Raw genomic sequence first — 144179 nt, forward strand, 5'->3', positions numbered from 1 at the left:
AGATATTTGTCTAAAATTAGCAGTGCGACACAGAGATCAACGACGCAGCTCGAGATGAGACAGCGTGTTTTGATCTGCAGACGTGAATTAAAATAGAAATGCAACTATTCTGCACGATTTTCAATGCTGTTTAAACTGATTATACTGGCCTGAGAATGATGCAATTTCATATTTATTATTTATTTGATTGAAAAATTGGAAGTGGAATCCCAAAAATGTACATATTCAGAAGTCTAAAAGTTGGTACGAGGGTCTATTTGTTTCTTTGGCTGAACGTGAGCTCCCCAAAATCAACTTTGAACCTTCACAAACACTGACAATCAAAGAAACTTTTTCAAATTTCACATTGGTGGTACCTGTCAAAATGTTTTGTTTTTAAATCAGACATATCTCTAAAATACTAGGACAAAAAGGTTGTTCTTAGACAGACTCGAGAGCAACATAAGAGGCTGTGTAAATCATAGCCAGCAGTATTTTCTCTTATTGTCTTTGGATCAAGACAGAATAACAAAAGCACTGATTGCTGTCTTAAATTTGCTATAAGAACAGAAGGTTAAGACTAGGTTAGGGTTAAGGGTCGCATTTAGTTATGCTGTTAAGGTTGGGATAAAGGGCTAGGGAATGCATTATCTCAATGGGGGTTGTGTGTGTGTGTGTGTGTGTGTGTGTGTGTGTGTGTGTGTGTGTGGGTGGACAGTACCATAGCAAGCACACATATATTCGACATGTGTTCTGATAAGCCACTGCTTGATTTTTCCTTTAACAAACATAGTGACTGTACAGTAAATTGCACACAAAAGCGCGCGCACACACACACACACACACACACACACACACACACACACACACACACACACACACACACACACACACACACACACACACAGCCATGCTCATGTCAATATGCTCCGAGGCACAGAGCGTGTAGATTGACTATAACCAGTGCAACTAGTTTGCAAAGATAGATCAAACAGCCCTTCTGAGCCTTCAGCAAGACTATAAAAGGATTTTCAGGATACATAGATGTGGAAATTTAATTTTGTGTGGCTGCAAAATTAAAAGTAGCAAACAAAGAAAATCAGCTGCACAGAGCAGTGGACACACTTTGTCATTAATCAGAGACTCTTTCACGGTGCAAATTTAAGAATTAAGTTTCACTTTGATACTCAGTTTGGACGATGTGTGGGGCAGACAGAGACCTGAAACTCATTTAGGGTCCTGGGTTACACTTTAACAGATGCTAACAAAGAAACTTTACCTGCTGCTAAAGCCAGGTATATGACCAGGCAGATCTGACCTCTGTGCTCTGCCAAACAGTCCTGGAATGCCTCCATTTTCTTCTCAAGCAAACTGCGCACACATAGAGGAGAAACATACGATGGTCGATGAGGTGAGAGGACATAAAAGGACATCAAAAGGACAAGAGGAAGGCTGGTGATGGCGAAGGTTTGATGATACTAAGAAACAGTGTGTGTCTGGCAAAAACAAAAGAGCAACCTCTTTTCCTGTTGGTCTGTCTTTTTGTGTGCGTGGTCGACAACATCGGAGCAAGTACTGTCTGCATCAATGTGTATCCGAACCTGCTCCTGTCACACACACACATGACATGAAGGTAAATAATATTCAGCAGGGTTTGCTTGCACAATAACACACTATTTACTTACTTGCAGGCAGGTGAACTGAAGGAAAGCCTCCCTGACAGCAGGGTTCTGAGAAGTCTCCATTGCTTTTAAACAGCAGGTCTATTGTTCAAGAATGACTTGAGAAACAAGTCCAAAGCATATTCAAATATTTATCTTACCTCTGGCTCAAACCCGCTGTTGTCTTTACCCCGTTTTTGACTCTTCTTCTCTATTCCATTCAGCTCCATTGTCTTGCTGTTCACGTATCTTCAGACACTGGCTGGACTTGCTAGGAGTCTTTTTTTTTTAAGGACACCTGTCCTGTCCCCTCCCACCCTCCCTCCTCCTGTGACTCTCTGTATGCCTTTCACTCAGTTCTTTCTTCTTTTTAGGATATTCTGCATATTGTCTTTGTCAGATGTGTTGTAACAAGGTTTTTCATTGGTCACATTTCTTTCTTTCTTTGTTTCTTTCTGCACACACACACACACACACACACACACACACACACACACACACACACGCACACACACACACAAATGATTATGGTCTCTTGCCGACTGATGTCTTGTCTAGCCGTCATCAGGTTAAAATGGTCAAAGGTCATTAAGGGCTTAGCTCAACACACACACACACACACACACACACACACACACACACACACACACACACACACACACACAAACATTCATGCAAGTTCATGTACATCGTTGAATCAGTTTCAAACAGGGAGCAGATTTGCACAAACTTTCCAAAACTGGACCAAATAGCAGTCAAACTGACATGACTGCTCTCTTCTCTTTTATTCGAACACTCTGTAATGTCCTGGTGATTGCAGTATAAGACATAGTTACTCTGTCACTTTCCTGAGTTAAATTATTCTCACAACAACACTCCCTTCTCCCTGGAAACACTGTCTTGTCTCTACATGGATGTAGCTTGAGCACATGACACACCGTCGTCTCATATTTCTTAAGTATCCCAGCAGCCACTAGAGAGCACTAGTGTATAATTTCTCAGGTCCAGGGTCCACATGACTTGAATGCAGAGGTTAGAACAGGTTCATGTGAGTCCACATGACAACATGTACCAAGATTTGGTGACACACAGAGCTATCAGTACAGGAAATTCGACAATATATTACCTTCAATTACAGTAAAATCTAACCTCAGTCATGAGAAACATGCAACAAAGATTATCGTCCTTTGACTTGCTTGTGCATAAAAGTTTAAAATCCTGAGAAAGATGATAATTATTTAGGACATTACTCTCTTTGAATGCAAAAGGACTGTCATCTGTCTCGCATTTGTTCTGTGGGATTTCCAAAACCTTTTTCTCATGGGAACAGGGTATCAGTTCAGTCCAGAGAGGAGTGTCATTCAGTTTTTTCAAGTGCTGCTTCCTTTCACCGTGGACACAGGGGCCCCACTGAAGACTAATATCGCTTTGATGTAGCCAATCCACATGTTAAAATCATTAATCAAACCAAAGCCAAGAACTTCAAAAAGCAAGTACAGAGCTGGGAAAATGATATTTTGTCTGACAGAGGTTTGTGTATTGATGCATCGAGAGCCAAAACCCCTCACAGTTAATAAAGGAAGAAAAACACAGCACAGTGGATTAGCTTGTGTGATATTTTCTGCATATATTCAGTCTGTCTAGTGTCCCAATCGTGACCCTAGCTCTCTGTTACTTGAGGTGGAAGGAGGATAGAAGCCCCTTTGTGTGTTTTAGGGGCGCACATGAAAGGATTCAAAAAGACTTGATGGTCTCTATCTTGTGTGAACCTGATGTGATTACCTTTAATAAACACATAAAATGCTCATTTAAAGGTGATCCTGATCCTGACCCCAGTGGGTGTCTGTGACATAACAACAGGTGATTGTGATGCAGCTGATTGTGGTGTCACTACAGGGGATTGTGATCCAACAACCGGTGAGTCTGATGTCACAACAGGTGATCTTGATGCATACAGGTGATTATGATGTCACAACATCTGATTTTAAGATTTAGGATAACATTTAAATCTGTTAATCATTCTACTCATTTAGAAAGAGAAAATGACAGAAATTCTAAAGATCTTTGGCTTTGGACTGTTGGTCAGCTGTCATCTTGGGCTCTGGGAACATGTGATGGGCATGTTCCACCATAATCTAACACAATATGTAAACTCACCCATAAAGACACTAAATGAGTAGCATGTGCATCCATAGTTGATGACACAATAGATTATTGTAAACACCCATTAGTTTTTTGTGACCATAAAAATACCTGGTGGTGATCAAACATGAAGAACAGTGATCACACAGGCAGAGGCAAAGACCTTTACGGTGAGATGTCATGTTGCTCAGGGAGCTGAGTCACATCACGAGAAAGAAATATGCACAAGTCTCCTGACCAACAGAGTCAATACCGTTTTCAATATAAAGGAGAAAGTCCACTTTTTAATTAAATCAAACTCATTTGGATCAATTTGTACTGACACTATTGCACCTGATCTTTTTTTTTTATATCATCCTGAAACAAATTTTGGAGCTGTTCATAGAGACAAATGACTCTAATTAGACACATAACATCAATGGTTAAGTAACATATGACTTAATTTTCAAAGAGCCGGAGCTCATTCAAAAATAAAACAGAAGACATTTGAAATGTAGTTTCTCAAACAATTTCAGTATCAACTTCAGGAAAGCGTCTGATTTTTGAGGAACTATCATTCATGTTTGCAGGTGCCGACTTTGTTGTGCAAACTCCTCCAGATATGATACTCATTAAAACCTTTTCTTTCTTTTTTTAACTCCAAATGTGCAACACAATTAACAAAGGACAATCAAAAGGCTTGGTTCACTGTGTCAGCAGGGAAGCCTTTAACATTTCTCTATCTGATCAGTGGCAGCATCCATTATATGCATGTATAGAAATTTGTGCATTGGTGATTTGTGTTTAGCATTTAACACATCAAACGCTGCATAATTTGCACGAGCAGCTAAATATGCGTGGCATACTCTAATGTTCTCACAGTATTGGAGAAGACACGTCGTGACTCAGGCTCTGTCTGTGGATGACAGATGGTCCAGTGAGGCTGATGACATGTTTAAAATGTCACAGACCTTTAACACAGGTTACAACCTCTGCCAATTTTCAAAAGGAACACAGAGTAATTATAGTATTATGTTGGTGAGACAGTGTTTTAATTGGTATGCCCACTCTGTTCTGTGCTGAATGCATGCACGCCGGTTTTTGAGGCAGGCATCCACCAGATTGGTTCAGACACAGACAGGGCTCCATAATTACACTCCTCTATTCAGCAGCACTGCCTGTGCGTCAGCACAAACGTCATATTAGAGCTGCACATGGGTACCGGACATTGGAGAGAGGGAGAAGGAGCAGAGAGGAGAGGACTCCTCACAGCTGTGCTGTATTGTTGCCGCTCACGGGCAGATGTGCTGTCATTCTGTCTCTCACATACAAGGTGAAAGACTGAGGAGCTCTGCTCTTCAGTGGCGTAAAAGACAGACCAACGCTTGTGTTAGAAATGCATCCAGCGGTAGGAGATCTACAGCAGCAGAGTGACTGGCAAGCAGCCCTATAGCCTCCACTCTAAGATGACAGATTATTGATTCAGGTCTGGTTTGGCTGGGAGCCCCATATGATTATGAAATATAGCCTAATGATTTAACAAGGTGACGCTTGGTCTAGTACACACCAGCTAAAGACTTGATGATTAGCGATTGCTCCCTGTTTCTCTCTTGTTCCCTCTCTCATTCATGTGATGCTTTACATCCACCTCCTGTCTTATATTTCCAGTGCAAGCACCCATCAGCTCGCTTGACATTAAACAGCCTATAAGATAATTAAATGTTGTGTTACATGTTGCTTAATGTTTAACAGGAGACCGTTGTTTACATGTGTTACTTCCCACATATTAATTCTTTCCTCTTCTGAAGTATAAGACTGGAAATGTGGCACTTGAGTGACTACCTAAACGCAAAATAAGGGCTCCTTCAGACAGCTTTGTTTTGCAGTGATTAACTATACACAGGTCTCCTTATGAAACAGCCAGCATCACAACCAGATGATAATGATGATTATAATGACGACAACGGCGATGATGAGGACGATTACGCCAATTAGAGCCTGTAAATTGATAGCCCCTTATATCTCATTTATGCACATAATCTGAAGGCGGCTAGCAGATAAATTAAATAACGTCTTCATCGCAGCAGACTTCACCTCTCCACTCCCTGTTTCTCTCGCTATCACACAAGGACGCTCACACCTCGTACACAACTCAAGGCAAGGCCATTAAAGCCTGTCACAGAAGATTCACCCCTGACCGCCCAAAAATCAAGCAGGGGGGGTTGGTGATTGATCAGAAACACAAATTCACGCATTCATGCCGGCAGCAGAGGGCTTGCTGATGTGCCCTTGAGCAAGAAACCCTTCTGCTCCGTACCTGATCCTACCCCCCCAGACCTCTTCTGCAAGCAGAGCAAAGAGCATTTCCCTAAAGGGGGATCAATGAGGCATCACGTTATACATGATCTGCTTTGATGCTGCTGCTCTTCCTCCTCTGCTCTTCCTCCTCTCTCCTCCTCAGCCTCCATCCGTGCGAGCTACGCGGGAACAGCGGTGCGCACCGCACGGCTCTCCCGCCCTGACCGCCGTGCATTCTGTATCCACCCAACCAAGCATCACCACCACCACCACCACCACCACCCGTCCCCTGTCGAGAATCATCCACACACTGAGAGCATTGTGTCGAGGAGGCTCCGGTCGGTGTGTGTCAGCTGAGAGAGAGAGAGAGAGAGAGAGAGAGAGAGAGAGAGAGAGAGAGAGAGAGAGAGAGAGAGAGAGAGAGAGAGATCCTCCTTGGCACACACCCGTCAGTGTGGCAGTGTGATTTTGACTGACGGGGGGATTCTGGAGGAAACACAGAGGAAAGGGACCTTCTCCTGCTTTCTTTTTTCCGTCTCGCTGTCTGTCACTGCTGTCACGGCTGATGGTTTTGTAGCCGCGGCGCCTTCATCCACCTGAGCATCGGATTTTACTTTATTTCTCCTCTCCTTGATTGGCTGAACCGGGGCTGATCCCAGCCAACCTGGGCCGGGCCGTGGGGCTGTTCAGCGAGCCTTATAGCTGAAGTAGGCACCCGAGATGAGCGCCTTGAGACCCGGGACCGGGGCTCTCTCCTCACCGGGGAGACGGTCTTGGTCGTGGCGGTGCTGCTGCTGGTGGTGGTGGGTTGTGGTGGTCGGGGCGGTAGTGGCTTCGGGTGATCCGTGGCTGTCCGCGGAGGCATGCCCGTCGTCTTGCTCCTGCAGCAGCACCAGGATCTCCTGCGTGGACCCGGAGCGGGATATCAACGCTTTCCCCGTCCTGCAGAGCGAGGCGGAGATGGAGAACATCACCGACATGTGAGTGTCTCTCATAAGCATCAGATTTAGAGAAGGAGGATGTCCATAAGTGGTCCTTAAATCTTCACATTTAAGCCATTTTTTTGTCAACGTTGAACACTTTTCAAATAAATCCTTCACCCCTCAGCTGTGTCTGGAGCTCACAGTCCGCCACGAAAGAGCCAGAACCGGTCGAGATTTTATCAGTTTTTTGCAGTGATTCCTAATCTCACGCCTGAATTTGAGGCTCATTTATTGGGCACGGGCTCGGCTCAGACACGCATCATGTGTAACCTACATTGCATAACAGACTTATTGCCATCATGGGGCGCATCAGCAGCGTGGAAGCGGCTCATTTAGAAACGATAGCAGCTGAGGCTGGTAGACTTTATTCTGACAGACAAAGCCCAGTCTGTGCGGGCGCGTGCGTGCTCCTCAGCATGTGTGTGTGTGCGTGCGTGTGTGCGTGTGTGGACGGAGACACGCACACCAGACACCACTGTCCAAATATTAGCACAGACACTTCCCAAGATGGCTCATATGAGTGTATTTAAATGAACCACAGAAGCGGAGAAAAGGGGACATTTTTCTAAGCAGAGTCAACATTTTGCTTGTGTTTGAGGGACTGCTCCCTCGTCTTCGGGTCGCGGTGTGATAATTCAACATGACACAAAATCTCAGTTTGCATTTGAAATGCACTGAAAGCCCCCCCACCGCCTCCTCTTTCACTGCCATTTCACACGGCTCAAACGTCATTTGGCCTTGAAATAAATTTAGACACGTCTAAGGATTCATATGAGGGAGCAAATAAACAAGAGACTCTAACATTTAATTGCTGCGGTATCTTTCTTGGCAAAGATAAACGGCCTTGTTGATAATGACTTGTCAGAGATGAACTTGGAGGAGCCTTGGACGCGGTTTAAATGAGCCAGCAGTCTGGTGAAAAGCATCCACTGAGTGCTTGGCTAATGTAAACAGACAAATTACTGATGAACGGGCGACGTCCCGTTCCCAACGACCTTGCCAGAAACAGGGGAGAGGGGTCGTCGTGTCCCCTTGTCCCTGTTAATTGCTTAACCGTCCTGATTTCTCTTATGACATCTGCACTGAAAACACAGTTTGTCAGCTCATAATGGGCTCTCGGTGTCGGTGTCAGTTCCTAAAAGGGTGGAAAAAGTCAAATAGAGTTCTTTGTGTTGGTTTCTGCTCTGTGTGTGTGGATGTGTTTGGTTTGAAAGCTGAGTCAAATGAATCATATTTAGTTCCCATCTGCTATGAAATATCTTCCAGAAGGTGGGTGTACTAAATGGCTGGATGATTGAGTCAAAATCTTTTTTTTTTTCTTTTTTTTTTTTTGACTCATTACCTCAATATTGACAGTGTTGGTGATTCTCTGTGGGTGTTGGCTCTTTGGGAAATATTAACACAAGACAAACAGTGCCGAAATTCGTTTGATAAGATGAAAAAAAAAATGTAGAAGAAAAAATCTGTTATACTAGAGGCAATCAGAGTAGATTTAGGCTGATGGACACATGTGGGTGTAGTAACTCCAAGCTTAACTCCTCCCTGCAGAGAAGGGTCCATCAAACCTGACGATAAACCAGAGATGTATGTGCATGCTGCTGGTGTTTTCGACGGCATTATCATTCATCTTACTTGAACCGGCTGTCTGCTTTTGACTTTATGGCTGATTTACAGATACTTACCTGCAGCCGCTAAGGGTGTAATTGGTGATTTATGGTAGATTACAAATAAGATTGTCACCCCAAAACATTTTGTCACAATTGAGTTTCAGCGGCGTTTCATTACTGTCAGGCAGTGCCGCCTTCAGTGAGAGTCATTTTGTGAAACGCTGTTGAAGATGCTGCTTTTCAAAGGAAGGCTGGAGCTTACCAGCGTGTAAACCACTGAAAAATGCTGACATTCTGGCTCAGCTTCTTTAATTATTGAAAGGCACATATCAAATTGTATTCCTCTTTTTTTTTTTTTTTCTGCAGTATTGTTTGCAGGCGTTTTGACTTTATTTGTAACAGCAGAGATCTGACAGGAAATGAAGGGTAGAGAGAGGAGAGGTGATATGAAGCAAAAGTCTCCTGCCACACTTGAACCGGGGCGTTGGGGTGACGTGGTGTATGTACGGTGTAGCACAGCATCGTAGACCCCAGGAGCCTTTTGTCTTTTCAGTCCTCACTAATCATTCTTTTGACTTGCACTGACAAATCAAATCAAATCTGACTATCTTGGTGTAAACTCAGAGACGAGAGACGTAAAACACGGCGTATCATGTTGTATTTGAAATGATTAGCAAGAACAAAAAGTCATCTTAGACTGAAGGCCGCTCACGACTTGATCTTGGAAATCAGTGAATCTAATTAGAGATGTTTTACTTCCCGGTTGGACGCTGTACTTCTAGCGCTTGAAAAACATTATTTACTGACGTTGGGATTTAGCCAAACAAAACGCAAGACTGTGGACAAAGAGCTCTGCCGTGACTGTTACAGCATGTTCCCTGCATGGATGTTGAGATTGCACTCGGCTCACTCTGGAGGTTTTTGTGTAGACCTAAATATTCTCGTACATCTGATCCCAAATTTGTACATTTACACATGTTTTTCAGAGCCTGATTTGTTCTAAACGGGTCAAGTGCCTTGCTCAAGAGCAGCTGAAGATATCTGCCTGTTTCTCCACTACCAGCTCCCCCCGTGTCCCATTTATCAGCTGTTGGTCCTTCAGGAGTTCATTCTTTAATTCTGAACCCTAATTATATGGGCTTATTATGTTCCTTTGTCTTGTTGAAATGCTTCCGTTTCGACTTCCCTCCATTAACAAATGAGCCTTCTGACACACACTTGTATCTCCTGACAGCTACATCGCCAACCAGAGCAGCTTCTCCTCCATCAACGACAAAGACCTGCACTACTACAAGAATCTCAGGAACCTGTAAGTCTTTCATGGCTCTTATTGCCAAGACAAACACTGTGGACCAGGGAGCATATTCCAAGCTTTTGTTAATGGAGAAACTTATCTTTATATCATACATTTTTAAAATATTCAGTCTTAGAGCCAAAACATAAGCAGCAAAGGCAGGAAGAAGAACATTTTCATTACATTTTACAATTATACAGACTTCTTTGCCTTGTTATAGCCCACTATATGAGAAATATTGATTTACTTTGCCTTTATTGATGATCCTCCTCCTTTGCTGAAGGCAACGTGCTGTCCACATCTGTTGCTTTAAAATCCTGCTGTGTTTATGGCAGCGTCCCAGGGTGATTTGCAGTTACTGTGTTTTGCCATGCATCTGTGTCTCATTGTATTTCTTAATCTAAAACAGGGTTGTCTTCCAAGCTGCACTTTCTGGCAACTTAATAATCTGTTAAGTAAACACTGCCTAATTTTCCAGCCAATATCCAGTTTGGTAGGTTAGTACAAAGCAAGTTACGCACTGCAACTGGGTGTGCTTTTAATTGTGGTTGGACCCAGTGCACGGCTCTAACTGCAGGCGGGGTGAGCCTCTGAGCCGCAACGGAGGGCGACCGTCCCATGTGTCTGAGAAACACTTTGCACTAAATTACACTCTGTGCAGAGTTAATGTTTTGACAGAAGAGGTCTTGATACTAATATAAAAATACAATTTTGCCATTTTCATATTCTTACAGCCATCATTTTTTAAGTGTCCTTCTTTTTAAATGAAAATCTTTGCTCAGCCTCAGTCCTGTCTGACGAAATCGGTCACAGACCATCTGTTAAACCGACTTTTCATATCAGATCATGATGTTGTCTTCCAGCCTCATGTCAGCTGAGGAAGGGCGCACACTCTCTGCACCTGGTTTTATGAGTGCTGAGTAATGCACAGTATGTAGGAATATTAAAGCCATCTGATTAAACGGTTTTGTTGTACATGATGAGGCTTTTTATTGAGACATCTGTTATAGTTGTATATAAAAAGAGAAATGCGCAGGCGTTGCATCGTGACATATGAATATGCCTGAACAGCAGCTCACTCGAAAGATCTTTAACTGGGACATTTTGCATAGAAACTGCTGGATTTTTGAGGTGTAATCTTTATTTTGTACGAGTGATTTATTTTAAGGAGAGAAGGTCTGTTGATCACTCACCACTGCAACTTTTTGGTGTCTTATAACCTCTTATGTGCAGGACACAGTAAATAAATATATACAATAATAACTTCATGCTGCACATTTCAAAACAAAGTTACAAAGTGCTTTCCAGGCAAAACAAATAGTAAAAGTAAATTAAATCCTGAAATTAAACTACAAAACAAGAGAAAGTAATTGAAAGAATTACAGTAAATACCATGAAAAAAGGCGATAAGACAAAGACAAGTTTTAAGGAGAGATTTAAAAGAGGACACTGAGTTTAGTTTTGACTTTAGACAACAGATATATTCAGAGGATGTACGTGATCTTCAGGTCGATACAGGTTTTGGTGGAATCATTGGTTTAAACATCACTTTCATGACGTTAACGATTGTTTTTTTCTCAATGTGAACAAGAGCCCTCTTTCACACTCTTTCTGGAGCTGATCACAACCCTGAATTCATGCTTCTGCTGCAGTTGCTGGTGATGATTGTTCTGCTGCCGATGACAACGACAATGATGCTGTTGTGTTTGTTTTTGTATCAGAACGGTGACCAACAGCAGGCTAACATATGTATCGAAGCTGGCCTTTCAAAACAACATCAAGCTTCAGTACCTGTGAGTAAAAACACACGTTATCTGTTCCTTCTATTCCCGCGACAGGACAAAGCTGTTAAAAATGTGCTGACATCAAATCAAACGAAAATCTATTTTGAATTAAACTCATTTATTGTATTACTTATTGTTGAACTCATGATGCAAAGCAGATTTATGTGTAACGACATCAAGAGAAAATTAACCAGAAAGAAAAAAAAACAAGCCCCGTGACGGCTGAGAGATTGATGGAAATGAGGTCCAGTTCAGGTTCAGACTGAACAGGCTTTATAATTGATCTTGAGATCTTGTCAACATAAATTAAAGTGCGGTACTTGTTATCCTGATCAAATGTATCACTTAAGGTTAACTGTCAGAATCCTGAGAGGGACAAACTTTTAATGAGATTTAATAATAACGCAGGCTTATTGGTGCATGTAGAAATGTGCCGTCAGTGGCTGTAACATCAGGCTGATATTTTGTTGTGGTATCTCATTCCCTGATGTTCGACTTAATTTGCAGGAATCTGAAAGATAACAACCTGTCATCACTGTCCTGGAGGATATTCAGACACCTCAACATCTCTTATCTGTGAGTTCACTGCAGCTTTCTCTATCAGTCTGTCCATCTCACTGTCTGTGTGTCTGTCTCTTCCTGTCTCTGTCTCTCTGATTTGCCTCCCAGTTGTCATCACAGTCTGTAGATGAACACATACATACAGCGTCTTCAGTGTCACATATAGATTTCTGATGTGATGTGTTGGAGTTAGGTGTACTGCTGCATGCGTCTTTTTTTAAAAAATTCGATTTAGATATCATGGGGGGAGACTGGGATTGACTGAAATGGGGTCGACAAGTGACAGGTACACACCAGGGCTCAGTGTGATTGGCTTTGACAGCTGTCAATAAAGACAACATGCCCCCAAACATATGAAATTAAATCTAACGCGTAATGTAGAAGTGCTGGTAGAGCCAAGCTAGCTGTTCTCCTGTTCCCAGTCTAAGCTAAGCTAATTTGCCGCTGGTGGTAGCTTCATATTTAACACACAGACATGAAAGTAATATCAATCAAAGTGTAATATCAATCAAAAACTTGCCTTGCCCAAAAATGATGTACTATTTCTTTAAGGCACTTTGACGCTGTGCTGTGCCAGTTGCCACATAATTCAGCTATTGATTGGTTTTCTCAAACTCACTCGCTCTGCTACTCACTGTTCTTGACGGTTCTTGACTTTGTGTGTGTATGTGTGTGCGTGTAGGATCCTTTCAGGGAACCCTCTGCACTGCTCCTGTGAGAACATGTGGATCAAGCTGTGGTTAGGAGAGGAAGCAGACAATCAGGAGCTGCGCTGCATTGAGGATGGAGGAGGACGCAAGCTGCTGTCCAAACTTACGCTACCTAACTGTGGTGAGGACACACACAGACACATGCACGCACGCACGCACGCACGCACGCACAAACACACACACACACACACACTCACACGCACAAACACACACACACACACACACACACACACACACACAGAGTAAGGAGCTGGAAAAGACATTCACAAGCTGCAGCGGAGTGCAAAGTGTTGAAGCACCTGGAGGAAAACAGTAATCCGAATGGCTTCCTCTCCAAAGATTTTTCCAAGTGCATGGTTGTGTGTGTGCGCGTGTGTGTGTGTGTGTGTGTGTGTGTTTAAGTGCATTACATATACTGTATCAAATTTGTTATTACAATAGCAAATGTGCTAAGTGTTTTGTCGGTTCTCTGGGGAGGTGTGGGGGATGAGGAACTGAAGAAAGTAAAGCTGGTTGTTAAAACCTAAGAGAAAAACTCTACAAAGCATAAAATCCATGCATTAACCACAACTACTGCAGTAATCAGTAATATATACCCACTGGTATGTGAACTTTCACTGGCTAGGATGCTGCACACGCCGTATTTCACTTACACAGGGTTCTGCTCAGCCTGTACATTGTAATTTCCCCAGACACTGTGCATTGCAAAAAGCTACAATGTCTTACACATGAGCAAGCAAACAAATGACCAAATGAACGCATGCATGCACCCGCTCTTAAACAGGACTGAGGAGGAGGAGTTTGGTTTCTGCTGAGTGCCACTAAAAAGCCATTGACACTAAACAGGCCGACGTTATCTCTTGCGCTGTAGGGATTTTTCTCATATGATGCAAAGATTAGCTGCCATATGGAGGAGAGCGAAATGTGTGGCATGCAGAGAAGTGTTTGTTTGTGCCATGTGAGAGGTTATGTCACCTCGTAGACTGGTTACAGTCATCTGAGACATTCGCTTGCAGGTGTAGAAAAGTCACTCTGTGGGACATTATAGAGGCAGAAAGACATCATACTGAGAGGGACTCAACACAGAGATGACATCAGTGTGAAAGATGCTGAGTGGAGAAAATCCACTGCATGTATCACAGTAAAATGAAGTGTTATAAGGACCATCTGCACTATGTCCTATAGCACCGGTGACCTGCTGTCATGCAGCAGATTTCATTTCCTTTTTTTCTCTGAATCATCATGTGTTTGTTGTCAAGTATGGGATTATATGTGGACATCTTGAAAGATGCACTGAAACACTCAGCTGCAACAGCAATAAAAGATTTGATTATGAAAAACTAATGAGAAAATACTGCATCTTTGTTTAAGTTGCAAAGGAGCTACACTTAATATCCCCATAAGGAATAATTCATCTACAGACTGGAGAATGCTTTGAAACCTGTAAAACAGAGCTTCAGCTAACCAGAGAGCTTGCTGTCGCAGACCGCGCTTGCTAATGGGAGTGTTTATCAGCCTTGAATGTACGCAGTTAATTGACTGAATCCTTCCCTTCTTCTTAGTTTTTCATGAATCTCTCTATTTTAACTCTTCAGGCCTGAGTCTGACCTGCTCTGATTCGCCAAAGAAAAACCGTTCCAAACCCAGCCTGAATTTGTCGGTTTTTATAAGTGCAAATCTGGCTGACAATCAGTAATAATTTTGAGCTTGAGTCTGACCCAAGTAAACAAATGAAATGCAGATTGTTCCAGCCTTTGGGGCAATAAGTCCAGTCAGATCCAGTTTGTTGCTGCAAAGCGAGAATAAAGAGGAATCTTCATGTCCGATGTGAATTTATAAAACTCACAATAATACCATTATAAAAGCTTTATAGGCCTCAATTTAAAAGTAATCATTTTTTTTTCCTTGAATGAGCCACAACAGGAATCTCAAAGTATTTTGCCTCATTTGTTGACAGAGGAAATAATCTGGTCAAAAATATCTCAGCGCAGCCCGGACGCACAGGACGCAGCCATAAGTTAGCTTGCAGGAAGCTAACAATGTCATTGATAACTCCTATTGATCCGTCCCCTCTGCCTCCCTTCCATTAGCAGAGGTTATTTTTGGCATAAGCACAGTTACAGCAGGGCCCCTGGAGAGGTGGGCAGGGGACCCCCTGGCAGAGTGACATATGAGGAGGAGGACATGGGAGCAGGGGTGCCAAATAATGCCCCAGGGCTAACAGTGATACACCAAAAGCCCTCTCAGTCTGGCCGAACTGTTGGCCCGTTGCTCTCTCTGCCGTTTTTTTCCTCTCTGTTTTTTTGCGTCTCTTTCTCCCAGGCTGCCTTTCCTCCTCTTTATTACTTATTTTCCATCTGTCTGTCTGCTTGCATACATGACTGTCTGTCCTTCTGTCTGTCTGAACATTTCTGAGTGACATATGAGGAAGGGACAAAGCAGAGGAAATGCCCAACAATGCCCTCGGGCTGACACTGATCTCTCAGGCCACCCTCATATGTCTCTCTGTCTGTTTCTCTCTGTGCGCTGTTTACTGCTGGAGCTCCACCCGAAAAGGCTGGCAGATTGTTCCCGCTGCTGACTGATACAAAACTTTACCAAAAATCACTGCAGTCCCATGCTCGGGCAAAATGAAAAATAAGTCCGCTCTGTCACCCAGCAAAAATGCTGGGGTCGAAACAGCCGCAGGAAATTAAACTCTCCCACTGAGTTGTTTGTTAATGGGATGATTAAAACACTAAAAAAAACACCCCCATAAAACCTATAAACTCTCAACACTTCTTTAATTCCTTTTTACAAGTCTTCCTTAAGTTGTAAGATTACTTCAGGGTCATGCTTGTTAATGTCAAGATAAAAAAAACTGCAGGTTTGTCCACCATCGCACTCATTACACCAGAAGTTTCTGTGGCTAAAATCTTCTAAATGATCCAAATGTATGAATGTTAATAATTGAAACCAGCTGTCCTGAGAATAGGTGCTTTTCTTCCTCTGTGCTTCGGAAATGACAGCAGATGGATTACCGGACCTCCGCTGGTCACATCACAGCGCTGGTGCACTCTGTCTTCATCTGTCTCCCTCTCTGTCTGTCTGTCTGTCTGGAATGGCGGTCTGTCAGGCTGTAGTTCCCTTCGCCGTCCCCGTTTCTGTCCTCCTGCTTTGATTATTGTTCAAGTATTTTTCCCTCTGCTCTCATCCTCACTTCTCCAACTTCAGCTTTGTTCACTTATATGTGAATTTACTGCACAGTGTACCTATAAATGTCTATATCTGTCTGTGTCTCCGCTCCTTCTGTGCAGCATGCTCTTACATGTATTGCATATGTGAAACACAGATGCAGCATGTAGGCACAGATTCAAGCAGTAAATGGCAGTACAGACAATCCAAAGAGGCCAGATGGCTCCTGTGTCTGTGGGCAGTAGATGCTATTCACATGTGTGAATTTCCTATAGTCAGACAGGGAGGGCACACACCTACTTGTTAGATAACACGGAATTAAACAAGAAATGCTGCAATATACTTAAAATCAAGGTAGAAGTTCGAAAGCATAAAGGAAATCAGATTGACAGAAACAGATTAGGATGGGATTCACGTTTTGCAGCTCTGATGTTTTACAAGCTAGTTAAGTCTTTTAAAAGGTGGTGGAAATAAGCGCTATCCCGCCTTAGTTTGGCTCTTCTGCATTTGTTTTTAGGCCACGCTGCTGTCATTTTAATATTGAGGATTCGCTAACAGAAGGATTCAAGAGGGTCTAAGAGGCACAGCAGCACAGCACGACAGAATAGAATACTTAGATGAATAGATAATAGAAAGAATACTGTGTAGCCTTGATTTTTATTTTCATTTATTTATCAGTGGTCCTTCATCTGACAAGAACGATGCATAGCTGAACCACCTCAGTATCACTAGGAATTACGTCCAAGTTAGATAAGTCTGCACCTCATGATTTATGCCCAGTGCAAATGCAGAGAGGTGGAGAGTAAGGGGGTGGAGGTGGAGGTGGTGGATGCGCATGCTCGCAGTTTTTTAGTTTAAAGTTAAAAAAGTTGTGCCTGAACATAATGTGAGTTTTTGCAAAGTCGTCCTGTATCAACATTCGTGTCTGGTGAGCTGATTAGAGCTAATTAAGCAAAAGAAATTAACTTCAAACCAAGCGCAAAGAGGATAAATGTGTTTAAATGTTCGGTTAAGTAGATATAAACCTAACTATGAAATCAATAATAGCACTTCTTAAGATTAAAAACGAGCAACAGACACAGACGAGGCAGGTATTGACGGATTTGACGACAAACTCTGTGATGTCATAGTCAGAGCAGGCCAGCTGACAACTTGACTGACAGTAATTAAGGCAGAAAAGCAATAATCTATAGCAGATTATGGGTTTCAGAGCTGCTCAGACAGTGCTTCCTCCCATTCTCTGCTCCCATTTCTCTGCATTCTTTGAGCACAAATCATTTTGTGAATCCCTCTCATGATGCACTGACAGTCCTCGCTGTGCTTGAACAACAAGAAAATATAAAGGCAAACTCAGGGACGGGTTTTCGTGTGGTGTCACTTTCCGGCACACTTCCTTCTGCCCCTGCTGTATTTTTTTTCTCTCTCTTTCCTCCTTCTGCCTCTCATCTGAAATGAAGGCTGGACCACTTCTCCAAGCACCAATGTGGAGTTGCCTATCGTGGCCTTTAACAAGAGCTGACAACAGTGACACCTTTTACAATAACGCTGAAGTATGCTGTGGCGCATTGTGCAGAGGTTTCAATCCAGAGAGCAGTGGATGTTTTCCTTTTAAATGGGAGCGGCGAGCGGCTTTTCAGCTCCACATCGGCGGGGCAGATCCCTGATGCCGAGCTCGTAATTCACAGCACTTTCATAGAACGTGCTCCCAGCGAATGACGGCAGTCTGCATTCAAGGAGTCAAAGGGTGTCAAAGAGCGCTAATGTAATGTAATCCTCACACATTCTACCAGTAAAAATCAGCGTTTACAGGAAGTAGTATGGATGTCTCAGAAAGGACACCTGGTAAAACAAAGAAAGAAAAAAAAAATGGGAAGAAATACAAATAAGCCACCGAAACGTAATAGAAACGCAAAAAAGAAAAAAAAAAGCTGAACAAGTTCCTTTAGTTGCCACATTTAAATTCTGATTTTCATATTTGTTCTGATTTCAAAATAAGCACCTATAAATTAATGGATTTATTTTATCCAGTGTTTATCATTTACATGCAGTCTAAGCTCAAAGACCAAGAAGAAAAACGTCACCTCGTATTTTCTTCATACAAGTAAATTATTTCTGATTAATTATCCTGGAAATTAAAGATTTATGTAGCAAACATAGACGTGCAGCTTCAGTGTCACTTAAAGACACTTCCATGCCTCTCAAGCACTACTAGAAGGCAGACGGGCAACTCATTGATCAGATAGGTGTTTCCCATCTCTCCGGTACATTTTCATCTTTCGGAAAATCCACATTTATAATTTCTCTTTTTTCAGAGCACGAGGGGAAGCTACACAGTAGTGGCGGTTTGCTATTAGCAGTGTTATTGTTAACTTCCACTTTGCAAAACAGGAAACCGGCTAAACCTGGCCTAGCATGCTGCGAAATAAATCGATGTAACAGTTTCATACTGCATGCTACAGTGAAAAACTGTAATGATGGCTGAACAGTAAGTGGACTTTAAGTTTACACCATGGTCTGAAATTAAAGGTCCAGTGTGTAGGATTTATCAGGATCTGTTGGCAGAAATGGAATATAATATTCAGAATTCTTAGTGTATAATCACCTGAAAATAAGAATCGTTGAGCTCTTTATATCTACAGAGGGAGCGAGTCCTCTTTCATGGAGTCCGCCATGTTGCTCTACCATGTTTCTACTGTAACCTAGAACGGACAAACCAAACACTGGCTCTATAAAGCACCTAATACGCTTCTAGTGGCCGCTGTAGGGGAGGGTGCTGGCAAGGTTGGTTGCAATCTGAAACTTCACCTCTAGGTGCCACTAAATCCTACATACTGGTCCTTTAAGTTTCTTCCTCAGGCAGGTCACAGATCAGTTACATTTCTGCCTGCTAGTCTTTTTTTTTCTTGTTTGCTATGTCTGAAATCTATGCAGAAGACATCTTCATTGAAGCAGGTGACCTGAACGTTTCACCTGCCACAGTCTACATTTATCCTGTATTTGGCAGGTGGCAGGTGCTAATTTCCTTCCCTGCTTGTGATTGTTTTGTCAAAAAAATGAAATGAAAATACATTCGGCCAAATGCACATTTTTCACAGCGTCTGGCTTCTTTTCATTTGGCGTGCATGTTGTGCATTAGGACGCTGTCGTGTCGTTGGCTTATCCTCACTTGACTGGCAGTATTTTCCAGTTTACAACTGGCTGCAGGTGGGCTGCAGCATGGGCCAAATGCTGAAGCACATAATGGTGAAATCTTTCCACGTAATGACTCATGTGTTGTCACAGACACAGGCCGGTCTACCATGCTAATTACAGTAAACTCCTCCTCATTCCTACTTGTTGATTCTGATCACATGCAAGCAGCTAAAGGATTACAATCGCACAGAATGTCTTTGATGGTTCGGCGACCAAAGCCGAGGTCGTAAATAATTGAACATGGGAATCATTGTCTTTGTACTGACAGGTCATGGCAACTGTACTCGCATCAGAAACCAAAGAGCTTTCCAGAAGTTTCATTCTTAACTTGGCTCTGTGGGGTATAGCTTGTGTGTGTGTGTGTGTGTGTGTGTGTGTGTGTGTGTAATGTGACCTGCAGATGGCTGTCGTGGCAGTAGAAAGCTGATTTACTGAGAGCCTGTTAAGATATGTGGTTCTGATATGGCTGCTGGCCTGCCACCAGTGAAATGACTGGGTTTTTTTGTGCGTCCTGTGGTGATTGAGTGGGTTGCCGTAGTGATAAGTGGGTTGCCCTGGTGATAAGCATTCTGCCGACGGACAGAAGGGGTGGAAGAGGAGGGGAGGAGGGGAGGAGGGGAGGAGAGGAGAGGAGGGGAGAGGGTTCGATAAGAGATCTGTCCAGTTTTATCTGCAGTAGCTGTTGACACCCGTTCCTTCTCCTGTCTTCTTTCGCTTCTTCTTTTCTTCTCTCTGTTCTCGGTTACTTTTCCTTTTTCCTCTCTTTGTTCTCATCTTTCTTCCCTTTGTTCTCGACTTCTGTTTTCGTTCTCCTCTATTCTGTCTTCTCCTTTCTCTTCTCCTTTTCTCTTCTTTTTGTTCACATCTTCTCTTATTTTGTTCTTTTCTTCTCATCTTCGCTCTGTTTTGCTCTAATCTCTTCTAATCTTCTTCTCTTCTTTTTTTGTTCCCATTTCTTCTCGCCTTCTTTTTTCTCTTCTTCTCTTTTGGTTCTCGTCTCCACTTCTTTGTCTTTTTCTTCTCTTTGTTTTCATCTTCACTTCTTTATGTTCTTGTCGTCCTCTCTTATTTCTCTTCTTGTCTTCTTCCCTTATTTGTGTTCTCTTCTTCTCTTCCTTCTTCTTCTTCTTCTTCTTTTTCTTCTTCTTCTTTCTTCACCAGGGCACTAGGGATGTTATTGGATGGGGGACAAGGGTGGCAAGACTCTGATTGAGTCTGATTGGTCATACTCAGGTCACCTCCTGGTCAGCACTGTACACACACACACACACACACACACACACACACACACACACACACAGAGTCACCAGTGTCTTTGCTTTGACAGAGGCTTCAGACTGTGTCCAATCAATTTAGTACTTGGGCTGCTGAAGACATGCACTAGTAATCAGTGTAACCATCACTGTGTTTGAACTCTGTCTCTTTGTCTGACTGTTTGATTGGGGTGAGTGTGCTTAAATGAAAGAGAGGGAGCAAGAGAGAGAGAGAGAGAGAGAGAGAGAGAGAGAGAGAGAGAGAGAGAGAGAGAGAGAGGGAAAGAGAGAGATTGAATTTGAGGTCTTTCTTTGTGTGTCTGTCTTTTCACTCGGTGGTAGTGGGTGTGTGTTTGCCTGCTCTTCCACTCTTATTGTCGAGGTTGTTAGTACGTGCCTTGTGTTTCAACTGAAAAGACAAGAGTTGGCCACGAATCCTAAGTTTGCTTCCTTCCTGTCCCCCCCTCACCCCTCTCCTCTCACCACCTCTGCTTCTCCTCCTCCTTCCCGCTCCCTGGTTGTATGTAGAGGTTCCCATGGCCACGTTAAACCCATCCAAAGTGACATTAATGGAGGGGGAGAGAGTGGACCTGTCCTGTACGACCTCAGGGGTGCCGTCACCTGAGCTGATATGGAAGATGGCACTGGTCTCCAACTATGAGGTTAGGTCACTTACTCACACACACACACACACACACACACACACACACACACACACACACACACACACACACACACACACACACGTTTGGATTATTATGGATATTACTTGGGAAAATTGTTGAAAAAAATGAAGCATGAACACTTTGGTAAACAATTAGTCGATTAATCGGTATTTTCAACCATTTTTCAATCAAAATTGTCAAATATTTGCTGGTTTCGGTTTCTCAAATGTGAGGATTTGGGGCTTTTCTTTGTCATGCATGATAGTAAACTGATCTTTAGGGTTTCGAATATCTTCGTGCTCTGTAAAATTACACAGGGATGCTGCACTATTTTCTGGCATTTGCAGAAAAACAAAACAATAAATCCATTCATTGATAAACTGTTATTGAAAATAAAGTCATTTGCACTCCTAAATGCTTCACGGATCCTTTTGACATTTGGTGTCTGAGCTCAGCTGCATACCGTCAGTACACACAGAAAAACCTCCTGTAAAGTCATTAAAATGATGATTTGTATCAGAATCGTCCTCATCCCTATAAGACATGATACAACTTTTGAAGTGTACTTCTACTTTTTACTATTATTTTAGTTTAGGGTTGGGATGCAGTTTAGAATCATTGTTGTAAATCTTACTTAAACAGTGTTTTACTATGATTCAGACTTGACTTCGCAAATTTATTCAGATTTATGCTGAATGTGAGTGATTTCAGTGCTGTGATAAGCTGAATCCAGTGCGCCACACGCTTTGCCACATATCCCGAACATTATCCAACTTGTACATTATCTCGGTCTGATTCCTGCAGCTCTCAAACTGTGAGAGATTATTCGTCACGGCAGTTTAACGGAGCATCTCCATTACAGAACTTTGGTCACATACGGTAATCCTGTGATGAAAAGCTGTGCGATCACGAAATAAGCGATATTTGTGCTGATATATGTCTGTTTTCACTCAGATCGAGACATCGGGCCAGATTTCGGTGCTGCGACTCTCAAACCTGTCGTCGCAGGACCACAACAGCAAGATCAGCTGCATCGCTGAGAACATTGTCGGAGGGAAAGAGTCCTCGCTGCTGCTGGATATACTTTGTATGTTTGCCCTGGAGCCAGCAGCCCTAATTCATTGTAGATTATTGTGTCAAAGTGTTGCATGGACTTTACAACAGAGAGCTAAAGCCGGAGAAGCTCTCATCATTTGTTATTGCATGCCTCACCAGTTTTACCTCTGAATTGCTCTTTTGCCTTATCTTGCATTCTGTCTTTTGTGTGTGTATCTCTCCTAAACTCTCTATTCTCTCTACAACACCCAGTTCCTCCCAAAATCACTAAACTGAGCGATGCAATCCCAGACCATCACTGGTGCATCCCCTTCAGTGTATCAGGTACGATCCACATAAAGTCCTCGAGTGAGACTTATATGAAATGGATGACAATCACAGAGTCACTCCTATTGTCTTAACAACCTTTCCAGGAAACCCAGAGCCGCACCTGCAGTGGTTTCTGGATGGTAAAGCGGTGATGGAGGGAATCTACATCATGACCATGATCCATGACATCACAGAGAGAGAGTACCACGGCTGCCTGCAGCTGGACAGCCCCACACACCTCAACAACGGCCGCTACACGCTCTTGGCTGAAAACAAATTTGGGACGGACCAAAAGGACGTGGAGGCTCACTTCATGCGCAAGCCCTGGGAAGGTGAGGAGCAACACTGCACCATTTTCTTACATTTTATAGACCGGATTGATTAATCGATCAACCTCGCCGCTTTGCCATAATGTTACACTGATGCCACCTGCACGCATTACAGTCCATTGCTTTTCTTTTTTTTGTCTCGAAGCCCTCACGAGAAATAATCTGTCCATGAAATATTTGATCAAAGGGAACGTGTAATCAAGTGGGGTCTTTCTGTTGTTGTCCTAAATGTGCAGGAACTGAGAAGGAGCCTTATTATTATGGTGAGTGAAACAGATACTCATGACTGTGAATTGTTTTTAATCAAGCATAAAAGTGTTAAATCCATCACATCTGGTTTAGATTCATAGTATGTCCACAGTGTCAGTGTTTTTAGATCAGTGTTTTTTCTGTTTAACAGCTCATCTTTTTCATCCTCTCCTCATCAATTAACACAAATTACATTTTAGAAATCTTTCTCTTTCTCTTTTTTCTCTCAAGTTGCTGAGGGTGTGTTACATTCCTACATATCCTTGCAGCCAGGGATTAGGGTTGTTGGAATACCTTTTTCCACACTGTTGTTGTTATTATTATTCCCCCCCCCCGGTGTTGTGCATGTCAAATATCTGTTGTTTGTTGGTTTGTGTTTTGTGTGTTTTGTGTAAAATACATGTTTGTCAAGCAAGCTCAGAGAACAGGCATGACTGACATTATTTGTGGACTGCATGTCAAAGAATTTACATTTGAATTGCGTTGATATGTTTGAAACTTAATTTGTCTTTGTTGTCTCTTTCTCCAACACCTCCGTCCTCCTGCAGATCCAACCACAGGTACTGCCATGCCTCTTATTTGCTGACACCCAGTCACAAACTTCGCAGTTAAATTGATTAGCCCATCGCAAAGCCCCCCGTCCCCTTAGTTATATCATTGCCATGCCTGTCCAGCGTTCCGTTTTCACATGACACATATGCAGTTTGCAATGATAATGATGGCAGATTTGCCGCCTGAAATTCGTAGTATTTTGTTTTTAAATGGGTTACTTAGTTCAGAAAGAGGTATTTCTAGCTGTCGACCATTGATTTTGCCAACAATCCCTGGCAGATTTACTCACTGATTAGCTGCAAGCTAATTAATCTAATGTCTGCTCTTTGAGCTGGTCGAAAAACGCTGTGTCCAGCTGACTTTTTAATGCTTCCAGCTGATGATAACCCTGTTAAAAGGCTCTTAAATATGCAGCTGATGGCTACAAACATGATAACATGATACCATGCTAAAACACTGCGGCTAAAGCTAACATGTCCCTGACATAAAGTCTGTTTCCTCAATAGTTTATGATCCACGTAGGAGACATGGAAATAAAGAAAGAGCATTGTTCTTGTGTAACAGTGTAGAGCTCGTTAGTCCTAGTATTATATTTGATGTGTGTCAGTATCATATCGAGCACTGTCCTTCACTGGGCCACAAATCCTGCTCGTCTTCTCTATTTATTCCTGTCTCCCTCCTCCATCGACAGAGGGCCCCCCTGTAGACCCACCTGAAGACAGAGTCGCTGTAAGTCACGTATTACTGTTGTCTCTATTTCTTTGCTGATTGCCTCTGTCAGTTGTTGACTGTGCCTGTTTTTTTTTTTTTCTATTTATTTGTGCTGCCTGTGTAGAATCAACTGAGCTGGATTTATTTTAGCGTTAAAAGTAATTGAATGAACCCAACACACTGCAGTACTTTAGACGATCTGCCTGTGGTCTATACCTCCTGGCGTGGTGTGTATTGTGTGTCTGTGCTTATGTGCTTGCCTGTGCTTATACCTTCGCTACAGGAGGTTTATTACTCTATTTTGTGCAGGTGTATGTGGTGGTGGGCATCGCTGCTGTCGCCTTTACTGGTTTCCTTCTAATGTTGGTCATTCTCAAGTTTGGAGGAAACTCTAAATTTGGCATCAAAGGTAAGATGTTTTGACTTTTATGTGCTTTGGCGGCCTCCATCCCGAGGGGGAGGATGAAACAATACATAAGAAATGTTTTTAAATGATGGAAATTTGTTGTTTGTGGATGTCCAGATCAAGGCTTTGGGCTGGTAAAGTGTAACATGGATGGCTTCATGGATACATCAACACATTTCCAAAACACCAAATTAAAAAAATAAGCAGAACCTCAAATCCAAAATGAGATGTCTTTTAATACAGAGGCTCACGGGGGACAAGTAAACTTGTCTACATTAACTTGTCTACATTGTAACTACATTATGACCTTGGCCTAAGCCGGATTTAGTCGATGTGATGGCTTCTTGCTGAAGTCACCTATGGCCCAGTCACCTGCTGATGTCACCTCCACCCACGCTACAAGCATGTGTTCTGTACAATCAGTCCTTATTAAATGGTTTATTTTCCACAGTAACCGTTCATACAGAGCACGGAGAAGGTTTGCAGTCTAATGTCTCTGTTAGATGCCTGCCACTGAACAGAACAAGTCTTCCTTTAACTTTCTTAATGTTGTCTTCACTCTGCACGAGCTGGAAAACACAAGCTCCCAATTAGAGTTCTTGCAGTATGTGTAGTTAAATTTTTTAGGAGGTGCATGTCAGCTCCGCCATAACCTATGGTGTAACCTTGGAACCCACGCAGTAGCCGCAGAAGTATAAATCCAGCTTTAGCCTCACTTGTTAATACTTGGTTGTACTTGTACAGAACACATTATGGGAGATATATCTGATATTTTCCTTGCAGTGGTTATTTCAGCTCAAAAAGTGAAATCTGGGGCTGAAGTCTGTGGGATAGGTGGGACAGCTACATGAATGAAGACTCTTGTTCTTGGTTGCACACCATCTCGATCTATGAGCAGATGGTCACGTATCCATGAATCCATCCTGTTCAGGTGGAACCAGCTGCTGGTTGAAGGAGGCTCACCGGAGCTCAGTGCTGCTGGTGAATAACACGCATGTTGACTAAACTGAACTCCCGTCGTCTTGTTGATGGTAAACCCCTGTGGTAGCCGTTGTTGAAGCCCCCCCACCATGCACACATGTTTCTTCTCCAGAAAAACAGTTTTCAAACTGCATTTTAAGAACAATGTGTGACTTCTGTAACAGTACAAGTGTAACTAATATATTTCCTCTTGTAGTGTTTGTCATACTGACTTACTAGGACTGATTTGTGCCTGTTTTGCTCATTTTGGCAGATACTCTCTCATTCTTTGTGAACTAACGATAACAACTCTTCCTCCAGTCCTTCCTTTTCTACATTCATCACGCTGGTTCTGCTGTTTTTCAAATTTAGACATGTTCAATGTGCAGCTAAAGAACTGTAAGACAGACATTCATCTTTCATTTCCACTGGCTCATTTTTTTTTTTTTGCTGTAAAAGTGTTTCAACTTGAGTAGACATAGCTGTATGGAAATCCCAAAATACATAAGCTTAGTGCAGGAACAGTTTCCTGTGTCTTATGCTGAGTTGACTTTAGCTTAGCTCAGTTAGAAAAAACATTTGTGTTTATGATCAGCAACAGAAGAATTCAACATTCTCAAGAAGTAATTTGGTGCTCTTTAAAGACACAGTTGTTTTAGGAATAAGTAACTTTTTGGCGTAGCTTGAAGCATTCACATTTGATGCAGCGGTGAAGCTCCACATTTGACATTCAAATTACGAAACCCAAAAGTGAATGCAAATGTAGAGGCTTAATAAATGTGTGCTACCCGGTGTGTGTGCCTGTACATGTGTGTGTCACCCTCGGTTGCACAGTTGAATTGTGGTATTTTGGCAGTGATTGATTTATGGGCCCCCAGAGAGGAGGGGTGCAAGACAGATGGAGCAGCTAGTATATACATTGTGCTTGTGTGTGTCTTTGTATTTATGGTCTCGTGTGTGGTTTCTTCTTCCTCCAGGAGAGTTGAATGAGGTTGCTCTGAAAAAACGATCATCCCCTACGTGTCTGTATTTGTGTGTACGTGTTTTTTTTTTTTAAATACTTCAGCATTTTTGCATGCGTATGCACTTCCATTCGTGTGTAGGACGTTAGGTGGGTCATGTTACGGTTTTGCCCTACCGATTGCTTCCCTTGAGTCTTCTTCCTTCTCTCTTTCCACCGTCGACTTCCTCTTCCCAAACAGCCCCGTCCTAATGCTCCACATGCATCCAGATGTATGTGCCCTGCAGCATGTTGACACTGGGGTGAGAGAGAGATTGAGAGATAGCGCTGTCAGTCTGAACAGCAGAGTTGGAGAACCGTGAGTAATCAACAGCAACAGTTGTGCCCACATAACTGCTGTTTGTTACAAACCTCTGCATATTTCCTATAATGGACCGATGAGCAAAGTTCATCTCAACAACAGAAATATAACCGCAGATGGCAGCACGCTACCAGCGCTAATCGGAAGCAAACAGCACTTTGTCATGGCAGCATGGTTTTCCAAATCACAAACATGTGCTTGCAGACGCACATACACCCCCCCCCCCCCCCCGCACGAACACAGTCAGCGATGATGATGAACTTGTGATCAGAAAGTGTGAAGAGAGCGTGTCAGGCCTTGCACCATATTGAACAGGTGTGCATGAGAGAAGTTCAGCTCGCCTCACTGACTGGATGAATCGCTGTCGCTCTCCTTCTGCGAGGAGAGTGAAAAACTGTAGCTGGTTTACATTATTTATATTGACTGCACTATTCTGCTCCTCTCTCATCAATAAACATGGACAACATTTGGTGCAGGTTACTTCTCACGATCCCCTGGCTGTTTCTCGACACACAGACAGGATAGCTACTATATATATTGTATTTTATACTGTGTTATTGTGTGAGCAGACAGGCGCATCTAAATGTAAATGTAAGATTAGCCATGTTGACAGTGCCAGTGTTGAGAGACTGAATGTAGATTTAGCATAGCTGAAATACTGGACTGCCTGGTCTGTCTTTACTCATGATTTGACATTTGGAGAAGCGGTACAAGCTGTAAACACAATGCTGACATGTTATCATCTTATGAAACCATACCGATCATGTTAGCAAACAGATGCTTGTTTATTAATCCAGGAGACACGCAACAACATTAGCCTTTGTTTTGAATCATATATATGGCCACCTGATCAATGTGAGTCCAATACAAAGCTTCCTTTTAACTCAGCTCCACCAACTCCTGAGGAAAATATCTTTAAACACATCACTATGTTCACCAGCTAGTCGCTATAGTTTAGATATAAGAGCCGCTGCAGCTGGAAATGATGCTGATGAGAGTAGTGAGAGTGAACCAAAACAGTAAAGTTCTGGGCCGTAAAGACGAGTCAAAAGATGGTTAATTTCTGAGGGCAAACTGCAGCCATTTAATCAATAATGTAAAAATATTCATTATAGCAGCTTCAACTTTAACACCATCATTTTCAAGAGGTGTTAAAGAAGGCGTAAAGGAGCAGTAGCATTAAATTGACTTCTTCCATCACCCTTATAAAATGAATGGAATTTCATCTGTGGTGCCCACAGCATTAAAACACTTACAACAACTTCGTTTTCCAAAAACTACTAAATGTCCCAGTTACTCTGGACAGTCTTAAGATATCGCTGTAAATAACTTGTAATGGGTACTTTTAAATTAAAAGAACAGTGAAGTGTTGTTACCGGATCGAAAAGTCACTTGAATCGGTGTGCACAGCACAGCCAATAAGACCAGAAAACACACCATTTAGTAACTGCTTAAAAGTTAAAAGGTGCTACAGCATTTGGATTTAAATCTGAGAGACAAAACAGAAATCTGTTTTCCACTGTTAGTGGGTGGGCTGTCAGTATCGTTTGAGATTCAACTTGCTCACAAATTAGGCTAAACCGGTCTGATCAATACGGCCTTCCATTGTCCGGGAGAAAGCAAATCAGGTTTGGTGAGACTATTTGCGAGGTCTAAAACAGGAGGAAGCAGCTGCACCGTCTGCGTCTGGGTCCAAAATACCACACTAAGGCTGTATTTCACCTAACAAAATTTAGACTTGTGTCCTGGATGTGTCTCCTTTACCACAAATTGGCTCACAAAAAACGGTAATGTTGTGAAGTTCAAGAGCCAGCTGCTGTTATTGAAACTGAAGCACTTAGAAAAATGAATATAGATGCTGCAGGTTCAGGAAGTCATATGGAAATTAAGATGTATTTTGTAAGAAAATGTAAAATGAAAACCTTGAGATTTGGACCCTTGGAAACAGAAAGAGCGATAGCAGGCTGGCTTGAAATGGGAATGGTGGAAGCCCAATAGTTTCCACAAAATGACACATAACGACCAAACTGTAGGCAGAGTCCTCGAAGAGGAGACAGATCAGACAGTGCAGGCAGAGAGGGAAGGACGTAGCAGCATGTGTCTGTAGTTCATGCCCTCGAAGCACCTGTAGGGAGGGAAGCATCAACACGCACCTGAGTTCTGATGCAGGAGGAAGACGGAAATGTCAAGACAGGAAGAAAAGGAGTGGTTGAAAGCGAAACAGTAAATGTGAAGTGGAGAAGGCGAGAGACACACGGAGAGGAAGGGAGAGCGAATGCTAAAATTGACATTTGACAAGAAGCGAGATTGAGAGAAAAAGAGAGAAAGGCGGCCAAGAAGCGAGAGACTGAGATTGAAAGAAAGCACAGAGGAGGAAAAGATGGAGAGAGAAGACCCCGCAGCTAGAAAGCAAAGCTGAAAGAGAGCAAGTCAAAGAGGGAAAGAAAAACTGAGGGAAAGAGAGATGGAAGGAGAAAATCCTCTCCTGTCCACTTATCAATGATTCATCATTAGTGCAGGTTTCAGTTTTCTCCTTGTTTGGTGGAGTTACTCACCTCCATCTCTCTCCCTCTCTGTCTCTCTCACACGCACACACAGTTCCTCTCTGTTGATCGATCAATATGACACCTTCAAGGTCAGCAGAGCTCTATTCTAGGCCCGAGGCACTACTGAGCATGCTCAGCGTACCCACCACCACCACCACCACCACCTCCTCCTCCTCCTCCTCTCCTTCTTCTTCCTCTCCCTGCAGAAAAAAGCAGCGTTGGCCTCCAGCTCTTGAGGTTTTTGACAAATGCCGTTCACCCACTAAACTTTTGCAAAGGAAGCAAAAACTGAATGAGCTGAGCCACAAAGCGAAGAGGCTGAAAAAAGTTATCTATGATTCTGCATTTAGACTCGGGCCGAGTATCGAGCCTCAATGCTTTGAGAGCACTCACTGAAGTGAGTCAGTGCCAGTGCTAGCAGCTGAGCACAGTGGTGCTTTGAGCTAAATGTTAAAATTAGCATGCTAACATGCTCACAGTGATAAAATCAGCATGTTGCTGCTGAGCAGGTGTATGTTTAACGTCTTAGTTTAATGTGTTAGCACGCTAACACTTGCATATTAGCAACAAACACAAAGTTTAGCGCTGAGGAGTATAAATGTCATTAGCTTTGAAGGTATTTGGAAATGAAAAGTCAGTGAAAACAGTGTTAAAAATAATCTTCTGGGAACCATGAATGTGCCAAGTTTCATGGCAATTTATGTCAACATATATATATTTTTCAAAAGACGGATGTCAGTGTCATGGTGGTCAGAGGAAAAGTCAGGCGAACACCAGAGTCAACAGGATACATCATCTGGGGACCATGAATGTCTCAACATTTCATGTCATCCATCAATTCGATGTTGACTCTAAATAAGTGAAACATTTGGCCTGTTGGTGGCGCTATAGGATACGTCACAGGATCACCAATGTCAGTAGGATTAATCTTCTGGGGAATGATCAAAGTCCAAAATTTAACAGCAATCCATCTTATGATTATTGATATTCCAAAACTCCACCCAGCCTGAGTTTTGATCAACATCTTGAACGTATTCCAGAGTGTGTGTGTGTGTGTGTGTGTGTGTGTGTGTATGTGTGTGTGCGTGCGGGGGGCCTCATGTCTTTTTTTTACCTATAAAAAATAAGAAGGGTGCGTTAAGCACTGTGAGTCACTGAAGCGTTGCATTGAAACTACAGATACTCCAACTGCTGCACAATTTCATGCACCACAATGGCAGATTTAATAAAAAGAAAGACAGTTTCATCTGACTGTTAGTCCTGACCAACTTTAAATTTGACATTTCACAACAAATATAAGGTGGGAGGATCAAGTGAACTGCACCCAAACACAATAATAATTATATTAAAGAAGAAGAATAATGTAAAGAAGTTTCTTAGACTTGATGTTCTGCATTGAACCACACGTGTCCTTAAAGGAAACTAGAGCTAATTTAAAGATTACTATATCATAACTGATAGAACTGATGGCTGAAGCTACAGAAATAGAATCAATAGTCTCTGTAGTGATCAATACTTCTTTCATATTCTCATTTTTAAATAAATACATAAATAAAAATCCAATGAATAAGGAGAGCTACACCCTGTGAACCCTGTGCTTTGCCTCTGGCTCACTCCATGCTGGAATAGGCGCGAGTTCCACGTGACCCCCGGGTATCGAACACGAATGGATGGATAGAAAACCAGGCCCTGACTCCGGTGCTGTTTATTATTCCTCTAGATCACGATTTCAGCGAGCAGTTTGTTTGCTCTCAACAGTTAGCACAGAGCGCTGGAGGAAGAAAAGACTAAATGCCTATGGCAGATCCTGAGGGCAGCGATTGTTTGAAGTGCTCTGAAAATGGAAACTGCTCTTTTCCAAAATGAAACGTTGCCTGAAGACCTTGTCTGTGCACTTGCTTGACTGCAGCTTGTCTTTTTGTACACATTTTACTTCATAAGTCATTGTTTTTTAGTGCTTTTTCACAATGATGTCTGCTGTGTAGTGTACTTGTCTTGAGCTGGACATTAAATTAAATTCAGGTTTTGATTTCATCACTTAAGTCAAAAAACATATATTAAAACCTCGCTGCATTTGTTGCTGCTAAAGATTTGTTTACCACAAACTGTCTCAAAGGCACTTTTTGTTGCAGCAAAACTCTCTTAAATATTTTTTTTCTTTACCATCGGTGGTTCTTTGAATTGTTACAATTGTGCAAAAACTTGGAAAATATATTTAATAGGCACCATAGAAATGGTTTAGACAGTGTGTTTAAGGCTAAATAGGCTTTGCTGTAAACACGTGTCATTTCAAGCACTGTGCTCTAATCGCTCGGACTGAAAGCCTTCTTACACCTGAGTGGACAAACACACCTTTTACTGCGCTATCCCTGGTCTCTGCTTCAGGTCATCAAACCGCAAAAACAGTAGAAAATGGTTTCTGAATGAAGTTGAACCTATTTGAAACAGTTATCTTTAATCATCAACCAAACTGCTCCCCGTGATTATGTTTTCTATTACCGTTAAAAGGATGGGAAGCACCCACATGTGAAAGCAGACAGACGCAACAATCCTCAGCTTCAACGGTCTGTTTTGAAACGGGGAAGTGTCTGTAGTCAGAGTCAGAGACCGTGAACAAAGTGACCACCAGTTGGCGTCTCTCTCATCTTTATCTATATCATTTCCAGCCTTGTATCGGCCAGCCTGACCTTTACAAACGGTCCGAACAGTGAGAAATGGGATGGCTGGAAGTGGGAGTGAACTGGACATTATGTGTGTGTACAGTGTGTGCAGGGCACAGATGAAATGATCACAGAGCGGCTGAATTTGAATTTGTTTTCCATTTTCAAATACAAAGGCTTTTTAAATCGGATTATTCTCCACTTCAAAAAGGAAGCACTTCGAAATGTTCAGTGTGACCTCAATTAATTGACGACCCCCCCCCCCCCCATGCACAGCAGACAGCATAAATGGACTTTCATACAAGGAAACCAGGGCATCATGAAGCTTAGTCAGCACATGAATCTACATATTTATCTACATATTTTGGACATTAAAGACACCAAAGTCTGGGACGTGAGGTATTCTGGCGGCAGCTGTGGTTTATTAATGGAAATCATTTCCCTTTAATGGTCTTTTCAGATGGCTGTAGCGTAGATTCGACTAGAAAGAATACTTTGACTGTCATGTAATCGCTACATAAACGTGATTTGCCACAAAAAGCAGAGCTGGTATTTAATTGTTGGAAAGTATTTTATATGGCTGTTGCCCAAGTGTATCCTGATATCCTCTTGGCAGCACAGTTAATGTCGTCGGTGCCACTGTTTCCTCTAAACACCAATGAAGTCAGCGATCCACCACACCAAGAAAGCATCCCGGTAATTCAATTTTCTGAGAAAAACAAACGTGTTCTGCCAGTGTTTACATGGATGCCAGCGGTTTTATCATAACAAACATTCCATCGAACAAAAGCAGGCAGCCAGTGCCTTGTGCTGGATATGCACATGAGGCCTTCAGCGACTTTTCTGTTCGCTGTAACGGTGGTATAAAGAGACAAAACACACTCTGCGATTTCCTTCATGTGTTGCGCACAATACTGAATAAAATACTGGGGTGAGGCTTATGCCGTGTGAAAGTAATTGAGTTGTATTTGTCAGAGGGGGAAAAAAGTTGATTTGGCCTTGGCCATGAAGTCCTGAGTGTGGTTAAATTAACAGGAATAACAGATGTTTTTTTAAATTGTATTCCCTTGAAATGCATTTGGAATATTTCAGAGCCAAATGATCCGGTCTGCCTTGGAGTTTGACAGCACTTCATCAAATTTGAATCTGGTTTTGAATCCCTTATTTTCTCCTCAGAGCATAAATAACCAAAGTTAAAAGTGACTAAAAGATTTGCGTGAGAGTTTTTGTTGCTGAGAAGGCAGAAAAACTGCACTTTTGAGTGGCAGCGTATTTTTTTTTTTTTTTTTTTTTTTTTGTCACAACCAACCTGAAAATGAGATTAGCAGCAGCAGTTGTGACATGTTGATTAAATTTATCCGACACATTCGCTGGGAACATCTTATTCAGATAATTAGGATCTTACAACATTCGTATGTTAGGAGAGTTTCCAATAGCTAAAACTGACATGAAGCAGCAACTGACGACATTGACGCTGATTAGCCACAGCTGATGCAATTTGCAGCTGTAGAAGTTTGTCATGTAAATCAGAGGAGGAGATAAATTACAGATGAAGTCTTCTTACATCAGTGTTTTACGTCCAAATGCAGCGGTGGGAGAAGTACTCAGATCTTTTACTTGAGAGGTATTACCACAATGTAAAAACACTCTTTATGTGAGTAAAAGCTCAAAAATTAGTACCATCAAAATGTACAAGTAGGTAAAGTGCCTTCATTTCAGAGTAATATTGTGTTATTGTAATTATTTATGGTTACAATGTTTTAATGTTGTAGCTGGTAAAAGTGAGGGTAATATTAGCTTTATTAGATACTGTGGCTCTGGGCAGCTTACTATAATATATTGTGATATTGAGGCAGGATTTGGACCCAGTAGCAGACAGGGGACAAGGGTAAAATAGGAATCTATTGAATGGATTATGAAGGGAGACTTCAGGAATGCAGGAAGCTCGTAGCTGGGAAGTCCTGGGAATGGCGGATGAGGCACTGAGGTGAGAGCAGCTCAGGGATACGCTGGAGCGCTCAGAGCTCAGGTGGTGTGAGTACAGCGTTGAGGGCACGTGGTGGTGGAGGCACATATGAAACTAGGTGGTGATGGTTGTGGACTAGAGGCTCGAGGCGGGTGGAGAACTCACTGAGCATAAAGAAAAAGCCACAAGAGATCAAGTAGTGGTTATCGACACGAGAGAAACAAAGACTAAATATAGACTTCTACTCGCAGGTAGCTCTAGTAAACAACCAACTCTACCACTAGGCAGCAGAAACAATCTGGCAACGAGTCCTCTGCAGTCCAGCCTTTATGCTGTGCTTGATTACCACGAGTCCCAGCTGTGTTGGAGCCCCAAAGCCACCTGGAGAACCACAGGAAACACACAGGAACCAAGCCCCACACCTCTCCACAGCACACAGGAACACAGCAGAATTTCCAAACCACCACAGTATATGTTATATATTTGGACTACATTTTGTAAACTAGAGCTGTAAAATAAATGTAGCGCAGCAAATGGAAAATATTAGAAACAGCACATAGAAATATTCAGTTAAAGTACAAATACTGCAAAATTATACAGTACTTGAGTGAATGTGCTTAGTTACTTTCTTAGTCACTTGGTATTAAAGTCAAAACTGAGTTGTCCTTTCGTACTGAAGACATGAGACCACTCAGTCGTGTGAGTCTACACCTCTGGTATTTGTGTGCGAAGCCATTTACACTGCGTACACGTGTACGTCATGTCACTGTGATTCTTTTTCCTCAGACAGTATGACAGCGTGTTGTTGTTCAAGGTCCCGCTGATCGCTCAGTAAATGTCACTGCTGCCAGAGTGTGTCGATGTGGCATCAACATGCCTTTTTCTTGGCAGTACAGTGAGCGTCTGTATGATAGGCTCTATGTTAATGAGGCTTTAGCTATCGATCAACACCTCGTCCAGCTGCACTCCAGCGGCCAAGAGGCACAAACAGAAGTCTCCAGCTTTCCTGAATATGCATGAGAGTTGGCAAAGACGCATGCCAATATCATTTACTCTGTCTGACTGCTTTTGCGTTGTGTATATTTGTGCGTCTGTGCAGCATTTTCTGCACAGCAAGGGAGGAGAAAAAAAGAGGGGGAGGGGGAGAGAGCGGCACTACTGAGCGATCGGGAACAGCACTATAACAGATAGAGGTTTTATTGATTGATCAATTGATCGTTTGCTGTCCAGACTGAGCCAGAATGCCTCTGTCTTCTTGGCCGTGCCTTCCCATCACTGCCTAATGCTAAGTTCAGCAGCTCTGCTCTGCTCTGCAGTGTGTGTGTGTGTGTGTGTGTGTGTGTGTGTGTGTGTGTGTATATGAGAGAGAGAGAGAGAGAGAGAGAGAGAGAGAGAGAGAGAGAGAGAGAGAGGAATAGGGAAGGGAATAAAAACAAAAACTGAAGAGGGAGAAAATGTGAGAAATGGAGAGAAAGCCAGTAATCCTGTCTGTATGTAAATGTGCGAGTGCCTGAGAGGCAGACTGTCAGTCAGAGTTTTTGTTTCTCCTCATACAGACGTTCATGTTCATACCTGCATAATGTCTCCCAGAGTCTTTTCAGAAAAAAAAAACAAATCTCCTTTAAACTACAGTAGATGTGCTTGAAGCTCCAGAGACTCATGAAACCAGTTAGATTTATTAGTCTCTTAAAGTCCAGTCAATACTCTCAACCAAACCAGTAGCAGCACAAAGAGAGAGAGAAAAAAAACAAGTGACGTCTGTCCTCAGAACACGCTGAACACCCTGACGTCGCTCCAGACAGGCGACATGAGAACAAAAGGCTTCGCGCGTGTTGAATAACAGCACATTTCAGCAGGTGTAGCATCGACCAAATTTAGTTTTTTTGGCCATAATCCGCCAATTTCAAAGATGATTGTGGACTTAATGTTTGATAAAGGTGATAAATATCAGCAACAATAATTACAGAATTAGTCCAAGTGCTGTTAAATTAGAACATGATTCAGTACTCAAAATAACAGAAAGTCAACCGATCTCACAAAGTCTGTCGAAATAATAATGGATACTTGCAAGAAGCTATACTGAATATTTACCAGAGTGTGTTTGTTCATTTGCACACCTGTTGTTAATTAAGCCATGATATATTAAAGATCTCATGAATTGTTAATGAAGCATCTGAGAGGCAGCATTATAAGGTCTTTTTATCATGTTCGATGTCTCTTCACTATCCACAACAAAGGACGTTATTGGCAATTGTTCATTTCCTCATTGATCAGGACGGCGTCACATTTTAAAGCACTGGGCACCCGTTTAGCATCATTTTTCAACGTGCAGCGTTCCGCACAGAAGTTAGCTATAGTAAATATGTGAAGTCAACTTAGCAACGTCTGGTTAGATTCTCAAAACAGCCTGCCGAGAACAATAATAAACACGTGGTAAATGCTGTGAAACGGTCACTCTGTAACTACTTGGTAAGGTTTAGAAAAAGAGGAACGTTTGGCTTAAAATAACTATGTTAGTTATTTATGTTACTTAGGCACATGAAGTGGCATCAATTACTTCACTTGGATAAGAAATCAACCTTTACTTTTGGGTTCACACTGGACACAAACCCTAGTCTGCTGGGTGAAAGTCCTGCATTTCTCCCATTCGAGCATCCCACCCTCTGACAAATGCAGACTTTTCTCGCTCCTTAAACTCCGTCAATAGATGTGTTGTGAGCGAGAACAGCCTGTCTACAGATCGGACTACCCTGCACACTGAAAAAAGGTGAACCCAGTGCCTAAAGGGGGCAGTGTGTAGGACTCAGGGGATGGAATATATTTGTTTTCATTAATGTGTAATCACGTTTTCATTTTTGCTATCGTAGAAGGAGCTCCTTATCTCCAGAGATGGAGCAGGTCCCCTTGTACAGAGTCTGCCATGCTTCTACAGTAGCCCAGGATGGACAAACCAAACACTGGCTCTAGAGAGCGCCATGTTTTTTTTGTGTTTTTAGTGGCTGCTATAGGGGAGGGTGAGGCGAGCCACTAAATCCTACACATTGGACCTTTAAAACATGACGTCAACGGGTCCTGACCAAGCGTATTTGCACATAACCTCCATGAGTTTTCATGAGCAGAAAGGATTCATATGTGAAATTCATGACACAACTGGAAGATAGTGGATGCATGACTGTGCTCGAGTCAGAGGGTCTGTGTGTGAAGGATTCAGAGAAAGAGCAACAAATGAATGTGACAGATAGTCAAGGAGAGTGTGAAAAGTAGTCAGTTTGTGTCTGCGCGTGTCTGCCAGAGAGGAGATGAAGTATGGAAACAGCCTGTCAGTCAGAGTCCTGATTGTTTCTCCCTGTGCGCTGGCTTATGTTCAGCCCTGTGCTGTGTGTGTTGATGTTCAGAAACAAGCAAAGCGTCCTGATACCACAGCACATACAGCCCGGCGCGTCAGCAGCCTCAGCGAGCAGCCAGTTGGATTTATTACTGTGTTCCTTAAAATCTACTCCATGGGCCGGTGCCAAGATCTACCGTTTTGCTGAGCTGTCCATGGGTGTCTTCGCTGACATAAGACAACTGAAGAAAAATACTCACAAGCAGGCCAGGAGCAGTCTGCATGCACAGAACAACAAATGTCTGTCCGGAGAAACTGCTGATTAAACAGACAGATGGTGCTCAGAATACAGTCAAAACAATGAGGGAAGTATCTGCTTGCGTATGTACGTACGAGTAATCTTTATCGCTCAGTTTGTCTGAAAAACACATTTCAGCGGGGGCTGTAGCACAAACTTTGTGAATGAGTTGGACCGAGGACAGATTTATGCAAATTAGGACTACAACTAGTAATTCATTATCAATCAATCTGTCCATCGCTTTTTCGATTTGTTGATATTTCAATTGCTTGCTTTGTCCCAACAACAGTCCAAAATCCAAAGATATTTAGAAAACAAGCAAATATTCACTGCTGTGATAGTGAAACATGAGATTTTTTTCATTTTTATATAAACAACTTAATGAATATTAACCAACTTAAAAAGAAAAGATGCATATAAACACTGATTAATTATGAAAATCGTTTCCTATTAATCTTCTCAGCTGACATATCATTTCAGCTCTAATGCAAATGAACAGTACAAAACGCATTGATTTTTTCAAAGAAACAAAAGACGGCATGACGCAACCAGGCAGCAGCTGATAAACTGTGTGATTCTGGTGCAGTAAAGATAAAGAATAAAAACAATGAAAACTACGTATAATAAAAAACGCTCAAATTAAAGTGATAAAAGAGGGACAGACACAAGACAGACAACCAAGTTTTGAGGAGTGATTTAAATGCAGGTAGTGACATCGCTAACCTCAGTTGTTCAGGAAATTAGTCCCACAGCTGCGGAGTCCTTTTCTAAGGAGGCTGGGGGAGCACTTCAGGGGATCCTGAGGAGCACAGGTGGTGGCCAGCCTCATCAAGCTCGAGTAAATCTATGATGTAGGTAGGAGCAAGGTCGTGTAGGGCTTTAAAAGTAATTAGTAGAAGTTTAAAATCACTTCTGTACCTTACAGGTAGCCAGTGTAGCGCTGCCAAAGGTGGGAGCGGTGTGGTCGGGCCTCATTGGGTCAGAAGTCTGGCAGCCGAGTGAAAAGATGTTAAATCATTTTTATGTCATTTCATTTTTTAAGTGATGAAAGGTTGTTCGGCGTTGCATGTTGGCACTTCCCCGTGTAAGGAAAGCTTACAGCTTCGATGAAGAGTCTGTCGTGGTTTGTTGCGCATGGAGCTGTTTTTATGAAGTGGGAGACAAATAGCGAGTCCATGTGAGGGACGGAGATAGAAAGCGTGTGCGTGTGCTGAGTGTGTCGTCGTCAGAGGGCCTGTAGCGTGACACGGTTGACTTCCGTTGCCCGTTGCATGCTGTTGCCATGGCAACCTGCGTCATCGCCAACCTCCGCCGCTCCAAATCTAAATCATTATCGCTCGCCGAGTCTGGGAGGGGAGTGAATCACTACCTTCAGACGCAGGCATGAAGTGACACCTGGGACCGAGTAAAGTCAGCAGTCGACACAGAGATGTGAGCAGACACAAGACGTCAAGTCGTAAAGCCCCGATTCATTACTGCAGCACGCCGCCTCGAGCCCGAGACATCTTTTGCTCCATTTACTGGCTTTGTTTATGAAGTGAGTCATAGGATGGAAGACATTTTCACCTCTCCTACAGGGACTGACAGTGATTGGCAGCCAGACATGACACTGATATGGATTTTTCAGGTTGGAAATGTAACTTTAAATCTGGGCTGTGCTGCTTTGAGATACTGAGCATCAAAAAGCCGACACATCGGCTGCCAAAATGTATTTCTTTTGAAATATTTAAGAGCAAGTCAAACAACTGACAGCTGCTGGTGTAAACAATATAACAGGTGCTGGTCTATAAATAGAAGTATGAGGCAAAAAAACCATCTGCACACTGTGACCAATGCTACTGTACATTTGATTTTATGTAATATCTCACACAAGATTTACACAACTGATGAACAACACACCACATTAACACACCAGCAAGTATTAAGGCACCGACGTGTGTTTTGTGTTGGCTCAGTCTGCTGAATTCAGTCTTTTGTTGCTCCTGTCCCAACTTGTTTGAAACGTGTTGCTGCATCAAATTCAGAATAAGCAGATATTTACAAAAATCAATGAAGCTATTGAATGAATTAAATAAATAGATCTATATTCCTATAGTCTAAAGTATTTCTGCAGTGGAGAAGTTGGGCCTTGACCCACTTCTGGCTTTGCTAAATGCCTAAACCATCATATGGAAACCTTCTGCGATACTAATAAAACGCTGTGATGTTACATTCCTCTGCTGCGTCCCTGCCTTGTTAATCCATTAAACTGCACAAAGGCACATGGACACAAGTATCCAGCTCAATCACTGTATGTTAGAGACAAACTAGAGCCAAGTCAGGCGGCGAGGAATCTCAAGAACCTGGAGATTTCGTCTTTGTGGTAGTAAAGTGGGTGTTAGTGACAAATTTGTGGTTTTCTTTTTGGTCCTCTGCAAATCTCTCAATTTTCCAGAAAACAGAAATGGAATACTCAGCTGAAGAGGGAAAGCAGGTTGTTGCTGTTGGCTGGCCTCACCCCGTCTTCTATCATAAAGTGTCAGCTGCCTGGAAAGGTTTTCTCCTTTACATTCCCGTCCTGACAGACGTCTCAGCCATTACCCGCCCGGCCTTACTTTATTTCTGCTGCACAAGCTCCCCAATTACACATCCTTCTTCCTCAAACCTGAGGCTGTAGTGGGGATATTGTTTTTCGGACGGGACGTAACAAGCATGTTTAGTTAGTGTATGATTAAACACAGTCCGGGTGTATCCCTCAGTATTGCATGTTTATTCATTAGTGCTGTTTTTCAGTTTCAGGAAGCAGTCAGATGCTAATAGACGATGAGTATCACCAGCATCCCAGACTCTCCTAAGCCCTGGTCCTCATTAGTTTTTGGATAAGCGCTGCTGTGTAACTCCTGCAGCTCCTACACTAATTATCTGAGTCCAGTTTAAGGACTTTATCCCCGACCCGTGCAGAATCACATCCATGTATTACATCCACACCTCACAATTTACTTGTAGTCTTAAATCAGTGCACATGCAGTTTACACTCCCTTTATGATTTACCATAAACATGCTGATAATCTTAACCGTGCTTTTGTTGTAAAGCACAGATATTCTCTAAAGCAAGCTTTGTTCAAAACGTTGGCATTAGGGCAGATAACAATTATTTTTACTGCCGTTTAATGTGCAGAGTATTTTCTCTCTTAATCAGCTCAGGCCCAGAATGTCTTCAAATACCTTATTTTTGTCCATCCAACCCCAATTCCCAAAAGACATTCAGTTTAAAATGATCTAAAACAGAGAAAAGCATAAGATGGGATGGGATTTTTGACATATAATTGACCGAAATGCAGTATTATTTGACAATGAACACAATGTTTTGCAGAACTGTCCGTTCTTGTCTGATGATGGGCTTTTAACATCCAGTATTTTGCTTTTTACAAAATACAACTGGTATTATCATTTTTTAAAGGAGAAAAACACGTGACTTGCTACTCTTCTCTCCTCTTCACCACTCTCAACATTTCTGACCTCGTGATCCACAAAAAAACAAAACAAAAGCTCCTTCTTCTCCGCCCCGCCAGAACCACACAAAGTGCATTTCTCATTGAACTATATGGAGTTTAAAAGCATTTCTATTGAGCAACAAACCTCAGGATTTTTAAACAATTACAGAAAAGTGGAGTGTAGCTTTGGACTTCTTCAGCTCTTTCTTGTTCAACTTTTCTTTCTCGTGAAGGTCACGCCAAGAAAATTGCGTCCACTGTCAAACAAAAGCTCAATAGCTGCACGAGTTGGAATACGTTCCCTCTGAAACACAGAGGGAGATACAAGGCCAAACATGTTGTCCAAATGATTACAAGTAAAATTTCTATTATGTATTTGATATTGAGGAGAAATGAACAGAACTGAGACAATGAGGACATAAAGTTGGACGAAATTCCATTAAAAATTGTCTATTCGAGGTCTTGCAAGATTCACGTCTCTCTCTTGCAGCAGTTTTCTCTGTTTTTTGGATGACAGTCCTCACTTTCTCTCAGATATTTGGAATGCATTTGAACCTTAATGCCACATCCAGCAGAGAGGGTTTATTTGGCTGGCTCAGCCTCAGTCGTAAACCGACTGCTCGGTAACGTACACATAATCCTGCTACACAGATAAGGCTGTTATGTTCGGCTGGCGCGGCGCTGACATGCCAGGTGTCCGTATCAGCCTGTAATTTTACAAAGACACATGCAGCTGATTATCTTTTGTGGATCATATATGTGTGTCTTTGCACGAAAGTTGAAACAGTTGGGTGTGTTACACAGCCCATTGTGCCGTCTGGTATGAGGTAGCAATTTAAGTAGGTATGAGTGTGTCCATTGATTGGGGCGCAATGGGAAGGTTGAAGGCTGTAAAGTGAAGTTCAGGTGTGTGTGCGATCAATGAGTTCATTGTTCATGTTTTAGTAAAAGGTCACGTCACCCCTACTGTGCGTACATTTTTTTTTTTTTTAACAAATAAGCAGCTGCTGTGGATCTGTAGAAAATAACAGAGTGACTGTGACCTTTGCTGCACAATTGATAAATAAACACACTCGACATTATCACACACAGAGGTGGTGGAGTGTGTGCAGCAGTTAAATTACTGGATTTATCGGCGTACAGTAAGGTATTGGAGAGGATTGGAGGATGCTAGTCAGTCACACTTTCTGATATTTTTATATGTTCGGCTGCTTTTTTATCTTTTATCAATTTCCTGGTATGGATTTTCTCATCTCGCTCTCCACCAGAAAGCAAATAAGCGTATCTCAACAACTTGAGGATGAATGGAATTTAATAGAGGCGTTCACGGTCCCCAGAGGATGAATCCATCTGACTTTGATGATCCTCTGACTCTTCATCTCGCGCCTCCAGCATCAACATTCGACTTTGTCCACTACTTCATGACCTTAAACTCATGACTTCACTAAATACACTCCCATGAGCCTCAGCTGCACTTTCTGTTCTGTGCTAATTGGCAAATGTTGGCTAAACCTTCGGCTCGTTGAGGATATTATCAGAACGACTTCTACATAATATTAAAATGTAGGCGAATCACAGTTTGAGAGGTGCCTGTCAACTTAATCTCTATTAAATGAACTGTCCGACCCAGGAGTCACTCAGCAGGCACCGTCACCGTGGCAATAATTAATTCCAAGAGGGGACACAGCTGATTGGCCGATTAGACGCTTCTCCGATCTCTGTGGTGTTTACCAACCGCTTTATTAACTGGTGCTTATGCTGTGGAGGAAGATGGATTCAGTTTAGCGTCGGCTTTCCAGAAATCCCCCCTCGGTTTCTTCACAAAGGGCGTTCTCTGGTTTCATTTGTGATTTCTCATGTTGCTGCCACTCTGCTTGATTAATTAGGTTAATCCGTCGATGAGGGGCGGTTCGGTCAGTTGTTGAGTGCCTGCTTTTTTTCCTGCATCTCTTGGGATACCTGAGTGTAGGTTTGTGCATTCGGAGTATAAAGGTGCACCAGTCTCACCACCAACACAGCTCTGCATTCAAAGATAGGTCATTGCATTGCTGCTGTTTGTATTTAGCCAGGATCTTCTGAGCCTGTATGTCTAGAATTATAAATACCATAACGTCGGGCTAATTTACTAAACCTCTTTGTTCTAATACTCATTTTTTAACTCAGAAAAGTCTTTACTCACCGTACTTATAGCTATATTAAGGGTGGAAAAACAATACAAGGATATTAAAATATAGTTCATTTGAAAGATTAAAACAAAACCTCCAAATAGCCTTGTGTTCTTTCTCCATCCAGCTGTTCAACATTACAAAAACATCTTCTATAACAAATACTGGCACAAAGCTCTGCTTCACAGACACTACCAGCAACTACACCTGTCTTGTAAATGTCGTATTATTATTATTATTATTATTATTATTATTATTATTATTATTATTATTTTGCAGTTGTGTTGTTTTCTTTTGTTGCAGTTTTGTTTTTGTTATTGTTTATGTTTTTGTGTTTCCCTTCAGGCTGTGCATTGTTTCAGAACATCCCAGTGGAGGTGGTCTCACGCTAACGGAGACGGACACACAAGAGACTAAAAAGAAAGAGAGAAAGATTGCTTGTGTGTGTGTGTGTGTGTGTGTGTGTGTGTGTGTGTGTGTGTGTTTGGCGGGATAAGAAAGTCAAAATGGAAAATGGGGGAAGATAAAGGCAATGGGCGTTCACATATTCAACCAACAAAACAAAAAAAAACACCCTGTATAAAAAATGAAGGGAGTGGGCCCTGCAGGGGGTTACACACACACACACACACACACACGCACACACACACACACACACAGTCAGGTGTATGTTGTCCATTACGAACCTCTAAAGTTAGAAGAACCAGGTAGAGCTGAGGGATGCAGCAGCCTGATCAACCAATCAGAGAGAGCCTTCAGAGACACATAAAAGCCTCCCATTGGATGAATTATTCAGATCAGAGGGACAGAGACAGCCATTAACCCACATCCTCCCCAAATACACACATGGCTCCCGGCTCCACACACACACACACACACACACACACACACACACACACACACACACACACACACACACACACACACAAAACTGCAGATTAAGGCACCTTGCCTACTGACTTTGTATGTTACCATTTAGCCTCTTGGTGCTGACCAGCTCACTTTAATGTTTGTACACCACACAAGCCTTTTTCATACATGCACGCACACACACGCACAATCCTTACTTGGTAAACAATGCTGCATTCAAGGTCTTGTTTAAACTCAGACCATCTTCCCTGTTTAGACCGTGTATAATAACACTAAATCTTGGTCATCCTGATGAACTGCACCGAGCAGAACAGCTTGAAGAAGTTTTGAGGCTCATTAAATGGAGTAACCAATACTACTCTGCGGACTTGGGAAGACAAAGTGGCTTTGAAGAAAAAAAAGTGATTTTATTTGACTTTGGCAGCAGCTTTATGTTAGTGTAGCCTGCGCTGCTGCAAGTCAGAGTTAGAACAAGTAAGAAAAGTGATCAGAGTGCATGAGAGAAAATGGCTTCACTTCCAGTTGCCTCGCTCTTGTGTGCAAAAAATGCTAAAACGGATAAATGCGTGATGAGCTGGGCAGGTTGTTGAAAGTCTTTTATTACAGACTGTTAACACCAGGAGTGGCAGCGCACACTATCTGACGCTTTTGGAGGCACTGTGCTCTCAAACTGCAGCGTAACTGTCAAATTAGTTTTGCAGGTATTCACCACACCTGTCAAAACATCCAGCACATCCGTCACAAAACAGATTTCCTTTCCCCTGCCAGCAGCTCTGTTATAGTGGAAAATTAGTGGCTCTATAAATCAAAGGATGCTGGCGGGGGGGGGGGGGGGGGGGGGGGGGGGGTCAAAATATTTTTACAGTGCAAGATGTTTAAGATGTTACATACCTTGTCTGAGGCTCATTAGGGAACAAACACCCTGTCAGTATCCAATACTCACACACTCAAGCTCATAAATTGAGGTCTCTGTTAAATTAATCATCAGTTGCTTTTCACCCATCTTTCCGCTCTGAAAGACAGATGCAGTCATCCACGCACATCTGTCTATAATAGTGCACATGCACACACTGTCACACAGTCAAAACACACACCCAGGAGCATTTATACTGCATACAGAGAACATTATTACTTTGGCCTGAACTGGACTTTTATACTCAACTCAGTCTCCTCAATGTGTCCATGTTGCTCACACATTGACATGAACCGATATAATGCTGTGCACCTCAGTTACATTATGGAGGCAGATAAATGCTTATATTCACAAATGCACACATAAATTAATAATTATAGGCACCTGTCAAGTGCTTAAGTGCATGACATATGCACAGCACGTCCACATGTACTGTAAGCTGCATGTAGTCCACCATATGTGCACATGTCAATTCAGAATGTGGGATGACCCTCTCGCTCTCTCTCACACACACGCACACACACACGCACACGCGTGCACACACACACACACACACACACACACACACACACACACACACACACTTAGAGAGATGCAGGACTGACTGAGATTGAGGTCAGGGCAGATGTATGGGGAATATTTGATTAAGAGAGCTACAGGGTTAAAAAAAATAATGCTTTCACTGGTGTGGGAGAAGATTTTTTTTTTTTTTTTAAGTGAATCACAGTTACAACCTTTTTTTTTATCCCCGACCCAAGAAAGGCAAACTGATCAGAAAAATTTAATGTGAAGAAAAAAATCTTGTGTGTTCATACGGCTGATGTTTTTAAATCACATTATCATAGGAGGGTGCACTTGAGTAGCCTCTGCATCCCTTAATAAGGAAAAAAGGGGCGTTCGTTGACCGTGCTGTGGTATGTTCGCTCTTCAAACTGCACTTAGCATTTATACTTTACATATACTTTAGCTTAAGGGTTCATTTCTTTACTGTTGGCGTGATTTTTAAAGTGCCTGTAAACTGCTTCTGCTATCATGATGAGGTTTTGTTTTTTTTTTCCCAGGGAAATGATAAATTACTGTACGGATATGCTATAATGCTACCAGAAGCTTTCTGGAGCCTTTGCAGAATGAGATTTACTATGAGAATTAGGGAAGGTTGAATTTTCACATTTGGTTTAGATTGTAAGGTTAGGTCCATACAAACAGTCAAAATGCTCATAATTAGAGGAAAAACCTCATTATAGTCCCTTTGGGGCTTAGAAAGAGAGAAAAAATTATCAATCTGCCAAAGTGCTAATTAGGCGTCAGAAACCAAATAACATCAAAAACCCATCAGATTGAAGAATGTTTAGAAAATCAAAATACAAACACAATGAGGCAAAAATCAATTTAAACAACCCTGAACAATTAATGCAATAAATTAAGCAATTAATGATAAAAGTCAAAGTGAGCGGAGGGGGCTGACGGGGGGAGTGTGGGTGTGTTTTTGCATCAGTATGTGTGTGTTTGTAAGACAGACAGACTCAGAAAGAAAGACTATTTTGTATTATGGAGGGAAATCTTTTCAGTCTGTATCGGAAATATTCAAAAACTGTAGCTTCATCAGCAACATGAATGTAAGAAATATTTCTTTTGCTACAAGTGTGAACTTGCATTTAAACTAAAGCTGTGTGTTTTGTTATTTTACATCAAAATATAGTGCATATATTACAACCTGATCATTTACAGTGAGTTTTCTAAGGAATGTATTCATTACTACTACTACATGTTTACTGCAAAGTGGAGATTTATCAACCACTGGTCAGCCACATCAGTAGAGGAGGTACTTGGATAAAAGCAGCTACCAAATGTAACATGGCCAGTATTTAAACTTTACGGATGAAAGTGAACATTCAGAGGCCTAAATGACGGGCTTATAACAAATGGAAGGTAGAAAAATGACCTCCGGTGTGTTCACAAATTAAAAATGGACATTTCGTGAAATAAACTTCGGTTTTTAGACAGATTAAACACACAAGATGTTAATTACAGGTGCTGGTAGGTGGCTTTGTTAGCGTCAGGCTAGCTGTTTGCCCCTGCTTCCAGTCTTTGTGCTAAGCTAAGCTAACTAGCTGACTGGTTGTTGCTTTGCAGTCATGAAAGTGGTTTCTCATCTCACTCTCCACCAGACAGGAAAATGTTAAACTTTTCCTTTAAAGAAAGGAACAAAAAACAAGCTTTGGGCTGATTCACATTCCAGGATTAGCTCCACTGGGAGCTACTTGAGAGATATTTGGTCCATTTTTTAAGCTAAATTTGGTCAAGTATTTCAACAAGCCGAGTATTTCAGGCAGGAGTGCAATGCCGTTCAGAAGCTGTAAGTTACTAACTCTTACAGTTCCTATTATAAACAGAATGCTAGGTTCATTTTAGGGTTAAATTCCTTAGATCTTTTGCACATAATTGTACATATCTTATGTTTGACCATTGTAAATTGCATAATTTAGATTTTCGTGGAAATGTTTTGAAGATGATTTAGCGAAAACGTGAAAAAATGCTAACACTGGGGAATATGGTGGAGCAGCAAAACAGGTATTGAACTGGAGGTGAATGTTATTTTATGTTTTATCTTAATTTTATTTGTCCTTTTTATTTCCTTTGTACATCCTGATGCATAATATTATTGTTTTATAACTGTATAACTGTTGTCAAGTGCCTGTTTTACCTTCATATGCTTGTGACAGACATCGCCATACCGCTTTTTCACGTGTCTCCCATCAGCAATGGTCAGTCTGCTGACTGCAGCTCAGTCCCCACAGCCTCAATTTAAAGAATCAAGACATTTAAGTAATTGCACAAAGACAACCTTTATGCTTCTCCACCGCCAGGATACACTTATTATAAGTTATGGCACATTCAGCATAAACACAAAGCTGAAAAAAAAGAACAGAAAAAAATAGCTGCATTTGGAGTGACAAGGACTTTTTGGCCACGATCCTCCTCCATAAACTGTGTATTTTAACATTAAAGCTGCATTCAAGAGGCTGTTCTGTATAATTGCTTAAAAGGCTCATTTGAAAAAGATATTTCCTTCTTCAGAAGACAGGCAGGGTTTTTTTTTTTTTTTCAATAAAAGAAATCATTTATTGGTGTCCCTCGTGTGCAAATGTGTCTTTTTCATCTGAAAGTTCAAGAGCTTTCAGGTGTGCGTCTGTGTGTCAGAGCATATTTTGTACCGAGTGTTCCTTTATTGATCAGTACAAAACGCTCAGTCAGATACAATAAATGAGACCAAATATATACGTGGCCATTCTGGCTTTGAAATCAAAGCCACATCCAAATCCTTTTTCATTGTACTTCCTCTGTTCTGCAAATCATCTTTTCCCTCTGTGTCTCTTTGACCGTCCACCTCGTAACTGTGGGCAGCAATAATGTTTCATCATCAAGGCTCTTCCTCTTTTACTGCGTGATGGTGAGGATTTTCAACACTTGAGGAGTGTCGCTGTCAGTGACGAGCTCACGCTGTCCCGGTCTAATTACACTACAAATCCTTTTTTCTTTTATACACATGGAATTTAGGAGTTTCATATAGTGGGATGGCTCGGACACTAAGTATTGATGGGTTTATGGCAGGCCTGGAGACGAAGTATTCAGATCCTCAAATAAAAGAAACAACGTCACACTGCAAAAAGTGTTTATAGCTGTTCTGAACTCGAAGATGAAAAGTCGGGGATCACAGAGAGGGGCGAGGTGTGACATGATGTTTAATATATGAGGAAAGCATTTTTCAGACAGTCTCTCCTGGAAGGTATCCAGGTGCCATTTGTTCTCATGAAAAGTGAAGCTGACCGAGTGCTGCGTGATGTGGGCATGAATGTCAGATTCTTGACTGCACCAAGTTACAGTGGTGGAAGGTAACTAAGAACATCTGTTAAAGCACCGTACTGAACTTCACTTTTCCATTTAATGCCACTGTGTACTTCTGCTCCACTACTCCACCTGACAACTACAGTTACTATTTAATATTAAGAAAAAACATATAATAAGCTTGTGAAATCAAGCACATTGTTTAAGCTTAAACCTGTGGATCCCAACGTTTTTGCTTTGTGACCTTCTGCAGAAAAAGGCAGCGTGTCATGTTTCAGATGCGCTGTCAGCAGTTTCACCAAAGAGACATTTCCCCTCTGAACTTCTCAGCCTGCATCCAGCCAACCACCTCCCTGTGGCTTAAACGCTTTAAACAAAATGCAGTGTCTCATTGACTTAAACAAACATTTGTTCTGAACATAATTAGGAATGCAAATTAGTTCTATCTAAGATCTAAACTATGTCAGCCCATAGCTGCCAGTAGTTCCTCATAGGATGCTGATGGGTCCAAACATCTGTGGTTACTGCCACGAGAGAGTAAGTTCAACCCTGGAAAGGTGGATTCTCATTTCACATGATCTCACGAATCCAGCTGCCTCAAAAGGTAAATGTTTTGCAGAAAAACTAAGAATATTGAGATATAAGTTTATGTATTATTTCCAGTTCATTGAAGATTTATTAACAGTGTCAGGCTGAAGTTTGTTCTGAAAAACAAGAGCTCAGCTCAAGAGCTGAGACGTGGCTCTGCTTTTCTTCTCATTTGGGAACTTAGTTGGTAATTTTCCTGCTATGATGGTCAGACATCACAGACTCAGAAACACAACAACAGTCATTTCTCTCACTTCAGTTTCTCTCACTGTCACTTCTCTCCCTGCTTCTTCATTTTCACATCTCTGAATCTCTGACCACCTCGCTCTGCTTTAAGTAGGAGGCACTGGTCTTCCAGTGTGTCATATGAGAAGGTGAATGTGGGTTGAATATTAAAAATGGAAAAGATCAGACTGAGGGGGGCTACGAGGAAGAAAAAGAGAGAGGACCATGTGGGGGGGAAAAAAACATAATGATGACGAAAGAAAGCGGGGTGGTAGACACACGCATGGAGATGAGAAAGGTGATACACGACGCGAGACGGGCACAGGGAGAGGAGGAAATGTCTATTTTTACCGGTGGCTGGTACAGAGAAAAGGGGAATGTGATAGGCCTCTGCATTAGGCCAAAGAGCAGGAGGAGGATTTTTGGCTTGTACAGGCAGATTCATGGACATTTACCTGCAGTGTAAAGGAAATTCTACCCATCTACCACATCCATCCCACGATTTCCCTGTCCTTTCTTCTTTGTTAGCTCTTTGCCTTCTTTCAGTGCATCATATTATCTATTCTGTCTCTGTATTTCCATTGACTCTCTTTTGAATAGTTTGCCGTTTCATGTCAAATGTTTCTTTGCACGTTGGGAGGAGAGCCAGTCGCTAGCTTTACAGCTCTCGTACCGCTAAGTTGAAGGTTGTTGTGATTGTTTCAGCTGTTGACGGAGACTTTGAATATGGTAACATGCAGATAGCAAAAGAGGAGAAGATGCCGACTGAAATACTGAAACAGTCAGCCAATGGCAGGCTTATACCAACAGCCTACTTACTGTGAGTCAGACTATATGTCTGTCTGTATATATCTTTGGGTTTTTGGTCAAACAAAACAAGACATTTTCAAATGTCATCTTGGGCTCTGAGAGGTTGTGATTTCACCATTTTTTATATTCAGATGTGCAGAGACTTGTTTTTTCTATGTTTTGATCACTAAATAAGCAATAATCAGAGTTGAAGTTGGTCTACATCCTGATTGGTGCATGTACATGTGCGACATCACCCTTTGCCAGCTGATCCTGCTTCATATCAAACCAGCGCGAAGAACTCATAAAGAAATATCACGTGAAATAACCAAAACTGTAGGACCCCGTCGCTAAGAAAGAGGTTGATTAGCGATTGCATTTCTCCTCTTTCCCTGTGTGTTTAGCCACTCTGCCGCTCCTCTCTACTCTCTAAACTTCCCTCTTCTTCCACTGTCTCACCTCCTCTGTCTCTCTTTGTCCCCACACCCCTCCGTCCCTCTTCCTCCTGGATCGATAGATTACTTCCTGTGTTCAGCAGGTTGACAGCACAGTTTAGAGACCACAGGGTTCATGTTACCAGTCATCTGTGAGTGTGTGTGTGTGTGTGTGTGTGTGTGTGTGTGTGTGTGCTTGTTCGCACTGTGATAGGCTTAAGGGGTCACTGAGACCTTTGGGGTCAACAGTGGCAGTAGTCCTGTCTTGGCTTGAAGCCTGAGTGACTGCTCTGATTGCTGGCTGCTTGGATAAAACATTGACGTGTGCAGAATTAGATGGTTTACAGGTTTACGGAGTCAGGTATTAGTCATCAAATGGTGAAATAATTTCATGACAGCCAAAGTTTTGCATTTATGCCTGTGACACTGTCAACAGTATCTCAAAAGCATCCAGTTCAGCTCACCGTTCACAGTATTCAGCCAGCAGCAAGAGCCAATATGGCTGCGGTAAAGGTACCAACACCACCTAAAGAGACCAAACAAGAGCCGAACACCTGCCTGTTCAATCTGTTGTTTTATCAACTTGTACCTGATATGTAGGTTGTTCGTCACCGCCTCTGATGCGTGTCTGAACCCCATTTTTCAACCAGCACTCTGACATCACTGACTACCAACAATAAAGTAATCTCAAATCATGAAATCCAACATGATCTGCTAACAACTGTTCTCGCTGTTCCTCTCTGGGCATAAGACTACCACGCTGTTTTAACAGACTGACTGACAGGCCCTGATGTCCTTAAATCCCATAAAAGCCTCTCTACATCCATCGCCCAGGGCAGCATGCAGCGGTAAATGGCTTCAGTTTGTCTGAGGTGTGCCCAGAGAGCCTAAACGAGATCAATACAGTCACTCACAGTCATTGTTTTAACTCGGCTCCTGCCATAAAACTCCTGCTCCGCTCCAGATCCCAAACCCTCAGGCTCCCACAGCAACACTGGTTTCAAAGCATCAACTTAAAAAGCTGAAAAATGGACTTTCCACGTGGAAATATTCATACCTGTGCAACGTTGTATGTGACTCACAATCACTCATGTGTTCCTGCAGCTCAACCATCGCCAGTTTTCCTTTAAATGACTGTAAAATCTCTGAACTTGTGCAGAATGTGTCAGGTTTGCTTAATTATAGTTGACTGAATTGCCAGCACCCAAATCCTCCTGCTGGCAAAGTAGCAGAACAAGTATCAGCTGCATGTCTCGTCTATAAGTTAGAAACATTACAGCAACAAGATGGGTGTCCAAAAACTGAATTTCTATTATCCCCTTGACATTAAAAGTGAAGAGATTTTCCTACTTTCTCGACAAGGCTGTATAACTACTGTATGTAGAAGAAATACATCTGCTCAGTTTCTCCAAGCGTTTAATTCCCAGCACTCAACATAAACCTCTAATGAAGCAGGCCATGTAGAATAGAGGTTATGAATTTAACAATGTCATTATTCATGAACTGTGCTCTGTGTATTGTATGGCGGTTTTGTCCAGCCTCCTTAGACAGAAACAGCTGTTCAACCAGACACGGGGCCATTTGTCGTGGTACACAAACCTGATCAAGAATCACACCTGCAGGAGTCCTTGAATGGCTTGTTGAAATGGTTCAAGTGGACCAGTGATAAGTATTTTCATGGCTTCATGCAACTTTCGTGCAAATTTCTCAGTTTTGGTCATCCTTCTTACCGGTGAGAATAACATCGTACCCACCAAATACAGATCTGGGAACAGGGCAACATCACTATAGGTGTGTTAAAACTGAATTAACACTGAATTAAACAGCTTTGAACGTCTATTTCCTTGCCCTGTTGGGTTCTGGTGCAGCCATGTCATGAACATGCCGTGTTCAAATCTTAATAACTTGTACTTTGGTTAATACAGTGCTGTCACAACTAATGCAGATTTTGTTACTCTGAGAGGCAGCTGCATTCACGAGATGACACAAGATGACACAGACTCCATCTTGAAAGGCTTCAAGTTATGTATGTCCGTCAAGACCACAGTCGTTTTGGACCAATCGATGTCCTTTGCGGTACTACTGACAGCTGGTTTAGATGTGATAATGGGGAGAGAAGCAAATCTTCTGAAAATAACAATGGCGGCTCCTAAAGAGATTAGCGTAGATGCTGCTATAGCATTAGTTACGTCAGAACTGGAGAGTATTTCTTCATTGAAAGTGGAGCAAAGGAAGCACTGACGATGTTTTCCATCTTCTCCCAACTGGCTTCAGAAAGAGTTTCTCTCTCCTACAACATGGTTTGCTGATCTGATTGGTTGAAGTCAGCCCATGATGGACGACAATAGACAGATGGTTTATCCAATCACCTGCCAAGTATTTTTTTAAAAGTGCCTGTCCTTTCCCAAACAGTTTCCATGGATGACTTCCCAGATGGATCTGAGTAGCAAACCATCTGGCACGTCAGGTTACAAATGATGGCAAAGCTTAGCAAACAAAGCACAAATGTAATTAACTGGGATGTTTCTTTACCTTTCTTTCCATCAAAATCCCCATTCATACCACTGCACTGACGTCTCAGCGCCATTACCTGTTATTAAAAAGACAAACTGACTGAAACAATGACATAATTGCTGTTTTTAGTGCTGATCCTCCTGCCACCCGCCCCTCAGTCATGACCTGAACTTTGAAGGCAAGGCAGTGTATTTTATTGACTGTTAACCCAGCTTCTCTCCACCAGACTGCAAGGAGCTTCAGTCTCCACCAGTTTAAACATTGGTTCCATGTCTATTAACAGTGTTGGGTCGTGACCTGACCCCACTTATACCTTCACCTCTCCCGTCTCTCTCTCTCTTCCTCCCTCCACCTCCCAGCTCTACATCTTTTCATCCCTTTTACCAAGTCACTCCCCATGGACTCTCTGCCACCTCTCTTTCTCACACACACACACACACACACACACACAGAATCTTGTGCTCAGCTTAACGGTATTTCTAACGATCTGACCCCTGGACCTCTCTGTGTTAATGATCTTCAGCTCCTCCCAACACAAACACACACACATACTGACAGACAATAACCTGAGCTCGTCATGTTTGTTCCTCCCCTTTGTTACGGTGAGATAAACTCAGAGCGGTAAACATCACAAGGAATTTGAAAACCCGAAACCAACAGCTTCATTTCTTGAGTGCAGAATTTCTCCAGTGAGACAAATTTGGAAACCACGTCCTCTTTGAAGAGCTCGTTGTGTAGGACGGCAAAACGGCCGCCTCCCGTTTGGTAACGCTGATACAGATCTCAGTTTGAGGGGAAATGAAAAGCTTCCTGCATGAATACAGTAAATAAAATGCACGACCCTGACAGGATTTACGATTAGCAGCAGCTGTCGACCAGTAGCCATGACAACCACATGATCAGATCAAAATATTTCTAAATACTTTCTAAGTACTTTCTGTCCTTTGGAGGTTTGAATGCAGTCAAGGCCAAAAATCAATTCATGTGATTCCATTGATCTTCAACCTTTCAATCAAGGAAGATTTGACTGATGGTCACTACGCATTCTGCTGCCCACTGCCACCAATACAGCTACGACTATCACTTCTTCCACTACTACTACGAATATAATAACAATAAGAAGAAGAAGGTTTTGTTAAAACCCTCTCAGGTTGACGTGGTTTTCCAAAGGCAGAAATGACCTGTAATGTGTAGAAAGCAAGGCACAGTTATGAGTTTTATCAAAAAAAGTGTAAACAGCTTTTGGTCCAAAGAGTACAGAATATTTTTCAGTTCACTCCAAAACCTGTTTGGGATTCATCGTTTGCTCCCCTTTTATCACCCCTTAGGGTCCATTTATTTATTGAAAGCGATACATCATCATACAAGTCTGATCCCGGACACAGAGAGATGCTACTGGAAGACATTACAGCCCGACACACACACACACATTCAGACCACATATAAGCATGCACATCTCCACACACACACACACACACACAAAAAACAAACCATTGTGCTCTCGCTCTCATTCTCTCTCAAGGCCTTTTCTTCCTCACCGACACACACATGCCAGCTGGTTTCGTCATACACACACATATCCTCACATACAAACAAACTCTGAGTTTCTCCCTCTCAATCAAGCCCTGTCAGCAGCACTACAGCCTGATACGAGGCCAGGGACAAAGGAAATGAATGATGTCAACCAGTGTTAGAATTCAGAAGAAGCGACCACATGAGAGGGAATACATCCACTGAATTTGGTGCTCATGGGAAATCAATCTCAACTCATAATGCGATGTTTGCAGGCTTAGGCTCATGTCTTGAAGGGGTCTTGAGAAGGACTGCGCTTCATGTTCACTCCCTGTGTGTGTGTGTGTGTGTGTGTGTGTGTGTAATTCTGAATGATGCTTCCCGTTCTATGCTGAGACCCGTGCTCTAGCTTGTCCCTCGTGTTTTTTTTCTTCAACTGACACACGCTGAAGAGCTGATGAAAGACTAGTACTAGATGGAAGCATCCAATTATGCTCTTTGAGAGAGTCTTACACACACACACACACACACACACACACACACACACACACACACACACACACTTTCTCTCATCCAAATCAAATAGTTCACACCCCTAAATCAGAGAAGAATGCATAAATACGATGATATTATAGAGTTATAAGCTTGAAATAGACAATCACTCACAAGCATTTATTCATGTACTTGTAGGACAATGCACTGAAAAGCAGTCATTTGCTCATCCGCTCCATGTGCCTGACAGATTAATATCATTTACAAGCACCGCTGGTTATTATTAAGTTATTTCACGTGTGAGCATCGGAAGCTCTTTCTGAGAGTAATTTCAAATGGCATCGTGATTACAGGCGCACAAAAATAAAGACCTGGATGTGATGACAGAAAACATGAAGGGAGCGACAAAGTCGTCGGAGTCATAACCCATAAAAACGTCCGCACTTTGGCAAGTCTCACATTCGTAACCTTATGTGCTTGTTTGCTATCAGGGCAGAATCAAACACATACACTTTCCACGGTGTTTTCTGATCGGACGACATTATTTGCCTGTGCCTTCCATAATAGCTACAAATCACTTGGGTGTGGGCTGCTGGCTCCTGGTCACTGCCCAAAATAAAAAATAAGAAGAGCATAGTGAACCTTTAAGGTGGAACAATTGTTGCTTTGCAGAGGGAACTGAACATTTGTCTCCTCTGTTACAGTCCAACATTTTGTCGACCCATCCACTTGAACGTCCTGGCCAGAAAGCGACTAAGCTGCAATGAAACACAGCGCTGGTCCTCAGTGGGTTTTGGTAGCGAGCGTTCGACATCACAGGGAGTCGGATTTAAAGTTTTGATGTTATGAAGAAGCAGAGATTTTAAAAAGAGTCCTCCTCTTCTGTGTAAATGACTTCGAAAACTCAGCTGAAGATAATTAGAGGCAAAGCATTCTGAGTTCGACGAATCAAATAGGTAACTTACAAACTTACAACAGATATTTTACATCTTCAAAAAGTATATTTGAACAGAACGAGGTCTGTGGATTTGTCCTTCCATCACTTGAACTGCGGTAAAATAGCCAGTTCCAACAGCAGAAACAGCAACCAGTAATGCTTTTAATATACATATGAGCGTGTGGATGTTATTTTAAGACAGCGTGTGAGCCAATCCTTTAAGTTTGTAGGTATTAAATGGAGAGATTCCAGTTTGGGGTTAAAGTTAAAACCCACACAGCTTTGTTCTAAAGCTTTTAGCAGCTTTATTTCTGCTTTTGTGTTCATGCGTATGTGAGAGAAAGCGAGCGTCGACGTGTGCAACTGTGGCTGTTGTTCAGTGAAACAGTGTGTGTGAGAGAAAAGCTGACATTGTTTGCACTGACACTCAACGTAAAGACAAAGAGAATTAGCAGCAGTGTCACGAAGGTGTGCTGCAGCCGACAAACTTGTGAACATGGAATCGGCTTCGTGGGCCGTTTTCATTGTCTTAATTAGAAACTAATAACACCTCGGCTCTGTTACCAAAACAAACCGTTTTTGTGTAAGAGGGCTGGGCTCTGTGTGTGACTCACGCCATCCCACCTCTCCTGTTTGCAGCTTCTTGCTTCATGCTGTTACCACATTTTAGCTTTCAGAAATGTCTGTTGTATGAAACATGAATTTTAATGCCCTGTGTTTTCCAACTTGGACTGAGTGACTGACAGAATTCAGAGTTTTGATATAGAAAAACTTATTCTCCGGAGACTTTTCCACCAGGCAATAGTGGTATAACAACTGAGAGCACTGAATCTGGATTTCCTTCTTGGTTTTTACTCTACCAGGTTCCTGGATTACCGGCATTTGTCTTTTTGAAGGCATACATTAATTCCCTCGGTTACCCTCCAGCTTTGTAGAAATGCGCTTTCATCTCTCTCTTTCTTTGACTTCATCATTAAATGCTGCAGAGCCTGACCTAAAAAATAACCCAGAAGTCAAACATGAAAACAACCACAGTTGACAAAGCACCTCGTGCTACAGGCTTGGCCCTCTAATGGGACTCTTACGGGCTCATTTTCCACACACGGAAATTTGCAAATTTGTTCTCATTCAAACACAATGACCCAAGTCAACACTATGGGAGCTGCTACCTATCTTACATGCTCCTAATCCACACGTCTGAGACACAGTAACACACTCTATCCTTGTCAGATGCTATTGTCAGTCCTCTTCTGTCTTACAGCGCTGTTGCATATTAAATGTATATGTATTGATCAGTGCAATGCGGCTGATGGTCAGCATGAGAGGCTACCTCCCCCTAACTCAGTTTTGCAAGAGAGGGATGATGAGGGCATGGCAGGTCAGTCCTGACAGTAATTAGTTGTGTCAGTGTCACGGTAGGAGGAGCACCTGAGAGCTGCGGTTGAGTGATACGCCTGAGTGAAATACAGTAAGCGGGTGTTTGGACTGAAAACAGCCCTTCATTAAAAAATGCAAGGGGCTGCGTTGTTTGGGACGTGCTTTTATGACACCATTACGACGTGAAATATGATCCAGGAAGCCATCTTCCTTCAAGTCTGATGACTTATCAGCCCTAAAAACACTGCTTATAAACACAAGTTATCATATCATGACTATTTATAGCTATTTTATCTTTCATCACGACAGTCACCAGCTAAAACAGCTATGTGGTGCCTTGTTGGGACTGCATTTTTTGCCATAGCATCACAGAGAGGCTGAAACCTCTGCTTGAAACCAACTAGTTTGACCTGGAGTGAGACTCAACAATCTTTCTCCAGAATCACTTGCTGCACCTTTAAGACAAAGCTAGAGAGACTGCAGGAGTACTTCAGACTGATCAGAATCAGAATCAGCATCAGAATCGACTTTACTGGTGAAGTATGTGTGCACATACAAGGCATCTGACTCCGGTTTAAACATTACATTCAATGTACTTGCACAAGAAAACAGGACATACAGCTCAATGAGGTTTAACAGTTCCTCCTGTCGGTATCATATCAGAGAGAGACATCTCAAAACATGACAAATAAACAAAAGCAAAGCAAGTACTAGAGAGCTCAGCACTGAGGCGCCATCTGTGACGCCATGTTGGATCACGGTTATGTAGCAAAAAATCTGACTGAGTTGAGGTTGTAAAAATGTAAACGACGTCTCTCTCCTCTTCTTTTAGATGTCTACTGTGACCAATAATAACAGCTTCACCTCCACACTTTATGATCTCATCCTCAGCCTCTGCAAACAACAGATAGCAGTTGAACTAATTCTCTTGTTTCCTTAAACTGTGTCTGCTGTGCGTGCTCAAATGTTTTTCCCTCCATGCTTGTAAAGATAAGATAAACCCTCTGGACTTAGCCGTGCTTATCTCCCTCTCTGTGCTCTCTCAGGACCGTCCTCAGTGATCAGCAACGATGATGACTCTGCCTCTCCTCTTCATCACGTCTCCAACGGCAGCAACACCCCTTCCTCCTCAGAGATGGGCCCCGACGCGGTAATCATCGGCATGACCAAGATCCCCGTGATAGAAAACCCTCAGTACTTCAGGAGCACGAACAGCCTCCTGAAAACTGACACGTGTGAGTACAAACCTCCGTTACCTTTACCGTGTACCCGAATGAACTAAATGTTCAATCCATTCTGAGCTACACTCCAAAGTATTCAAGGTAACTGCACTCGTGTGATACTCGGAGGTGACCAAAGCAACATCTTTCCTGCTGTCATGGCAATGACCTTGGAGCTGCTGAGGGAGAAGTGGGAAATATAAAGGCCCTTTTTATGCAAGGGTGTGTATCTGTGTGTGTTCATGCGCTCAATTATATGTTGAGCAAAAATCCATTCATAAATCTCAAGATTTCTATGTGTGAATTATACATTATGAGAGCCAGTACATATGAGTCTGTGAGCCAGCACAGGTAGAATTATCCTTCTCCGAGGGTGATCAGTGCCAATTTATCTAAAAAGAAAAACGTGCATACAGCCCAAATTCAACAAAGCGAGGAGAGACGGAGGGGCAAAGTGGTCAAAGGAGGTGGGAAGGAAATAGAAGAGAAACATGAGGAGAATCGAAGGAAGCGGAACAAGAGAGCAACAGTCAAACAGACAGACAGAGAGTACACGGGGTTATTGACCCGGTCCATCAACATGACATTATGATTATTGGCAAGTAATAAAAGCTTCTCCAGGCTTTGGCCTTGTGCTGCAGTAAATTATGGAGCTGTGTATGTGTGTGTGTGTGTGTGTGTGTGTGTGTGTGTGTGTGTGTGTGTGTGTGTGTGTGTGTGAGCGCACCATCAGGCTCTTTCTATTAAGGGCAAGGTTTAGGATGTATAATGATGGAGGGGTTGGGGCTTGACCCCTCAGTCCTGCGATATAACTAAAAGATAGACAGGGATTTACAGCCTGAAGACAAGAATGAAAGCGCAGAGGATCGATGAGAGCCAATAACGCTCTCCTGTGTGTGCGTATATGCCTGCATGTGTGTTTTTAATATATTACAGCCATTACAACTATTACTCTGCGCGCTTCTTTGACTCAGACAGGCAGCATAAACACTGAAAGTATCTGACCGATTATTTGGCACTGTGCCTTTTCAGACCCATACAATAGCTTTTGATGGAGACAAGTTTGGCAAAGTGGCTCTAGGGCGCATGCCAAGAACTGAACTCTTTTTAAACAATGGCCTTAACTAGCTTGTGGCCTGTAATATTGGATACAGGAATCTGTGGCGAGTACACATCTCTCCTTAAAAGATGGCACAGGTCTCCTCTTGGCAGCACAAACTCTGCAGAGATGATGGATCCGTGTGTAATTATGGGGACTGTTAGCTGTGTTGCAAATGCTTCAGTCGTGCCTCTTACCTCCGAAGTGAACACCTCATTAACAATAATAACATCAGAGGAGTTAGCAATGTGGGAAAGTGTGTCACATGGATTATTAAAGAGTTACAGTCAACACCCCTGGACTTTGTTTCCTGTATATTACATATACAGTTTGTTAGCATGCATGTCAAGTAACTGGAGCAGGGCTATAATGAGGTCATGAATCCACATCTCACCAGCAAGCTCATCCAGAAACCCTCCAGAAAGTCTCTAATTTTCCTTTTAATTATTTGGATTCTTTTTGTCTTTAATTTGTTTGGTTAGGTGTTCACGTTTGATTGCTGCTTTAAACTGAACTGAAACGTTAAAGGTTACATTTAGTCAGTCTTCTAAATGCTGTATTTAAATGTGTTCATTATTTGATTGGCTTTAAAGGAATAGTTTTGACATTTTGGAAATGCATTTATTTGCTTCCTTGCTGAGAGTTGGATGAAAAGATTAACACCACTCTCAAGCCTGCATGTAAATATGAAGTTACTCCCAGCAGCTACTTAGCTTAGCATAAAGATCTAAACGACACATGCTCATTTGAATGAGTTTTATGCCAGACCTTTATTTTGGCCAGGCACAAAAACAAGCTGGCTAGCTGTTTCCAATCTTTGCGTTGAGCTAAGCTAACTGGCTACTAACGCTAGCTACATATTTACATGAGAGTGATATAAATCTAACAGTGGCATGAAAGTGACTACTAATATCACCAAAACATCAAATTTTTCAGTACAGTGTTGGAATGTAACTATGTACATTTACTCAAGTACTGTACTGAAGTACAAATTCATGTTACTTGTACTTTCCCTTTCTACTTCCAGATTTCACAGGCAAAAATTTAACTTTTTGTAACGTTAGTTTTTCTTTACTGTTACAATGTTTCATCACCTCGCTCTCCAGTGAAAACCATCTTCTTCCAAATCTGGTGATTTTTCAGATTAACTGGAACTGATGAAGTGTTTCTTTATTGGTTCAGAAATTTCTCCTGCTTCTTAAGTGAAATAAAGCATTTAAAACTAAAGTTGGATTAGCTGGAGAATGCTGAAAACTGTTTTTCTGAACTTATGATATGTGGACGTTTTAGAGATATGAGTTTCCAACAGGACAGCAACACTACAAACATACAATGACCCCTTATCACTGCTGTCAATCAAACTGCCCAAAACTACATAAAGTTGTTCAAATTAGCTCAACATTAGCAATTACAGCAGTAAAATGCAACATACACATTAACACAGCAGTAATATTCATTCAAAAGCATCAGATGTGATAGTAAACCACTCACAGGGGCCATTTTTCTTCATTAATGTTTTTATTTTTGGTATTTTAAGTAAGTTTTGCTGAAATTAATTTATTTTACTTTGCACTTTTTCACACTGCTGTATTACTTTTACTTCAAGTAAAGGATCTGAATGCATCGTAAACACATTCAAGGTTTAAAAAATGTGCCAGAACTCTGAGGGAAAATGCAGCGGACTTGACCTCAATGTCAAGTAACTCCAGCCCTGCACCCTGAAGGCAGAAATGTTTCGTTCGTCGTCTTTGTTATGTTACTCCTTCCTCTTGGCTGATTATAGAGCACCTCTCAATTTTTCCACCATTTCCATCCCAGCAGATATTTTTCTGTATCTAGGGAATGAGGATTAACATTGTTCAGGAAAATGTTATTCGTAAGTCAACACGTGCGTACACAACATGAAAACACCCATTCTCACACACACACACACACGCACACACACACACCCTTACACATTGAGCTTATGAAAATTTAGGTCACAATTAGCTACACCCCCTGACAGGAGGAGGGTAGTGGTGGCTGACTAGAGGGAGGTGTAGTGGAAAAGAAAAGGAAAAGAGTCATGACATTAATCGCATGAGGAATTTGATGGAGAAAAGGCTTGAAGGTCCTGTTTTCAAAGCATGGAAGAAGAGGCAGATGGCAAACAGGCAATAATTATTGCTGCACAGGGAGAATGTGAAGCGACTGGATGACGAAGGAAATGGACAGATGGAAAAAGATGGGAGAGGAGGTGGTTGATGGGAAATATTATCCCTCTTGATGTTAATGTTGTAAGCGCTGTCACAAACAAGTGATGGAAAAAGACTGATGGAGCAACAGAATGGGGAAGAACATGTGCCGAGATGCTAATGTTTGAAGGGTGTTGATTAAAAAGTGATAAGTTTAGCAGCTGAGGGGAATGGCAATAGGGAGAAATGAATGATGGAACAGAGGGATGCTAAAGAAGGAAAGTGAGAGTAAGATAATGAGACTGGATGGAGCGATGCTAAATGAGGGAAAATGAGCGAATACGATAAGCATGGAAAACGGGTACTAATTAAGAAAAACATCAGAGAATAAGAGTGCAAAGTTTGGTAAATGGGAAATAATATTTCTGTAGATCTTAATTAAGGATACTGATTGAGGAGAAGAGGGGTGATGTGCAGCACCGCACATAGAGATACAGTTGAATACTGAAAGCGGGGTGGAAGAAGGAGTGCAAAACGGGCAAAGGCAGACAGCTGGGAAGCCGAATTCATGAGCAATATGAGGTCATGAAAAAATAAAATAACTTAATTTTGAAAGTTCTTGATTGCTATGTGCGGCAATTATGGAAAAATATTGAATATGTGAATGCAAAATTCAATGCAATGACATAAATCTAACAATAAAGACAATTTTTTGTGAGAAAAACACTATCTTCAAAAAAAAAAAAGCAACAGGGGAAGGATTGGTCTGCACACATCAGTTTATCTGCTATTTGAGGGTGTTAATTAAGGAGAAGTGGTGCGAGGCGTTTTCATTAGTGAGTACTTATGACACAGCTACAGTAGGAAATGGTTTGGTGAGGTTATTAGCTGTTTAAGTGGTGGGTGGCTGTCTTGTGGGGATGTGGGTTTATTGCATGCGGCTGCCGCTGCTGCACGGGGAGTTGTGGGTACACTGACATCTGTGACCCACTGCAACTGAGTTTCAAGAACACTGACTTTTTTAACATTACGTTTCTATGGTGCCACCGTAAACAAACGAGGAAACGTTTTAATGAATGGATTTTAAATGTCTCTGTACTGAGCAAATCTGCAGACTGTTCAGTGACAAAGCTCAATGTTTAGCCTCTCAAGCACTCGGAGAAAGATTTTCATCAGGTTGAAACACCGAAGTCAACTGTAGCACAAGACATGACTTGTGACTTTCTCTAACTTTGACTTAACAGCTGAGGATGTGACACAAGCATGCAAACTCCAATATCCATCAATTTTTTTCCTTAGTCATGTTTTGGTTTGTTTTTGTATTGTGCACTCAGGGGAATATCAATGAATCGAGTGTTGGTTTATTCATTTGGAGAATGTTGTTTATCTGTGTTTGCAAATGAACTCTTATTTGGAAAAACTAATTAGAAGTACACACATGTACACACACACACACATTACGTTTTCATCACTGTTGGGGACGTTACATAGACTTGCAGTCATTTTCTGGACACTCACCCTAACCACAACCATAACCACTACTGGCCTAAACCTAACCTTAACCCAAGTCTACACCCTAAAATTTAATGAGTTACATTATGGGGACCTGCATTTTGTCCCCACATAGCCATTTTACATTAGAGAGAGAGAGTTTCTTCTCTCTCTCTCTCTCTCTCTCTCTCTCTCTGTCCAATATTGGGTTAAGGTGGACCTCAGTAGCTTACGCTGTAGATCGATGCAGCTTCTGAGAGTCTAGCTGGGCTTTAATGTGATATTCTGAGTGGACAGCTTTTCTTCAAATGCGCCTCTTAATCACATCACCAATAAATCTCAGCTCTTGGTGTCCTCTGTGTGTGTGTGTGTGTGTGTGTGTGTGTGTGTGTGTGTGTAAGAAGCCCCCATGTGCATGTATTACAGGATAATTCATGTTGCCTCACATGCAGACAGTTGCACATACAATGCGGCCCGCAGTGGTAAAGTCATAGCTTAGCGGGGTTATAGTAAGGGCACCACGCTGTTAATCATTCTGTAGAATAAAACCTTTCATCATCACCATGGTGAGATGCCAAATTTTCTTAAGATCAGCTGGCATGAAGTCACAAGTTACTTAGCAACAGAAAGCAGGTTTGTCAGCTCTGATCCAACTGTGGGAGCAGAAGGCAGGGAGAGATTTACAACACAGTTAAAACTGGATCAAATTAGTGGATGACAACAGTGGATTAGCTTTACTGTTGCATTCACAAGATGTATGGATGATAAAATATTTCTGCAACAGAAAAATATCTAGTATTAAATACTGTAATGATTCTCCATCTGACAGTTTACTTACTGTAGGTAATAAAGAGGAGAAAATATGCCCCTGAGAAAAGAGCTATATGTTAACGAAGCAGCTTAAATCAGTAATACTTGTGTGTTAGTTTTGCTTTGGTAAAATCAGATAGATAAAACCACTCATGAGCTGAACTGATTGATGAAGATGACGCAGAGTCTAATCAAAGTTTAACAACTCAGGTCTGTTTGACGTAATGCCTCAACATCAGGCATCTTGTTTCTGTGACCTCGCGTGAACTACATCCTAAACCACGACGGCCACAATTTAAATGGATTCTTCCTCGTCTTTTCTGTCTTTCCAACAGTCGTCCAGCATATTAAGAGACACAACATCGTGCTGAAGAGAGAGCTGGGAGAGGGAGCCTTCGGAAAAGTCTTCCTGGCTGAGTGTTACAACCTCTCGCCTGACCAGGAGAAGATACTGGTGGCCGTCAAGGTAATTATGCAGCATAATGACTGTGAAAACACGCAGTCTGCATTATAAAGAAGGTATCTCAATTTAAGAGGAGTCTGGTTTCAAACTTAGATATTTTGAAAATCCAGTCTCCTTCAGAATGATTGGTGGCACCAAAATAAAGCTCATAATGTCATCATTGAAGGTGAAGTTATTGCTTTTATCTACTGTGTTTTGCAATAAGATCTGATACCTGAAATTCATTCGAAATATTGAAAAGATTACAGCAGATCATCTTATGTTCCTGAAATGGATACATGGCATTTTGAAATGAAATCCTTCGTACGGCTGTCTGTACAGCGTTCAGACCGCGCGCTCGCCACCTCCTCTGCTGCCTCCTCTGCTACTGTTAGCAAGCCGTCGCTATCAACAGTTTCTCTTTAAGCAAAAGGTGGATTACACTCAAACCGCTGTGTTCCGGGGTCAAATTGAACGGTTTCCTCCCACCACGTCTATCCGTCCATCCATCTCCCCATCAAGGATGCTTTCTCTCCTGGTCTGCGGTGAAACAGGATCTGATTGGTGAAGAACTTCTCATTAACAATACATGACCTGTGAGAGACCCTCCGTTCTCCCTGCCCTCCTTCATCCCTCCACTGCCGCGGTCTTCCACCTCCACCTCTCACCTGCAGCACTCCTTCTCCCTCCTCTGCACTTCTTCTTCCTGCTACTTTCCGCTTCTCAAATCCTCCACCTTCTTTTCTCTTCCTACACCTCCTGTTTCCTTACGGCTTAGCTCTAAACCGCTTGCTGGCCCACTGATGGTTGCTGCCAGCTTAGCTTCAGCTCAGTCTGAGCATTCTGTAAAAATATGCACCTGAAAATCCCAGGAAGTAGAGTTCTTGGTTGTAGAACAAGATGCTGCGTTGCTGACTGCATGTCAAATCTAGTAAAACATTATATAATCTGCACTTAACTTACACTAAAAAATAGGTGTGGTGGCACATGGACGGATGCAGATGAATCATTTAATCATTACAGTCACTGCATTGATTTAACGCTCTCTGTTCATCAGATTTTTTTCAATTAGCTAATGTACCACCTGCTTATAGCGCACTCTTCCTGCTCGTCTCATCCTCGTCTTTTTGTCAGCTGGCGTGACTCACTGTTTCCCTCCGCTTGTCTTGTCCTCCCCCTTGATGCTGCATCAACTAAGAGAAGATGCTTTCACTTCTCCTTGATTAAAGGGTTGGTTCACCCAAATTAGGAAGCAAACTACAAGGAGCCATTTCTTTGGTAGGAGGGGCAGGAGGTCGTTTCATACTAGAGGTGAGCTGACGCAGCGAACATTTAACTCCAATGACTGATCAGCTGTTTCTGCTCCAAGAGGAAGAGGAAGGAGAAGCTGTTTCCGCAGATTAAATGTCTCCTCATCACTCCACACAAAGTTGTTGTAACCTTCCTCAATTTTAGAGATGAAAAACACAAGTGTCATTTTTCCTCGTTTTCTACTTTTTTTCACCTTTTGAACTTTGTCTTCTTGCGCCCTCTTCTTCTGCAATGGCATAACGGTTTCCGACTTGAATTACTTGTCTTGATGACCCAACTCCTAATAATCACATAAAGATGGTAGATGGGGAAAAAAAAAAAAAAAAAAAAAAAAACATTCAGCTGCATTTTATTTTGCTAATTTTCTCAAAATTTGGTTACATTTTGCAATACATTTGGATGGAAACCCAGCTCATAATCCATTTTCCACCAAATTAGCTCCAGTTCCTGAACCAGTTCTGTTGGTGCTCTCTGGTGAACCAGCCTGTGTTTCCACCAGGTTTGAGCAGAACCGTTATAATCAATCCAACAGAGGACATTACGTAATGCACAACAGGCAGATTGCATTGATTACCTGCAAGCTTTTGTTCTGTTGTTATGGACCCACTGCGAAAATAAAAAGATGTAGGAGACTACTACATGCAAGATGTATGGACCTTTTCATCCACTCTTTCCAACCTGTGGCATACGAGACATCCCCTGATGTCGTCAGGGTTCACATTTCAGGTGGTTCTGGCTGTGAGCCGGCCACTCAGGTGCTGAAACAATTTATTTTTGGTCAAAATGCTTCAAGAGGTTCAAAATGAGGTGCACGAACTGTAACAGAACCTGTTCCATGTTCGTGGAAAAGAAGGAAATGAGGTCTCTGGGTAATCCAGAACAACTGAGACATTATTTCTGGAAGGAGATGTTACCGTTACATTTTTTTATGCTTTTTTTAAAATGCTGGGACCAGCACAAGCAGAAATTTCAGAGACAGATTTCTGACAACTAAAACCAAACTTTACACACTGACATGATTGTCTGCTTTATACAATCATGTGTTCACAAACTAGCAATCCTCGCTCCATCTCTGCCCCCCCAACGACTGAGCCTTTTCATACCCAATCATGATACTATCAAATTATACAATATCAAATTATGACAAGTTGTTTGATTGTATTGATGCTTTATAACAGTGGAATCAGAGTTGTATTTTGAGGTGCACTTTTCCTTTAAATACCCCCTCCTGCCCCTGCCTAAGAGCACACTGTTCCTCATGTGCATACTGTACTTATGTTGCACTCTGTCATGCATGCTGCATTACCGAAACATGTTCTCCCCTCTCACAAAAACCTACACTCACTAATAGACCTTAATGGTCCTGGATTTAGAGTCAGCTATCAATCAGCCAGTCAGCCATAATACAGAAGCAAGTTTTACTGTTGCTGTATATTACTGTATACACTGAGGAGTCATCAAACACTGGCTCACTTTAACACTAACAGATACACATAAAAATATACATGGGCCTCTACACACACACTTACTGTACACTACGGCATGCCATCAGTCATAAACATCTAGCACTTTCAATAATGTTGCCTTCACACATGTAAAAGTGAGTCACTACATTTCCGAGCTAGAGGTTGTTGATTGCTTTTTATTTGTCAAGGGACCTGAATGTGTGCGCATGCCGGATGACTAACAGAGCAATATTATGGCTTTTAGCCTGGGAATTAATGCAGCATTGAGTTCAGAGACTCAGAGCGTCACACTTAGATGTTTGTGGCTCACAGCAAAGTCTCTGCTCTCTAACTGTCCTCAATTCAACATGAGTATGGTTTGCTCAGTCCATGGATGAAGGATTGCTGCAGCTCACACTGCACAGTTCATTTAGTTGACTGAGGCCAGTGGTGGACTGCATGTGTTCGCCAGGAAAGAAAGTATTTTGTTTTTCTTTTTGTTTGAATCACATTTTGCATTCCTGATTATTTAAATGGCTCCATTTATAGTTAATAAACCATTTACTAATACTTTACAGATAAGTTATAACATTTACAAACAAGTCCGGGTTGCCAGGTTGGGACTGGAGGTCACGCTCGCACAGTACGACGCAAGCTTTGTCTTTTTAGCTTTTTAATTAATCAAGATGACCAATCAATTGACTACTAATCTAACATTCATAACAGATTAGCAATGTTCAAAAGTCCATTGTTACAAAATTCAAGGGATTAAAGGGATGTTTCATTGCCATTAGAAAGGCTGTATTAATGTTTTTGTAATCATTACCACACATATCCTGGAGCAGAGGGCCTCTCTTACTTTTAACAACAAATGCAGCCACACAAGCTGAAACTGACAGGTCTAACTATGACAGGTCGTTACTCTCAGCGTGCGAGAGCTCAGCAGAGGGAAGTCAGCCCAGGTTTCCCACACGTGTCCCATATCGAGTTTAAACTGAGATCTGGAGCGTGGCCTTTCATACTGTATCCATACGGTAATAAACCACCATATAACCATCATAGCAGCATCGCATTACATCCTGTAATGTACATGACCAAGCTTTTTTCTCATGATACATGATTGGTTGATTGTGGGTGGGTGGAGTTATAGTCCGTCTCATTTTCTGGTATGTCAGCGTTACAGCAGCAAGGTCGCGGGTCATTTCCTTCTTCCTGAGCTTTCTTTGTGACTTCTCCGTGTCCTTTAAAACTACATTTGTAACAGGAGCTTCTATCTGTTAGTACACAGACAGACATGCAAACACACACACACACACAAGTTGGAAAGCGAACATATATCCATATCATATACTGTAGGAAGGCAATAAATTATTCATGTATGACAAGAGGAATCTATATTTTTCTTTTTTTGATGTGAAATGAATGCAGACCTTGTATCTCTTTCATTTCCTGCCCCCCCGCACCCCCACCCCCTTCCACACACACTCTTTTTCTGTCTCTGTCGCAGATGCTTGTGTTACACAACCTCCCCGACACATTTCCTGATTCGTGGAAACAAGACAATGATTAGTTTCAAAAGGAACCAGGCAGCGTAATGAATGTAAACAGTGCCATACTTCGTAATGGCTTGCATTAATATAAAATGTCTCCATTTATTCCTGCGCTGCCATTGTAACAGTCCTTGCTCGGTGCCAGTAATTTCACACTTTGTGTGCCTAGTTGCTGTAACTCACTTTTACAAGGCAAGACACTTACATTTTTTTTTCTTTAGTGGACTTCAGCCAAATAAATTGGAGCAGTCTGGGTGACTGTGAAAATGACTAATTGGCAATGGCGCACGTGTCATAACGTCTGAGTTTTTCATTTGTCAGTTTATTAAAATGTCACTTCTGTGTGTGTGTGTGTGTGTGTGTGTGTGTGCAGACACTTAAAGAGGCCAGTGAAAATGCCAGGAAGGACTTCCACCGTGAGGCCGAGCTGCTGACCAACCTTCAGCATGAACACATTGTCACTTTCTATGGAGTCTGCGTGGAGAGCGACCCTCTCATCATGGTGTTCGAGTACATGAAACATGGAGACCTCAACAAGTTCCTCAGGCACGGCGCTTTTTTAAAAATCCCATCAAAATGGCAGCTGTTTAGTGAAGAATTTGCATTTAATCTGCTATTTGAAAAAAAAAAAATCCATCTTAATCTTAATATAAATGTTCTCTTCGAGCTCCAGATGTATTCTTTCATATGGTTTATAATACAAGGTCGATAGCTAGCAACGCTGCACAGGCAACAAACAATAAGCAGGCTCACATGACTACTTTCCACCTGTTTCCTCACAGGGCTCACGGTCCAGATGCAGTTCTGATGGCGGAGGGCCAGACCACCAGACCTGTGGAGCTGACCCAGTCTCAGATGCTGCACATCGCCCAGCAGATAGCATCTGGCATGGTCTACCTGGCATCACAGCACTTTGTGCACCGCGACCTGGCCACCAGGTTTGTCATTTACTGGATTTCACTCTCAAAGCCGTCACATTCAAGGAAATTCATTCAGATCCTTCTACCTTTTTGTGGAATACAGATTATGACAAAGTAGAAACATGCTTCTGAGCTTTTTCTGCAAAGGTATTAAAATACTGTTAATGAATTATGTTTCCTTTGGTTGTCTGAGCTTTCTGCACGAGATTAGACTACAGCCGGCAAACTGTGTTATTTGGACATAATTCAAAAATGCACAAACTGATTCAGTCCCATCATAGGGGCCAGCTTGATGACTGTGATAAAAAGCTATACAGTATGTGGCAAATAGCAGCTGAAAGTAGCCATGAAAACAGTCAGATATGTACAGTTTGTGATGGATTTCCACACTGAGTGAATGATTCGCACGCAATAAAGACAGAGACACGGCAGAACTATTCCAAAAATGTTCACCATAATGATCAATTTTGTCTTAAATAATGAGTGAAGGCTGCTCTTTTCTGTCTCTTGATGTTTCTAGCTGTGTACTTAGTTTGCGTTTGTTGTCTAACAGGAACTGCCTGGTGGGTGAGAACCTGCTGGTAAAGATTGGAGACTTTGGCATGTCCAGAGACGTCTACAGCACTGACTACTACAGGGTAGGTGTATGTGTCGATATCTTTTCTGGCCCTTCTTTTTGCCTCCCCTCTCCCTGCTGCATGGGTCCCTCTCTGCTCCTCCCCTGCATGGGCATGACAGACGGACTCCGGCACAGTTCAAGTCAGATGCTTGCTGTGGTAGGTCAACTAAACTCAGCGTAGTGAAATTAAACGTATGTGCAGCTCACTGTGATGCAAATATAAAGGGGAGGGAGGATAAGCAGCATGCTTTGTTAGGTCTACTGTGAAATAAGGGCTGCTCGTTTGGATAATTACTGCAGCATTTTCTGCCACAGAGGGCCAATAAGCGCAAGTCGTTGTAAAGTTTTTACCCACTCTTCTTTTATAAGCAGATGTTGGTTTGAAATTTAGGAATTTAGGAGTCAGAAACTCCCCAAAAGAATCCATATTTATGAAATATGGTGGGTTTTGGAGGACAGGCTAATAACATTAATATTAAAAAATATTCATATTATAAGACTAGTTTTATTTTATTGATTGTTATTTTAGCACTCCAAACAAACTCTTGTATAATACATGAGGGTTATATTTTCTCTCACAATACTTCTGTGATGTGTGTATCCTATTTTCTTTGCTGGGGATTTGGTCCATGAAATATTAAATTTATAAACCTGGAGGCTGTTTCAAGACACACGTTGAAAATCAGTTGTCTGAAAATGTTTGTGACTGTGAAATGAAGCATCCGAAATCTATTGGATCTCTTCTGAGAGATGTAAAACCACACCAAAGAGCTGTAAAATGTGATTCAATGAAACAAACATGGGGATGTTTCTAGGTCTGATTAGTCTGAAAATATTTTTTCGTGGTGTCAATCGAACTGTGAAGCACAGCATTAAAAACAGTTTTTTTATTCAAATATTTTGAGCGTGATAGAATCTGCATGGAACAAAAAACTCGGTCTTTCAGTCTGTATTCATGTCAGTCCTGTGATTGTTTTCATCAACCGAGTGCACGCTCTTGAGATCTGTGGGACAAAGCTATTAGTAGTGTCCTGCCAGAAGTATAGACTGTATAGTGTATTGAGCGTCTATCACCTGTTACACTGCTGAACTGCATGCTGGGTAGAGCTCGCTCACTGCAGTACGTTCAAGAACTGATGAAGAGATGAGTTTGGAGATGTTAGATTGTAGTAAAGTTTGCTACTTTGTTTTGCTAAACACAAACAATCCAAGCATCAGCGATGTAACCTTCAGAATGAGGAATGAACGCTTTGTTCCTGGAAATAGCCTGAGCCCAAATCGGCCAGCATTTAGTAAGCTGAGTGCTACTTTTGCTTGAAATATCCACCCATGGACCGTCCATGGGCTCACCATAGACACTGAAGCCATAATATTTTTGCATTTTTGCAGCCAAATGACACATATACTCCAGCATTGCTTCAGGACACAGCTGTGTCATGGCAGGTGTACATCAGGACTCAGTGAAGCACAGTCTGAAGTGTGAAGTTGTTTGGATGAGCTGTTCTCGAGAAAGCTCATAGCATCACCGGAGGCCAAGAAGCTGGTCCATTCTGAGCATGTTGTCAACTGGCACTGCACTAACATATATAACACAGACTACAGGGTCGCAGCAAACATGCATTCAGCACCAAATACAACAGGTGTATTCACAGTGCAGGTCAGTGGGACGTAAGACGCACCTGTCTCAGGGACAGTGTAGAGAGGACTACTCTGAGAAAAGGAAGAGGAATCTATGAAAGAAAGGTGTGTGTGTGTGTGTGTTGCAGGGACATTTAGCAGCTCTGCTATGAGTGTCAAGACAACTCAGGGGTACAAGAGACAGCTGAGACAGTGTGTGTTTTTTTTCCTTCCATACAGCAAACTGTCACCTTTCCAAAAGGCTGAAATCTAATAAATGGTCCTGACTGACTGATGGCGACTGTCCATTTGTCCTGCCCTTTCTCCCGTCCGCTGTGACAAACTGACATGAGTGACAGTGAAAGAGAGCTCAGAGGGAGAAGGAGGGAAAGAAGGAAGAAGCATCCATTCAATGACAAGAAAAATCTCTATTTAGGACAAAATCCTAACAGTAACCCGCACACAAACACCACTGACCTACAGGCCATTTGATGGATGCGTAGCTTAGCATTTTATTTTTTAGATACTTCTTATGTATTTCTGTATGTAAGCATACATAAGAGTGGCATGCCAGTGTTAGAAAATTCCAGGTTTATTTTTCCTGTTTCTCATGATTAGAAAGAGCAAATATTCCTGTTTTCTGCTATTTTACTGTTAATCGTGCTTTTCTTCATTCCTCCACATACAGGAAACCTTTCATGGCCCCAGAGCTAGACCACAGCGTTAAAATGGCCAGAAATACAAAGTCTCCATGGCCCCAATCAATCTGTACTCTAAGCACACTGACTATTGTGCACACTGACTATTCATTGATCTTTTCCAGAACATTGTTTAGATTAAAATTTGGGATAATAAGTTATGTATGGCATCAAATTAAAGATGCAAACAGGAAAGATTAAGGTCTGTGGCTTTCTTTTGTACTATCTGTGTGATGACACACAGCAGCCTGCCCCCTCCTCCTCCTCCTCCTCCTCCTCCTCCTTCCTTTCACCCCTCCTCAATAAAGCTAAGCGCCTAGGCTGTAGTCATGGCAACGGGCGAAGGCAGTGGCGACGATCCTCGGAGTTGTATCCAACGTTTCTCAGGAAGAAAAGTAATCAGAGAACTTCTGTTTAGTATGCTGAGGCAGTGCGAGGCAAAGAGAGGGGGAGACGGAGAGGGATGGAAGTGTGGGAGACGGAGGGTGGCAAAGAGATGAAAGGAGGGAAAGAGCTGGAGAAGAGAGATGGAGGGAAAAGGGTGGGAGGCCAAGGAGGGAGAGAACAAGACACGAATAAATGTACAAAAGGAGAAAATGCAGTAATAGAGCGATACGCGAACACACGCACGCTGAGGCAGGAGAGGAGAGGTCTGCAGGCGAGCATGCAGCGTGTTTACAGCGTACAGGTGCTACATACAAACACATACTGCAGCTTGAGACAGCCACAGAGCAGGCTATCAGAGACAGAGAGAGAAACAACAGCAAGGGATGACAGGAAAGGACCGAGAGGAGCACAGCAAAGCCGAGGAGTGGCACAGCGTGGTGGGAGGTAAAACACAGGGATCCTGCCATGTTTCAGCATCCAGGAGACAGAGAGGAGTGTATGTGTGGGGGGGTGGCGATTGGTGGGGGGGTGTAGGGACCCAGTCATGCTCTTGCGTCAGACAGTTGCAAAGATGAGTCATAGAGGAATTGGAGCACCCCCACTGCTTGTGTGTGTGTGTGTGTGTGTGTAGGGAAACAGAAGCAGAGGCGTAGGACTGAAGGGGCTGTGGTGACGTCATTGGGTCCACAGTTACACAATGAATCTGACACCTCAGATGATCGACAGGATGCCTCCATTCAAACCTACAGCCTTGAGTTTTGTGCGTGTGTGTGTGTGTGTGTGTGTGCGTGTGTACAACAACATTTACTCCTTTTCTCCCCAAATGGATTTCATGCCCAAATGTGTATGATGAAAGTAAATTAAACGTCTGCTTCGGTTCTGAAGTTGAATGATTTAGGCTGCCGACACTGACTGTAGAAAAACACTGTCAACAAAGCAGAGCTAAACAATCCCTGCAGAGTGATTGGGCTGGTGTGCTGCTTTAAAAAAAAAAAAAAAGACAACCCATCTCTGGGTCCCCACCAGCAGACAGACAAACAGCATCTTAATGGAGCACCTGGAGAGGCCAGAATGGAGCAGTTATCTGTGCAGGAGAGTGTGTGCATGTTGACAGACAAAACACCTCTGTGTGTGTGCGTGTGCGTGTGTGTGACAAGTATATGGAGAACCATTTCTCTTTGCACACAACTGTAAAAAAAATTATTCTAAAACTAAAAACTGACATAATATTCTGTAGAATTGTTATAATTTATATAATCCTATTGTAGCTTTTCTATCACTATTATTATTGGAAGTAGCTTTATGTAAACGGTACATAAAAACACACACAAACTTATAAGTGGGCAGAAAAACAAGAAAGCAAATCAAATCAAAGGATGTGAATTCATCCTATTTTGTACATTTTACCTGTGAAACGTAGCCAACACATGAATTTCACAATTTTTTAAAGTTCATTGATAAGATTTTCTATAAGTTTCTGTTCGCCATGAAATGTGTGTTAGGGTTAGTTAATTATATAAATGTATTATATCATTGTTTCTTCGCTCAATGAATCATTTTTCAACACAATGTGAACTCATAATAATGTACATTTGTTTTTCTTTGTGTGCTTTTTCCAACATTTAGAAAAGCAAAGTCATGAACGTGAGTTCAGCTTTTCAGCGTGTTATGAATACTTCAGTCAGTAGTGTGATAAACTGAATCTACAGCAGACAATGCTGTTATTTAAAAGAATGCTGCAGCATTAATTAATTAAACCCTGCTTCAAATGCCAGCTGAACACAAGTAATGAACCAAGTTCTCGTTTCATAACCAGCACCTCCATGGAAAATAAAATACTGCAAGTATTGTAAGGAGTCTTTTTTTTTTTTTTTTTTGGCTGGACCTTCATTTGATATGAGTGCCAGCATCACTAAAATAAACATCAGCATGTTGTGTAAACCTGTATGTAAACCAGCGCGCTGCCTCTGAGCCTGCCAGGAGAGTGAGCTCTGATCTCCAGGGAAAAAAATAAAGCCAACACACCACACACATGCACACGCGCGCACACACACACAGGCACGTGCACACACATATATGGATGCCAGCGTTCTTGGAAAGAGTTTTTGTTTCCATAGCAACACAGAGGGCAATTAAGGTAGGCTTCCTGTGTAACAAAGAGTAGGCGGAGTTCGTCACACAGGCCCCTCCTTCACCACATCCCATAATGCTTTCTTTTTCAACTGGTCCGGTTGCCATGTGTGCCGCAGCCTCCAGGAGGTCACTACAGAAATCCCACAGCCCTCCTCGGCTTTAGTTTTACTCTTTTTTTTTTTTTTCGAGGCTTTCCTGGACGCTCAGTGGTTCAGCTGAAATGATGCATATTTATAAGACAGAGAGGGAGCGAGACAGACAGGTGGTGATGGAAGGTGAGAATGAGTGAGACAGACAGAGACAGAGACAGAGAGAGAGAGGAGGGAACAGCACAGGAGACAAAGCCTGACAACGAAGCGACTGACGGCAAAGAGAAAACAGAGCTGGAGACAGAGAGAGATACGCCGTCTGTAGCTCAGCGAGAAAGCTGGAAAATTCAAAGATTTCTGCTGTAACTCTGTGACTGTGAACGTGACTCTCCCGCTCCCTGACGAGAAGATTTAATCTGAGGCTTCACCTCCCCGCTCCTTCATTTGTTTTCCTTCCTCTCTCAGTTCAGCCTCGTTGGAGCCTTTTTGAAAAGACGACCCTTCTCCTTTCCCCTCTCCAGCTCTGTGGAAGCGCAGCGCTCACACAGGCAGTTAACAAACATGAAAAAATGTAGCCCAGCAGTTCAAGAGACCAGTATTAATATTTCAGACCATCAGGGGAAATGATCAGCCGTGATGAATAAAACAAAAAGACTAATGTAATGAGCAGGTTCAGACACATCAGAGAGTAAATACAGTCCGAAAACGACATGTTGAGAAGAACAGCACATAACAACCAACGGCTGCGTCTGAAATCCCTCTCAGTGTCATTAATGTAATATTTATCACTATCTATTTATTGTATAGTGTCCCGAGTGTCAGATTTGTGCGAAAGCGAAAGCTGTCCAACACGTTGTCATCCCAGCGATGCACAGAGCCTTCCTGCTCGTCGTCATACTAAAACGTATAACCACCTGTGAAACAGCTGCAGTCTGGTCAGGTGTAGGCATCACAACTGCCTGGTTACAACAGCCAGTTCATATCACTACTAACCAGTATTTTGTGCGTCCATTACCTCATTTACTACTTAGCATGCTAAGTTAACATTAGCTTATGTTAATGTCGCTTAATTTAGTTACACGACACTCACACCCGCCAGTTTGTGGGTGTAAATATTTAGTAGAAACTACTCTCTCGCTAAGAACTGATTTGAGCGGCGCAACATTTCAACAAGGCGAGGTGAACCATAATGTCTCGTAGTCACTATGGAGGATCTATTATAAAGGCAGCAGTGAATAAGACAGTGATCTCTGCCACAAAAAAATGTGTTTTACAGACACTATAGAGGCATTTATGAACAGAGCATTATAATTCTGTATGTTGTAGACAAACAAATGGCGCTGTGTAGTGTGTTGGGGTATATATAACATAATGCACATACTGCTTGCTGTTTTTTTTTTTATTGTTTTCTGTATTATCATTCTGACATTGTCACCCTTGTACCACACTGCTTTGGTAATGCTGTACTCCATTATGGCCATACCAGTACTGTCTGAATTTGACAGAGACAGAAAGAGAAATGCAAATAAGAAGCGAGAAACCAGCCACAAGACATACATTACAGGGAGCATAACGAGGGCCTGCTCATGAAGAGTAAGAGCTGCAGAGATGTAGGCAGATATGTTTCCCCAGGCGTACCAGCCAACCTGATGGCTATCTATGTGACCGTGCACATTTTATTACTCCATTAAATAACCCACTGACTAACAAAGAAACAGGCCAAGTGTGGGTGCCAAGCCATTAATAACAGGCATAAACCTCAGTAAATGGATTGTGCTATCTGTGCGGAGCGATGGAGCGCAGATCGGTCGGTAGATTCATGTTCGGAGGAGGAGTAAGGGGATAGGGGAGGCGCAATATAAAGGAGGGCGACATCAGTACACAGGGTTAGGCTTCATTCACTTTCACTTGGAGCAGGTTAATAACTCAAGCACTGGCATATCTAACTTTAGAGAGCTCAACAAAGCTTCTATCGAAACACACCACTGCATGTTAGTTTCGATGACTGAGGGGCTCCGTCACCTTTTGTCACTTTGCTGAAAAGTTTTTCTTCAGTCTGAGAGAGACAGAGACGAACTTTCAGTGTTTCTGAAGAGGAGAAACAGTGAATGAATACACCGATCAAACAGGCTCAGACTGGAGCTCAATGAAGTGGCCAAACGTCCGCCTGTGAGTTCCTGTGTGGAGCTTCCTGTGCTGTTTGATGCCACAGTTTAAGGTCTAATTAAATAATATTTTAATGAATTAAATTCCACTCACATGGGACACGAGGACTGCGCAGCCTCCATACTGCTGTAGTTTATCATATTTATTCATAATGCTGCTGATATCGAGCTGACCCACACAAACTGACTCATACATCTGATAACGTACATTTCCAGCAGCTTTTTTTAATCGATTTATTTTTTATTTTTCACATTGATCCTCTAATTGTGATCAGTGGTTAATTGATGAGTGCGTTCCTTGTGAGCTCGGTGGCATACGCCCGTGAAGCCGTGCTTTCTCACCATCCTTCAGTGAAATGAAATGACACAGTGATCAGAGGGGAGGTGTGCCACAGTCATGGAGATGATGCAATCTGCTGCGCCGTACCATCAAACCTCACTGACTGAAATGCCTCAGGCAGCAGTTTTGAGGGGTGAAATGTTTGCAGCGCTACTTGAAAATGTATTGAAATTCTCCAGTGAAGCCTTGTGAGGAATGTGGAAAGCTGCGTGACCGTGCATTCGAAATGCATGATGTTGCAGAACAGAGTAGAACTGACTACAGAGCGCACGTCTGATGACGCTGAAGATGCTTAACCACTCTCTGAGATTTTCTTTCTTACGTTCACTGTACACTATTCTGACTTTACTCTCTCTCTTTCTTTGTCTGTGTGTGTGTGTGTGTTGTGTTCAAAGGTCGGAGGTCACACCATGCTGCCAATCCGTTGGATGCCCCCTGAAAGCATCATGTACAGAAAGTTCACCACAGAGAGCGATGTTTGGAGTCTAGGAGTCGTTCTCTGGGAGATCTTCACCTATGGAAAACAGCCTTGGTACCAGCTCTCCAATAACGAGGTACAGAATCACACTTAATCTAAATTATTGTTTTCCTTCCACATCTGAACTCAAGGGCAGAGTCAGCCATAGAGGATGCTGTGAACAGGCATCGACAGGCATCAATGTGCAGTCTGAACAAAAAGAGCCCAAGTCAAAAGCACAAAACGGCGTCGCTTTATGTAAATGTTACCATGGAAGCACCTGCAGCTTAATAAGTGATGGCAAACAGGATGTTGCAGCCTCTGGTTATGAGAAAACAGCCCTTCAGTTAGAAATAAAACTAAACATTTGATCCGTTTCTCCTGGTCGTACATCGTGTGAAGCCTCTGGCCTGAGTCATCTCATGACATACAGCTAAGACAAATCGTTTAGAAACTCAGTAAGTTGTTTGTCATTTCGTCGTGTCTTGAATTAATCGTGAGTTCCGCCACAGAGCTGGAGAGCTCGCAGCCAGCAGATGTATCTCGTGTTTTGAGAGGAAAGGAATTTTTTAAACCCTGTTTTTCCAAATGGGCTCACACAAAATGTTCCATATTTCTTGTAATGGATCACACTGAGTTCTGTTTTTAGTCTGTTCCTGAAGCACTTTTTAGATTCAGCATACAGTGACACAGCCACAAAAATGAGGATTTCCACATTTTGTGTTTTTGGCATTGTGTACAGTGTGGATTTTGGATATGTGCTTATTGATATTTCAACCCTGCCTAGTAGAAATATACCTTTATATACAAAATACAAAGACTGGAAATGAAATAGGCTGTCAGTGTACATGCATGATGAGTTCAAGGAGACAGAGCTGGATATTTTCTTGCTTGCACCTTTATTGATACTGTATGTTTGCACTCCTTCCTACTTTGTACTACAACATGCTGCACAACCAATTCCCTCTGGATGATTTAAGTTCTGTCTTATCTTAAATATTAAACTGTAGTGCTGCAACCGACCATTAAGTTCATAATTAGTTACCCTGAAGATTGTTCTCTTGATTAACTGAGGAATTTTCTGTAAAAACATGCAAAAATAATGAGAAAAGCCAAATCCCTAAAGCCCAAGGTGACATCTTCAGACATAAACCAAAGATTTTACATTAACAATTATATAAAGCAAATCACATTTGACAGCATCTGTGCTTGATTGACATTTAAGCCCTTTAACAAGCAGCAGCCTGCGTGCTGATTGGTCCAAACGGACTCATGCTGTGCAGCCAAACATTTCTTAAACCCACAGAATTCATTTGTAACTTCCAGTGGAAAATGCATCAGGCTGAATCTCGGGGGAAATGTGTCAAAATGATAAATCTTGAACGTTTTCAGTGAGTGTTGAAGAAAACATTTTTTATGAGTGAAGCTTTCACTCGGTGGAAACATCACGTAGCTTCAGTGAAGAGCTGGAACAAGCTGGTAAAATGCAGAATGAGATGATTTCAGCAAACCAGCAAAAGGGGAAAATATGAAGGGGTTAATTGTCTGTTGATTGACTAAATCATTTCAGCCCGAGAAAGCTCCGAGATTACATGAGATTACTGACAGATAGGGATACCAAATCCCTCAATTGGATCTACTGTATTCAACACAGAGCCAACCCAAAATGTCTTCGGAGCCTTTAAGTGTAGATAAAGAGGAGCTTTTCTGTATCAGCTGAAAAAAAAAAACAAGTTAACCACTGACGGTTTCTTCTGAATACTTAATAAATCGTTCAAATATTCCCTTTTACACTCAGGGTCTTGACCCAGTTTCCGAGAAAGAAAAGCGAACCAGAGCCCTTCAACCCTTCACCTTAACCTCGGCAACCTGAGGGTGACCTCAGCTCTGATGTCACCAGCCCCCCCCCCCGCCCCTTTTCTCCTGACTCACTCTGGTTACATCCAAAATTAACCTTTAGCCTCCTACATGGTCTTCTTGTCCCATTTACATCTATTAAATCTGTCTCGATTCGCAGTTTGTTCACCTTCTGACCCAAATCCGACGCTCAGATATCTTTTACAGGATATGGAGTTTTGTTCCAAAATGAGATATTCATTATTTATTCACCCTCGCAAGCTGATAATCACAAAATGAGGAGGAGTAACTAAGTAACGGCTGACACTCTTATAAACTGCGGTCTTAATAATTTAGAGATATTGAAAGATAATCTTGCATTTATTATTACGTCTTTTGAAATGGATATATAGCAATTTGCAAGCTGTTTTTTGGAGCTTAATAGAAGCCATTTGATATTCACTCCACGCGCACAGCAGGGTGTATTTAATGGTTGAGGAAATTATAAAAAGCTTAATTATATCACAGACTATTAACCGTATAGATGTTTTCCAAACCGCTGCCAGAGAATGATGAACTCCTTTATTGCAAACGGTGTATAGAAGTTTGGGTTTCTAAAGTAGATTTAAAGCTAAAATCTGCATTTTTTAAAAATTTCATACATGTGCCAAAACACCAAATTTCCTCTTTCTTTAGAAATGGGATTCCAGTCACTGTCGTCTAACTTCATCGCCTGAGTAAATAATTTATTCACAGTGACATTTTCACAGCATGCCTCCGCAGTGAGGTGGGACGACTTCGCCAAGCGGGAGCTCCATCATTTTCACTGGAGGACGAATTCCTTTTCGTTTGTTTGTTTTGTAACAGAGGGGCCGAAGCTCCAGCGGACGCTAACCTCCATGCCTGTCTGTCTCTCTTCTCTGCAGGTGATAGAGTGTATAACCCAGGGCAGGGTGCTGCAGCGCCCCAGGACCTGCCCTAAAGAAGTGTACGACCTGATGCTGGGCTGCTGGCAGCGGGAGCCACACATGAGACTCAACATCAAAGAAATCCACGGTCTGCTCCTCAACCTGGCCAAGGCCTCACCTGTTTACCTGGATATACTGGGCTGAACACGGGACGAGGACGGAGGAGCATTACGGATGTGTGTGTTTGGGTGGAGGTGGTTACTGTATCTAAGTGTGTGTGCGTATTTGAGGTCGTATGCATGTGTGTGTTTGTCAGGGTGGACACGGTGACACCTGTGAGTGACGTGTGCGATGCTCGTGCGAGCGCGTGCGTGCGGGGTGCCGCTGTACAGGATGTGAAGCTATTATCAAACTTTTAAAGGCAATCAAAAAAATTCCTCACCCCATCCCCATTCGCCTCTTCCCTTCCTTCCTTCCTTCCTTCCTGCCAATTTTCTCTCCTTTGTGCATCTCTACTCCATCCCTCCTCCTTCCTTCCTGAAGAGACATTTACTGAGAGCGATTTAACTTTGGAGGCTTCTCACTTCTTTTCAAACGCTTTAAACTGAAATGGGGCTAAATTGATGAAACCTGATTAACGGGACGTTTAAATTTAGTGACTCATCCCCCTCGCTGCCTGTCGGACCACAGGACTCGTTCCAACATCCGGAAACTTCAAGGAGGCGCAGCGTGGGGGGGGGGGGGGGATTTCCGGAAGCTTCGATCCTTTGCGTGTAAATATGAGACTGTACGACGTTTCAGAGGAAATGGCGATGTGGAGCCATAAAGACACTGTGTTTCCCCCTCTCGCCCTGTCTGTTTTGTCTGTCTTTCTGTCTGTCTCTCCGAACTGTACATGAGTATTAATGTCAGCATTCATCCAACACGGCCTGTGAAAAACACAGGTGACGATTAACACACACTGGTGCACACATAGTAGACTGACCGCAACAAAAAGTAAGTAACACAATCTGATTTTCTGCCTGTCACATGACAAAAGATGACCTCCGGTTGGCTAATTTCAAAAAGAAAACAACAATCACTAACAACACAGTGCCTGGTGAAGCTGAACTGAACTGCTGTGGTGAACAAATACTTCAGGAGGATGGCTGAGGTATTCTACTATATTGTAATTGTGAATGCCGAATACTAGAAATGTAAAAAAGCTTGATCTATCTGGCACGGAGCTACAATATCTCTGCAACAGACTGATATCCGTGATTATAAGGAAATATGCACTCGTGTCTGCATACTGTGTTTTGCCTCTGTTTTCTGTTCCATATTTACTTTGCTCAGGCCTGGACTGCACGGTCACAAAGCCCACCAGTAACATGATGACCACTGCCCCCCCCTCGAAGTGACAGATGCTTCACTTGTGATGTCAAGCGCTCGTGTCGGAGGTCAATTGATTAATTTGTCCGCAGCTGTCCGACAGTCGTGAGGTTGCCGTTTAAGAGGGGGGGGCGAGGGAGGGTGTAAAGGTTGTTGAGGGAGGCTGGCTTTTGAGCGGTCAGATCACGGTTAGATGTGTGGGTGGTGGCGCTGGAGAAGGTGTGGTTCATTTGGTCAACCCATATTAAATCATCAAGGCTCTCAGCACTCAGACATCCTTGAAAACCACATCTGTGCTGGAGGGGACGCACGCGCACACACACACACACAAACACACTGTATACCTTATCCCGTCAGCCCTCCATCTCTACACACACATACACACACTGAAAGACACTCAAAACGGGCCGAGAAGGAAATTGAATTGTGCATGTTTTATTATTTGAGCGGTGCAGTGCTTTAGCCAGGCCCTCGTCCACTGTAATGGTGTAATGTATATTTCATTACAGCCTAATGGGCTCCATTAGCACAGTCTCCTCACAGACATTCAAGACTTATTGTTTTATGGCTGTGAAGGAAGGATGGAGAGGAGAGGAGAGGAGAGGAGAGGTGAAGGAGAAGAAAACAGAGAGAGGGGCCTGGAGTGAGGAGCAGTGGAGAGGAGAAATGAGAGCAGAGGTAATAGTGCATATTGGGAAGAAATGGAGAGGAAGGGAGAGACTTCTGAACGGAAGCAATGGGGTAGAAAGGAGGAGGTGTCGGGAGTGAAAAGGTTCGAATGGGTCGTGTGGAGAAAGATGAAGGAGAGAGAGGAGACAGTGGAGTGAAAAAAAGGGGGTAAAGAGGGGGTGTGTGAACGTCCTCAGGGAGAAAGTGAAAGTGAGCATCCATCATTACTGCAGATGTTCTATAAGCCACAACTTCAACTTCACACTCACATTCCTATGGCTGGCCTCCACCACACACACACACACACACACACACACACGTGCACACACACATACACATGCACACGCACACATGCACACACACTCATTTTACTGGCAATCCACCAACAGCTCACACTGAAAATACGCTCAATAATGAACCACATATCTCCATTATTGAGACCACTTCACTCACAGCATACAGCTCATATCTGGTCAAAAGGCTTACAGACACACTGTATATACAACAGCTCACATGCATGCAAGGAAACACATTTAATGTTTGTTTTGGCATTTTACTGGAGCATATTTTACTCTATAAAGACATATTAAAGAGTCATAATCACTGCGGTTTCTCTAACAGCCATTTTAATTAGATGTAAAACATCAATCTGGAAATATAAGTCTTATATGTTTATTACCAACAGCACTTGATGGTATTGATGTTTGTGAACTTGAAAATGTTGATTTTATTGATTTCTAGTATTATTATTTATAAATTAAGAAGCATTTTGTACATTTCTTTCTATATCTAAGGTTGCCTTTTGCAACCGCAAACCGACTGAAACTGATCACGGGTTTAGTTGATTATGTTTTAGCAAATATGTAAAGATAATGTTGAGCGTTTACTTTTATGTCAAGCTCCCTCTTAACAGCTACCCAGCCTGCACTCATGTACGGTGTACTCTACAACAGGGATGGATGTTGCACCAGTCTGCCACATTTGTAGATTTACTTTGACATACTGCAAGACTATTGTCAGCTGTCAGGGCATGAATGTGAGGGTTAATGGCTGCAGCATTGAGAAGGCAGCTAACGAGGCCCTCAAAATCCATCCCTGCTGTACAGTCAAGTAGAGTTTGCACTGAGTGAGCGCACTCAAAACTTGCCACACAATAACAGAGGGCCAGGGTGTGTGAGGGCCTGTGTGTGTGAGCGAAACGGCAAAGAACAAACACATAAGGGTAGAGTAGGTCGAAGCGACGTCCCAGCTGGCTGCACTGTGTGTGTACGTACCCGTCGTGTTTCCTGTTTTTTTTTTGTTTTGTTTTTGTTTTGTTTTTTTAATAATGAACTGTGTCATGTTGGACAGCAGTGATGTTTTGACCAATAGGAAGAGGCTGTGAGATCGGTGTTTGTCATGATGAAGACAACACAGGGAGCGATCTGTAACACTTTAATGCTGGCTGAAGAACGGCCCGATGCCTCCGATCAAACATGTTGGTCAAGCAAAGGGGAAAAAAAAGGAGGAAGAGCAACGACTGCTGTGTGAATGGACACCTCAGAAAAGGAGGGACTGACAATCACAGACTTCTCTCTTTCTCTCTCTCTTCTTCAAGTGACCTACTGTAAAATAGACTATTCAACCAACTTTCCTCTTCTATGCTGCCTATACCGTACGTGATAGTCTTGAAGTGCTACTTTTTCTTTTTGTAAAGGAAACAACAGCGAGAGGAATGAACAAAAATACATGTACAAATGTGAATAAGCTGCAGAAAGAAATAAGCCGTCACAAACTGCTGTGTCCGAGACTGCGTCAGTATCTAGATTGTATTATTTTCCTTCGTCTTAGAAGTGCAGGCAGAGAAACGGGTGGCTACACGGGACTCACAAATACACAAAATGACATCCAGCGGCCCCCGGGATGCAGAGCGGTGTTCGCTCATTCTCCCGGTGGTGTGTGTGTGTGTGTGTGTGTGTGTGTGTGTATGTGTGTGTATGTGTGGAGAAGGTTGATTGATGCCGGACTGAGTCTGGAGGGATTCAGATTCTAGCCAAATCCTAGCTCCAATGCAATGAGATTCAACGGAGGAATCAGTAATTGATTTGTTGTCCCTGTTCACCAATTCATGATAAATGACTTTACCCAGTCGTGTTGGACTGAGGTTGGTATTATGGCAGCTAAGATTTATGGAATCACTCAATTGCTTTATTTATGTCTCCAAAAATCAGCCTTCTGCTCGACACAACTTACTAAAGCCTGGGTTTCACCGAAGTATATCAGCAATATTAATGGCTATTTTCTTTTGCCTCTTGCTTCACTGTAACATGAATATTCGGCTGATTTGGGGGCGAAAACCATGTGACTCAGCAACCCGAAGCATAATCCACATACAGATGCACATCACGACTTTGAGTGTGTTACGATCCATATCACATTTAATCCCCCCTCTCTCTCACAGCCCCTCACATCACAGTCTAAGCTAATAGAGCTGAAATATCATAAAGGTCATCTTTAAGATTACCTTTGTGCTTGGATGCTTCTGGAGGCCCGGCGCCCTGAAGAATGTAATACCACAAAAACTTCTTCTCTGCAAAAAATAAAAGGAAAAAAAATGAAACTGCGATTTGCTATATACAGTATCTGTTTTTCAGTAAGGTTTTTTTTTGGGTTCTGTGCTATTTGTCTCTGTGCTTAGAAGGTTTTCGCTGCTGCCGCTGAGGTAGAAAGCAGAGGATTTTGGATGTTTTGTGGACATTTGGATTGTAAAAGTCTCAAAAATAGGACAGAGGGCAAAGCACTGTACGGTTTCTGTAGGAAAATGTTACTTCTATGCCTAAAAATGCTCCTCAAAATGTAAGAAACATCTGTACTGCAAAGCACATAAGGTAATTAAAAGCTGGAAATACTCTGATTGACGCAGCTAATGTCTGTCTTTGCAAGCAGGTTGTTATTTGGTACAGTACAGCGCACACACAGAAACACACACCAGAGGGAACTTGTACAGTTACAGTTGCGTGGTGGAAATGGTCGTAGTGGGTCATGATGGTGATAATGATATGATTTCTCTCTGAACATGGACCAGTCTGTCGTGATACAATGTAATTAATAAAAAGTGTCATGTCACATCAAAGCTCCTGTAAGTGAATATACTGAAAAGTTACGTGTATGTGTGCATGTGTGTGTGCGGGGCATATATCTGTTTATACAGTCGCAATGTGGGGACTCGCCCTCCTTATGGGGACAGAACGCAGATCCCCTAAAACACAACCCAGATTCCAACAAAGGTGAGCTGCTGTAAAACATCAATAAAACACAATGTGATCGTTTGCTAATCCTTTTTCACATAAACTCAACTGAAACGTTTTAGCTCATCAATGTAATTTATCTTCGTAAATATATGCTTATCCTGAATTTGAAGCAGCAACATCTTTCAAACAAGACTGGGAAAGATGTGGAACGCTCCAAAAACACCTGTTTGGATCATTCCACAGGTAAACAGGCTCATTGGTAACAGGTGATAGTATCACGTTTGGGTAAGAAAGCGGCATCCTGGAAAGGTTCAGTCGTTCACAAGTGAGGATGGAGCGAGGTTCACCACTTTGTGAGCACATGATTGGATAAAGGGTATTACTACATGGGCTCAGGAACACTTTGTAAACCCATAAACACAGTTTGCATTTTTAAATCAGGGTTGTAAATCATAACATTTTAGGGTGAAGACTTAGGTTATGGTTAGGGACAAGAAATGTCTCAAGGAAATGAATGTAAGTCTATCTAAGGTTCCCAAAAGTGATGGAAGCATCACTGTGTGTGTGTGTGTGTGTGTGTGTGTGTGTGTGTGTGTGTGTGTTTTAGGGAGGGCATGAGACGTCCAGCAAACAGAGAAATAAAAAAGAAAAGTGACGGGCTTCATCAGAAACAGAAGACGTGCTCCGGCGTGCTCAGGGTGGTGTGAGAGAAACAGGAAAATATGCTAAATTGAATTCAGTGATAGAGCTGGAGTGTTGCTACATCTCTCCCGTTCTGTTAATCCCAGTATAAATCCAGTGTCTTTTAAGAAAAAAAGGAAAAAAAAAACCCACTTGCTTGGTGTGCAGATTAGGAGCAAGCTGAGGGCTTTTGCAGGGAATTGTACAAGCAAATTGGACAGGAGAGTACGTCTAAATCCCTGATGCAATTAAGCAACAGCTGAATTAATATGTCCTTTTTACACAGAGCTCCGTCTACAATTTATCTTTTAATAAAAACGTCATTGGAAAGGAAATGAGAAATGCACGAGGCGGCACAAAATTCACCTTGGTGTGAGAGAGAGTGTGTGTGTGTGTGTGTTTGGGTGGGTGAATATGGAGGAAGGGGAAGTACCGAGACTCAGCATACTGTATGTGGGCTTGTGTGTGTGACTGTGTGTGTGTGTGTGTGTGTGTGTTTATGAGTGTTAAGAAAGCAAGTAGTAAGTAGTAGTAGTGCTCTCCTTAGTGTACAGTGGAGAATTCCAGTACTCAGCACTTCAAGCTCATAAATTACACGTTTAATCCACACACACACACACACACACACACACACACACTTGTAGTTATGAGGGAAGCTGTAAAAGCTGACCTGCTGCGTGTCCTGGTACGACAAACACAGACGAACTGCTGCCGCTCTCGCTCAGAGCGTAAAGGGAAGTTTGGTGGTTCAGCTGCAGAACATGTGGCCAAAACGTCCTGCCATTTAAATCCAGCTGAGCAGTCACAGCAGCCCCCCTTCTTTGTGCCTGAGGACAGTATTACTACAAACGTGATCTCAATTAATACACGCTTAACCTCAATAAGCGTGGTCCAAAACTGTTCTTCCTGCAGAAAAAGTTACTGTAGGCGAGACCGCAGCACTCTGCAGGAGTACATAGGTGTTTTTCTTCAGTCATTTTAATTAATTAAAACTGATTTGCTTTAAATAAGTCTGCAAGTAATACTAATCAGCTTTTTGGCAGATGGTTTTGGCAGCATTTAAAGGCTGAGGTTTGGGATTCAGGGGGCCTGATCTTGACTCTACGTACGGCTTCATCACAAGATCACCTCCAGACATGTTTTCAGACATATTAAAAAGTTCAGTTGGAATAAAAAATTCTGTCTGACATTAATTAATAATAATATTAATAATAATTAATAATACAGTGTCCATGTTCACTGTATGTGCACTGGAGCTTTTAAGTTCTCGTATCACACAACTGAAAGATGCATATTAGACCGCGAGTGTCTTCCAAACTAGATGTAATGTCGCAAAATCGTGCCTGTGCATGCATGTCTTAAACTCAGATTCATGGAGAACACAGTGCAGCTCAAACATCCACCTAAAGTAACAAAAAACAAACATCTTTGAACAGAAGACAGGCAAAGTTGTGATCTAGAGTGTGTGACCTGAAAAATCTTAACGCAACGCAAGCATGAAAGGGGTGCTATAGCATGAAACAGCAAGAACTTATTTGCATGCATCCAAATATTCAGATCGTCATGAACACATCATTGTGAAATCAGCCTCTGTCTAACACTAACACTACCAGAAACACACAACATTATTGTCGACAAAGCAGTGTGTTTCTGTCCAAAAAAGCCCATTACTGCCCTAAACCCCCCCTTTGCCGACCTGCCACCTAATTGCATCTGATTCAATCAAGGGAAAATTAATTATAAAGCACTTAATCATTAAAGTGTCAAAACGCCACACAAAACCTACATGTAAATTATAAGTGTGAATGACAAGAAAAGTTGATGTACTTCTCATTATAGGAAAGGACGAGACCTTGCAAAGAGGCTCCTCTGATAGAGATCCCACCTTCAGGTGGTCAGGCGTCAACAGAGCAAACATCGACCACGGAAGGGAACGTAAACAAAATAGACAGAATAAACACAATAACCGCGCGTTGCTGGATGTCATCAGCAGCCACAAAGTCAACATTGTCAGTATCGCAACCAAGGTCACGACAGACTGACGGTGGGTGCAGAGACATTTAGGAGCAGGAGGGAGGAAAAGGCCACAAAGGATGCTGACGCTGCCCAAACCGACACCGTGATATACGCTGGAGAAAATCCTGGACGAGCAAACAGTAAACATTACGTTGACCACAAATAACTCTGATTGTGCTTGAATGCGACACGCGCAGAAAACAAAACTCGTAAGCAGTGTGTGTGAGTAGAGCAGACAGTTCAAGACTTCCATCCTTCAAGTTATCATCCATCATGCACACTGAAATAACGAGGAGAAAACACACCATTTCACGACCTGCCCAAACGCTTTTATCAAAGAAATCTAAGAGTTTTTTCAAGGACTGCGTACTCTAACGGCACAGACGCTTCCACTACCTGAAAACATTGAAGCTGGAGTTCAAAGCCTGAGAAAGCCTCTCAAACGAGTGGCGAAACATCCGAAAAGGTGATAAAAGTCACCTGAGCTGAGTGACTGAAACCCAACCAAGACAATCTAAACACCTCTCGACATTTTCCAGCAAAGGAAATAATGGCCGCCGAGCCAGGGTTTAGCGTATCTATCACATCAAAGCCGTTACTAACTATAGCCTGCCTCTGCCTTTATATTAGTAGCAGTGGCCTCATCCCAGAAGATCTAAAAGCAGCATGAGAAACGACCGTTGCTCAGAGGAAATGTGTCATTATTACAGAAACACAGGCTTAGAGAGAAAACACACAACAGAACAGCGGCGCAGCAGAGACGAAGACGAGGCCGACCAAAGCTGCCTCATCATGACGTGGACCAATTAGAGACTTTTAAGGGACTGACAGGCGGTCATTAGTGGTTAATCCCTCACCGCTGCACCTGTGTGGTGACATCATCGCCACCACAGGGAGCGCTGTGTGTGTGCGTGGATGTGTTCTCCTAACAGTGTGTGTACAGTATGTGAGTGATGACGGTTGTGCCCTGCTGTGAATGGCACTATGAAGCAAAATCAATGTGTTTTTGTTCCATCTGACCCTTATTATTTCATTTTAACCATATTCAACTGAAAATGACTGACTGGTTTTTCCCTTTGAGTGCTCAGAAGAAGATGTGGTGACGTGTCTTTTATTCACTATTAAACAGCAAATATGTTTAATGTCGATGTTCAATCAACATCATGAAGAAACGTTTTTAATGAACGTATCTGTTGCTGACCGGCTACGTTTTTCATGTTTTTTCCCGACTTAATCCACTCAACTGAAGCTCGATCAACATGTCTCATGGTTATGAACAGGCGTTAAAGGTACTTAAGGTGAGACAAAGACCAGATTTATGCACATTTTCATAATAAAAAAAAGATCTGGAAATGCTGAAAAAAGACAAAATACCATTAAAAAAGTTTCACTCTTGGCTAAAGTAGATTTAATTATAAATGCAACAGTGCAATTAAAACAGATCAATCATGAAACGTGTAGGCGACTTTAACGATCCTCAAATTAAAACATGAAACATAAATCTTCCTTTTCCCACATGATTTTCATTAACTTGAGTTTGAGTGATGCTCTTTTAAATTCATCATCATGTTGTGCTCTCTTCTTCTGCAGTGGTTTAATGGCTCCCAACTTGGTTAACAGCAGTGGATGGAAATGCAGGTTAATTTACATTTTACTCTGCAGATTTCGGGGAAATTTACTTATATTTCTGTCAAAATATTGAGCAAATTTTAAGGACTGACTAATGTAACTTTTGTGATAAAAAAGAACAAATACATCAAACATTACTGTAATAAACACAGGAGAAGAAGAAGAAGTAGGTTGCAAACTGGACATAAAGCCAACCGCCCATAAACCTCAAAGAAGAAGAAGAAACTAAACCAGTCACCTTGGCCATTGATGAGAGAACACTGGCGAGGAGTCTTCAGGAGTTCTTGATCTTCTTCCCCATCTTCATCTTTGTTGTCTTCTTCTTCTTCTTCTTCTTCTTCTTCTGTCTTCTGTCTTCTTCATCTTTTTTGTGGTCTTCTACTTCTCCTCTTGGAGTGGAAACAGATCGGTCAAATGAGTTAAATATTCATTTCGTCAGAGTTTATTCTGTTTTCGTCTCTCATTAAGTGCATTAACTCTTCACAAAAAAGTGTCAAAGGACACTTTGACATGTAGACTGACGAGGCCGGGGATCGAACCACCAACCTTCTGATAAGTGGACGACCTCCTGAGCCACAGCCGTCCCAAAACACGGTCACTGATTTGACGTGCAGCATGTTGACTTTATTGATTCATTTAAACTTATTTAATCAAAACCACCATCTTTGCCGAACCTTAACATTTGTTAACATGTGCAGGTTTGATTTCTGTTCCCTGCCAGTCTGTTGGGGCCATTACAAAGAGAATCTTTCTTTTTCACAGGTTTTCTGTTGGATTGTTTCATTATTTCAGCTAAACGCATGAGGTGGTCGGAAAATGATGAGAAGTAATGGCTCACTTCAAACAAAAACAAAAAGGATTAGATACAGATAAACGTTAAGTGGTGGCTGAACAAACACAGATATGATTATAATCAACACCTCAGCCGATCCCTTGAGTGAAAACCAATGAAAAAAAGCGCCATAAATACATGAGACCGCTGTCTCCCAGAGGACGCCGTCAAAATGGAAAACACAGAAAAACAGGACAACATCATGAACAGGAGCCATTTCTCATTTTCTGTCTCCTCCTTCTCCTGCAAGAGTTTCCTGTTGCACCGAAACGGAACAGCCAGTGGCTTTATCAAGATTTATGAGCTAAATCATCATTGGAAATATAAGACACTTGTTGGGGCACAAGGGGAGATGGGAGAGGAGGGGGAGTGGGCGGAGAGAGAGAGAGAAAGAGAGAGAGAGAGAGAGAGAGAGAAAGAGATGGCGGTGGCTGAATAAGATGAGGACAAAGGAGGAAGAGGAGACGGTGTGAGAGAAGAACAACAAGAGGGAAAGACAAACAGAGGCAGATAGGGGGATTCTGGGAAGAACGGATGTCTAGACTTGATCCAAAAAACCATCTTCGGTACTATCTGTTATGCTCCCGCTGTTTTTCTCTCTAAATGTGCTGACATCCCATTTGAAAGCTGTTATCACGGCAAACACTTGAAAAACAAGCAGGAGTGCTGCAGAGATAAAAGGCTGAATAGACTGGAGACAAATGGAAAATGAGGTGGATCTCAAAGTCCATCAGCAGCAGCTGTTAGATTACACGTCCTCTCCAGATGATGCACTTATTTTGTCACTTCACTTTTTCCCCCCCTCTCAGGAAAACAACAATAACACACATGACAGACAGAGATGGAACAAAACCAGTGCACAAATCACACCGCCGCTATTACATGTTGCTGTTGGATCACAAAAAGAGCCTGGTCATGAGGTTCAGGAGCAGAAAGAGAGAGACACAATACATTTAAAGTCAAACAGATTCAGATCAGAAGACCGATACCAGTTTTTGTGTTTAACCAGTGGGTGGTGCTTAGTCCCGGAAAAGGCATATAGGTAAGCCCTAGGTAATGAGCAAGGTGTGTGAAGAGGAGGGCAAACAGTTTTTGACGGTGTCAGTGTGACAACGTGAGGTCGCTTTTCTTTGTGGTGAATGAAACCCCGTGATTAAGAGAACAGGTGAATGGAAACGTACCTGTGATGATATTGATGGTTTATGGAAGCAAAGTTATAAGCTACCTGTGCTGAGGTAAGAAATAAGCGAATGAAAATAAATGGGTCACCGAACTCAAAGACACTGTATTGGACATTGGTTATTTACTGTTGCCCAGAACACGCGTCTGAACAAGTTCTTCCCACTCACACCCCAGAAGCCAAATGTATTGCTCTTGATTCAAAGACTCTACAGCAGGTGTGCAGATTTTTCCCAGGCACTCGTCGTCCACGTTAAATTTCAGCTAAGTTTGAGCATTGCTGTACGTTGTCTCGGTAAACCAAGTTCCAGACTTTTCAAATTTTTAAAAGTTTGAGTATTTAGGTTGTCAGTACTCTGCACTGCTGCAGGGCAAACCAGCAGGACGTACAGGTCGAGTGTGCCTCATCATCATTCCAAAAAATGAAGCTGTGGGCTAAATAAAGCTGATAACTTGCTAATTTTTTTACAGTAAATAATCAAAAATCCACCAACTCATATGTATATGCATATGTAACATTAGTAAAACTGAGAAATAAACAACAATTAATAACAATAAGAGGAACTATACAGTTTAACCATCAACCAAACTGCAGCAGCGAGTCTCTCCAAACTCCACAGGCAGCAGGAATAATGCCCACAGGGTTAACAGGCCAACAAGCCGAGTCGACCGCCTGACCCCTGAGAGCCCTGAAGAGTGATTTTTCATAGGGGTGGCGGGATGGGGCCACTGAAAATCTTGGCATTTAAAGTAAAAACTGAAACTCTGCATCAATCACTCTGAGAGTATTGAGACACTGAGACAAATAAGCCTTTCCCAAGATGATAAACTATTCCTTTAGTGTATTATTCACAACAAAGATTTGCATTATACATCACACCCAGCGAGCTAACCAAACCAGTATTTTTCTCATTTGTATCGTCTGCATTGTGCCTTTGTTTCTGCAGCGTCTGTTTTCTGATCTCTTCATTTTAACCTTAAATTCCAACCCACCTGTTCTATAGAGATCTGCTGAATATTTCACTGCACTGATGTGAAAAAAAGAAACAGCTTTAATCAAAATTCAAACTGTGAAATGCTTGATAAATGCCAGCCCTCATTATTTTGCAGCTTGTGTCACCTTTAATGAGCTTAGCGTCTGTCCATTGAACAATACGACGCTCTGAAATGACTGCTGAGCCGTCTGTTTCTGCAAATTGAATCAAGTGTGTCTGCGACTGCCTGATTTTCATATGAGTGACTAATGAATGCATGTAAGTGACGCAAACTAAACTAAATCAGCTTCATTTTCCCTGTCTGAGATTTTAATGTTGACAGCTAGCGTATTTCCTGAGATGTCAGATTGTGGAGAAGGTGTAGGAGCAGCGGTGGGGAAGAAACATAACATGAGGAGAGCTCGAAGCTGAAAAGATGGAAATACATCTCAGCTAATAGGTTACAATGAATACAGTGATGACAGAAAGACAAAGAAAGGAGGGAGCGGCAGAGAGTGAGGCAGAAAACAATTATAAAGGACAAATAGCAGGAGAGCGATAACAAGCGGAGCAAGAAATAAGACAGAATTCAAACCAGGTGCAGACAGTGCAATCAAGCATCAGGAGCCAACAGGAGAAAACACAGTGGAGCCTGATGCAGAGGGAGCGATAGAGCGAGCAGCAGAGGAGAGCCAGCGAGCGAGGGATGGGCTTTTGATGGAGTCTCATCTGGAGTGTTTATGACGAGGCAGCGCCAGCAACGTAATGAGTTGACTGATCAATCTTTCCTCCTTGCCCCGTTGGATCAATAGCACTGTTTTGACATCCTACATTAAGCTCTAACTAATTGCCAGATTGCTAAATGCTTTTAAGAAGGAGAGGAAAAAAACATATCCAGGGCAATCAATAATGCAATCACACCAGCGACTCTCCTGTACTGCCAAGGGAGGACGGATGTGCCGGTGTGTGCGTTTGTTTGTGTGGAAACGTGTGTGTCCGGCGAGTATTAAGGGCCAAACTGTTTCATCTGGTTCATGAGTTGATGTAGGTCTTGTGGATGCGTCTTATTGGTGTGCGAGTGGTGTTGGGGCAGCTGGGAGTTGTGGTCAGGGCAGGAGAGCAGTGGTGTGTTTGGGGTCTGAACCTCCCTCAGTGGGACAGTTACTTGACTGGCTCACAGCTCAGCGGCTAAACCACCAAGACTTTAAAACAGCACTCACTGACAGGGGAAATGAGCCTCAACCGCTTCATTTAATAATGCCTTTGTGTGCTTAGATATTAAAGAAAAACTGCCAACATGGCTCTCGTGTTTGAAGATTTGGTCGTCTTTTCTTATCGGTTATGACACCACTGTACCCACCGAAGAGGTTTCTGAGATCTGCTAACATGGCAGCATTGCTTCAACAGAGTCCAGCGAGGGACAGAAACACAGACAGATGATCAGACAGGTTGTAACCAAGCCAACAGCCTCGCCCCGTGATCTAGACCACTTTATTCGGAGGTTAAATCGCAGGTAAGATTTGATTTAATAACAATCCCTCATGTCACCAGAGAGCTGTATTAATACAACGTTCAACTTGGAGGTCGCTCTCTAAACTGTGATGGAAAATTGACAGTTTAGGAAATTATTTTACTTTGGTAAAACGATCTTCACTCGCTCGCTCGTTCTGGAGCTTTTGACCAGATCACACAGCTTTCATCAGCAGATGCTCAGTTGTCCAAGCACAAGATGCTCAAACTTAACATTATCCTGAACGCGTGTTCGGCCTTTCACTCGCAACAGACACAGTTAGGAAGTAGCTGGTGAACAAAGTGGAGCATTTAGCAGCTGAATAGCCAGATATGTCCTTCAGAAGTTGGCAGAGACCAAAACCAGAGCTAAAAGAGAATGAACAGCGTGACTCCAAATGAAAGATAACGTTGCTCCGTAACTGCTAGATGTAAATAAGCAACTTTTTGCTAACAAGTTAACCGTGAAAAGGTGTTGCGTTCACAGCTTTCACAGCTTGTTTCCGCTGCCCCCAAGTGGCCAAGAAAATCAGTTACACCACAACTCTGACAGATGGTTCTTGACTTTGAAAACAGAACAAGTCCTCTAAATTAAACAACAAAATCTAATATTTGCACAGTCATTGACCTGCAGAACGACGCATTGGTTTCCTCTGATGTGACAAAGCTGTTGTTACGGCTGTGGTTACGTTTAGGAAGAAATGTCTTCGGGGTCCTACGTTTTTAGGGAAAGATTGTGGTTTTGGTTGACATAAATACATCGCTAAGGTTAAAATTACATCTAAAAGATTGACGGTCAGTATTAAATGGGAGAAGAACAGTGGTCTCTTGTGTTGAGGTATGTTTTGTGGACCCACATGTCCACCTTTGCTTATGATGGATGGACCATTCCTCCTATGTTATCATCTTATTCTAGCACAATATTCATGCTGAATATAATATTACCAAACATACTACTATAAAAATAAGGCCCAAGCAGAAGTATGTCTCTTACTTTCTCTCTTTGTTTTAAGAAAAAGCACATGAGGAGATGATATTACTGAACAATGGCTGAAAAAGCACACAAGCTCCCACAAGGTCTGTGTGTGTTTTCACATGCCTGTGTGTGCGTGTGTGCGCGTGTGTGTGTGTGGGTTCAAAAGGGCCAACATGTTTTTGTCCAGGACTAACGAGGTCAGAGATTCACCGAGTTCACAACATGAGAAGACAATCTGCTCTTCTTCTCCACATCTACAAAAGGGTGGGGGATAAAAACCCCTTTTCATGAATTTTTCAGACTAGCGGGGCTTCTCGGGCTGAAGAGCCTCTCATGCATTTTTAACAGGGGGACACACACTAGACAAAATGCCACGGATTTCAGGTGCAGGTGTAAGGGTGGCTGACCTGGTGTTTTACTATTGTCACAATTCACACAATCCTTAGCACGCAGTCCGACTCAGGAGCCGGCGATGAGCCATGAGGAGAACTGAAATGGAGGCTTGAAAGATGAGCATGGAGGAGCAAACGGAGGGAGGGTGCACACACACACACACGACATCCTCTATTCAGCATCAGCATGAAACCATAATCAAAACAGCAGAGCATGTTGGTTGGGTAAAATTACACGGAAACAGCCAGTTTCTGGGGTGATTTCCATGAACTGCCAGGCTTGAACTTTAAGCCATGTTGACATTAATTTCAGGGATGCTGATTGTAGGAGAAGCTAATTGCGTGCAGATGATATCATGATGACAGTGTGATTAGACTCTAATTACAAAACAACTTAGTTTGATTTTTTATTCTAACACCACTAATGAAGCAAATCCAAAATTCTATGCCAAAGAGTGTGCTCTAATACTGATACCCGTGGATGTATTTAGAGCTGAAATAATGAATCGATTGATTGAGCCGACTGAAATTAACTATCTTGATCATTGATTTACTAGTGAAAGCCTTTTGTAAAAAAAAAAAAAAAGCAAAAAAAAGCAAAAACTCATTAACTGCTTCTAGTTTCTCCAGTATGATGATTTGCTGCTTTTCTCTGCCTCATATACTAGTAAACCAAATATTTTTAGCTTCTGGTAAGACAAAACAAAACATGTGAAGACGTCACCTTGGACTTGATGGACATCATTCATGATTTTCTGACATTTAACATTCCCAAACTTACAGCAATGAAACAAGATCAAAATATGTGCACAGATATGCCTTTTGCATCTGATTTATTATCTAAGCTTTTGGGCCTTTGTCAGAGATAATCTGACCTTTCGATCAATTAGAAATAATTGGCTTAAGTTGCAGCCCTAGATGTGTTATTTGCCCCCTTATTTTTACTCATTCTTTTGTAATGTCCTCCGCTATTATTTCCTGCTGCTGCACTCAAGCTAATTATATTCTTTTGACTGAGAACAAATCACAAATTTTCCTCCGGCTCAGGGAAGGAATTCGCACACTGCGGCACCTCTACCGAAAGGGGAAAAGGGACTTGAACAAGGAAACATCAACAGAGGGAAAGGTGGGAATTTCTCTTTCATTTCCTCAGTCAAAAGTTTTATTCTGGGGGTTTCTTTATGTGTCCACAGGCTCATTACCATTCAGCTCTTCTTCTCCACCCCTCATCATTTCACTGCTCTCCTGTTTTTTTTCCTTTTCCTTTTCCATGACGTCTACTCCATTTGTCCCCTTTCCCCTCTTCCTCCTCCTCCTCCTCCTCCTCTGGCTCCACCCCTGTCCCTGACTGTTCATCTTCTCCCCTCTTTCCATATCGCTGCTATTAAAACAACTAAATTATTAAACCTATAGTGATAATCAATCAATAACACTCTTTCTTAGAGGGATAGACCGCTTAATAATTGACTAATCCTGAGGGAACCTTTAGGCCCCGAGTGAGTATATGAGCATGTGTGTGTGTTTTGTGTGCATGCAAGTGCGCATGCGTACGCCCCCTTATAAAGGCCCATCCATTTGCATTTGTGTGCACCTGCATGTGCTTATTGTTCCCTTTGATTGAGGCGAGTGTTATTGAGGTAGACTGGCTCTGATGAGGGTCATGAAGGACTAATTAAACCCTTAACTCTCATTTCTGGAGAAGCAGGAAAAGAGAGTCATCAGTGGATGTAATTAGAATGACTAAGCCACAGGTGCAAAAGGGTAAACAAACACATAGCATGCAACGTCACACGACTTCTGAAGGATTTTTTGGAGACGGTTTGGTGACTCATGTACTGCACCGCTGAACCCTTTAAACTTTAATTCCACAAATGCAGAGTATGAAGGAATCTTTGCAGGGACGAATGTTTCTGGATAGTCCTGGTCTGTCGCTCCATCAACAAGTTTTAATCTCTTTTCACACATCTCAACCTCTAAAGCTTGTCCTCATTTCACCTGTTAGCATGGAAACAGAACAGCGGCCTGCTTGCAAACCAATGTACTCACTAATGCTGCAAGTTTCCAGAGGATGGAGGTCCTTCGAATGAATGAAAATGTTTTAAACAAGTAAAAAAATCCAAGTAAAATGAATGCAGTGGGTGTAATTAAATGTTTTCATTTTACAGTCACTGATTGTATCATTTATCACCGACTGTATCGTTTGGTCTAATGTGCCATTTAAGTCAAATTATGACATGCATTTAGTTTTAATGCCTGTGCTTTGCTTTGTGGAGATGGAAAACATTTGTCATTTACCAATGAGCTCTACACTGCAGCCACTACTGCAGTACTTCCCTTTAAAACTGCACTAATTAATAGCTTTATATGAACAATGAAAAACAGACCACAGCGCCCGGGAACATGTATGTTTAGTGCAGAACAGAAGCTCTATGGCAGCCACTCGCGACTAACAATGACAATGGCAACAACACGCGCAACCACTCACGAGGCCAGCAGCCACACATACGCACACGTGCACGCGCACATACACGGTTTAGACGGCCGTAGGAGAATTTATTATTTTTCTTGCCGTCTATTAACACAAACGCTATATTTCACGTCTATACATGTATATTATTGTACATCGTTGGCAAGCGAAGATTCTCATGAAACGACTGATGCAAAACATTTCAAGATTCAGTCACAACAGAGGCCAAAATAAATGCTGACAAATAAACGGCAGACAAACAGCCGCTTTTGAAATTGGCGCCACATTGAAGCGACTCACCTGTTACGTCTCTCCATGATCCACAGATCGATGATACTCCAACACAAACGGACTGGTAACATCCACAGAGGTCCAGACGAGCCACCACAGTAAAAATGTTTAGTCCAAAACGTGATTTAAATCCACAAAAAGATGTTTTCTCGTTCCAAATTAGCATGTGTGTTTGTCTTCCTCGCCTTCTCGGTTTTACAACTTCTAACTTCCGGAAATGCCACCACACTTGACCAATCAGGATCTGCAATATGAAGCCTAGCAACCATCTTTGAACAGGAAGGCCTTTTTTTTTTTGTTCTCCCATGCAAACATTGAGCCAATCGCAATTAATTTGGCAGATGAGTGACGCTTCCAATAGCCAATGAAGTTGTGAACCTGCCGATTTGCCACTTCAGTGGGTAATTTAAAGCCTCAAATCAAAGATTTCAACCATGCATGTTCAAGAACAGCTATCAGTTTACTTTGGGTATGCCTCGAAAATTCCTCATGTTTCGTTTCAGTATCACAGCTCTCATGAACAGACTTTAAACCACTGCATGCTGAAGCTAAAGCAGAGAGTGAATTACATCCACAAACACATTTTCAAATAAACCATTATGTCAGAATCAGGTAGGTTTTCAACATAGAAGGAATTTCCTTTGGTATTTTGGTGCACAACAGTCACAATCAACATAGTGAGAGAAAAGGAAATGAAGCAAGTGTTTCAAGTCAAATATCTTAATTATAAAAGAGAAATTTAGAATAAAACTATATAGACTATAATGACGAGAGCTGTCCAGTGTTTAAAACAAAGAGGGTGGAGTGTGCAGAATATTGACCAAGAAGTGTACAAATGTTCACAGGACAAAGGACATACTTATTGAGTGCAAAAAAGATTTGCATTACCGTAAAGACTGTCGCTCCATGTCTGTTGAATGAGTAACAAGCAGCTGTTTGCTGACAAGTTTGCCAGATAAGTGACATCGGTGTTGTCATTACAACTTGTTCTGCTGCCCCGAAGTGGCCCAAAAAATGAATCAGTGCATGCGTTGGGTGATAGTTTCCTTTCCTTCAGAGAGAGAGATGATTGAGATCAGTCTAATGTACTTGCATCAAGTATTGAGCTGAGAGCTAAGAGGTGATTAGCCAAGCTTAGCACATCTAATTCACATGTAATTTGTTTGTTTAATGTGCACACAGATAAATGTAGCTACGTGCTTTAACTATTTCATGAGGTACAACAGTTTGTGAGTAGTTCAGGCTGCAGAAATAGTTACAGTAGGTTTTTTTTTGCCCTTTCCATAAAGGTTTCCTTTTGCATATGTGTTTCTGTACAGATTAAACAAACAAGATGCAGCATGTTAATTAATAAGCTTTACAGGTGCTGGTAGATAATTTTTTGTTTAACTTTGGAGATAACCAGGCTGACTGTTTCCCCATGTTTTCAGTCTTACGCTGGCTACAGCTCTAAATGTAGCTAATGCACAGACACGTGAGTGCTATCAGTCTCCTCATCCCACTCCAAAAATGTTAAACTGTTCCTTTAAAAACAGCATGAATGTGGGTTAAATGTGCACCTTTCCTCATTAGACTAATTAACAACAAATCCAGCAAAGCTGCTTTTTATGTGCGACTGAGCTTTGGAGCTGCCATGTGAATGAAGTCAGTAAACTAAAATCCAGCTCTGCGGACGTTATTGTCAGGGTCAGGTATTGTATTTCGTGTTCAGTGGAGCTCGTTGTATTGTACACACTCTCTGATGTATTGTGGCTCCTGTGAGTCTTTGCTCTTAACATACCAAAGAGCTTTTGAAGCTGTTTCAGTTAGGAATTCACTCCTCATCCCATCTCTGCCTCCTGCATCGATAACAACTCTCCCGTCAATTGCAGCAGTCGAGTAGCGGCTGCCTGCCTCAATCCTTAAATTACCTCCTAAATCTTGGAGGAGGGTCACACAACTGCTTTGTTTTTCCGCTGATGGGATTGGAAGCTACCTTGACAGTCACTCAGTCAACCTTCAGGGTCGCGCAGGAGGTCACATATTTTAGCCTTTGGTGGATTAGAGATGTTTGATTGACAGCTAGGCGGGGAAGACATAGCATTAGCAGGGATGATGTCATACGTGCACACTGTTTTAAGAAAAACCCTGGAGGAGACCATAATTCACCTCCCTATCTACAGTCATGTTAAATCTGAACGCTTTGAAAAAGGTGTTTTTGATTGATAAGGCACGTCAGACACAGGCATTAAATAAAAATAATCCCGCCTGTCACCTGTCACACACACCTGAATTCCCAAGTTGCTGCTGAACTTTCATTTGTTTCATCCATCTCTCCTTTGATAACCATCTGTCAATTAAAGAGGGAGACATAAGATCATGCACACACACAGAAAGGCTGTTGCAAAAAGTTAAAGACATTAAATAATTTTTATTGTTTGCACTTGTACATTCACAGTAGATGCATACACAGAGGAAAGCATGGTGGCCCTTAAGACTAGATGCTTGCTTGTCGAAGTTGAAGCAAATGTCAATGACGTGAGTAACTTCATGGCAACGTCAGTCCTGAGTGTCGCCTGGAAACTTTTGTAAGTGAGCTGTTTTCTTCTGTGCAACTTGAAGCTTTTTGTATTTGCTTGTGTTTTCTCTCTTTGCCTCTGCATTTGGTTTTGCTTTCGATATTTACAGTGTGCTTTGTGATGCTTCGTATGTGTTGTCAGATTGGTGAGGATGTTTCCTTGTCATGTGTTATTGTTTAGTGGCAGGGCATTGACCTCTCAGGGCCACCGTAGCCAAAAAGAAAACGTGTGGGTATGTAGAGGGCGGGGACCGGTCCACTCATATCTATAGCAGAGGTACTTTAACTTACATATTAATTACACTCCTGAGACAGTGTGTGTGCCAGTCTGTCTGTGTCTGTGTCTCTCTGGATCCATCATCAGCACTCACTCTGCTCCACCACGTTCATTAGTACCATGTGTGCTCTGCTGTCTCTACCCCCGCGTCATGTCTCTACTATGCTTTATGCTTTATGTTAAGTGTTTTTTGTGCATGCATGTGCATAGCATGTTTAGTGTGCAGTAAGTAACTGTGTTAACCTGAAGGTTATGGCCGTTGACCTTGCTGGCGTCCGTCCATCGACGTCACCAAGTCGCCTTGCACTGGGGTCTGACTGGACGCTGACACAGGACTATTAGAGCTTGCTGTCTCTTTGTCTCTCTTTTCTTTCTCCATGTCTCTCTCTCTCTTTGACAGAAAGCTGACACATGAGTAAAGAGCTGTCCCTTCCTTTTTTTTTTTCCTCATTCTCAGCATCCTTTTCCCTGTTGTTTTCCTCTTTCCAAACGTCTGACTGTCCCTTTTTTCCAACAAATTCTGCCTTGTGTGTAAATTGGATGCAGGTCTCCTGTTTGATGTCAGACTAGAAAATTTCATTTGAAATAAATTCATCTGGGTTGTCTCCTCTAAGTTTCTGCATGAAAACACTCGAGCTGTGTAGAAGTGGGCCGATCTGCATTGTGTATCAGGCACTCTTGAAAAATATATTCCTTTTCACACTCTCTGTCTGAATCCTTGAAGGCAAGGTGATCCTGAATGAGCCTGTGTGTGTGTGCATCTCCAGAGTTCTGTCTATGGAGCAATATATACTTCCTGTTTCCAGCTTTGTTGGCCGATGATAACCTGATACACCCTGGAGGGAGCTGTGGAAGTGTCGATGGGAGGAAGTCGAGGAAAAGAGGAAAAGGATGAGACAGGAAAGGACTGGGGAGAGATGAGTCGTGCTGCATTTGGGCTGCAAGCAAATAGATAAATAAAAAAAAGAATTGGAGTCAACATATACAGATGAAATGATCAAATCAGTCTGATGTCCAGGTCCTTTGCTTGACTGTCAGAAGCAAATTATACAGATATTGTTAGTGCTTAGATGTTGTGTCAGCGGGTCTGAGCCACTATCTCTGTGTCCAACCGCTGAGGACACAATGCTGCTCGTTATTCAATTCTTTTTAATTGGTTTCAAGTCTGCCTCGTTTGCATATGCATGCTAAGAGTGCATCTTATTGGAGGAGAGGTGGGAATGGAAATGGGTTGAAAAGCACCCACAGAGAGAGGGAGAGAGGCAGGGAGTGTTGTATAAAGAAAGGCTAAAAGGAGGAATGAATGAACAAACAAGTGAATAACAGACGGGATGTGAGTAAGTGCTTCTAGAAAAATCAGTCTCTCTGGTTACCACGGCAACGAGAGGTGCAAGCTGGCTCTGCTCCCTACATAACCAATTATGTCTCTGTGTGTGTGTGTGTGTGTGTGTGTGTGTGTGTGAGTGCATATCTACTATCTAGGGCTATTGATATGCAAAAGAGAAAGTGGGTCCATGTGAGCCGCTGTGAAAAATGTTTGCAGGGCATTTGATTTTAACGTGGGGTGTGTGCATCTGTTATCTGTGTCAAGCTGTCTTCTGTCAGTTTATCACCGGCCGCAATTTCTGTCCTGTACGCGCACGCACACTCACACATTCACAGACACACGAGCGGCGAACAAAACCCCACCGTGTTGGCGCTGTTGTGTTCGTAGACTGTTTACAAAAAGCTGCACAGAAAGGCTTTGAGAGAGCTCAATCAGATGTGGCTCCCCCTAGTGAGAGATGCTATCTGTGGCACTGTTCCCTTGAAGATTTGTATTTAGATTTTCTCTTATGTCAACAACATCTCTGGCATTAAATCAGATGCAGCTGGGTGAAGTAAAAGACTAAAAGAGAGCAGTTAAATATTAAAGAGACACTCCACCTGTTTTGTTATAAACAGGGGGTGTCAGCCTTGGCATGACTGGCCATTTCGGAGCTTCTGAGGGTGTTATGAAAGACGCTGTTGAGTTGCATTGATAGAATCGTAGGATCTAGTCTTTTTTGACTAGAGGAGACAAAAAGTCAGGATATCTCAGTGTCGGCTGTTTCCAGTTGGACTGTTCTTTTTAAAAATCTCTCTCTTGTGATTCCAACATTACAGCTGTGCAATGCTCCTTTAACGACCGTACAGACATAGCTATATTAAGAACAGGAGATATAATCCCCTTTGCATTGGTTTCCAGTTGATTTTAGAATTGATTTGCAGCTTTTATGTATTAGCACTTCACGGTCTGGCTCCAGAATATTGTACACAAGTCTGCTTTGTGTGCTTATTACGTGCGTTCAACCTCGGATCCAGCGACAAAACCCTGCATTTCCCCAGACTAGATTTAAGAAAGCAGGACCTCAAACTCTGAAAAAGCCTCTTTGTTGAAATTCATCTGGCTGCCTCTCTAATTCTTTATTATTGTTTCATTTATTGTTGTTAGTATAAAGGCCTTATACTGTAGGCTTGGACTGAACAAAAACACAGTGGCTGGTGTGAGGCTGATACTGTGTATGGGTTTAAATTTCGTACCTTTAGTGTTCGTGGCACTATTTTAAACCATTCAACCATCTTCAAAAGCACTTCTCTCTATCATAATGTGTAACAGCTTATACTGCTTAACTCTTTACTGAGGACTTCTGATGCTGAATTACAATGAGATCAAACACACACGCAATTTTTCCAGTCTTGTGTGCTGCTGTGACACGCAGCCTATACACACACGTCTTTGTCAGGCCGTTCTTTGTGGACTTGTACCTTTTCAGAGGAGCCATTCTGTCCCTCAGTGGGACCACCAGTGAGTTAGAGACGCAGCCAAGTCGGACACTGGCACTAATTGGCCACGCTATTAGAGGCCCACAGAGCCACACTTTGACTACAGAAATAAGCTCGTCAGTGTGAGGATGGAGGCTGGGCACCGTGCCTGCGTGAATGCGTGAGACAGAGCGAACGAGGGAGAGAGATTTCTAATTAGGGGTCTCTGATGAACATGAGAAACATTCAGAAGCAGTTTAAAACCCTCCACCTCCCCGCAACACACACACACACACACACACACACACACACACACACACACACACACACACACACACACACACACACACACACACACACACACACACTTTCCGTCCTCTGACCAGAGCAGTTAATTGGTTGGTTGGTATTTGTGGTGTTGGTTGGAGGGTGTAGGGGTGGTCTTTTGTCTGATGCACTTCAGCTGCTCTGATTGACAGCAGGGACAGGAAGTGAGGGCGTGGGGCTTAGAGAGGAAAAGAGCTTTTCTCTCTACGCTGCCTTCCTCAGATTAACATTCTCCTCCACCTCTCTAAATTCCTCTCGTCCTCCTCTCCGCTTTTTCCTTCCACTCCTTTCACTCTCTCTCCTCCCGCTGCTCTCTGCCATGTCTTCCTTTCCTCCTCCTCCTCTGCATCCTTCTGTCCATTTATATCCATTCACATTCAGCATCATACAACACGTCTTTTTTAGGACATTTGCGCTGCCTTTTGTCGCCTTGTTCATTTCCTCAGAAGCAAAAGATTAGGTTACTCTGGGCACTTTAGCAGCGGAGGTACATCACTAAACAAATGCTTATACAACTGTGCCCCTGACACGAAGTGACTGAGTGTCTACTTATGCTCTATTAGCCCAGAAATAAATCAGCACAAGCCAAACGCAGACAGCGCTCTGTGGACGTCACCAGGTGATGACAACAGAGGTTTTGCATGTTTCATAGGTTAATTGTCAGATTTATGTAGTTTTGTTCGAAGCATGAAGACAGTTTTACGGCTACTGATGGCCTCTGTGAAAAAATACAATCATTTTTCAGCCCTCAAGACTGAATTGAGAGCTGCTGCGCACCAAGAGGTTGATTGAGGACAAAGCATTACATCATCTTTTGAAGGCTCTTCTTTCTAGATTTATCTGCCGCATTTGCCTGCAAACATATAATTATCTTTTAATCACCCTCAAAAAGACATGTGCCCACAGAGCATGGACAGAAAATACATATATCAGATAGATAGACAGACAGAACATGGGTCAAGGATTAAATAGCTAAAAAGCAGGAGATACAGTGGAAGATGTACAGCAACAAAATCCTTCAAAAACTGACAAGTTGCAGATTTTGCTGCACAGATTTGTGGACGTGAAAGTTTCTCTGTGCTGTAGAGAAATGTAAAGTCTACTGATGACATCTCTGAGCACCAAATCCTTGTCGTCAGACAAAGTGTCTGTGCATGAGGCAGTGTTAAAGGGCAGGTCCACATTTTTTCAAAACTCACTCGCCCATACAAACATTGAGCCATCAGTCACTGTACTCTTCCTCCTGTCCATACTGGCTGCAAAGAAATCCTCATTATGAAGCGAAATTTAAGCAGCTGTCAGTGTTTTAGCCAAACTTCCAGAGACATTGTTTCCTTGCTGAGCAGCGTTGGAGGGATAGCAACACGACGACTGTAACTTTGGAAGAGACCCATTTCATTTGTCTAACTCTGCTTCAGCTGAAGCTTCTTATTAGCTTTGGTTGAACTGTGAAATTAATTTTGCACAGAGTGAGAACTGTGGCTTTAATCCTCCATCATTTACACTGAAAGGGCAGTGCTTCATGTGTACATGTGCATGTAAGTAACCTGAACCTTTTCTTTGAGAGATGCATTCCACCTTAAACAAAGTCCCTGATTTGTAACCCAACCCCACCTTAAGCATGAAAAACCCATAACATAAACCATATTCCCCGTGCACCAAAACAAAAAAGAATTTGTAAATTATTATCTTCATGCTTTATTCTCCCAGCTTGGCTAAAATTGTTCGCACCAGGTCAGTGTAAACGTTAAGCCAGCCGTTCAGTGGAGCACACACTGAAAACATGAGCCATCGTTTAAGCGAGTAAAGATTAACCCAATTATCTGAAAAAACACCAACTATGAAAATAAGACCCAGTTGTAAAAAAAAAACAAAAAAACAACATTTTCCTCCTTCATGTGTTTGGTTTGCTCTGCCAATCACAGCACTTCTCATAACTCAGTTAGGATCCATTACAGTCACTTTACCAAGTTTGAGAGGAAGGTCTTCAGGAGGGCAAATGTTGAGTGAATTTAATGTTCATTTGAGTTTTAACAGAAAAATAACGCAACCTCGCAGTGGAAAAGCACATTATGTTTTGTACTCCAGCGTGCAGCTCAGAGAAATAAATAAAATAGAGCAGACAGTTTACCACATTCACATTTTATTTCCCATGTTCACTCTTAGCTTCAGTTTTCTGCGTTACAATCAACTTTAGAGTTGCTATCTCTGCTTGTTTACCTCAAAACAAACATAAAACGAAAGAAACCCAGCTTTGTGTGGATAAAAACTGCTACGCACAAACAGATATAACAGCACACACAATCAGAGGGTACCGTCATTCACATCATATATCCATCACACACACACATATGCACACACACCCAGAACAAGGACCTCCCTGCGTTTCTAAGATGTCCATGAGTAACATTTGAAAGAGCGTAGAGCCAAGAGAAACACAGAAAATGAGGGAATGAAAGAGGTTAGAGAGAAAGAGAGAAAATGACTGAGGGGAGTGAAGAGAGAGAGAGAGAGAGAGAGAGAGAGGATAATCAAATTGAAAGAAGAAACGCACTGTAAGAGTATTAGCTGAGCTGAATAATGGAATAACTTAAAACTCTTACACACACACACACACACACACACACACACACACACACACTCAAAATGCCTCATACAGTATACATACAGATTTGCATCCCAGAAACGAAACGCAATAAATTACAAAATAGAAACACAGAATAGCCATGCGCTAGCTGCACAAACTCAACAGAAATGTAGCTCATCTCCATAAACAAATAAAGAAATAATGCAGCACACTACTTTATACTCTCAATACAAAGCACCATCTGTTATGCATGGGTCTCTCCTAAGCAAGTCCACAAATGTACACACAGGTTGGAGGAAAGGATACAAAGGGGAAAAAAAAATTATTCCAGTAAAATTTTTTAAAACGTCACAGCAACGCTACCATCCGCTCTGAGCTTCTAACTAATGAGGTGACTGAAGTTGAGGTTTGCAAACTGTGACACGTTGTAAAGTGATGCTTCACTCTCATTCAGTTTGTTTTGCGTGTATAGTGTATATCCAAAGTGCAAAAGGGTTTTCTGCTCCCTGCAGCTCATGCGTCTTGTTCATAACTGCTTTGTCTAACATTATAATACTGTCTATTATTAAAAATGATGAGAACACCAACAGTGCATGTGCATTTGTTACATTCCATCTTCATGTTTTTACCTCTGACCAAGAATCTCAAACCAAACCGGCGTTCGTTGGTTTGCGGTGCGGGATTATACCTGTATTTCACGTACTGTACAAGGTGTGTCTTGATAAAGACGTGAACATTCGATGTTTGTGATATAAATAGTTTCACTTTTGAACAAAGCAAGGCAAACAGCGCACGGACGATCGGGCCGCCTGCACTGCGGCCAAAGAATGGAGAGGAAGTGAGGTCACAACTCAAGTGTACATGAGACACTCTGGAAGATTAACCTGCATGTATGTATAGAGCTGTTTGTCATCCCTGCATCCCATTTAGACACCTTAGAGGAAGGAAGGAGGCAAGCAAGGAAGGCCCAAACCAACAAAAGGAGTAAAAATTTAAAGTGCAGGACGAGACTATAGAAAGGAAGGAAAAGGGAAATAAGAAGGCAGGTTGGTTGGATCTTTAAGCTGGTCAGTGGGGGAGATCCAGTTTCCCTCAATCACCAGGACTTGTTTTGAGCAAAACACAGGGTCACAGGTGAGAGAGGTTTTAAAAACAGTACCTAGAGAAGCCACTGGCTCTACTACACTACCACAGCCTTGTCAGGTAGCGTCAGTGTAAGATAGGCTGTGAAAACAGAGCGAGCGGACGAGGGTTCAAGTTAAGGATCGGCGGTGCCTGCTGTTTGCTGCTCTGGCTAGCTATGTGTGAATCTCAGAGGCTATATGGTGTCTGAGGTCAGGGCTTACAGTTCATGAAGGTTATAGTAGGACGGTGAAAGCTGACAACATTCATTGAAATCGATCCAAGTGAAAGGCAGGTGGAGTACGCACCTTTAGGAGCAACACAGCTGGGAAAAGAGCACCCATGTGTCTGTAATGTAGCCTACTTACAACTGAAGTGACTATATAATAGGGTAAAGTGTAAATCTAAGTTTATCTACTCAACAATCAAAGTGAGAGGTGTGGGTTCTGACTATTTTACCTTTAAATTTAGATCAGCTAGCAACCCCAGCAGCGGCTGGTTTAAGCTCAAATCGCCAGGTGCAGAGGAGATGAAGGCCGCCGCCTCAGTCCCTGTTATTTGTCTCCGAGTCCGACAGGTGGTCTTGTTGATCGGGATTGTCGTGGACTTCGCCGCCGTGCTCATTCTCAGGCTCGCCGTCCTCATCGTTGCTCTCTGCGCTGTAGTCTATCGCCTCCAGAAAGGACGGCTCGTCCTCCTCCAACACATAGGTGGTGGTACTGCTGCTGGGCGGCAAAACACACATTTCTCTGTGAGGGGACGACGTGCAAAACTGTGCATCTACATCATGTCAGTGTCACGAGGCTTTAGAAAAGCATAGAAACATAGAAAACAGAGACATAGAAAATACATTTCTGCATACCTTATATAAAAAAATGATGATAAACATTTGTACAGCACTTCTTAAAACCACATACTTTCATTCACATGTACTGTACAACTGTCACGCTACTCTCCTTCACTCTGAGCTGAACTCAGAGTCACTAAGAGCTTTCTTATTTCAGTAAAACACCCAAGAAAATGCATTTGAGATGGGTTTCATGGTCCTCGACAATGCACTGCTGAGAGGCCCATTTCTTGAAAGCACAGAAAACAAAAAACAAACACAGCATGAGGCCTTCAGACCAAATGTACGACTATCAATAGGCCCGTTTATGTGGATAAATATGATCTTTGCTTTATAATGTTCGGTTGGAAAAAAATGAACATAAATGAATACATTTGTGAGTTTATAAAAGGTGACAAATATCTGAAATCCCAAAGAGCCCGTGGTGATGCCTTCAAATGTCTTGTTTTGTCTCACTAACAGTCAACAGTTGAAGGATACTCAGTTTACAAAACAGAGAGAAGCAGCGAATCCTCAGTTTAGACAAGCTGGAAGCAGAAAATTAATTAATTCATTATTAATTTTCTGTTGATAGACTAATCAAGTAACTGTGTCAGCTCAAACTAAAATATCTAAAACTACAGTACCATAGTGAAAACAAAAACCTTTGCACCAACAGACAGCAAATCACATTTCACACATTAACGTCTATTTTAAAATCTTAAGAGAACAGAAGCTGGAAACAAACAGTGCTTGTGTGCTCTGATGGGTGAAGGTAGTTTTTTTTTTTTTCCTTTGGGTCTTAATGGTTAAATGGTTACTGGTTCTTTGAGGTTTTAGTGGCTTTAGTGGGTTTTTAATGGTGTTAATGGTCTGAAATGTGATCCCAGGGAGACAGTCGATCAGGGGGCTCAGACAATGATCTCCCACCGAGCTCACGAGTGTGTGAGTGCAGGAGGGAGAGACAGAGGGAGAAATTGTGCATCAGTATATGTACAGTAAATGTGTATGTGTGCGATAATGTGTGTGTGTGTGTGTGTGTAATGATGTGGATGGACTGAGTATTGTCCAAACAGATAATGAGAGTTGTGAGTCAACCATTACAGGCCATTACAGAAAAACCAAACCCAATCTCTCCTTTCTTTGGGTTACATTTTCCGTATCCACCATCTCTATACACAGTCCATCTTAATATACAGATCCATGTGTGGACATTAATAACCCCCAATTACCATCATTCACATGTGAATAAACCCCCACATCCCCAAACCCTCACATACGTACATCTCCTCCTGCCTACACTCACACAGAAACACACCCATGCCCGTATCCACCCATTTACTCAGTCCGAGACACCAAGTGATTTGCAGACGCCTCCCAATGGCCACAATATCATTGTTGTGATGACCTATTAAATGGTAAGTGGTACCACAGCAAGCCCCATGCATAAAACCATAAACCCGGGATGGAGAGCAACCAATCCCAAAGGATGCTCACGCAAACACACAAGCACCAGAACACTTTTGGAGTCCCTTAATGATCAGACACATAAATGATGGATGAATATATCAATATGAGAGTGGAGTAGGTTAGTAGCAGAGAGAGAGAGAGATGGATAGAGAGAGAGAGGGAGAGAGAGAGAGAGAGAGAGAGGGGAGAGAGAGAGAGAGAGAGAGTGAGAGAGAGAGAGAGAGTGAGAGAGAGAGAGAGAGAGAGAGAGAGAGAGAGAGAGAGAGAGAGAGAGAGAGAGAGAGAGAGAGAGAGAGAGAGAGAGAGAGAGGGAGAGAGAGAGGTGAGCATTAAGTGGTTTTGAGCTTAAAGCCATTCTTTCAAATGAACTGCTTTAACAAATCTGTGGTGCGGAGAAGGGCTGACGTTTAAAAAAGAAATTAAGATAACCTTGGTGGTCACAGCTTGGCTTTGGCCAACTTTAATAATTTATTTGTGGCTTTGAACTGAAGTACAATCTAATCTGTGTGGACTTCATATTTCCGAATAGGGAATTTAAATAAATGGTAAATGGACTCAAAGTGCTGTTTCAACCCAAGTCTGCATTCACCCTTTCAAAAATTTGGGGTTCAGCATCTTGCAGACCTCCAAGGCCAGGGATCGAACCACCTTCTGATGGGTGGATGACCGCTCTACTTCATGAACCACAGCCCCCCCAAGACAGAGCTGATGTGATGTACAGTGAAGCGCCGGTTCATTGTCTGAAGCCATATTTTTTACAACATGGATGAAGGCTCAATAAGTATTTGTGAATGAGTCTGTGTTTAGATTTCGATCATTATTTTAGAATTAAAAACTCATTTATCTTATCTAACCCTTATGTACTGTTTTGGGCCCTTTAACATTGGTTTATCAACCTGATGATTCATGAGCAAGCACACTGTGTGGACAAGTATTTAACTTATTTTGTTTTAAGAAAATAAGAAAGAAAAAAACGAATTCATTTCAATTAATCGCTGAATTGTTTAGCTTATAAAATGTTAGAAAACAGTGGAAAAAGTCCTTGTCAATTTCCCAGAGCCTGACATCTTCAAATGCCTTATCTTACCCAAACAACACTCTGAAACCCGAAAATATTCAATTTACAGTGAGATAAAACAGAGAAAAGCTGGAAATCCTCATGTATGAGACGCTGGAACCAGCGACGTTTGCCAATTTTCTGTGATAAATACCAAAAATGAATTATTTTCTGAGGAATGATTAACAGACTAATCTTTTAAGCACTAATTTGAATAGGAAAAAAATGCTTGATCTGGCAATTAATTAATTTTACACACAGAGCACACCAAACACTAAGGAAATAATAGTAAAGTTTCTTTGGCTGGTCTAAGACTCGTTTATACCAGAGAAACACAGAGACAGGTCATTAAGTTGTGAACTCCAATAAAGAGTGAATGGGCAAATGAATCACTGCTGATACTCCTGTATGAAGCACACATGGAGGATGAGGAGGCATAAACACGGTGGAGACACATTATTCTGGCTGGTCGAGTGAGATCAGTCTCTGTCTTTTGGTCCAACATGTTCACTGCTGTGTCCCCTGGCACCAGCACTTAAGGGGATGAAGACATGCTCTGACAGTGATCACTTCAATATTTTTCTTTCCTACTTTGTGCTAATATATTCCAGCAACGAGCGACTGTGCAGAAAGGCAGTGTACTAGTTTGCATGTTCCACGTTTATTTAATCCACACGGTACCATCCTGCACCATCGCCTGCTCACTGCGGCCCTGAAAGCCTTACTGTGTGGGCGTAAATGGTTTTTATGGAGAAAAAAAAAAGATCTTGTGGCTGTTTTACGCTCTCTTAGAGAAATAATGACACTGCTGACAATTATTCATACCCATTCCCCTCTCACTCCAGAGTTTTCATTATTTTCATCACACACTGATAGAATCTCAATGATGCTCGCAGCAGCCGTGTATAAACGCAGGCCTTCATGTTTTCTTGAGTAGCGCTTCAGAGGAGATCCCGTGTGACGATCGCACCGTTGAGTAGCGGTGCCAAGGGGGAACGTGTCTGGCAGTGAGGAGGGTGTTTTGTGCAGATAAAAAAAAAAGTCTGTAACCATCTGACTGTGTTCCACATAGATTTTGTGGCAGCAGAAAACACTTTCAAAATCTCAGATATCAGATTTAACACAATGCTGAGAAATAAAAATTCTGAAATGTGGAAAAGTTCATGACATCTGCCTGCCTTCTTGTTTCTATGAGATCACAGGCTTTAGTCCTCAACTGTGTGTGTGTGTTTTGTGTGGGCTTCAAAACATTGCTCTCTATCTCTGCATAGTCCCACAGCATCTGTGTGCCTCTGCATGAACTGCGTGTTGTGGCTTGCTCCGCTTTACTAACCTGGCCACTTTAGACTGTGTCCCGATGATGTCATTCTCCAAATCCAGCAGGTGTTGGTGGTTGTGGAGCCCCGTCAGCCTCTTCAGCCTCAGTAGGCCCACACAGAACTGAGCTCCCATCTCCTCCAGCTCTTTGGTGCCGATCTGAAGACCCTGCAGAGAACGTGTATTTGCACATCAAAGACAATTTAAAACACCAACATGTTCATCAGAAGGAGCTGTCAGATAAAAAAAAACAAAAAACTGTCATGTACAGTATGTGCACACCTCCAACATACAGCTGAATTCAAAAAAATAATTTCAGAGGTCTGACAGAAATCTATTTCAAATGGCCGCTGTGGTGTTTAATAGCTGCTCTGGAGCCTGGGGATGGAGCCGTTGTCCATCTTCAAACGCCCCAATTCTCAATGCTGGAAAGCACTTGCTGAGGAAACTTTTCATGTAGAAACATGATAATATATTTCAGTTGCAGGGAGCACACATTCGGACGCACATGCACTCACACCTGCAGCCCTAACAAAGTCTTCACAGCGCTGTGCCGTCATACAAGTAAATGAATACTCACCCAGGGACACACACACACACACACACACACACACACACACACACACACACACACACACACACACAGTGCTCACCCCCAACTCAACCCAAAAACTTTCATGTTCCTTTCTCCCCAGAGCAGAGCTGGGAACATCTGAACTTGGCCGGGCCACAGAAATACGGAGGCCGAGTTCAGCAGACATTAGTTCCTGCACATCTGGACAAACACTTCCACGCAAAACCAGTGGGGGTGTTAATCAGTGCCAAAATGGCATCTCTAGAGTGCCTCTTAATATGTAAGATGTTGACATTGGCAGAATTCACCAGGAAGGAAATCAGCTGAGATGGAAGAGGGGGGTAGAGAGAGAGAGAGAGAGAGAAGAAAGGGAGGCAAAGAGGTCAAAAGAAAAGAGGAGAAAAGCCAGAGGTGAAGTGGAAAAAAGGGCTGCAGCACCACCTGGTGGACATTTGGACATTTATGGGGCACCTCCCTCTCACTGACGGGGCGGATGCAATAAAACACTTGTACAATGTGATAAAAGCCGATACATTAGCCAAGCAATTAATTCTCTGCATATGTGTTAATTTTTTATTAAGGTTTTGTCAGTAAGGAAAATAGCTGTGAATAATTCCCCCCTTCCTCACACTGCAGCTCCTTAATTAGCATATATATGCAAACAATAAAATCTTCTGGGGTCCGCGGTTGCCAGCCATGAACACAACCTCCCCGGTCTTTAAACAAAATAAAACACAGTCTTACTTTGTATTTGCCCTGGTCACAGCCACAGAGCGTGCTCTCCATGGTGTAGCTGCGTTGTACTCCGATCTCTCTCCACACAACAACACGGGCCGTTGACTCTTTGGAGCGCTCCACAACAAAACTACAGCTCGCCATGCTGAAGGCTGGGGCGATCTGGGACAGGATCTTAGGAAGCGCCTGGACAAAAAAAAATGTTTGAGATGTCGGAGTGTTTTAGAGCAGGTGAGTGTGCGTCGGGGGGCAGACGATAAAGCACACTTTACAGAAGGGACAAATAACTGTGTCCAGCAAAGACGGGCTTATGTACAGAGCCGATGCTTGGAAGCAGCAGTATTGACTGCTGCAATCCAAAATGTTTGCTGTTGGCTTGTAGCCCGAAGCTACATGTCCACTAGGAAACTCTGCATTGAGCTGTCTTCTTTATTAGCATTCTGCTCAGTGAGAAATAGTTTCTCTCTGCATTCCCAAATGAAGACAGAAACAGTCACCCAGTCTTGACCTGACCAGCTTGACTGGTGAATGGATGGAAAGAAAAGGTCCTCCACCACTGCAGAAGGAATAAAATCTGATATATTCGTCAGATAAGAGCTGGCGTTGAACCATACGTTACTGCAAAAGATCAGGTATCATTACATGTATACGCATTGGAATAAGGGATTCCATAGCAATGAATGGGAAAGATTAACAGGAAGCAGTTAACTCAAAACAGCATTATGTAACAATACGTTCATGTTTCCGAATAGGGAGAAAGAGAAATGTAATAACAGTCCGTTTCAAAGTAAACTGGCTTTTCAACTGTTTAAAACAGTTCAAACTGTCTCTTAATGTGCTTTTACAAATATGCGCTGCATCTCTTTTCTGAGTCGAAATGGATAAAACTTTAAGGTGAATTAAGTTCAGTGCAATTATTATTCAGTGATGTGAGAACAGTAATCTGAAAGAACACAGAGAGAGAGGAAAGGACGAGTGTTTGTTCATTTACTTTGGTGTGTGTTTCAGGCCCAGGATGTGTGTGCGTGCATGCGTGTGTGTTCACCCTGTATCCAAGGTCCTCCTGTAAGTCACTGGATGTCGCAGTGATACTGGACTGCCACACCGTCTCTTTCACGCTGCAGCCGTACATGAACACGTTCTTCTTTCTGGAATGACCGTGGTAGTCGCAAAACACCTGCGCGCAGATGTGCATGCAAACACACACACGCACAAACACACACACATACAGGAAATAGAGGGAGGATTAAGAATGTGATGCTTATCGCGTTGCATTTTCAATAAGACACAGTGAACCAAAATCAGTTTCATCTCCTGTCTCCATTTTTACAAACTTGTTTACGTAAGTGGCTGTGAAACAATAATAACTACAAAAACACATTTTCTTCGCTCTATTTTCAGCGAAGGACAGCGGCCTCACCTTGCTTTGTGCCTTAAAGTCATCGCCCTTTGTGTAGTAAACAAATCTCCCATAAAAGCAATATCCCATTATGTCTAACTTGCTGACACACAGTGTAGGACAGAGGCCAGTAGAGGCTGTTGTTTATGGAACTGCATTCATGTGTTAGAAACTAATCTGGTGATTTATTGATGTGAAATTTATTGGACATGCAGCCAAACAGAGTGCGCAGCTGAACAGGAGAAATGGCACCACCATTAACAAAGAAGTTAGTCTTTACACTCCCTAAATGAAAGATGATGCGGCAACGTGCAAAATTCCCCAAAGTAATTTAAGTCCAGTTAATTAGAGGTCATACCAGTGGTGCCCTTTGTAAGTGTGCAAGGTACTGCAGCAGGCTCTTAGTGTGGTAGATCGTGGGGTGGAGCTCAGGATTGGGGTTCTGCCACTGCCGATTCAAATCCTCTCCACTCAGAGAACAACGATGACTACAGCAGAAGGGAGAGCGCAGAGGAGGGGAAGGATATAGAGTGGAGGAGAAGAGAGCAACAGCTAGAGAATCCTTCAAGACAAGATTTTGTGTGTTAATATACATGAAGCTGTGACCAACGTGCAGGCCCAGGCTCGGCAGACGTGCGCCTCTTCAGTGTGTATGCTTGGAAGCTGTGACTGCGCGTTCTTTTTCTCTCTGGACTCTTTACTCACTTTCCATTTATAACCCCATCAGGGTTGAGCATGGGGACTATCTTGAAGATGTAGGCCTCTCTCAGGCTGGTTGCAAGCGGGCTGGTGCCCATCAGGAACTCCAGCGTGCCCTTCATTACCCAGCTGGCGTTGGTCTCTCCAGGGTGCACTCTGGCAGACAGGAAGATCAATGGACGATTCCCTGAAGAGGGAGGGAGAGGGAGGGGGAGCACAGCACAAACGCAAAGAGAGGAAGATGGAATGAGGAAAAAAATAAAAAAGATTCTTCAATTTAAAGTTTTTCAAAGCTGAGAAACAGCATCAGTGAACTACAGTGGACAGAAAACCCATTTGGGGAGAGCTGGATAGCCTGATACCGGAGCTGTTCTCGTGTAGTAATATTCACTCTAATGTTCTTGCAAGCATTTGTGAGAAAGCAACATTTCTGTCAGGGACTTTCTTAGAGGACACTTTGGAGAACTATCAAGCAGACGGATCACAAATCCTTGACAAAGGCCTGGAGAAAGTTTAACTAAATAATGAGAGATTATTTGTGACAAAATAATCTAAGATCAAAGACCTGTTACTAAATGTTTGCCCTGACAGAACTCCACTTGCTGAGGAAGTCAATGAGATGCAAATGAAAATTCAGACTGGCCCTGGCTTTAGCCTCGTCCCAAAGGTCAAGCATGAACTTCCACCATCAAACTGACACAACGGCCATTGAATGTTTAGATGTTATGGCCAAGTATCGATGAGGCTCAAGCTGTTACCAGGACATGTGACAAAGACACATTTGTGTACAGATGTATACAGATGATGATTTACTTACTGAACTGACAGATGTGATCGTTGGAGTTGGACTCCGGCATGGCAGTGATGGTGACAAGGGGGCAGCTGTTTCCCCCCAGAGTTTCACACAGGACGTCCTGTCTCAGGTAGATCTGAGGGGTCCTCAGAGCCTCCAGCTTGGACAGGTGCATCTGAGGATACAATTTACAGTTTTCACATTTCACTTACTAACATTATTATCTACAGATTCTATTTAAGCCCCCACACCTCATGGGTTCTTAACATCTTCCTGTTGTATTGTTGCGCTGGCTGTTTATTAGGCCACCTGAGATTAAGCGATTCAGATTGGGCTTCTCTATTGTTGCTTTACTTAGAACAACTCTGCATAGTCACTCCAGATAAAGACAGACAAAAATATAATTAAAATAACATAACTACTGACAAAATTAGTGTAAAGCAGTTTGAGAGCACAGTGGTTATCTGAGTTCATAACTGAAGGGCACATAAATGATAAAAGATGGGCAAGAGGGTCGAGAGGGAGGTGTAAGAAGGCTCACACTGGGGGTTTGGGAGGTTTAACAACAGGAGAATAGAATAGCAAACACACGACCAAATGCTAATATTCTCTAGATTACAGTAAACAGCGGTAATGATATGCTACCTTCAGAGTGGAGTATGTATAAGGGTAATGATATGCAAAGTAGCACACATCATCCTTATGGCTGAAGCTTATGCTGAAGGTCTGTGTATAATAGGATTTCCCTTTCTGACCACCAGCAGCAATAGAACTCCTCGCAAAATGATTCCTATGGAGAAAAAGGAACGTTTTATCAGCAAATGTGGCACAATACAGGAACCATAACATATTCACCCAATGGCCACTTTATTAGGTACACCTGTTTTATCTATTGCAATATAATTCAACAGCTCTGCCATAAATTCTAGTTTATCATGTTCTGTTTCTGTTGACACTGTGGGAAATGTGTTAAATCAATTATTATATACATATAATTATGGTTATTTCTGAACTCATATACACCTGCTCAATCCAATGCAATGGCCACTGAGTGAATGTAACATCATACATGCACTGCTTTCTACATTTGAGGTGTCAAAATGTTGCAGTAATAAGTACATTCATTCTAGCTCATAATAACTGTCAGTGTAGCAAGCTGTAAAGTTGTCAAGAGAAGGCTTTATAGCTATATAAAATGTATAGTCTGAGTGTACCTACTTGTAGTAACAGATGTCTGTTCCTGTTCTGACCCAGCGAGGCCTGCCACTGATCGCCTCCTGCACAGAGTACATCAGCACCTGCATGCCTGCACACAAAAACACAGACACAAACAAGCAAAAAGGCACAAAAGTTAATAATGTGTGTTGTCGGATGCTAAAAAGGTCTAATTCAAGGTAATGTCACAAAAATACACAACACTTTTGCAGGTCAGAGGGAGAACTGTGGTGGAAACTGTTCGCTTTGTTTTCATCCTGATGTTGTTGCGTCTCACCGTAGTTGAACTGGCTGTTTGACTTCTCACAGTTGATGATGTTGAAGCGGTAGGTAGTTCCAACACGCATGCCGCTCACCTCAAAGTAGAACCACTGGTGGTAGTGATTACTGTTGATGTCTGAATTCAGCACAAGGTCATACTCATATCTGCAGAAACACATCATAAACTGTAAATACAGACCACAACGTCATCAACAACAACATCAACAACTGATGCAACACATCTTCTGCTATTAATCTACTTTCTGTAAAGCTGAGGTAAGAAGTTGGCTGAATGTAGTGAAAGTTGACCACAAATTTAAATGTTATTAATGTGATAAAAGCTGATTTGATTAAACCTGCACATCTCATTGTGTACATCTTTCTCATTCTCCTGTAGCTGATGTGATAATTAATACTTACTTCCGAACTTGAACTGCCTTCCTGAGGTTGCCAGACTCAAACTGAGAGTTGAACTTCAGGGATTCTCCACTGTCTTCAATCACAGGACAACTGGAACACAACAATATTTAGGAGGGACAAATGAGTCATTAATTTTCCAATATAGGGATGGTGAATTGAGCTCATCTGCTATGTGAAAGTTCCAGCTCTTAACATTAACAGAATTGCTGAAGTAACAGTGACAGATGTCATCATTTTAGCTCATTTGGCCTGAGTGATGTAATATTATAACTAAGGGAGAGGAACTCACCTCGGGATGTCCAGGTCGTAAACTACTTTATCCAGGATATCATTAGGGTGAATCAACCGCTCAATGTCCTGGAAAATCTTAGACCTGCAGGGTTAGACCCACAACAAACTCACAGTTAATACAGTGGATAGCCAGAAATATTGTTTATTAATGACGAATACGATATGATATGACAAATACCTTTTCCCACTCCCTTAACCTTCTATACACAGCAGACTTACAGGTGGAAACTGTAGCTCACAGACTGAAAAGCCAGTCTTGATGCAGAACCTCAGAATGTGACCACACGATTGACATTTAACTTTTTCCAAATTGTATATGGAAATTTGACTCTAAACTTTACTAAAATATCTCTTCTACTGTGATTAGTGTCTTGTTGCTGCTGTAACATGTGAATTTCCCCCCATTGTGGGATAAATAAAGTCTATCTTATTTTATCTTATCTTAGTAGTTCACTATTACAATATTCTAAATACAAAATATTCGCTCAATTTGCACTGGTGGTTTCTACTCTGAGTTTGAGTGAGTTTGTGAGCAGTTCAGGAGGTTTAAGACTGGATCTGTAAACCCCTCACATTAACAGATACTCTGGGCTAACATCTGCACCGACCAAGGTCCCAGATCAGATTTTTCCTCAGATTGTCAGGAGGGGTGAACTGTGATAAACTGGCCCAAAATTCCTGCAGTCTGAGCAGGGCTTTAGTTTTTATAATCCGTATACCCTCTTCAGTTTGCATGCCAAATTATTTCTGCAAACCACAATTTTCAGAAAAATGTCTCACCTCTGGACACCATAAATTCTCTCCAGGAGGGGCTCCTTAAAGGTTGGGGCTACATGGCCAAAGTAGTCCGGGTAGGCCACTTCAGCATAATGGGGTACAGACTGTGTTCCCTTCACCATCTCCACGTAAAGGTCGGGGTCATGCAGTGGGAGGAGCAGCGCCGTGTCTGGCACCTCCAGAACTGCTCCTTCACCTCCCTCATCCTCAGTGCCCTCTGAGCCACAGTCTGAACCCCAGTTACTGCCTCCTCCTCCCACACGACGAGTTGCGATGCCCCCCAGGAGCAGAGGAGACTGTATGTGTCTCGTGGCATTGACTGGGGATCCGTCTTGTTTGACTCCCCTTCCTCCTCCTCCTTCTTCCGCGTTCAAGACTCCCTCCTCTTCTAGGGAGACACACTCCAACACGTGTGCTAGTTGCTGTTCTATCATCTGCCCTTGAGAAGGAGGCATGGTGAGGGAGGACAAAGTCGTACATGTGTCGGGGGAAGGAATGTAGCCCTCCTCTTTTTTGTCTTGGTCCTTAGTGAGCTGGATGGTGTCCAGTTCGAGAGGAGTCAGAGGAGCAGCGGGAGCGGGCGCAGAAGAAGACAGCAGAGAGTGTTTTCCTTTGGTAGGATTGCAATCCTCCTGAGAGCTCAGTACAGGGACGTGCTTCGGGGACAGGGCTTGAGCTGTGGGCACTATGATGGGCCGAGTGGACTGAGTTGAGGCCGATGATGAGGATGACGATGAAGATGTGGTAGAGGCACTCTTTGAGCATTCAAATTTATAACCCTGCAGGAATAAGATTTATTGATCAGAAAAACCTATAACAATAGCTTCCCAGATTCCAAAAAAGCTGGGACGCTGTGTAAAACAAATAAAAACAGAATGCAGTCATTTGCAGACAAACTGTGTTTAATGACAACAGTTTTATGAAGTGGTCCTCAGTTCATGCAGTAACATCCTTTATACAATCATGTGTGGTGAACCTCGCTCCATCACCTGTTACCAATCAACCTGTTTACCTGTGGAATGTTCCAAACAGGTGTTTTTGGAGTGTTCCACATCTTTCCCAGTCTTCAGTTGCTCCTGTATCAACTTGTTTGAAATGTGTTGCTGCATCAAGTTATGAATAAGCATATATCTACAAAAATCAATGAAGCTGATGAGCAAATGATCACATTCTGTCTTATTTCTGTTTCACACAGCGACCCAACCTTTTTGGAATCAGAGGTTATATAATGACGTTAATGTGCCAATTCAGCTGCAATTTATGTAGGTTAAAGTAGGTGTTTTTTCCACCATGAAACCTCATCAACAAAATACTGACCTGGAAGTCTTCAGAAAGCTCCAAGAAGAACCTCTCATAGACCCTCAACTCCTCAAAAGGACGTCCAGGGCTTTTTTTGGGATGTAGCTTGTTTAGGTCTGTCTCTATGTCGTCATTCTGATTAGCAGACACAAAACAAACAAACAAACAAACAAACAAACATACATCTAAATGTTAAACTGACTGCGTGCAATGTGGCTGTATTTGAAGCAGTTGCTCAAGTCTATTATAATCTATGGATTATGGGATGGAGAAAACAATACATCTAGTGAGACAATAAGCAAAGTGAGAGTACAAAGACCAACGTCCACGTATTTAGTGAAACTGTTAAATTGTAAGGGGATTTATGGTGCTTGGAAATTTTGAGTGCCTCTCTAGATTGCTTATGTACACTCTGTAAGGGAAGAACATCGTTTGAATTAAATCGGTACTCGTTATTGCATATCAGACATGGCTGACATGTTTGACATAGTGGGAGGAGAGTGTTTGGCATAGTCTGGTGAGATATGACTGCCCTCTGCTGGAAATGTAGAGGAGTGCAACTGGACTGCAACAACAGCAGCTGCACATAAACCTCTCTCCTCAAATATCAATAACGGTATGCTAATATGATGATTCATGTACTTCAACTGTGATATCATATGTTCAGAAGCTCAAACAACTGCTGAGTTTTTTAAGCATGTGGTCTATTTCTGAATACACCTTTGGCCAATTGATTACATTATCCATCATGAGGCTTAGTGAAGTTCAGTCATGATGTAAAAATGTTTAAGATGTCTGTCTCTATAACACCACTGACAAACAGAGAAAACACGATCAACATTTTCCACAGTGAGTGCCGATCATAATGCTGTCGTGTGAAACATGGCTCAGAATTACCACGCAGAACTCATCCTTCTCATCCTCTTCGTTCTCAGTATCGTTCTCTGTGTCTGCGTCCATCTCCTCGTTATCGTCACTTTCGTCCACCACGTCATCCACTGAATGTGCACACACACACACACAAACACACACACAGATGTTATTACTGTCCTTACAACAGACATGCCTTATAATTGTTTTTGCTCGAGTTGGGAGTTTACCATTTCCCAAAGTGTGTGTAAGGATGGTACACAACCAGTGTAGTGGTTGAACTCAACTGACTTTAGTTGTTGAGTCTCATTGCAATGAAAGGAAGAGAGGAAATGTTGAAAAAAAAAAAAAAAAAAGATGTGAGCAGCCATGATCCAGAGATGAGTGAGAGACTTTAGAGGACAGAGGAAATATTGAGTTTGAGAAACGTATTCAAACCCATTGAGCTGGTGATCTCAGAGCTTGTTATGTTACACTGTTCTCCTGGTTGGGTTACTGACATCACTGACATGTTTATAGATGAGTCAACATGACTTTGAGGCAATGACTGGGTTCCTGTTGCCACTTAGAGCTGTCAAGATTGTGGCGAATGTCACTGGTTTTTATTTAGTTCCTGTTTGCTTTTTCACTCTGCAAAGCATAAAAGGAGGAAATGAACTCAAGACGTGTCAACATGTGCATTATCAAGAAGAATCAACTAATCATAGTGCAACGTGAAAAATAACCTTTTGTAGCGGACATGTTTCATTTTAGATCAGATTAAGGGAAGAGCAAAGAAGCTCGAATAGTTCACCTGACAGCCTGTGGACGCATGGAAGCAAATTAGTCGAGTACAGTGCAAGTACGTAAGTCTACTAGTGAGCAAGCAAGCACTACGCAATGTGCACTCAGCATGTTTATTTCATCTTTATTACTAACACATGTCATGTGACAGTTTAGTGAAATGTGACGTGAGGTGAATAAGGAAGCATTCTGGGGATGGAGTTGCATCTTACGTACGTCTTACCCTTCTTTAAGGGCTTGCTGCAGAGCTGAGGAATCTTTCTTCCTGTAAGGCACATTGTGTGCAGCAGTGTCAAGAGTGTTGCCAGTAACCATTTAGCTGTTCCAGGGATATAATCATTATTTGTGTGTGTGTGTGCGTGTGTGTGTGTGTGTGTGTGTGGTATGTAGGTTTGAATTTGTGTCTGCATAATTCTCAATAAACAGCATGCATACACTGTGATAAGCTGGGGCCCATTCTAGTGAAGTGTGTGTGTGTGTTTGTGAGTGTGTCCTGTGTCCTCACCCCCAGGTGGCTGGTTGTACAGCTGTGCCACAGGCCCTGCAGCAGGAACATGTGGCAGGTGGTAGTGGAAGGCCGATTTGATGGTGGGCAGAGGCAGGCGGTTCTTCGGAAAACACTTCCTCATGATGAGACTGGAAGTGTTGATCAGAGGATCCAGGGTCCGCACCGGGAGACACTCCTAAAACACACACAGAAAGCCGGCAGTAGGTGGAACCGTGTGTGTACGGTACATATGTGTTGCATGCTCGAATTGTGTGTCACTTGCTCACTCACAGTGGATGAGTTGTAGAGGATCCTCATGCCATCAGCTTCTATGAAGGCTTTCCTGCCGAGCTTGATGTTGGTGATGTTCCTGAGGCAGACCAGCAGCCCTTTGCGAATCAGCATGTGGCGATGCCGAGTGTCATTGCGATGCCAGTCCAGGTACAGAGCCAGCAAGACGGACACGTGTCCACCATCAACTGCACGACGGGCATTTGTTTCTGCACAGGGAAGAGGAAGATGCTGGATGATCATTTACAGTTTGCTTCAGAGAATCAATCAAAGACAGGTAAAGGACAAGTGACAAAAGAGTCAAAAGTAGAAGCTACAAAGTAAATTGCTCACTGGATTTAAGCAGTGCTCCCAGTGCATCCAGGGCGACTCTGTGGGTGCAGAAACAAGGCAAATGGGTTACATGATCTATTGAACAAAGATGAAAATAAAACTAATAATAATGAACTTTACTTGTACAGCACCTTTCAGAAATACAGCTCAAAGTGCTTTACAACGAGTAAATTACATGCACAGACATGCACATTCTTGCTGGTTCATTAACACAATCAACCTCTTACTTGAGCAGGCTGGTGTTCTTTTTGCTGTACGGCGAGACGACTTTGAACATCAGTTCCACCACTCCGTTCTTGCCCAAAGAAATAGCATTCACCACTTTACAAAAACAGACACATAAACGAGGAAATATCAAGCAAAAGCAGAAAGAGACATCAAAAGCCACTGGATAGTGCAGAGTGCCAGGACATCTCTTGGTACTAATCCACTCAGACTCCATGAGAGAACGGCAACATTTTGAGAAGTGGATATAAAAGTTAGAAATGACTTACAGTTACTAGAGTAAACCCTGAGGACCTGCAGGCAGGGCAGAAGCAGTTTGCTGTTCTGTAGGTTTTGTTTCATTAAGTTGACTGTGACGTTCAGAGCTCCACTCAAACGCGCCCTCACTCCAAACTTTCTGTCTGAACACACAGAGATTGAACGGTCGGTCATCATGCAGAGAAGAATCAGTTGTTCAGTGTTTTCGTTTTACAAGGAAACTCAACAGGGCACCTTTAACAACTCAGGCCAGACCTTAACTGAAGTGACATGACATGACATTTTGGACATATAACAAAGTTAGAATAAGTTATAAACAAGGAAAAAAGCAAACTTTAAAAAAATATCTGAATGTGTTGCTAATGTTAATGGTGCACTGCCTGTTTGTGTTGATCTGTGAGTCTAACCTACCTTTTGGGCCCACCTTGGCCAGCAGTGAGTGAAGCTGCAACATGAGTTCCTCACTGGGAGGCAACTCTTTACTGGCAGCTATCAGAATCTGGAATAATATCCCTGTTCCTCCTTTAGACACAAATACTCCCACCCTGCGACCTCTGCCTGAGACAGAAATGACCAGTGAAACAGCATTGAATGCAATAAAATATAATTCATGATGGGATCAGAGCAGGTACTGCAGGTAAGAGTGAATCACTACTACTTTACAATTTCATTAAAGAGGCACAATGAATTATTTATGCTTTTAAAATATGTTAAATACTTCTCATAGTCATGAAAAACACTATGGATGTACCCCCAAATAATTATTTTCCAAATCAGGCATGTCAGTTAAACTGTCCACAGAGTCCTGCAGGGAACTAAATGATGTTATCAGCTCTCAAAATCAGGGCATGACCTGCTCATCAATGTAAAAATAAAGAAATAAACTGTGCTATAAACTGTACTCACCCACAGTCAGCAGCTCACTGAGAATGTACAAAATGTTCAGAGTGGTCTGGACATCCCGGTGGTTCTGTTGAAGACACACACAGTATTCTTATTTAACAATATACAGGAACATGCAGTGAATGATAGAGATCTGTCTCTCTAAGGGACAGACACTCTTTCACGTGATGTCCTCTGTTCTCTGTGTGCAGGTCAATTTCAAATCACACAACGTGTCAATGAGACATCTGCACCGAGTTTTCTCACAGAAAATACAATTATTTGCTTTCTTGTTGGGAGTCAGATGAGAAGATTGATATCACTCTCATATCTGTGTGGTAAACACGAAGCTACCGCCAGCAGCCGGTTAGCTCGGCTTAACACAAAGTCCAGTAAGTCTTTGATAGTCAGATTCATACGAAACCACTCTGTGCAAATATGAGTAAAAAATACAGAATAAGCTCAGCGCTGACGCTTGAACTTAATGTCCTGCTGTGCTGATGAGTGAGCTGACCTCCAGTGAAGCCAGGATGACCTCCATGCCACTGGAGCCTTTGGACATCACCTCTTTTCCGCTCTTCTCTGTAACACACAGCAAAATAAGAATCAGAAATGTGAAGATAAACTATACTGCAATATTTTATGCAAAACAGCCGAGGGGCTTCACAAGTGCACAGTGAAGGCTGTTATTCCAAGTCCAGCAGGGTGTCCTGTGTATGTTCGGTCGACCATCGATAAACGAGTCAGCATGTCACAGAGGATAGTCTTGGAACGTGTGAAGACAACTGGCCGGGATTATTTGTAGTTAGAGAGATTCAGTCGCATTTCACAATAAACAGATGCTTAATCTTTGAAGCTTATTTCACATCATGTCAAATATTACTGGCTTAGATCCTCTTTTCACTTCTCATTTTACTTGTGCGATTTTCTTTTGTATATTTTGCATGAGCATTGTTGGAGGGAGCCTGAGATCAAGGATTTCATGCCAACGACAGCTTCACTGTAAATGTTGTGAATATGACAAATAATGCACGCGTGAGTTTGACCTGTTAGAAACCGTCCTGCAAAACAAGAGAAGTGGTTTTGCTAATTGTCTGTTTCTCCACCTCCCTTCCTCTTTAATCCCTGTGCTTGCCTTGTAATTTAGGAGCTGACAGATTCCAGACCTCTTTGAAGAGGCTTCCATGAGATGTCCTGTCCTGTCCTGTCCTGTAACAAATGCAAACTCTCCAAACACAAACACAGGACCGAGGGTAGGCAATAAATACTGAACTCCTTCAACCTTTGAAAATGACTTACTGAAAGAACATTAAAGTTTACAGAGGAGTACACGTATCAAAAACAATGAATACATAAAATATTATAAAAGGTTTCACTTTCATCAAACAATGCTGTCAGATTTCTTATACAGAGGCATGCTGTGTCAGAAATGCTCATAACACAAACATCCATATCCATCTGGAGTGCTATATCACTTGGTGACAGTCTTACACAAGAGGGGTTCATGTGTCTGTGACTGATTAAGGACGCATCATAATAGCAAGCGATTATGGAAATGAAAGGTGTCAAACATGCGGCTTTTATGACTGATGATCTCTCACCAAAAGGCATGTGAAAGATAAATTATGGACCAGAAATATAACTCGTGTGTGTACTCGCGCACTGTCCCCAGACTCACTTTCCACTCGTGCACAGCTGTGTGCATATCTCAGCATGTGAACGCAGAGACACATGTACATGCATGCACATACACGCGCGCGCACACACACACATGCACTTTAGTGCCTTGGAGAGTGGTGTCCTTTTAAAACATTTCTGTCATGCCAGCCTTTTTAAAGCTCTTCAAAACAAAATGGCATTTCGACACTAATCCTCAAAAGCAAATCCATGAGGGGTTACACATAAGTAACCTGACACGCTGGAGGGTTTGTTAGACAGAACCATCTGGGAAGCCGTCCATGGAAACGTTGGAAAAGGGCAGGCATTTTAAAAAGCCACTTGGCAGGTGATTGGATGAACCATCAGTCAATCATAGGCTAACTTTAACCAATCAGATCAACGAAACATATGTTGTAGCATGACTTGTGTTGAAGCCAGTCTGGAGATGGGCGACAACATCTCCAGTGCCAGTTTTTGCTCTTTTTTCAGAAGAATTACTCTCCAGTTCCGATAAATCTGATGCTGTAGTAGCATCTACACTGACCCAGGACCACCATTGTTGTTTTTGAACAAACAGTCATGCTGTCGTCACGTCTAACCCACATCTGACCGTAGGTGCCAGTAGTTCCTCACGGGATGCCGAGCGATTGTTGTGCGGCCACAAGTGTAAAACTTGAAGCCTGGCAAGATGGATTCTTGCGTTGCGTGATCTCATGTGATCTCGCGAATCCAGCTGCCTCACAAGATAAACACATAGCAGCAACAGTAATGATATGCAATAGCTGAATGTTGTATCCATTTATTTTGCTTGTAAAAATGTGTCTTCTAATAAGAATGAACTATGATGGCGCTCAAGGGCTAAGTAGACAGCCAGCTAATTGTGATCTGCACAGTGACCTGCAGATGTTGCCCTTTAACTCAACACCCATCACTGATGTCTTTTCTAGTGACTGCAGTTATTTGTCAGCTAAGACTGACTGCTAAAAGTACTGAACATGAGCTGCAGAGCTTTCAGAAGTCAAAGAATCCAAATCTCATTTCCTGTACTCACCAGAGCAAAGTGAAATATTTTAAATATTTGTGCCCCTTGACTTGCCATCATAGATAATAATACTGTCAAAATCTATACATTGGAGGATTTTTAAGAGTCTGACAGGTAACATAAAGCTGACCTCAACCAGTTAAAATACATTAAAATATTTTTCTCGCACATTTGCATCATTCAGGACCCTACCTGGTGGGTCTGAGGAGACCGCAGATTGACAGTATCTCCTGGAGTAGTGGTACTCCATTTCATAACAAAGCCCTCAACGTTCACCAAAACTTTGGGTGAAAAGATGTCCCAGCTTCTCTGTCTCTGGACTCCTAAAAGTTTACACTGCAGGTCTGCTGTGAATCTAAACGCTTAACAGTCTGATAAGCATAAAGGCACTTTCTCTATCCCTCCAAGGCTGGATGCAAACTGCTCAACTGGTCCTCCAACTGTGCACCAGCACACTAAGCTGAGGGGCAGGACTCTATAAACCTTGTAATCAGCACCTCCCCTTGCACGCTACCAGCAAATAAACCACCGACTATAGAAAACTGACAACTGTATAGGACACCTCTCTTCACACGTCCTCTCCTCTTTCTCCTGCCTCCCTCTTTTCTCCGACTCAGCACTGTGAGGAAAAGGAGAGCTGCCGTACCATTAAATTAAAAACAGCCACTGAGTTTCTGACAGCAAGTGAGAGACAAAAAAAGACAACTGCTGCCTCTATGACTGAATTCAGTCTGCACTAAACCAAGCCAAACCTCCTCTCTGTGGACTGCTCTTTATATAATTTTTATTTATCTATTCATCAGATGTATGAGTTTCTGGTTACTCCACTCCACAACTGCTGGCTCTCCTCTCTCCCGATCATCCTTGTTTTTTCTCTGGGTATCTTTTGACTGCCTTAAGCTCCTAAGACTCTGAACATGAGACAAGAGTACAGCAAAGTCTGTCCAGGGGGTGTATAGTTACTGTGAACAGGGTCACGGACCCCCTACTTCCCCCTAACCAACGTCACACTCAACACAACACACTCTACACATTTCAAATCGAGGCTGCAGGCGGCATGTGAAAGACAGCCAAACAGTAGATGAGACTGGAACAGCTGATATATGATGATTGACGGGGTCACAGACAGAAGCCTTTCCACTGTGCCCATCAGTCATGATGGATTAACTACGAGTTTACTTTGAAGTTGGAGGAAGCAATAAATCATGGCCAGAGGAAAGATAAAATTCAAGAAAAGTGAGAGGGAAGAAGTTCAAAGCAAGTTCAAAACATGCCAGCGGGCTCAGAATACTATGAAATGATTCAGCAGAATCCTTCACTGCACACTGTGCCTTCACACAAAGACTGCACGGAGGCTCGACCCGAGCCACTACTTGTCCACGTGCAAAAAATCCACACTGAAAATGCCACTGACTGAAATCTACTGGCTTCAGGGCAAAGTTAATGTGAGAGCTGCAAACAAATATAGAGTTTTATGGGTTAGCATCCACATGGGGAAACAGGTCAAATCTCCTGTAATGTAGCTGGCTGCAACAGAAGCCTGCAACGACTCCATCCACTCACTCTTCCTTTCAGTCAGAGAGAAAAACCACAGACTGAATATTGATTAGGTATTAACTATTTTCATTATTGATTATTATGTCAATATTTGATTTTTCAATTAAATGATTGTTAACTCTTTATTAGTCTTTCAAAAGTCCCAAAGTAGTAAAAATGCACATCACAATTTCTAAATATTGCTTGCTTTGTATGGCTGACAAAGATATTCAATTTACAATGATGTAAAACTGAGGAAAGCAGGAAATCCTCACATTTGAGAATGCTTGATGAACGGCATCAGTATCAAAACTGCTGTGCTTTTTGGCCGTTTAACAAATCCATTAATGAACAAATTAAAGCGACACAGCAGTGATGCTTGCATCAGAGATTTCATTCATCCAGCTCCTGAGAGGCAGAGAGGCACCCTGCTCGCAGAGACACGCTCATGTTTCAGTCTGGTCTACACAGAGACACAGCACAATGCCTTCTGCACCTGTCAGATCTTCTTCTCCACTCTCCTTTCCAAAGAGTAATCAGAGAAGCAGATTGGGAGACACTGTACCGATCCATCCACACTCTGACTACCGGTGCAGTAAGCCATCTCTATTTACACACCAACTACTCTGAACACACTGTTAATGAATTAATCAACTCGACCTGAAGAGCGGAGGCTTTGCATTTTAAAGAGGAACTCCACAGATTTTACACATCGGAGTCTGTTTATAGGAGTTGGGGAGCACTACTGCATATGTGAAAAAAGCTGTATGGGGCCTTTTGTAAAGCAGCTGACCAAAGTCGAATAAATGTCCTTAAGTGATATAACTTCAGTCAGTGTCAGATGGGACTGAAGAAGAAGTTTGACAACAAAATGAATGTGGGGGTGTGGAATTAGAAAGAAGAGAGCTTAGACCTCTGCAGCCCACTCCTCATCTCTGCTTGAGGCTAGCATCTCAAGGCTACGTTAGCTGCTACTAGGAGGACACACCCAACACAACTCTGACTGAGCTGTTGCCGGTGAAGTTGCATTGTGGGTAATTTCAACATCAGGTTTTGACGGAAAAAAAGAATGTGTGAATTAAAAAGGACAATATCTCTGTGTCATTTTCAACAGTCAAAAAAAAAAATGTTATGGGGTGCAATAATAAGTAGGTTGAGTGCTCTTTTAAATGAACATGGTCAGTATCTGTGCCTACTGTAGGGCCCCTCTGTGGCTGTGGTTAAATGGTTTTGTTTTTTTGTCCGTTTGAATTGTGTTTATTGTTGATATACGATGCGGATTCTGCACAGGGTGTTTTATTTTGAAAATGCAATGGTTTCTCTATGTCTTTCTTGTGTCTGACTTCCTGCTTGGTGCGATTTGCTCTCTGCAAATTGACGTGGTGACTGCGTGTGGAGCAGACACTTTTATAATAACATGCTGCAATGCATGAATATTATGCAAGTACGACGCACTGCCAACAATGCAATTCAAGGCTTCTTTACAGTGGCCAGTACCAAGAGCCACACCACTATACATATATCATCCCTTGGTCTCTGTACAAATTCATAAATACTTACAAAATCCTACATTGCGTCTTTTCTGTTGTTTCAGTTGGAATACAGAAGATTGCAGGCTGTTTTGTGATTGCGTGTGTGCTTGCTCTCACCTTGTGTCTGTATGAGATGAAGTATCTTTGCAGTGACCTGCCTTGCCATTTCGACATCCCTCACCATGGCCTCTCCATTCATCCTCTCCAGTTGGCCCAGGAGCATCAGTACCCTGGAGTTACTGGGAACACTGGAAAACACACAAACACACAAACACACACACACACACACACACACACACACACACACACACACACACACAGACATACACTTTTACCTTAAGGAAGGCTGCATGCAACAGGATAACTTAATCTATACATGCATTCCTGTATGTGCACTGAAGAAAGGATAAATAAAGACGGACTAATATATCGCATATTCAAATCCATCTGGAAAGGGCAGAGATCATATCACACACAGCATAATGTGTCATGCAGCTGCATTTAGAACCACAGTAATCCATGTAAATGTTAATCCAGCGCTCCATTTCAAGAAGATTATAAGAGAAGGATGGATCAGTTTTAGCACACAAGTGAGTCAAAGTAACTTGCACTGGGTCACATTGACGAACAAACAAAAAGCAGCCCCTCATATGCGTAATGCCTTTCTATGCCCACAGTGAGTTGAATGAGTCTTAGCCAAAAGCAGATTAATAACTAACAAAAACTGTATTTCCTGTATCATAGTGCAGTGCTAAAAAAAATTACAAATTTGCAATCTGTGTTTAAAATACTGAGGCAGTCCCCTGGTGTTACACTATTTCTGGGATGGTGACCCATCCCCCATTTATAACCTTAGTACAGCGCCGCTCAACTGGAAACACAAGGCTAGAGGTCAGTTGTTGGTACAGCAACGGCAAACATGGGAGAGAATCAAAACTCCGTGATTGCACCCAGTGGAGTTGAGTCTCTCATATGTCCTTATAAAGACAGACGGAGACAGAGACAGAGAGCCTGAGTGCTAAGACAGCGAAAGAAAGACTGGAAAAATGGAAAGAATGATGAAAAAAAAAGTTATGCAAGCACGGACAAAGGAAAACACTGCAGTAAGTAAAGCCTAAATAAACATTCTGCATAAGTCGGAGAGATTAACACAGATCGACTAGAAAATGAGCAAATTAGAAATATGCAAACGCGATAAGGAGAAATACACTGAAAGATTTTTTCCAAACTGTTTCCGCTGCATTAATGATGACTGTTGTTATTTTTAGTCATCATGACGATTGCATATGGAAGGGTTCAAGAAAGGCAAACTAATTATCTGCTGTGTTGCACAAACACACTCTTGTTCACCCACAGGCGGTGCAACAAGACGACAAACAGCAGGGACCAACTCTGGTGCAAAGGCAGTTAAAAGGCTGAATAGAACATGAGCAGGATCACTTCAGAGAGGGTAAAGGTAAGCACTCAGTGAGAAAGAGAGAGAATCTGTGGACAGATGGTTGTGACAGAGCAGCTTTCACACAGAAACACATGCACACACATGTCACAGCCTGCACATACGTTGGTGCATGCACATGACACTGCATTTGTTTGTCTTCAAACAGCAAAGCAACTCACCCTTTCTCAGTGGCCATTTTGGGTTTGTTCATTTTTACCACATCAACATTTCATGTCGCCTGCAAGAGAAAGAAAACAAAGAGCTCACTGACAAAAAAGGACAAGCATAAACATTCTGTACAATTTTAGAAATGAGCATAATCAAACTTTGCCCCGTGTGCCAAAAGGGATCCAACTGAATTCCCTTTGCGGTAAACTCAGTCTCTAGCAAGCCCTGCAACCATGCCAAAAATCAGATGAGAAGGAACTAAACTGCCCATGGCTGTCACTGTGCAATATGTCTATATGTTTTAGTCATGTAACAAAGTGGTGACCTTTTCCAGGGTGCACCTGCCAAGCAGTGAGGGAAAACCTGCACACTGTACAAGAGCAGAGCTACTAACAGATACACTAACAGACACCCCTGACCAGTTTTACACAACACAAATGGGGCTCCCTACATGCTGCAGATCTCACATGTCCTGAGACAAAAGACCTCAAGATAATGCAATGTGAATGCAAGGTGACTACAGCAACAGCTCAGTGTATTACATTTTCACAGGTCTCCCAAGACTTTGGATGAGGTCAGAGTGAATACAGGAGCATTTATGGGTTGAGATAAGATGAATCATAAACAATGCTGAGGTAAAATTTAAAGTGATCAGTCAATATCACTAGTGCCAGACCCCCCCCCCCCCCCCCCCCCCCCCGGACTTCTGTTTGACATATTTAAGATATAAATAAATAAAACACCATGCAGTTATAAGCTACACACAACAATAAGATGCTGATAGTCTTTTTCAATTAAAAAGAAGATTTGAAAGAAACTGGCTGACCTTAACTCCTCAGTCAAGTTTTTCCAAATATTGCAGAGTCACAATGTAAAACCACGTTTTCTTACAGGACAGGTAAAACTAGTCGAACGCACCTGAGGACCTCAGGTCACGTATTTGTGTGGGCTGAGGGGGAGCATAGGTTTAGCAATTGGTCAGATCATGCGTGGGACAGATGGTGGGCTGGCCTGGCCACAATAACCCCATAAGGCTGCCTTCTTCCACAAACCAGAATCCAAAATTTATCCATTGAAAAAACACGATATGATACTGTCATAACTCCAGCCTGCAAGGAAATTTGGGTTAGTCATTGTCATTACGCTACTGTAAAGGTAAGGTGAACAGCTAATGTTAGGCAACGCTATGTTACAAGATGCTAAGTCAGATAACCTCGCGGGGCTGATGTCCGCTGCACCTGCTGGACTAGTCACTCATTAACGGCCGCCTGCCTGCGACAGCAGGCTAGCTAACAGAGGAATGTGCTAACAATCATGCTGTGAAGACAACACAGACGGTATTAGCTAAAGCAATGGGCCCGTATAATAATAACGAGAACGAAGATTTTACGAACCTGCATATAACGGAACTGTTATCCCATTCAGGGAGGGCCAATTCCAAGATAAGAGGGAGTGCAACTGAGAGTCTGAGCGTTGCCTGAAACGCCCTGATGATGTTGTGATGAGACGAGTCCCAACTGTCAAAGGGGCTGTCGGTGCTCAACGCGAGAGTACGTTTCTGAGTGTGGTTTTAGGGAGAGGGTACGAGGGTACTGCCGTGGAGTTAGGACGAGGACGAAAAGCTCTCGAATGTGCTTCATAACCTTCTTCAAAATATAACAATAATACAGATTTATTCATACACTGCATAGTCTGTAGATAGTAGGTTTAATCTCCGTCATGACATATAAGGACTACATTTCCCAGGTTGACAGTAGCCAATTGTAGTGTATGACGTACAATTTATGCGCCAATCTTTACAGTCTTTGAAGAGGTGTTTGGTAGCTACATGGTTAATACAAAATAATAAGGTATGTGCTAATTTACAACGAGACTGTGTCGGTCTGATAACATCGTTTGTGTTTTGTGTACCTTGTGAAATTGAAAAACCAGTTAAACTGACGATATTCCGGCTTTGTTCACAGGAAACATCCACTGTAAGCAACATTAGCTTGTTAGCACACGCTATTACAAGCTACTTTGTCGTTGGTGATAGCTAGCTAACATGTCCTGTGCATCTCATATCTTTTGGTACCATGCAGAAACCTATACTGCTCATAGTGTTTTTTGTACATTTTGGTAAACTTAACAAAATTAGGTTAATTCAAATGAATTACTGTAATGTATTTTTTTTTTTTTTACATGTAACTGATGGCGAAGTTTCTCTCAGTGAAATGCCTCCCAGTGCCAGACTGAAGGAAATGCATAAATGTCTTATTTGACCTGTAATTATTTGCATGTGATTAGTTACAATCGATTTTAGTTAATTCAGATGACACACACGTGACTGACCGTAGTTATTGTCTCTTGGCTCAGTTACTAAATCTCTATTGAAATGTATTGACGGATATCCAATAGATGTGCTATAAACCTTATTCTGCAACTGTATCTCCATGAATAGATTAAAGATGAAGAAGCCAGTCATACAGAAGTTCCCCTTAGCTGTCACAGTACTGACATGTTCTTGTTGTAAAAGGCTGAGACTTTCCAGTGCTCTCAGGGGTGCAATTTACACCTTTTTAGGCTCTAACTTAAGATTCTCGAGTCAGTTCACAGAGCATGATGTTAATCCTCTAATGTTTCCATAGATCATAATATACCATCTGTTCAGCTTTCCAAGAGAAGAGGCCAAGTATGAAAGTTGATGTGTAAAAGTAATGTTTTTGCATGGTGTTTACATGTCATGGGAGAGGGGTAATGTAAGAGTTTGATGCTGGGAAGCAAGGAGCCATATTTATGACCGAACCTCGAAAACATTATTACACTGGGCCATGCTGGACTATTACAACATCCACGGCTGCTCAGTGTACATACAGAGCCTACACTTGACTGTGCTGATTGCATTGCATGTTTAAAGCTAGATCAGCCAGCAGTGTTTGCCAACTATGTCCAGTGGAGAAGGTGAAGGAATGTAGTAACTGTGAATATAAATGTGTGTTTTTCGGATCATGATTGATACGTACGTAAAGACAGCCGACTGCTTAACACTTGCAATGCTGTGAGACCAGAAGCCTCAGTGGCACACGTTATGGTGACCTATTACTTTAGTCAATCATATAATGCTGGATTTTCACTTATATCATGAAATATTAAATTAAGTTGATATGGTGTGTTTTGCAGTCAGACCCAGACCCACACTGCCCTTTAATATTTTGACATGTGCTGCTGGTTAAGAAATATTTGTGATATTTTATAATATTCTGAACACGTGGTCCTCTTTGTGTTTCTCTTTAGTAGTTACAATGGTGATGAAGTCAGCAGTTGAGGATGATGATGCTGGCTGGGGGCTGGGCATCCCAGAAAAGATGAAGAACAATGCCAACTGGGTTGACATTACACTTGAATTCAAGGGCGCATGCAAAGGTACAGGCTCTGCCAGTGATTGTGTGAGAGAGTCGCGTGTGTTCAGTTATGAATTGTCTGACGTCTTTCTCCTTTTCTCTTTCCTTGTCCTCATACTTTATTTATGCAGAGTTGAACCTTGGAGAGTTGCTTCATGACAAACTGTGAGTAAGACAAAAAGCGTTTTGCAGACTCACACTTTAAATGGTTAGTTCACTCAAATTACAAAAAAAAAAGCAAAAACAATTGCCACTAACAGCTAGGTGGCATGAGTTAGAGTTAACCTGCCTGCCAAAAAATGAATTACTTCTTTCAAGCGTCAAGATATCTGCATCATTGGATCACTGCACAAATTTCATCATTGGTATTAGTCTTCAAAATCCAAGATTTGATGAACCTTTGTAAACACACATGTAAAACAGACACTAATCATTCTTCTGTGGTGGCAGGTTTGGCCTGTTTGAGGCCATGTCAGCCATAGAGATGATGGATCCTAAGATGGATGCAGGAATGATTGGGAACCAAGTCAACAGGAAGGTGCTCAACTTTGAACAAGCTATCAAGGTACAGTATGAAGGACACTGCTGCACAGTGAATTGTCAGGAGTTAAGACAGAAAACCTAATTTTCTTGATTGAGTTGTCTAGTTCTATTTGTTTTTTAATAGAAACATCAGAATGAACCACCCAGTTTCAATTCATGTGTATTACTGTCCTGTGGTCATTGTAGGAAGGTGCCATCAAGGTGAAAGACCTCAGTCTGCCTGAACTCATCGGGATCATAGACACATGTTTCTGCTGTTTGGTGAGGAAAATATAAAAATGGCACTGTACATTTTTTTTTATCCATTCTTAGTTACTGTATTAATGTTTTATATATTCTATAGAATTATAAGCATGGCAAACCAGTATGTAGTGAAACTCAGTACTCATGAGTGCATGTTTGTGTATGTTCCTAGATCACATGGCTGGAGGGCCACTCCCTGGCGCAGACGGTATTCACCTGTCTGTACGTCCATAACCCCGACCTGATTGAGGAGCCAGCCCTCAAAGCCTTTGCCCTGGGCATCCTGAAGGTGTGTGACATCGCACGAGAGAAAGTCAACAAGGCTGCTGTGTTCGAGGAGGTAAACGACTTTCTTCTGTCCGTCTGTCTCTATGTGTGTATGTGAGCTTGTGTGTGTGTGCGCGCACATCTGTGATACTGCAGTTCAGTTAATCAAAGCCATTATCTTATGTGCAAGTGCTGTTGCAAAATTTGATTTGCATCTATTTGAAAAGAGTTGACTTAACCCCCATATGTGTCTCTAGGAGGATTTCCAGGCCATGACCTATGGCTTCAAGATGGCCAATAATGTCACAGACCTGCGGGTGACAGGTACAAGCCCTGTATTGTCAGTTGTCAGCTCAATAAGTCCACAGTTTCATATTTACCATGAATAAGTGAGGCCGTTAAAGATAAATACTGTTGGTTCAGGAGAACAAGGATAGTTGATGTCGTCTCTCTCTCTCACTTGTTTTTACCAGGTATGCTGAAAGATGTGGAGGATGAGTTGCAGAGGAAAGTTAAGGTATTTGTTCTTGGCAAGTTTAAGCCCAAATCTTTGAAATATCAGTGAAATGCTGCTGATCCAAATGCTGAGTACAACAGTGTTTATTTGTTTCTCTCCTGCTGCCTCAGAGCACACGCAGTCGACAGGGTGAGCAGCGAAACCCGGAGGTTGAGCTGGAGGTAGGTCAGGTCGTTCCTCCGTGTCTGTGGAGTTTTTGCTGCAGATTTATTTATGTTTGCTGAAGGACCGTTTTTGGAATAGCATGTACTGAAGACCAGCTGAAAGATAAACACAAGTTGTTTCTGACTTATGTGGTTGCAGTTTCAACAACTGCAAGTATGAAATGAGACCGTGTTTCAGCCACAAAATAACCTTGAACCGTCTCAGTCTCTGCCTGTTATCATTTGTTTTCCATCTTTCTATCAGAGTGTGGGACTCATATGACCTTTTTAGACTCCACTCTGGAATTTTCAGCTGTTTTGTTACGGTAATAATAATAAATGAAGGAAGAAAACGTCAGACCCAAAAATGGACTGTGTCTGGGTGGTCAAAAAAAAAAACTAAATTTCAGCCTTTGCAATGTCTAGTGCCCTGTGGACCTTCACAGACAAATTTGGAAATACTGGTATTAATAGCTTTGCATGTCCCCATGAGCCTGTTTAATGTTCTTATACTTTATTTTTCCAGCATCAGCAGTGTTTGGCACTTTTCAATAGAATCAAGTTCACACGCCTTCTACTGACTGCACTGATCACCTTCACCAAGAAAGAGGTAACACATAGAAAGAGGCATTTTAAACTGTACTTCTGCCCAGCTGTAAAGAAGTATCTCGTGTTCTCAAAGATCCAGTGTGTAGAATTTAGAAAGCTCTATTGACAGAAATGGAATATACTATTCATTATTATGTTTCATGTATCATCACCTGAAAATAGACGTAGTGTGTTCGTTACCTTAGAATGAGCTCTTTATATCTGCAGAGGGAGCGGGTCCTCTTCCACAGAAGAGGCTGTGGGGAGAGCCTGTGCACGTTTTTCATGTTTTTTAGGTTTTTCTTACATGCTTAGAGAGGAAAGGTGAAGTGAGGGTATTCAGTTGGTTGCAATCTGCAGCCTCACCACTAGATGTCACTAGATCCTACACACTGGTCCTTAAAAATTGTTAATTTTCTTAATATTTAGGTATGTTTTTGTTTATGATCCTCTCTTTTTATCAGACCAGCTCGGTGGGCGAGGCCCAGAAGCTTGTGGCTCAGGCAGCTGACCTCTTATCAGCCATTCATTCCAGTATTCAGCACGGCATCCAGTCACAGAATGACACCACGAAAGGAGGTAACACACACTCGCATACACACACATTTCAACTGTAGAGCAAAGCACATAGTTTGGCTTCGCACGGGTTGGCAAACGAACGCACACAGCTTATTTCTGTGTATGCTGCAGACCACCCCATCATGATGGGCTTTGAGCCCTTAGTAAACCAGAGACTACTGCCACCAACCTTTCCTCGCTACGCCAAGATCATTAAAAGGGAGGACATGGTGGCCTACTTCGGCAAACTCATAGAGCGCATCAAGACCGTCTGCGATGTGATCAACACCACCAACCTGCATGGAATACTGGTAAACACACATCTCCACAACCTCTACATTCAACCAGTAGGTGGAAAGAAGCAGATTTTACTATTGCCCAGTGAAAAATATCATAATAGCCAATCAGATTGTCACACAGACAGGTAAATGGTACATAATGTGGAATTCATGCTCCAGTTTTAAGTGGCTTATCGGCCCGCACATGCACATGCTCTCTAGAAAGGACATTACCAATTCTAAAGGCGAATGAATATTGTGTTTGTGCTTTGACCAGGACTTCTTCTGTGAGTTCAGTGAGCAGTCTCCCTGCGTGCTCTCCAGATCTCTTCTTCAGGTGAGCTAATAACTGCCGCTTTGAACCTGAAGAGTCACCACTTTTTCTCTGACGCCTACAGAGAGATTCCTAGAAATTTGCGCGCAGTTTTCAGTAGTTTATAGACCTGTAACAATTAAATCTTTCAGATAAGAGCTAAACAGATTCTTTTCCGAAATCCAGACAACGTTCCTGATAGATAATAAGAAAGTGTTTGGGACCCACCTGATGCAGGACATGATTAAAGACGCCCTGAGATACTTCGTCAGCCCACCTGTACTCTCCTACAAGTAAGTCTGTCTTTGGTTTAATGACAAAACCTTCAACACATGAATCATTTAATGGTTGATTTGGACCTTTTGTCTTTGACTGTGTGTGTAATATGCAAACTGTCTTGAGTGAGCTTATTTTGCATGTGTGACTGTGTGCTCGTGCACCTGTCTCTCTGCAGGTGTTGTCTGTTTAACAACCACCAGGCCAAGGACTACATTGACTCCTTTGTTACGCACTGCTCCAGGGTATGTTCCCTTTGCTCTGCATTCTCATACCTCAGTCGCCCAGTAGACTTTATGGACACATTTCACTTCAGCTATTTCAGTAGCTGAGTTAAAAGTGATTTGTTTAGGAGGAGAGATGTAAAATTGCTGCCTCAAAAGAGAGTTTTGATGAGAGGCGTGGTATCGAGTGAGACGTACAGGTAACGCAAGCCATTTTCAGTTCTGCTACTATTACGCTACGATTTCTGCTACGATTTATTTATATGTCAGCACTGAATGTTTGGGCTGATCTTTCATCAGTGACATGAATCAGTAAGTGGTGAAGCCGTGTGTTTTTATGTGTCTCATGGATTCTCCCCACAGCCGTTCTGCAGTCTGATCCAGATCCATGGACATAACCGAGCTCGACAGAGAGACAAACTGGGTCACATTCTTGAAGAGTTTGCCACGCTGCAGGATGAGGTGAGCTGCTCCTCTGCTCACACAACATTACTGTTATTTTGCGCTGCACTAGTTAGAGGCAGAGATGCCGATAGGAAAGTTCGAGTATCACAGTAGTGAAAGTGTTTCACCTCATCTCTTTGTTGTTGTTTTCTTCCACCTCCTCTGAGGGCGGTTGTCATTTCATCATTTCTAAACCAATGACTGAATTCTTCTTCTGCGTTCTGCAGGCAGAGAAGGTGGATGCAGCCCTGCATAGCTTGCTGATGAAGCTTGAGCCTCAGCGGCAGCATCTAGCCTGTCTCGGCACCTGGATCCTCTACCATAACCTGAGGATCATGATCCAGTACCTGCTGAGTGGCTTTGAACTGGAGCTGTACAGCATGCACGAGTACTACTACATCTACTGGTGAGAGCACACAGGTGTTTGTTTGCTGCTTCCTCTAACTGGTCAGCACAAACTCCCCATGTCAGGCACACACAATCAGATCTTTCTGCAGGTGCATTTTTTCTTTGAATGAATATGTGTTTTGTTTTCTCTTCTTGACTGCAGGTACCTGTCAGAGTTCCTGTATGCATGGCTGATGTCCACTCTGAGCAGAGCCGACTCCTCTCAGATGGCAGAGGAGCGGATTCTGGAGGAGCAGCTGAAAGGGCGCAGCAGCAAGAAGACCAAGAAGAAGAAGAAAGGTACACCGTATCGTCCCTGGCTGACCACATCACACTGACAAGTGTGTCTCAGTGCTTGTCTCAATAATATGTTTGTGTTTCCTCTGCAGTTCGTCCTCTCAGCAAGGAGATTACCATGAGTCAAGCCTACCAGAACATGTGCGCTGGCATGTACAAGGTAGGACGTCAGTACAGTTTTGACCGCCCCCCTATTTGACACGCGCACTGCAGTATTGTCCATCCTCTCTGTCTCTGTCCTCAGACTATGGTAGCTTTGGATATGGATGGGAAGGTGCGTAAGCCTCAGTTTGAGCTGGACAGCGAGCAGGTTCGCTATGAGCATCGCTTCGCTCCCTTCAACAGTGTGGTCACGCCCCCACCTGTGCACTACATCCAGTTCAAGGTAATACAGCAGACTCCCCTCATTAGTCTTGTCCTTCCTCCTCCACTCTTCACCGCCTTTTCCCTCATCATATTCCTCCCTTTTGTCTGACTTGCACTCCATTTTTTCTGCTCTCTCTGACTTTGCCCCTCTTGCCCTCTCCAGGAGATGTCCGACCTGAAGAAGTACAATCCTCCGCCAGGCTCCGCTGACCTTTACCTGGCGGCCAGCAAACACTTCCAGCAGGCCAAGCTCATCCTAGAAAATGTGCCCAGCCCAGACCCGGAGGTCAGGAAATTGAACTATTGTAAAATAACAATAATAATGCTAAGTTAAATAATGCTAAGTTCTGTGTTTTATGTATGTAGTCTAGTTTTTACCTTTTCCAGTGTTCCCAACTGTCACTAACCAGTAAATGATTGACAACAGGTGAACCGTATACTGAAGGTGGCCAAGCCCAATATTGTAGTCATGAAGCTCCTGGCTGGAGGGCACAAGAAGGAGACTAAGGTAAGACAATGAAACGTAAGCTGGATTATCATTTGGTTCTGTCGTTACAGTTAATAGAAATGAGAACTTTCGTGTAGTAAAAGTGAAAAAAATACGCTCGACCTGAAATGAGTGCTTTAAAAGTGCGAAATGTGTGTATGGATCAGCTCATTGATGTCCCCTCTGTTAATCCCCAGGTGCTCCCAGAATTTGACTTCTCAGCTCACAAGTACTTTCCTGTGGTCAAGATTATGTGACTCGCGGGTTGACACGAGCGTCGCCATGAAGGCCATCCGCCGTAAAGACCGTACCCTCACCTGAATAAGTGTGCAATGGCCCTGGTCCAGTCCATGCTTGAACAATGTGTGTGATACACCTAACTGTAAAGGAGTGTTTGATACACCCAATTCTTCTTTTCACCTGGATGAAAGACGCGACCCAAGAAACCAGACCAGAGAACTCACAGCTGGACCTAAATGAGTGACAGTATCCACATCTGTGTGTGCTTGTGTGAGTGTGTGTGTGTGTTTGTTTGTGTGTGCGT

At 42.4% G+C, this 144179-nt stretch overlaps 4 protein-coding genes across 12 annotated transcripts in view; 2 read left to right on the forward strand and 2 right to left on the reverse strand.

Moving 5' to 3' along the window:
- The window catches only part of LOC143320686 (solute carrier family 28 member 3-like), a 10763-nt gene extending 8893 nt beyond the window's left edge, over nt 1-1870 (reverse strand). Inside the window, exons 1-3 of the mRNA XM_076730542.1 lie at nt 1802-1870; nt 1498-1586; nt 1259-1350 (exon numbers count right to left, since the gene is read on the reverse strand). Coding sequence (XP_076586657.1) covers nt 1259-1350; nt 1498-1586; nt 1802-1870 — 250 coding nt within the window. The remainder of the gene's footprint in view (nt 1-1258; nt 1351-1497; nt 1587-1801) is intronic.
- A 4632-nt stretch (nt 1871-6502) lies between these two features.
- Nucleotides 6503-86969, forward strand: ntrk2a (neurotrophic tyrosine kinase, receptor, type 2a). Of its 3 annotated transcripts, none has more exons than XM_076731392.1 (20): nt 6503-7039; nt 9884-9958; nt 11665-11736; nt 12235-12303; nt 12971-13119; nt 21146-21279; nt 22237-22369; nt 22591-22662; nt 22752-22979; nt 23213-23239; nt 23774-23785; nt 24469-24506; nt 24798-24897; nt 59153-59341; nt 65236-65366; nt 70022-70194; nt 70431-70586; nt 71122-71212; nt 79012-79170; nt 81836-86969. In XM_076731392.1, exons 1-20 carry the CDS (start codon nt 6780-6782, stop codon nt 82019-82021), a joined length of 2454 nt encoding a protein of 817 aa, XP_076587507.1. In that variant the 5' UTR covers nt 6503-6779; the 3' UTR covers nt 82022-86969. The 3 variants fall into 3 exon arrangements, with proteins under 3 accessions (XP_076587507.1, XP_076587508.1, XP_076587509.1); XM_076731393.1 differs by having other exon boundaries at nt 71122-71206; XM_076731394.1 differs by lacking the exons at nt 59153-59341; nt 65236-65366; nt 70022-70194; ... (2 more) ...; nt 79012-79170; nt 81836-86969 and adding an exon at nt 43955-44140.
- Nucleotides 86970-108101: 21132 nt separating this feature from the next.
- On the reverse strand, nt 108102-135832 carry agtpbp1 (ATP/GTP binding carboxypeptidase 1). Of its 6 annotated transcripts, none has more exons than XM_076730288.1 (27): nt 135719-135832; nt 134336-134394; nt 132836-132966; nt 127464-127531; nt 126974-127037; nt 126479-126625; nt 126079-126210; nt 125812-125905; nt 125585-125622; nt 125252-125460; nt 124979-125156; nt 124697-124738; nt 123718-123818; nt 122839-122955; nt 121525-122300; nt 120743-120826; nt 120454-120543; nt 120050-120198; nt 119776-119863; nt 119203-119347; nt 118582-118732; nt 117771-117951; nt 117424-117553; nt 116712-116843; nt 115676-115852; nt 114374-114525; nt 108102-110409 (listed from the first exon to the last, which is right to left on the reverse strand). In XM_076730288.1, exons 2-27 carry the CDS (start codon nt 134365-134367, stop codon nt 110232-110234), a joined length of 3786 nt encoding a protein of 1261 aa, XP_076586403.1. In that variant the 5' UTR covers nt 134368-134394; nt 135719-135832; the 3' UTR covers nt 108102-110231. The 6 variants fall into 6 exon arrangements, with proteins under 6 accessions (XP_076586403.1, XP_076586402.1, XP_076586404.1 ...); XM_076730287.1 differs by having other exon boundaries at nt 108102-110412; XM_076730289.1 differs by lacking the exon at nt 124697-124738 and having other exon boundaries at nt 108102-110412.
- A 230-nt stretch (nt 135833-136062) lies between these two features.
- The window catches only part of naa35 (N-alpha-acetyltransferase 35, NatC auxiliary subunit), an 8271-nt gene continuing 154 nt past the window's right edge, over nt 136063-144179 (forward strand). The window contains exons 1-23 of one of the 2 annotated variants that reach the window (XM_076730293.1): nt 136063-136174; nt 137598-137726; nt 137836-137869; nt 138155-138269; nt 138434-138508; nt 138663-138830; nt 139015-139081; nt 139231-139274; nt 139385-139435; nt 139944-140027; nt 140470-140584; nt 140696-140874; nt 141119-141178; nt 141341-141447; nt 141609-141675; nt 142018-142116; nt 142326-142504; nt 142649-142785; nt 142875-142942; nt 143027-143167; nt 143312-143434; nt 143576-143656; nt 143833-144179. The exon at nt 143833-144179 is cut by the window's right edge and continues 154 nt beyond it. In XM_076730293.1, coding sequence (XP_076586408.1) covers nt 137606-137726; nt 137836-137869; nt 138155-138269; nt 138434-138508; nt 138663-138830; nt 139015-139081; nt 139231-139274; nt 139385-139435; nt 139944-140027; nt 140470-140584; nt 140696-140874; nt 141119-141178; nt 141341-141447; nt 141609-141675; nt 142018-142116; nt 142326-142504; nt 142649-142785; nt 142875-142942; nt 143027-143167; nt 143312-143434; nt 143576-143656; nt 143833-143892 — 2175 coding nt within the window. In that variant the 5' untranslated portion in view covers nt 136063-136174; nt 137598-137605 and the 3' untranslated portion in view covers nt 143893-144179. Of the gene's footprint in view, nt 136175-136241; nt 136301-137597; nt 137727-137835; nt 137870-138154; nt 138270-138433; nt 138509-138662; nt 138831-139014; nt 139082-139230; nt 139275-139384; nt 139436-139943; nt 140028-140469; nt 140585-140695; nt 140875-141118; nt 141179-141340; nt 141448-141608; nt 141676-142017; nt 142117-142325; nt 142505-142648; nt 142786-142874; nt 142943-143026; nt 143168-143311; nt 143435-143575; nt 143657-143832 lie in introns of those variants that run through there. The other variant, XM_076730295.1, reaches the window with a different exon arrangement.

The sequence above is a fragment of the Chaetodon auriga genome, chromosome 5, assembly GCF_051107435.1.
Source record: "Chaetodon auriga isolate fChaAug3 chromosome 5, fChaAug3.hap1, whole genome shotgun sequence".
Taxonomy (NCBI): Eukaryota; Metazoa; Chordata; class Actinopteri; order Chaetodontiformes; family Chaetodontidae; genus Chaetodon; species Chaetodon auriga.

What these genes read in the sequence shown, in the direction of transcription:
- ntrk2a (XM_076731392.1), top strand. Translation starts at nt 6,780, where the DNA reads ATGAGCGCCTTGAGACCCGGGACCGGGGCTCTCTCCTCACCGGGGAGA. An exon ending in CTGACTACTACAGGGTAGGT is followed by an intron (nt 71,213 to 79,011) that starts GTATGTGTCGAT and finishes TTGTGTTCAAAG; the next exon opens with GTCGGAGGTCACACCATGCT. An exon ending in ACCAGCTCTCCAATAACGAG is followed by an intron (nt 79,171 to 81,835) that starts GTACAGAATCAC and finishes TCTTCTCTGCAG; the next exon opens with GTGATAGAGTGTATAACCCA.
- agtpbp1 (XM_076730287.1), bottom strand. Translation starts at nt 134,367, where the DNA reads ATGAACAAACCCAAAATGGCCACTGAGAAAGG. An exon ending in TACGACCTGGACATCCCGAG is followed by an intron (nt 120,544 to 120,742) that starts GTGAGTTCCTCT and finishes GTTGTGTTCCAG; the next exon opens with TTGTCCTGTGATTGAAGACA. An exon ending in ATACATACTCCACTCTGAAG is followed by an intron (nt 118,733 to 119,202) that starts GTAGCATATCAT and finishes TTGTATCCTCAG; the next exon opens with ATGCACCTGTCCAAGCTGGA.